At 44.0% G+C, this 144,179-nt stretch overlaps 1 protein-coding gene across 1 annotated transcript; it reads left to right on the top strand.

Moving 5' to 3' along the window:
• Positions 1-58,357: 58,357 nt before the first annotated feature.
• Positions 58,358-130,181, top strand: LOC134558168 (contactin-6-like). The gene is made up of 20 exons (XM_063411787.1): positions 58,358-58,514; positions 75,053-75,148; positions 81,731-81,934; positions 83,994-84,096; positions 92,309-92,493; positions 93,997-94,133; positions 98,127-98,256; positions 99,211-99,361; positions 112,760-112,887; positions 114,907-115,082; positions 115,478-115,595; positions 116,404-116,562; positions 116,654-116,803; positions 120,370-120,440; positions 122,574-122,808; positions 123,295-123,410; positions 124,134-124,320; positions 128,045-128,157; positions 128,887-129,055; positions 129,741-130,181. The coding sequence occupies exons 1-20, from the start codon at positions 58,373-58,375 to the stop codon at positions 129,872-129,874; spliced, it is 2,904 nt and encodes a 967-aa protein (XP_063267857.1). The 5' UTR covers positions 58,358-58,372; the 3' UTR covers positions 129,875-130,181.
• Positions 130,182-144,179: the final 13,998 nt, after the last annotated feature.

The raw sequence follows: 144,179 nt of genomic DNA, 5'->3' as shown, positions 1-144,179 counted from the left end.
TTTGTTTACTGGTAACCACCTTTACCTTTCACTCTGAGTTCTGGTCAATATTTTGGGGTATTTTGAACATCTCCTGGTCTTCAGAGGAGCAGATAATCTGTGAGTTCAGAAATCAGAGAATTGCACCCTGTGACTGCGGCTCTGCCAAACTACCATGGGAAAACGTTCCACATTGGTGCCTCATTGCCTGGTTACACTTTGCCCTGGGTATTTTTGGAAAAAAAAACCCAAAACAACAAATAATCAAACAAATAAAAACCAAAACAAAAACCTCCTAAAGATCCAGATCTCAAGTCTTTCCCCTGGAAGGGCCAGGATTTCCCTATAAAATTGGAAGATTCCTATTTCATGGGTGAATTCTGAAGATAAGTAACACTCACAAGGTCTTTTGATGTATTCATGAGTAAAGTCTGTGGATTGCTCTCAGTAATTTCATTGGGATTCAAATTGGAGCTTGATTTCCTTTCCTAAAATTTATATTTCTTGCAGTTCTTTTTAAGGCTTCCGGAGGGGAAAAAAAGAATTGAAGATTGTAAACCAAGAAGAAAGAGTCTTAAATCCTTTGGTTCTACTTTTGTTCTAATGGTGGGGACTATCACAGAAAGGAAGGTTTTATGGCTAAAATATCATTAGCTGCTATCACTGAGGTGCTCAGGACGTGCTATAAATTTCCCTTAACTGCTGCTGATCCTTAAATATAATCCACATCTAAACCTCACATCTAATCAGCCGACTAATCAGCTTTTTAATCAACATTTCACAAGTGGTCTTGACCTCCCTGAGACCACGGCTTTACCAGTGATCCCGAAGGCATTGCTCCGAGATGGGAAAATCCTGGGCAGCGTGTGAGGCTCGGAGTTGGGGTTTTTATTCAGTGTTTTGACCTTGAAACCTCAGAATTCATCAGATTTGTCAGTGACAAGAGTAAGATCAGGTCCAGGGCTCTGGGGGATCCTGTGGCAGTCTCGTTTTGGGGTCAGAAGGAGCCACCAAGGGGCAGAGCTGGCAGCTCCAGCAAAGGGAGGATCCCAAGGGATGATCCCTGAGGGCCCAGGGGTTTTCCAGGGTTGACAATGGCTCTGGGCAGGACAGAGCCAGCACTGCTGCCCGGGAATTTGGCTCCACATCTGGATTTCTGCACAGCTGCCCCTAAAGGGAGCTGCTCCAGAGGGGGGTGTCAAGATTTCGGGGCGTCTTCATTGGAGACTGTGGTGATTCTACTCTTACATGAATTAATTTCGCTCCAAGTCATCACAAAGTGCAGATAAAGTGTTTAAGTAGGGGGTTGTACCCAGGGATAGCCTGAGTGACCATTTCCCCTGAGTTAATCACAGTCCTCAGGGCTGTTCTCAGTGAGGGATTTTGACACAGGGGATGCAAGGTGACTCCTCTTGTTCCTCCTTCATTTGGTGCCCCCATCCCTGGGAGTGTTCCAGGCCAGGCTGGACAGGGCTTGGAGCACCCTGGGGCAGTGGAAGGTGTGGAACAAGATGGACTTTAGGGTCTTTTCCAACCCAAACCATTCCTGTGGTTTCAGCAAGGGTGATACTAATAAATTAATAATTAGATGAATACACAGATCTTAAGGATGGAGCACCAGCCATTACCAGAGATACACAGAGGATAAAATATTCTGTTTACCAGCTGAAATAACAATCAGGCTGATTTAGGTTATCAGCACTCTCATAGCACAAAAATTAAAACGAGCTGCTGTGAAGTTAATTTGGGATGTTTGTTTTTTTCACTACGCTTTATGCACCAAGAGGAGAAAAATGGGTGGAACAATTTTCATAAACAAGTTGAAATCGCTGCTGTTCAGGAAGTACCAGGGAGAGCTCTGGGTGGAAAAGGATCTGGGAAATCATTCCTGTCTTCTCTTGCAGAAGTAGGCTAAGGAGCTGGGAGATTTCATCCAGGATGAATGCACTGGTAGAAAGTTAAATCAATTTTTTTGGGGATTTAAGTGTGGCTGATAACTCCTTGTGCCATTTCACAGTGATGGAATGATTTGGGTTGGAAGGGACCTTAAAGATCCCCCAGTTGCAGCCCTCCACATGGGCAGGGACATCTCCCACCATCCCAGACTGCTCCAAACCCCACCAAGGGGCTCCTCAACATTTCAGGTTGAAGTTGCAAAATCTTTTTAATAGACCAGGTGCAGGGCTGACTTCCCCAAAATGTAAAATTTAATTAAATTTCAGCTTCTCAGAACAGCAGTGGCATGGGCTCAAGGCAGATTATTCGAGGACATGGATTCCTTTGGATCTCAGTGCTCAATGCTGGAATCAAAAGGAAAGGTCCAGACTTAGTATCGGGAATAAAAAAAATCTTATAAAATGTCCCTCATTTAATAGAACCATTAAGGTTTGAAAGGACCAAGATCATCATGTCCAACCTCTCCTCACACATTTTGCCCAACAGTTGAAACTGCAAATTGATGGAAGAAGCAGCACAATTTCCAAGGGAATGTTTCACATAATTGTTTTATCCAGTGCATCTCCATACAGGGAAATGCACATCAGCCAAGCTCTTCTTTTATGCAGGGAACACAACCAAGCTCTGACCTCACTGACATTTAGGGGGTTTGATCACTGGCACTAAATGCTTAACAAGCAGAGATTTGATTGTGTGGCACAAAGCCTGCATAATTTATTTTTAATAGTCTGATAAAATCCCTTGCATGGGTGAAAGGTGCACAAGGATTTGGATGGTGGAGAGGACTCTCCCTAGAATGATTTATGTGGTGACTGTGTTACGGGAAGAGAGATGGGGTGTTAAACTGCTGGGAACTGGTTGAGGAAGGGCTAAATAGAAAGGGGTAAATATTCTCATTTTAAGGATGTGAAAACCAGATTCTGAAATATTCACTCTAAAAGTGGGTTCTAAAGCTGTGTAAAAGTACATTCTAAAAATACTCCTGGTGATGTGGTTTAGTGGGGACGGTGGTGTTTGGGCAAAGGTTGGACTTGGACATCTCAGAGGTCTCTTCCAACCTTAATGGTCCTGTAATTGTGTGAAAAATATGAAAGTATCTGACTCCAGTAAAGCTGTTCTTTGTCAGGTTTGTTATCTATTGATATCAGCCCCATAAACATCTCCAAAGAGGACAAGGAGCATCCAAGAACAAATCTCCTGTAGGCTGGGAAGATTCTGAGCAAATAAAACCCTTCCTGAGCTGAGCTTTGGCTCTCACTGAGCTGCCTCCTTTGCAAGGTTTATCCTTGTAGGCTTTTATGCCCCCCTGAAATATATTGGATATTAAAACACAAAGCCAGGCTGAGCCTTGGGTACAGCCCCTCTTGTTACAGTTCCACAAGGCAACAGCAATACAAAACCATCCTCCTGTGATACAAAAACCAACCTGCATTAGTTAATTTTCATTAGTTTTCATTCAACTTCATTACAATCATAAGCAATGGTGTGTTTTAAGAGAGTGGAGTTTTAATTAAGCTGATCTTTGAGGAGGAAGTTGATGGGATTACATAAAGAGAGCTCTTTTTCAGCGTAATGAAAGTTGGTATAACTTTACCAAATTCAATTATTTCTTCCCAACGCAGCATGAAAAATATTTGGGAAACGACTGAAACAATTCTTAGAGCAAATTATAGCCCTGTCAGAGAACAAGAAATCAGTGTGTCAAAACACGAGGATATTTCTGTACAAAGCATCCAGCAAGTGACTTCGTACAGACGATCCCTGTCTGAATATTATATTCCTCATTAATTCTATCTACAGCTGGAAAGAAGAATATTTTCTGTTTGCCGTTGGAAATTTAAAAAAAATAATAATAACCTGAATGAAAAATGTCCTCAAACATAATCCAAAGGAGGATGCAGGAAAATGTTATGTTTTAATTCATCTAAGCTCACTCAGTGCTGTAAAAACCTAGGTGCAGCTTTACAGCTTTTGTGAGCCCCAAATAACTACATTTCCTGCAGTAAAACCAGATCTATAAAATTCCACTCACTCTTCTCACGTATACATTTTAAATAAGTGGATTTTATATACTGGTTCCCTAAAAGAAGGGCTGAGTACAGCCACGGCTGAACCACAGGCACTGCAGTGTTCATATTTTCATATTTTCATATTTTCATATTTTCATATTTTCAGTCAGACCAGGCTGTGATGAGGGCAGGGGTGCTCAGATCATCCTGGGGAGGCCGGCTGGAAACTGAGCTGGTGAAATTCCCTCTGCCATGGTGTGATCCCACTGCCATCAACAGCTGGAAATGAAGGAACCACAGGAACCAGGAGGGAGCAACAGCACCTGAAGGGTTTTTGTATCATTTTCTAAAATCATTATCACAAAATCCCAGACTAGTGTGGGTTGGAAGGGACCTTAAATCCCCCCCAGTGCCACCCCTGCCATGGCAGGGACACCTCCCACTGTCCCAGGCTGCTCCAGCCCCAGTGTCCAACCTGGCCTTGGGCACTGCCAGGGATCCAGGGACAGCCACAGCTGCTCTGGGAATTCTATGCCAGGGCCTCATCACCCTCACAGGGAACAATTTCTGCCCAATATCCCATCTAAACCCACCTTCTCTGAGTTTGAAGCCATTCTCCTTGTCCTGTCCCAACAGCTCCTGATGAAATATCCATATTTTTCACTTTCTTTCTTTCAGACCAAGACAGATTTTTTTAATGTTTAGCCCCAGCATTTTCTTGCAGGGCTGAAATGTACTGAGCAGTGAGACACAAGTCTTTAAAGGATGCAAAAATCATAGAGAAAATTGAACACATTTGCTGGTTTTAATCCACTTTTCATCCATTTCTGTGAGAACTGTGCCTCTGATGCAGCATTTATGGATTTTAATTCTTAATGCCTTACCATTAACTGTAATACTTAGACATTTACCTGGTTAAGTGTAGCTACAGAATCCCAGAATCTCTGAGCTTGGAAAAGCCCTTTGAGAGATCACTCAGTGCCACCTCCAGGTGACACCTCCAGGTGCCACCTCCAGGGATGGGCACTCCAATCCTCCCTGGGCAGTTCCAATCCCTGCCCACCCTTTCCATGGGGAAATTCTGCTGCTGTCCATGCTTGAAAGGGGTTTGTAGCTCCACCAGTTCGTGTAAAAGGAGTTTCTGTGCATTTTCCTGCTCCAGCCTGGCTTTCTGAGCCCTCCCTCTCACAGCCCGGTGGCTCCTGGCAGGTGACACCCATGAGGTGACATCTGGATTTGCTGCCTTTGTGGTCTCCTCCTCCGCAGGGCACAGATGGTGGCCATCGATCCAGTGGCCACTTAGCACGACTGGGAGGGGAGGTAAGGGAAGGACACTGCAATTCCCAGGCTCCCTGCTCCAAGATTTCTCTCCCTGGAGGGAAATCAATGCAAAATGTCAGCCACTTATCAGATTTTTCACATCCAGGAAGGTACAGGCACGAACACAGCCCTGGAAACCTGGGAACGCACAGCTGGTGTTCTCTCAGATGGCTTTTTTCCTTTAAAAAAATAAATTTTAAAAATAGCAAAAGAAACACAGGCGTAAAAAGAAAAGCAAAACCCCGCATCTCACACAAAACCCCTGAAGAAACAAAGAGATAAGCAAGCTCCCCACGTTTTATGAGCAGAAGATGATGGCGGGATTAGCCACAAAGCCATTAGAAAGTCTCACTAAGGTCACTGTGATTGTCTGGAGAGCAAAGGTTGTTCAACAGTGATTGCGCTTCAAAACACAAACCACATCCAATAACACCACCAGCTGCAGCAAAAATAACTCCAGTAAAAACCTTCATGCCTCTTTTTGCTTTTCCTCTTTAAATTTCCCTGTCCAGCCGTTTCCATGGGGGCTGTCCTGGTGTTGAGGAGGTTCCAGTTCCATTTCAGATCAACTCCAGCTCCTGATCAGAGCATTTCCCACCCCAGGGACCAGGACTCCAGTAAAAACCTTCATGCCTCTTTTTGCTTTTCCTCTTTAAATTTCCCTGTCCAAACATTTCCATGGGGGCTGTCCTGGTGTTGAAGAGGTTCCAGTTCCATTTCAGATCAACTCCAGCTCCCGATCAGAGCATTTCCCACCCCAGGAACCAGGACTCCAGTAAAAACCTTCATGCCTCTTTTTGCTTTTCCTCTTTAAATTTCCCTGTCCAGCCGTTTCCATGGGGGCTGTCCTGTGTTGAGGAGGTTCCAGTTCCATTTCAGATCAACTCCAGCTCCGGATCAGAGCATTTCCCACCCCAGGAACCAGGACTCCAGTAAAAACCTTCATGCCTCTTTTTGCTTTTCCTCTTTAAATTTCCCTGTCCAAACATTTCCATGGGTGTTGAGGAGGTTCCAGTTCCATTTCAGATCAACTCCAGCTCCGGATCAGAGCATTTCCCACGCCAGGAACCAGGACCTGTTTTTGGAGCAGAGGAGCTGCTCAGGCTGCTCTCAGCGCATCCTGCCTGGCTCCAGAGGTCACCTTTGCTGGGGGGATCATTAATAAGCTGCACAATTTGCAAGGATTAACACCCACTAAACCTCGGCGTTTATTGCAGAGACGGAGATCAATGGGGCACTTTAGCACAGGACTAACAACATCCCTGAGCCGCCTCTCTCCCTCTTTAATCATCTTTGGTGGGGGGGTACGGAGGCAGCAGTTCAGAGGGTTTTGTTTTCTGGTTTATTTGTGGAGCTGGGAACTAATTAATCCCCTTGTTATCAAAGCAGAGCCTCTGACTGGGGCTGTCCGTGACTCTGAAAGGAGCCCTGAACAAACCACACCGAGACAAAGCCTGAAGTTCAGGCAGAGGAAGGAGCTTTGTGGAATACAAACAAGGGATAAAGTTGCCTAATTCTGGTTCTTTGATGGATCTAGTGTGAAAAAGAAGACCAATAAGCTTTATACTTTGAATTGTGTCTTTTTTACAGTCAGCAGAAAATCTGTTTGAACACTTATCTATGTTAAAATTGCAGATCTCTTTTTTTTGGTGTCACATCTCCATCACGTGTGTGTGTCCCAAGTAAAATAAAATCTACAAAAACTACAGAAGAAACAGCTATTCTATAAGAAAGTGTATTTCCTCTCATTCACATTATTTTTTCTCTATTAATATTCTTGAGTATAACTCACAGTGCTAAAACACATGGAGAAGGGACTCAGTCCTCTCTCCAGATGCAGGGTAAGAGCGTAATAAGGATTTAAAAATAATATTTTTTTAAAAAATTGCACAAAAAGTTAAAAAATGTGAACATCACTTCTTGAGCAAATTCCTTTCATTTTTCTGGAAGGCTGCATTTTGGAAAAGGTCCCAAAGGGAAGGACCCTTTTTCTGGAGCTTCACTGCTGTGGTGGTTGTGCCCCCTCCCTTCCTCGTGGTGGTCACTCGCCCAGAAGTCACCAACAATTCAGGCTGGTTGGGTTTGGTTGGGTTTTCTTGGTTTCTCTGCCCCAGCAGCAAACTTTTTTGGGAATTCAGAGTGCAATAATCCATTTTTGTGGGATTTCAAGGCGTCTTTCATGTGAGAGCAGATCATTCCCCAATGCCTGCGCTGTTCAATTACCCAGCCTGTCCAGCAGCTCAGTTTAATTCTTGGTACATTTTAATTCTTACAATGCAAGTGAATTATGATGGATTTTTGCTCTCAGGTTTCCAATATCTGTCTCTGACAAGGCTTCAAGGAATATTCACGAGACAAAGGTGGTGTAACTCCACGAATCTGAAATTACACCACCTCTGTATTGAAAAACAATTGCAAGGTTGCATTCATGAAAAATTATGTTGAAATTTACTTTAAAACGTGTCTAACAGGATTGAGGGGAAACTAAGCCAATAATTTGGGAAGTGTGTACTGAATTAGCAATTTAAAAGTCATTAATTCAACCTTACTTGAGCCCTGGATTCATAAAGATGAGCAACCTGGGACAGGGGAAGCTGTTCCTGCCCATGGTAGGGGGTTGGAATGAAATGATCTTTTAGCAAAAAGCATTCTGCAATTCTGTGATTCAGAATTTTAGAGTAACCAAACCCCCCTGCATGGAGACAACACCAAATTGCAATTCAGGTGGGTGAATGGATGAATGTCAGAGCAGAATGACTGAGTACAGCACCTGATGGGATGGGATCACATTTCTTTGTTAAAAACTCTCATCTCTGACCTTAAATTTTGCCTTTGTGGTCGCAGGGATTTGTCCTTGAGCAAGCTGGTGCTTGTGCACGGTGGAGAGTTTAGATCATGTTAGTCCTTGATCTAATTCAGCTAAAAACTTGATAAAGACATCCCGGGTTTATCTCCTGTGTCTAAAGGAGAGATAGAAAAGCTGACAGAGGCAGAGGGGTCTGGGCAGTGACAAACCCCACCGGTATCACCCCAGGACATCTCCAATTTCACCAGGCAGAGGAGAAAACGCCTTCCAGCCCCAGATTCTGCAAGAGACACCTTGGCTCAACTTCTGCCTCCCTCCTGCCTCCCAGCCTTGCTCCTGGTGCTCTCCTGTCTGCCTCACACACCAGATCCCATCTCCCGGGTATTTTTAGCCTCCGGCAGTGTCCTGACAGCTGCACAAGGGCATCGTGCACTTCATCCTCAGACAGGGAAACTTTTGTCACTCCAGAGCCAACTTTGGAGGTGACTGGAGGCCCATCCCAGGCTGCTGGGATTGCCCCAGTTTGCAGGAGCTCTGTGCCCTGACACTGTCAAAACTCCAAGAGGAGAAGCCCTTCCTTAACAGGGGAAAACATTTTTAAGGGGTTTCTGACAGCTGGGAACACAACAGAGGTTGAATTTAATTTAATTTAATTTAATTTAATTTAATTTAATTTAATTTAATTTAATTTAATTTTATTTTATTTTATTTTATTTTATTTTAATCATCAATATTTTCTTTGGGTGTTTGGGTTTTTTGGTTGTTTTTGTTGTTGTTTTTTTTTTTTTTTAATGGAATACCTCAATTCTTCAAAAACAAAATATTTGACAAGGAAATGTTGATCTCAATGAATTTTTGTTTTGACAGGATACCAGGCAAAGCCCCAACATTTGGGTAAGATGCAAATTTTCTATCCTGACCTCTAGGGAAAGACTGGTTTAATATTCAAATTTATCATCACTTTCTGTGTCATTTCTCAAAAATTTGGGTGGAATCTTTAATAGGGTATAAGATAGTTCAGAAAAATCTAAACCAGAACTTTACAGGTTTTAATAAATAGAAAATTCAGATGTTCAGAAGTTCAGAATTCAGCCAGTGAAATGTTACAGACTTTGTTGACTGAAAAAAAAAATGAGATCCTTGAAAAGTTTGGGTTGGGAGGGGCCTTAAATCCACCCAGTGCCACCCCTGCCATGGCAGGGACACCTCCCACTGTCCCAGGCTGCTCCAGCCCCAGTGTCCAACCTGGCCTTGGGCACTGCCAGGGATCCAGGGACAGCCACAGCTGCTCTGGGAATTCCATCCCAGCCAGGAATTCCTTCCCAATCTCCCATCCAGCCCTGCCCTCTGGCAGTGGGAGCCATTCCCTGTGTCCTGTCCCTCTGTCCCTTGTCCCCAGTCCCTCTCCAGCTCTCCTGGAGCCCCTTCAGGCCCTGCCAGGGGCTCTGAGCTCTCCCTGGAGCCTTCTCCTCTCCAGGTGAGCACCACCATTCTTGAAATGAATAATTAACCCTTTGAAGAGACATTTTGAATTTTTTTTTTTAAGTTTTAACAGCACGAATTTCCTCAGCAAGTGAAAAATTCTGTTCCCAGTCTTGTTAGACAAGAAATGCATAAGGAAATTCTTGTATTTTGACAGGGAAAAGGCTAAATTTTTAATAAACTTTTAAAACTGGTGACAAGAAGCTTGGGTTAATCTGTTGCAAGCAACTTTTCATCTATTTACTCTCGATACCACTTAGAAAAAGCCCCATAATTATTAAAAAAAAAAATTAATGAGGAAATACCTAAAATTCCGTTTAAAATTTTATTCCTAATTAAAAATGGAGCCGCTAATTATAATGCCTATCTCCTTTAGAAGGTGCTGCAAGGCTTAATTAATTGTCGGCAGAGCTCATTTGAGAAGCTCAGAGGATGGAAGTGCAAAATTGTTTCTGTTAATCAGGAGGAGGCCTGGAGAGCTCTGAATGGGGCTGGCAGGGGCTGCTGGGCACCTTGGGCACATTCCAGGGGTTGTCACCTCCTGCTGTCCCCATTTCCCAGCCCAGGGCAGACCAGGAGAGCTGAGATGCTTCCATCATCATCATCATCATCGTCAGAGTCTCCAGGAGAGCTGGAGAGGGACTGGGGATGGAGGGACAGGACACAGGGATTGGCTTCCACTGCCCCAGGGCAGGGTTGGATGGGGGATTGGGAAGGAATTCCTGGCTGGGATGGAATTCCCAGAGCAGCTGTGGCTGCCCCTGGATCCCTGGCAGTGCCCCAGGCCAGGGACTTTGGGGTTTGGAGCAGCCTGGGACAGTGGGAGGTGTCACCATGGCAGAGGTGGCACTGGATGGTGTTTAAGGTCCTTCCAATCCTTCCAACCCAAACCACTCCGGGATTCAGTGATAAATTCAAGTAACTTTTCTCACTGAGAGAAGGACTCTGCCCTGCCTGACTCTGCCTTTTCTCTGCTGAAGCAGTCCCAGGAGGGAAAATGGAAATCCAAGGGGGTTTGAAGTTCAGTCAGGATTTATGTCTGTGCCACTGTAGACGAGCAAGTCTCCCCTGCATTTTCATTTTTAGATTTGTTGAATATGTAACACAGGAAGGGGCAGCTGAGTGTTTGCAGAGGTGCTGGGACACGATCCAGGTGACAGCTCCCACCCATGAGCTGAACCTCACAGAGCCAGGACCCCACTGTGGGGACTAAACAAAACTGTCCCCACTCCTGCTCTGAGCCTAAGCCCGTGTAGTGACCCAGATTTGGAGGAGAGGTTTGTGATTACCTGACAGGAGCTCATATTTGCACGAGAGGAGAGCAAGAGCACGTTTAATCTTTCATGCTCCGCTCTGACAGCTGCGCTTTCGCTCGCTCAGCTTTCTTGAAGGATGAGGCAGGCAGAGCTGATTTTCCCACATCCCGAATTTCCAGGCAGGGCTACGCAGGGGCTGTAGGAGCTGTTTTTGTGTGATCCAGGCGCGAATTGCGCGGCTCCTCGCCGGAGCAGCGCGGGGAAGGCAGCGCCTCTCACGCTCCGCGCCGGGGGAGAGACGCGCAATGCTCGGCGGATAAAAGGCTGGGAAAAGCTGGGAAAAGCAATTCCATCATCTCCCAGCTGCTCAGAGCTTCCACACGGCCCCGTTCCGCCCGGCTGGAGCTCCAGGGAGTCCTGCAGGAGGCTGTGGGGATCCTGAGGCGTCTCCCCGCTCGCAGCTGTAAGTACGGAGTGGATGCTGCTCTGGGGCTGGGTTTTTATCCTTCCTCGCTCGTTTGCATTTGCATAAGGGGGAGAGAAGGGGGGAAAAGAGATCTTCTTTGTGTGTCCTGCGTGTCTGGAAATGGCTGGTGCTCCAAAGGTGCGCGTTCCGGGCAGGAGAAGGACGTGTAGGATGGGTTTGTGTGCGGGCTGGGAGAGCAGAGCCGTGCTGGTACCACAGGCTGAGCTCTGGCAGCTCCGTGCTGCAGTGGAACGGGCACACAGAGCATGACAGTGCTGATTCCCGCACTTCCACACCACTTTCTGCAGCCTGCTAAAAGCTGGAGTGGGTGATGAGAGCCCAGCCTCATTCCTGCCGGCTGGAGGTGGGAAAGCAATAAACATAAACCCGCAGGAAAATGTGGGTGAGTCCTCAAAAGAAAGTTTTTTCCCTGTTGCTGGTTTGAATCACATAAAGCGAGTTCACAGCCTGCACTGAACTTTGGCTCTGCATCCAAAGATGTTTGGATAACGTTTGGATGTTGTTATTTATTTACACTGTGTGACACAGCTTTAGAGGACAGGATTCTCCACTGAAAGTTTGGCAAGTCTGTGCTTCCAGAAGCAAGTGCCTGACTAGAACTTTCTGGAAAATCAGATATTCCCGTGGTGCTTTTTGGGGTGAACCCCTGGATTCAGGCAGGTGCTGCCTGTGGAAAGGGGCTCCAAGCAGGATGCTCCAAGCTGACAATTCCCTGCAGCACCTCTGGAGCTGAATGATCAAGCAAGATGCAAGCACTCTGTAAATAACACTCACTTGTCCTTTTATTAGCACTGCAACGCTTTGCAGATAAATATTGTGAGTTAAAATCCAAATATTTACTCCTCTGAGGTAGCATTTCCACCTCCCCCTTTATTTTTCTCCCCCAGAGAGAGGAGGCCTGTGACTTCCACACAAAGTCCTGAAAGTTCAGCGAGTTTTTCTGTGTGTGCCACTAAACCCTGCAGTGTTTGTGATTCACATCCCCACAAATAACCCATCCCCATCAGCCAGCTCTGCCTGTGGTGCTCCAGAGGCACCGTGTCCGTGTTTCACATTCCAGAAGTCTCTGCTTCACAGGTTTTATGACACTAAAAAGTCCCAAATCAGTACCTCTATGAAGTTAGCAACAACCATAGATCACCTTTTATTGTGTAAAAAAAGAAAAATAAAACCCCCCAATGTTTGCAGCCGTGGGTTTCAGATGCTGGTGAGGCACTGCTGGCCATGGATTACAAGTTTTACCTTCCATGCTGAGGATAAAATTATAAATAATCCATAACAACTTAAGTGCTTTAAATCAAGCAGGAGCCATGTCTCTTCTCCTTTGCTTCCAGCTTTATGACCACCATTAAAAGGGTTTGTGGTGCATAATAAGCTACCCTCAAATTAATTTCTTGCCATTGAAGCAAGTATTTCCCTCACAGAACAAGGTGCCAGTGTGCCCGAGGGGCCTTAAAACACTAAGCTGCATGGCCCAAAGCATTATTTGTGTTTGAACCCAGGATTTCATTCGAAGGTATTTTGTGAGTATGTGGGAATAGATCAGCTCCATGAAAGAAAGAATACAAATTTATATCTCCCCCAAAAACTGTGTTGGCTTCATGTTACTACAATATTCCTTCTGTTAAAAATGGAGTTTATTGCAGAAGATTGCCACAGATTGGCCTCTGCTTACCCTGGTCAGGGACAAAGAGACACAAAAACCCCATATTAATGGTGCCCTGCTTGTTCCCATCTGTCTCATCCTATGAGACTCTTGCAGAGGAGGAAACCCAGCAAAGTCTGGCCCAAAAAGTCATTTATTCTTTCTTTCCAAAGGCTGCTCTCAGCGCTGGTCATAACTCCGTGCTTGGGCAAGTGTGTGCAGGAGGATCCCTCCGGGAGAAGCGGAGACACAAAGAAATTCAGGCACAGTTTTACAGCTACAACTCCCTGCGGGGTAAAAACCACCGGGAAACACAAAAAACCACCCAGATACAGAGGGATTTAGGTGATATGGGGACCTTATTTGCATCACAAATCTCTTATTTACACCAAGGCTTTCCACAGGTGTAAGGAAAGGTGACTATTTTCCACTAAGGAAAAATAGTCACCTTAAAAAGAGAACAAAGCACCTTCAAGTGCCCCAATCACAGCAGACAAGAACAACCCCAAATAAAATAGATCGGGGCACTGGATTTAACTTTTCTCCATCTCTTGGAGGAAAAAAACACACACAAGCGTGAGACAGAGCATCAGAGGTGTGGAAACTCTACCTGGAGCTAGGAAAGTGCTAAACACACCAGGTCAGCACGGAGTAAAGAGCCAGCAAGATATTTTTGCACAAAAATCCCTCTTGGGGACTGGAACTCATCAGTTGCAGAGGCTGGAGGAGAAGCAGTGAGGAAAGGCTGGGATTTTTTCCATACCTCTCTGCTCTCAGCTCTGTCTCCTCTCCTCCAAGAGGCTCCAGCCGTGGCTTTTCCTGGTGGATGAGGAGCAGCTGCTCAGCACTTCCTGCTACTTTTATTCCTGAGGGCACTGAGGCTTCTTGTCACATTTTGGGACTGAAAAAATGATTGATCTGTCTTATTGCAGCCTCCCAGTGCCTGCAGGGGCTCCAGGAGAGGGACAAGGGATGGAGGGACAGGACACAGGGAATGGCTTCCCACTGTCCCAGGGCAGGGATGGATGGATGGGATGTTGGGAAGGAATTCCTGCCTGGAAGGGGCTGGGATGGATTCCCAGAGCAGCTGTGGCTGTCCCTGGATCCCTGGCAGTGCCCAAGGCCAGGCTGGACACTGGGGCAGTGGAAGGTGTCCCTGCCCAGGGGATGAGATGAGCTTTAAGGAACCTTCCAACCCCAGAAATTTCACTGTTCTACAATCTCCTCTCGTTATTTATTTTTGGGGATCTTTGTGTTCTGGGCTTCCTGCAAGAGTGAAACCTCCCGAGGCTGCAGTGCTCAGGGAAGCACTGAGAGACAGGGATGGGGAGGAAGGAGCTGGGGAGGAGAGGAATTTCCTCACTTGGACCCTTGGATGTATTTTTAGCCTACAAGGACCAGAAGGAATGGACCAAGTGAGTCAGAAAGGCAGTTTGTTTTATTAGAATTCCTGACAGCCTCTGCTGCAGAGCCCTTGTTAAAAGAGATGGAAAACATCAGAAAAGATGAGAGAAGCCGTGTTCTGTCCTTGCTCTTTGCACGACATAATAATATGGAAAGGAGTGTAATTGGTTTCCCAATAACTGGTTTTATTGGCTTTATCCAAACACCAGTGACCCAGGAGCACAAAAACCCTCCCAGGATTCTGATCCCAGCTCCCACCAGAGGCAGCTCAAGCAAATAAAAACATTCTGCCTGCTTTTCCTACAATAAATCCTTACTTGTCTTCAGGACACCCTGATGTGGTCACCAACAAGATCCATTTTGTTTTTAATAAGAATCTTCAGGAAAAAAAAAAAAATTGCTGTATCTTTGGTAATGAATTCAGCTCTCCCATGGCTGCAACCAAAGTATCCCAAATCCCTCTTAGTGGTGATGCCTGTAAGGAATTTTTAAAGAATATTCTCTTGTTAAACTTATATCTTATTATTAAATGGGGGAAGACTGGCTGGAAAACAAGGATCCTCTGCTGTAAAAAGTGATGTAAACATCAAGTTTGTACCTGTGAGCAGCATCTGATTTTAATTCCCATCCCTGTGATTCACACTGGCAAGGTAGAACGTGGCTGGGATGAAGTTCTGCACCAGGTTTCTCACTGAAATGAAGGAATTTTCAGGCACTGGGTGATTATTTCTGCTTCAAACACACCTTTTCCTTGCGTGTGTGTTTGAGGCTTCACCACATCCCACTGCCTGCTCCATTGTGGGGTCAGGATCACAAAGTGCTTGGCACTTGAGCAATTTAAATCCATTTCTCCCAGGCATGCCCTCCCCGAGCCTGGTGTGTGCAGAGCACGAGTGGCACCTTTGGTGAGAGGAACGGGGATTAAAAGCACAGAACTTTCTGCAACTTCATCTCTTCCAGCAGTTTCTGATAATCCTACCATGAAATTACAAAACCAGCGGGACCAGAGCAAACCTCCCCGGAAATTGTGCTGCCTCCATTTGTAAAGGGAGCCAGATAAGGTGCAGATTTTTATCAGCTAAATGAGAGAGCTGTGTCACATGGACTGCCCAGTCCCACCCCTCAGCTGGAAGCCCTCAGTCAGGACAGAATCCCGTGGATCCCTGCCTTTCCCAGGGTGTTGCAGCTTCCCAGGAGTTTGTCTTTGAGCCCAGGAAAGAAAAACAACCCCCAAATCCTCCACAGAACCAGCACAGGGCCACACTGGGCACCCACACCATGCAGAGCTGCTGATTCTCCCTTGGCGCTGTGGGACACGAACAAAAGACAAAAGGCTCCAAATATTTCAGAAGGCAAAAGGCATAAAAACCTTGAATTGTCTGATTTTATCAGGTGTTCCCATACAGACTGAACATGATGGGTGAACAGGAGTGACACCTCCCCAGTCCCATGGGTCAAACTAGGGAAATGGCCAAAATGTTCTTTTTCTGAGAAGCAGAAAAGCAAACACCACCTGGAGAGAGATTGTTTTGGGTAAGGATAGTTGTTTTGTCAAGATTGTTTTGGGAAGAAACTTTCCTAAGAAACTTTTCCCTTGGGAAAGGAGTTAGGAGGTACCAGCAGGCTAAAATCTCTAAGGCCCAAAAATATCAGGCCCACACTCATGCCTCAGTTTCCCTTCTCTGATCTACCAGCCAGCAGCCACGTTGATATTTAAATATTGGAATATATCTAGTATATTCCAATATTTCAATATTCCTTGATATTGGAATATATCTAGTATATATTCCAGCTGTTCCTGATGCTTTGGAGTGGGACAGCCCTGCCTGGTGGCAGCTGGCAGCTGCTTTACCCACGGCACTGTCAATTGTCCCTGCTCCAGCAGCCTCCAGGCTCTCCTCACGCTGATGCCACCCTGCCAATTTCCTTCATTTACCCACTCAGCCCCAAATGGGTTTGTTTTCCTTCAGCTGATAATGGCAGGGAAGCTCTGCAGCCCCCAGAGAGGGAATTTCTCTCCCAGAAATTGTTTTGTCTGCTGGTTTGGCAGGAGCGCTGGGGCTGCTCGGCGGGTTGGAGGTTTTACCCCTGTTAAAGTCACTTAAACTGCCACCTTTCCCTCAGCACTGATATCATTAGTGGTGACACTCTGCTGCAGCCTCTCCACAGAGGTCACCCAGCCCTTTCTGGAGCTATCACACAAAGCTAAAAGCCATAAATATCATTTTTAACCTTCTCCTTTCCTGTGTTACTCCAAACCCACTGGAGGTGCAGGTCTAATTTCTTCCCTGAGCACACTCTGGCTCCTCTATTCCACCCAGTCCATGAGTTAGGTTTGTATTTTCAGTCCTGGCTCAATTTTCCCACTCCAAAATCCAAATAAATACCAATATTTGGTATAAAACTTCAATGCCTGGGCAGCTGCATTCCCATCTGTCTGTGAGGGCAGAGCCACAGGGGAAAGACTTGTCAGAGGGGTCTTCTGCTTACAAGGAAAATCTTTGTTTGCTACACCATTGAAATAGGAGCAGTTATTCATGGATTCCTCTGCAAAAGCCTGGGCTGGTGGAAGGTGTCCCTGCCCATGGCAGGGCATTGGGACAAGATTATTTTTATGGTCTTTTCCAATCCAAAGTGTTCTGTGATTCTCTGAAAAACTTCACATAGAAATAAACAAACTCCTTTTTTAAAAGGAGAGGATTCTTGTAGAGCTGAACCTACTCTAAATATTTGTGGCTGCTGTTTAGGTAGCAAAGAGATTTTGAGCAGGATAAAGGCAGGCTGGTACCTGTGCTAGAATTCCCAGGAAAAACATCTCTGCCAGGCTGGAGGGGCGAGGTGTGGTGAGGAGGGTGAGGAGCCCCCAGCCCTGGAGGTGCCCAAGAGGGGCTGGAGGTGGCACTGAGTGCTCAGGGCTGGGGACAGGGTGGGGACTGGATGACCTCAGAGGGCTTTTCCAAGCTCAGAGATCCCTGGATCTGTGAAGTGTCCCCTGCTCGGGTGGGGCTCACTGACACTGAGCCCAAGACTGTCCTCAGCATGCTCCTGCTCAGTCCCACTCAGCCCTTGCTGTTCCCTGTGTGCTGAGCACAGAGCTGGGGGTTTAATGCACATTTGGCCACTTTTCCATGTTTTTCCCTGCCTGGGAATAGGATTATCCTCCCCCTGTGCTGCTGCCATGCCCCAGAAGTGACTCAGTGCTGCAGGTCTGTCCTTGCCGTGGTGCCAGCGCTGCTCCATCCCCCTCTGCTGCCCCTCTCCAGGTCTGATCCCACCTGAGACATCACCTCGGCTTTTACTGAAGCAAAGGAGAGCCCTGCCTCGTGAACCTGCTCCCAGCTGCTGCAGCTCCAGCCAGGAACAAGCTGCTCTTAATCTAAATACTCCTCTGAGGACACTGAGCTTGGGGGAAGAGGAATATCTGCACCAAATCTGGTGCAAGCAGGGATGGGGAGCCTGGACACGCTGGATAACTTGGGAGAGCAGCTGGAAAAAGAGGGGAGGGGAAGGAGAACAGTGGTGAATTACTGAACAGCAATCACCACTTTAGACTGCAGCAAATGCAACGTTTCCAAATAAACCACAGGCTGTCGAAGCCACAGAGTGAAAAGGCTGCCAAAGTGAGAGATTTGTCCAAAGGCAGCCCAAAAAACACCTCAGGGAGAAGGGAAACTCCAGTTTGTCCAAACCCCCTCCACAGTGAGGGTGAGGTGAGGCTGTGCTTGGTGCAGGGCACCACAGGAGCAGCACCCAGGGAATGGCTGATATAGCCATTAAAGAGTGATAAAGACAATATTAAAGAGTGATAAAAACAATAGAGTAAAGTGGGCAAAGCTCAGTGGAAGGAGGGCTGGTGTGGAGTTAAACTTGCAGGAAAAAGATTTTTTCACTTCAGTGCAAAAATGCCCACTGAGGTGAGCTGGGATCTACCACTGGATCTTAGAGAAGTCTTGATTAACAAAAGGCTTCAGAGGTATTTTGGGGTGCTCTGAGGAGAGTTGTGGGGTGTGCTATTTGGAATTATTCTGTACTTGAGGTATTTCAGCATTAACTGCACAGCTCTACTCAGAGATTACTCATCTTCAAGTTAGTCTTACCCAAGGTGTTGAATAATGGATGATATTAAACTTTGGGTTAGGGATTCAGGGGATTGATTTGGAAGACACAGGTGAGACCTCCCCAAAATCAAACTTCAGTCAAAAATTAGCAGAATAAAAGTTACCTTTGAAGTGCAAGAAATGAGGGAAAAAAAAAAAAGCACCTTTCTCACCGATTCAGGCAAAATAAAAATGACTAAGCCTGTCACGATTTTACCTCTTTGTCTGGCTGACTTTCTCAGCAAGATTGATTCCAAATCCAGCTAAGCCCTGAAAGGAATTAGCAGGAAACTGCTTTGTTGGAGGATGCTGAGGGGGTGGCTTGAGCAGCCAGGGAAGCAGCAGCAATACCCAAAAATAAAGCCCCAGCTCTGACTAACCAGGGGGCCCTGTTGGGCTCACTGAAGGATGAGTAAGACATAAAACCTCTCACTCGAATCCACAGAGGCAGGAGCGACACTTTGAGAGAATGAAAAGCAGGTGAGGAAGTGTTTGTGAGATAATAAAATCTCACAAAGAGAGAGCACAGAGTGGGAGGGAGCTTAGGGAACACCCAGTGCCACCCCTGCCATGGCAGGGCCACCTCCCACCATCCCAGGCTGCTCCAGCCCCAGTGTCCAACCTGGCCCTGGGCACTGCCAGGATCCAGGGGCAGCCACAGCTGCTCTGGGCACCCTGTGCCAGGGCTGCCCACCCTCACAGGGAGGAATTTCTCACCCAATATCCCATCTAACCCTGCCCTCCTTCAGCTTCAGCCATTCCCCCTTGTCCTGTCTTTCCACACCCTTGCAAAAAGTCCCACTGACCCTTCTCGAAGCCAGCAGCAGGAAGGCTTCATCCAGAGAAGGGCCCTGGGCTGGATTCATAGGCAGATTCAGAGTTTTATATTTAGCTGAATTTATACAAATGTATGTATATATATATTGAAATAGATCTATTGTATCTATATAGTATATATATTTCACTATATATATGTATAAATAGTGAAATTTATAAAGTTCTTTATAATTTAATGTAAATATAACACTATAATTAATTTATAATATAATTATGCATATATAATATAATTTTAAGACGTTCTGCAGTCATGCTTATGCTCTACATAAACCCCTGACCCTTAAGGCGAGGAGGTGAGGCACAAACAATGTGCTATTAATGATGTTAATTAACATTATTCTATCCCAAGCCAGGCTGGACAGGCTTGGAGCACCCGGGACAGTGGGAGGGGTCCCTGCCCATGGCAGGGGTGGGATGGGAGGAACTTTGGGGTCCCTTCCCAGTGAAGCCACCCAGTGACTGCAGGGCAGTTTGGAGCAGCCTCTGGTCACACCTGCTGGCAGGTGAGGCTGAGGCACCCCCGTGTGCCCTGGTGATGGGTGGAGCACGGCACAGGGTGAGCTGTGAGCAGCAAACCCTCCCGGCAGTCCCACTCCTGGTGCCTGATCCCAGCTCAGGCCAGGCCTTGCCCTGCCTGACCACCAGGCCTGTGCAATTACCCACTCCAATAATCAGTGGCTGGCTCTGATGAATTACAGCCCAGCCTGGGGATGGCTCAGAATAAATGAGCTGGGATGAAGGGTGTGACAGGTAGCAAAGCTTTGTAAAGGGTTGTGCAGCTATTAAATGCAAAATAAAAAGGGGCATTAAAATATGTGTAAAAATAATCAGAAATAAAGCTAAAATCTGTTTAGGCTGTGGTTGTTGACCTGGCATGAGAGACTGAAAATCAACATCACTCTGCACAAATGCAGGAGGGTGCCAGTGGGGTTCTCCTGGTGCTCACTCTCCAGTTTTGGGCAATTTCAGGGGGTTGTTTCTCCTGTCATGGTGCAAATTTGGGTTACTCCCCACCTGCTGCACCTGAGCCTGGGCTGGCCATGGGCAGCCAGAGGAAGGTGCAGGAGATGCCTCAGGAAGGTCTCAGAAGGAGCTGAGGAGATGCTGAGAGCTCTGGGCTGTGAGAGGGAGCGAGCAAGGAGCAGCACACAGGGACACCAGCAGGAATTTTGGAGGAATTTGTGAGCAGAACCAGACACTGGGATGACGAGGAGCTGGAGCAGAGCTGCAGGATCCCAGGAAAGAGTTCCTGCACCCAGCAGCCCCCAGAGCTTTGGGTTAAGCTCTGGCTTTGCTCTGGAGCCCTGCCTAACTCCACATTCCCCAGGGCTCAGCACAGCCTGGGAGAGGGGAAGGAAGAGCTGATCTCTCCTGGGTCACCCACGGGGAAGGGACAGCGGGGTCTCCAGGCTGTCCCCAGGAATTTCCTCTCCTCAGGGGTGTTTCTGATGGTTACACTGTTGAAAAACCCCATAATGGATGTCTCTGTTTTGCTTTCATTTCAGTGTTTTGGAGGAGCAGTAATGCTTTGGGTAAAATTCAAATCAATGCAAACCTCATAAGCCAATAAAATTTTATAGATGGTTATCCAATATGTAATTTGTTACACAATTTCTCTGTGGCTTCTGTTTATTGAGACATAAAGACCTTGCTTTTTTTAAGGGAGGTTTTATATGAGGAGGGCATAAGAAGGAATAACCTTTCATACCTATTGTGCCATAAACTAAATTACTCTTAACCCAAACCATTTATCTTGTGGTGGCAGCCTAATGAGACCAAAGGAAAGAGAAACAAACTGCCTGGAATTTTCTTGAAGAGACAACTTTTATTTCCATCAAGCCTGTAGCTTCCCACATTGGCCACATGGATGTCACAGTTGATAATACCAGATAATAGAATAAAAAAATAACCCAAGAAGATGATGAAGATATAAAGCTTGGGACAGGGAATGAGTGTAGAAGGGATGTTCAGGTGTAGTTGCACGCTCTGTTTATTTCCTGGCAGGAATTTCCAGCTGGATGTGAGTAATGGAGGGAAGGAATTCTGAGCAGCAGCCTGGGGGCTGCTCAAACAGAGATCAGCAAGGCTTTGGTGATTTGGGTCTGGGGCTGGAAAAGCTCTCAGGAAGAAGGATCCCCACCCTAGTGAGGAAATTCACTGTAGTGCCTGGAGCTCATGACTAAGATGTTCTTTCTCTAATACAGCTTTTCTCTTTGCAATCTCCTTTGGCCTGTACACAACATCATTTTTCCTGGTGTAATTTCAAAGCAAAGGAGCAAAACTTCGGAGCAAGAGCGACCTTCCTTTTTATGTTTTATTTTTTTTAAGCCAGACACACAAACATAAAAGGAGCTTTTGCTCAGTAGGTCCTGCTTGAAGTATGAGTGCACTGACCTGGAGTTACACGCAGAGTAAAAGCCCATTTGAGGCTGTCTCATAAGTTAAGTGAAGCTCCGAGGCTGATCCAAACCTTGCTGAAATCAGTGGGATGTGTTTCCCTTTTCCAGGACTGGATCAGCCCTGGCCTGCTGCTCATCAGCACCGTGAATTCCTGGGTGATTTCCCTCCACACGATGCAGTTGTGGCTGTGGGAATTCCTGGGATATTTCCCTGCACACGATGCAGTTGTGGCCGTGGGATTTGCCCGGGCACAGGGATTGAGATGTGCAGTGATGAATTTACACTCTGATGAGGAGGGATTTGCCTGCTAAAGAAAGAAAAGCTGAAGGCAGTGGATCCCTTCAGACCCCAAACTTGCCATTTTCCTTAAAGAATGACAGATTTTTGTGAGAGGAGCAGACCAAGAGAGGAATAGAAATAAGCTGTGTGTTGCTCTTAGCATAGAGCTGGTGAAAAAAATGGATTTGTGTCACTGTGAGGTAACAGCATTGTTTTATGTGTCAAGGGAAAAAGAGGAATAGTCCATTATTTAGATCAGCAGCAGTAAATGGATGTTTTTAAGACTGAAAAGCGGGGCCATCTCCTTCTTATCATCTCCATTCAATCTCCTCAACTCTTGCTGAACCTGTATCAGAGCCTGGGCTGGGAGAGGGAGCAGCGAGGCTCAGAGTGACACAGGGACACCAGCAGGAGCTGCTGGAGGGATTTATGAGCACAGTCAGACACGGGGATGACAATGAGCTGGGCAGAGCTGCAGCATCCCAGGAAAAATCTGCATTATTAAGAGCAGAGCTCCAGGGAAGGTGTGATCAGCTCGGCAGAGTGCAGACCCTTCATTGGGGATCCTCCTCACAGCCTCCTCCTCAGAACCAGCAGAACTTTCAAGCCCATTAGAGACCAAACCCTGTTTCGAGGTTTTACCACTGCAGTTCCAAGGAAATGTGTAGAAGCTCGGTGATGGAGCAGCTTTGCAGAGATGTGGGGCTGAAAATGAGGCTCTTCCAATGTTTTATTCTGCATTTTTGGGATGGATTTGACAGTCCTGGGGAAGCACCAGGTTGGGGTTGGCTCCAAAGGTGGCTCTGAACTGGTTCCAGTGTTGGTGTGAAACTGGTCTGGACCTCCCTGAAACGGGGCAAAACCAGCGCAGCCTCCTGAATTTAAATTAAAAACCAGCTCCCTTCCATAGCACAATAACAATATTCAAACCCTCAGGACATTTCTCTGGTTAATTCTGATTTTTCCCTGCCCTTTTCCTGGGTGCTCAGGACCGTGAGGGTGACAGGAATAATTCCCCAGCACCCCGGGATAATTTGGACACTTAATCAGCAAAATCATTTGCATCAGGACTTTGCCAAGTCAGAACGGCCTTGGGTGAGGCAGCAGCGTTTAATTCACTTTTTCTTTTCTGTATTACCACGGATCTTTTGGCATTGTCTCCTCTCAATTATTCTCTGCCATTCCAACAACACATCTTGGTGCATAAAGAGAGTGGAAATGAAAGCACTGAATAAAAATGGGATAAAAGAGGCTCCTTGGAGAGTTGATGTTAAAAGGCAACAGGTGAAAATCCTGTTGGATTTCAGTGTCCATTTTTATGGATGAGGAAACAAAGCAGAAATGAAAAGGAAGTTCTGCCTCTGGAAAAAAAAATTATGCACTGCCAGGAAAATTTTCTTGCTAAATATATTTATATCCAGTCCTGGCTTTTCACGGCCCTTCACGTTTCTGAATTTTAGAACTGATTTATTTTAAATAACTGCATACATAAATAAGTGCATCCTAAATATATTTCTCTGTGTATTAGGAGACTCTAAGTAATTTTTTTATCATAAAATAGATAAATTTAAAGAGTTCTTCTGCCAAATATTTTTGGTCCTGCTTCCCAGCTGGTGCAAATTTGCATTTTTCCATGAAGGTCAAAGTTTTCCCACTCTCACCCTGGAGCAGCCAACCCTGTTTACCTGTTAAAAACCCAGAACACCTCCAGAATAGCAAGTTCGAGTTCTTTAGTGTACCCAGGAAGGGAAAACATTCCTAAATCCTGATTACTATTCCAGCTAACATCTTGCTTTTCTAACCTGCTCTGAGTTTGTAGGAATTGTCTGCTGCTTATCCAGCAGATGCAAATGCATCAATCCCTGCATGTGTGACTTGTTTGGAGTGCAGGGCAATTATCCAGGAATAAAATCAATTTCTAACAAATCATCTGCCATGTGCAAAGCAGAACTCTAATAGTAATTAAAGTCATAAAATGGATTAATGTTTCTCTCCATCTCTTTCTTTTACCCACTGGTAAAAGCAGCTCATACATGAGTTCTAGGAAAGAGCATGAACTGCAGAAGAAATTAATTAATGAACAACAAATAATCACAAATCAATTCAATTTAGGCTTAGGATTACATCATGATTTTCAAGATGCTTGATACAATTGATCTCTGTCATGTGAACTGACTTTGAGGTGACTTTGAGGGAGTTTAGCTGTTCATACAGAATTTGTAGCAAAAATAAAAACATATTTAATGTGTAAAAAGAGAAAAATAGATAAGTCTTGTTTTAAATGCACCAAAACATTCTCTGTAATAAAATGAATCTCCAAAATTATACTTCTATTTAGCTCACATTGACATATTCTTCTCCAATACACTCATAATCAAGTTTTCTTCTCAAATCACCAATTTAAATACAAAAAAATAAATCTCTAAGTTATTCCCTGACTTGAAACAAAGCCACCTTCTCCAAATCAAAACAGTGGTTAATGTTAAAATTGGTAAAGAAAGACCTGGCTATTTATATTTGTTGAACCCTAATAACTCAGTAATTTTAACTGGGAGCAGTGGACCTTCTGTCCACTCTGGGCAGGGAACCTTTCCCAATTTCCAGTCCTTGTCCTTCCCCTCCTGCCTTGGGGGCAGCACCCTCAGTGCATCCCCTGTGCCCTCCCTCCACCCAAACCCTTTGGGATTTTCCATGGGGGATCCTTTAGGAACTGCAGCCTCTCTCCTTGCCTGCTGTTGAAAGCAGTTCCTCCTCTTCCTCTCCTGCATTCCAGCAGCATCCAGCTCCAGCAGGTGAATCATTTGCATTCCTCTTCCCATCTCCAGATCGTCTTGAAACCTGTCTAGACATTAAAGTGATCTGTTTGCTGCACTGACTATTCCACTTGGCTCTACCCCCTGTCTTAAAATACACAGATTATGCTGAATTAAGTCCAATTTCATCCAGAAACCAACTGATTATTTTCTCCCTTTTCCTCATTATCTGAGAGATTCTAAATGATAGCAATAAACAGCAACAGCATCACCAAGGAGGAAGGGAACGATCCTCATTTCACACTGAATCATTCACTTGTTAAACAATAAGCCCTGAAATTAACTTTCCCTCCTGACACCCCTGCATGCACAAATGCAAATAAAATGATTACAGGCTTCATCTTGGCCGAAAAATAATGGTCATGGATGGTTCAACTAATCTTGAAGTCACCCTGGAACTGCAGCCTTGCTTGTTCCTATTTATACTGGTTAGAATTCCACCTAATCGTGGTTTAAACCCGTGGCCACCCAGGTCAGCCCAGAACTAGTCCTGGCTGCTCTATTTATTGCTGCACTGCAGTACAGGGCTATTAAAAAATCCAAATATTTCCTGACAGCTCTCGGGGGAAATCTGCAGTTCATAATTTCCTTTCATGGTACTATTAATACTTCCTGACAGGCTGAAAGCCAATTGTTAATAATCTGGCAGATTTCCAGGTCCTTGTCTAAAATTATCTTCAGTTTCCCTTCTTCTTCTTTTTTTTTTTTTTTTTTTTTGATTTTGCAAACCTTAACCCCTGATCCAGAAATTTCTGAGGCAGGAGTGGCAGGGGGATGCCCTGGTCCCCCTCTGCTGGTGTTTGTCCAAGCCTTGAACCTCCTGCTTCAAAAGAGCAACTCCAAAACTCCAGGGATGCTTTCCTCAACTCCTCATTCCCTTTGGGAAGAAAGTTTGGGGGATTGGCGAGTTTTCTCTGTCCTGTGGGCAAAGAAATTGCTTTTTTTTTCTTTTTGAAGTGTTGTGAAGGCCACCAGCTGGAAGGCCAGACGTGTAAGAAGTGCAGCAGCAAAAATAATAAATACTAAAGATAATGTTTTATTTGAAAGGAGAGCCCCATAAAGATATCACAATGCTTTTAATATGGATTTTAATAAAAAGATCTGGGATCTTGAATGTGGAGAAGCAGAAGATTAAACTGCAAACACCCAATAAGAGACTTCAGGGTGGCACAAATGAAAGCATTGCTGGGATATCAGGCTCATGGAGAAACAACTGCTGCATGAGATCTTGAAAGAGATGAAGTCTTCAAGATATCATTGTAAAAGTTTATCAACAATTCCTTTATTAACCTCCGTATCTTTGAAGAAACCTGCTCACTGTCTTTTGATGATATTCTAATTTTGATCCTCTTTTTACTGAAGAAATGGCAATTTTGCTGCTGACTTCAGTTGAAAGAGAATCGATTTTTTAATCATTATTACACTGATAATATTTGGAAGGAGGTTTTCTTAAGCTTTTACTCATAAATATGAAGTAGATATTAAACTTTTCACCTGGGAAGAACAATGTGTGCTCTTCATTCCCGGTGTTTGGCTGCCATCAAGATCTGCAGTTTGTGAACACGTTTAAAGAAATGTGATAATTGGTTTAAAAGTGATATTGTAGATTTGGTAACTTTAACACTTTCAGATCTCTTCAAAACTGTATTTCATAATGTATGGAATTGAAAATTGATCCACACTTCCATTTCAGCCAGGCCTTGGAAGCCTTTTTATCAGACTTTGTTCCATCTCAATGTTTGCTCAAAAATTGCTGCAGACTGCATTAAATCTTCTTGCTGGAAATTATCTTTATGATGAAAACTTCTAAATTCTAATTCACACCAAAAACATTCTCTTCTGTAGTTGCCACAAATCCCTGAGGGCTGATGTACTCATCCCACCAGCACTCCCAGGACAGATTTCACACAGGTGTTGGAGCTCCATTCCCAGATATTTCGGGATCAAAACGAGAGCAGCCAAAGAATGAGCAATCAGCCCTTTCAGGCTGATTACTGGCATTGCATAGTATATAAATTTAAAAAAAAAAGAGTGTCAAAATACAGTTCCAAATGTGGTTGTATGAAATAGCTGCACCTGGGTCCAGCATCAGGGCTGGGATTGGGTTACACTCCATTTATAATGGAGTATAATTTATTAATATCCATTGTCACTTAAACACTTTAAAGCTATTGAAAGACATTTTAATGCTGATTTGTCCACAGCACAACCCACTGGAGTTTTTACCTTTCAGTCTTTCTATTTGGGTAAAATACAGCGAATTCTCTCATTGCTCTTGCCTGTAGGGATGTTTACAGCTGGGAATGGCCACACCAGGTCTGGCTACTGCACTGAACCAGTTCAGATTTCATTGAAGGATGGGTGGAAGAGTGGCTCTCCCTGAGACCTTTCCAGAATCCCAGTGGGATCCTGGAGCACATGGACACGTTCTGCAGTGCTCTGAGGGCAGGGGAGGGTTTCTCTTTTTCAGCATCCTGCTTTAAGCTCTGTAACTGTTGCTGTGAAAATAAAAATGGGGGAGGGAAAATCAAAATTAATTTTAAAGGTATTTAAACCCTGCTGTGTCTTGTAGTTGGGTGTTAAAGAATGTGTGAATCCTTCCAAGGATGCTTAGAATGATGTGGGTTGGGAGGGACCTTAAAGCTCATCCATGGCAGGGACACCTCCCTCTGTCCCAGGCTGCTCCAAGCCCTGTCCAGCCTGGCCTTGGGCATTTCCAGGGATGGGCATCCACAAATTCCCTGTGCCAGGCCCATTCCAGTGCTGGTGAATCCATCTGGGATGGTGAGGCCTCTTCGGGAGCAAAGCCCATCCCATTTCTCCTCAAATGTCTCAATTTGGGCAGTTTAGGACAACAAAAGCCTCTGTAGGATCTCAATGTCACCTGAAACACAAGGAGCTGTTTGCTCGGGTTTGGGGAAATGTTTTGAAAACACAAGATTTAAACCCTCCCCGAAGGCTTTGTGGGCTGGATTTGAATTGCAAACGAGCCACAATATTTTCCTATTTCCCTAGGAAAAGTAAGCAATAGCAGTCAGGAGTGAAAACAGAATGAAAATCCAAGTCCTTTTGTGAAAGAGGAAAAAGAGGAGTGATCAGTATCGGAAACCTTTGTTAAATAGCACGGGGTGCTTTTCTCCCTCAAAATATGGTTCAATAATTCTAAATAAGCAGCAAGTACTCCAACAGCATACGTAAATCTTGCTGGAGCCTGGAACTCTGGTGGCTTCTGCTCCTGCTCTGGTGGTTGCAAGTGTTTGCTATTCACTCTGTTATGGATATCTGGAAAATAGTTTGAGTGCAGAAAGCGCCTCAGGGATAAAAAGTTTGAAAAGAAAAATGTAGCCGTATATCATTGGCATTCATGAGAAAATTCACATGAGATGCCTCGGAATCAGGTGCTCAGGAGACAATGGAGAGATCAGGAGCAGGAGTGTGCCAGGAATGCAAGGCTGGGACAGCCTGGGCTCATTTCCTGGCACACCAGGAATACACAAGTGTGGAAGGCCAGATTCAAAAGATAATAGAGATGTGTGGAAGCTGGCTGAGGCTGCAGAATAAAAGGGCTGTGTGTGCACTCCCAGAGCATTTCCCTCCACATTCCCATTCCTTTCTTCTCCCACCCTGCAGGAGATCTCATTCTGTAGGTGGTTACACCAATAAACCACTCCTGGAGTGGAGCTCCTCCACCAGCACCGCTGGGGAATTTGGCCCCAAATCCCTGTTGTGAAACATTTTTTTCCTCCACCAGGTCAAAAAGTTGCTCTTCCCGTGAGCACAGCTACATTTTGCCATGGGTAAAAATGTCAATTTGCTGGAATTTAGCTGAGAGCAAAATCCCATCATTCCCAGGGCCTGACAGGTTTTACCCCAGTTTGATGTCACATCATCACCTGAACCAACTTTTGCAGAAAACTTAACAGAAAATTGTGGCAGAAGTGGGAAATGGGGCCTATTTTCATGAAAATTCAGGTGACACCAGAAGAGTCTTTTGTCACAGATTTGGCCTTGGAAATGTTTCATTACTCAAAAAAGAACTGGTTGTAGAAATTAAGGGTCTTGAAAAGCAAAACCTCAGCACCAGGTTGGGCTCAGTAAAGAACAAGATATTGGCACTCACGTTAATGTGTTAAATATATGTCAGATTATTTTAATTAATAGATTAATCCATGGCGTATTTCCTCCTAAATTCCAAGGAAAACAGCAGTGCAACTGCAACCTTCAGCCACACAACAGAACAGCCTCTCCCTGCGTGTGCTAAGTGCCAAGTCAACACTCAAATCCCACTTTCAGACTGAATTTTTTAACCCCCCAGACGTCCAGGAGGGAATGTTTGATGGCAGCAATAATTTTGTGTATTTTCTTTCCAGTGATATTACTCCTGCAAGGAGAAGCACAACTCATGCACCCAGAGCCATTGCTGACCTGGGTGTTTTATCCACCTTTTTCCATTTATTCACCTCCTGTTTATCCCCGCGTGTCCCACACATTTGGATGTCTCAGGAGCAGATATCTCTCCTTCCCCCACAGATAAGAAGTGAAAATGACAGATATAAAGTGTCTGAGGACTGAGTTCTTTCCTGTGGACTTGTTTTCTCTAATGGGAAAACAACAAAAAATGATGTTGCCTACTTCTGTAACAAACATATTTGTATAAATTACATCCTGCTGACAAATGGACAAGCAATCAGGATTTTTAGGGGGAAATGTAATGTTTCCCCCATGATCATATTTAACATATTTTGTTTTCCATCCATCTCTCTGCTCAAACTGTGGCATAACAATTAGAATAAGTGATAGCAGCACATCCAGAAAACAAAGGGTATGATGGCAGAATTTATCTTGTTACATTCCTTGATTTAACGCCAGTCTGGGATTTCTGGTCTGAACCAGATTTTTCTTACGCTATAAATATTTCAGTTTTTTCATTTATTCTTGATTTAGTTCGACAGTAAATAATCCCATGGAAGCTGCTGTTGGAAGGATGTTGTAAAAATTATTAAGTGTCTGCTCGCCAGTTCGGTCCTTGTGTTTGTCAAAGGGAAGGGAGTAAAACAGTTGGGTAACTTAAAGGAAATATGTGTGTGTGTATTTACAGTAATATCCCATAATTTGCAGTCCTGGGAGCAGAAGAATTACAGCTCTGAGGACTGATCAATATTTTGTATGAATACAAAGAGTTTGGGTTGTATATTCTGGATATTGGCAGCTGCAGGTTCTCATTTCAGGGTTCCAAAAGGCTTGTCCAGAACTCAACAAGAGGAGAATAGAAAGCAGAGAAGGTTTCAAGAGGATATTTCCTTGAAAAAAAAAACGGATCTGTCCTCTTGGAAAAGGCAGGGTCTGGACAGTTATTTGGCTTTTATTGGTTATTTTTGGTTTGGAATATCAGGAAGGATGTAACTCTGGATGCTCTAAGTCCATTCCCAATTTCCTTTGGCAACCCTTGCACCTTTAGAAGGGATTTCTGCACTAAATAACTCACACACCCCATGTGCAAGGACCAGAAACTGGATTTATTGGAGAGATCTTGAGGAAAAGGAGCTGGGTGGGACCAGCACTGGGAAGTGCTCCCTGTCCAAGAAAACAACCCCAGAAAAATACCGAGCAGGGGAGGCGAATCCAAATAGAAATGCCAAGGGGAACACGTGGGAATGTGCAAAATCCGCGGGAAGAGCTTCAGCAAAAGGGGAGAAATTGCAGACAAACGCAGGTTGTTATCTGCTGACAGCCAACCCGATTCCACCAGGATGATTTGTCAGCAAATGGGCAATTTGAGCCTCCTCACCCCTGTGGTCCTGTGTGCTTGGGGAATATTTTCCCTCCTGCTAAGCTCTAACCAGGGAAAAAAAGCTCAAACTGGGACATAGGTAAAGTTATAAAATTAGTACAGGAGTACCATGATATCTAAGCAATTAATTAAAATCCTAACTTACATTTTTTGGGCTGAAGGGATACCTTCTGTTCAGGAAGGACAAGGGAAAACAAATTTAAAGCTTTTCTTTTTCTTTTTTTTTTTTTTTTTGTCTCAGATATCACAGACATGCACACGAGCTTGGAGGCAAATATTGACAAGCAGGAGAAAGGGTGCGAAATAAATACGATGTGATTCAGGGAGGAAAAGCACCAGGTTTTCCACTGAAGCAGAAATAATCAATGCCTGCCTTCAGTATCGACAGGTGGTTTAAAGGAGGGCTTGGAGTGGAACCTGAACTGGAGGCAAATGTTCTAAAAAAGCACCCAAAAGTATTAAAAAATAAAGGAACTATTGACTGAGGGTATTTAGGCACAGTTAGTGCTGCTTGGGGCAGGGTTGATATAAAAAGGAGCAGCCCAGCTCATCCTTCTCTGTTTCTACTTCAACAGAATTATGATTTAGTGCTTTTTAATCCTTTTCCTTTCAAACACTTATAAATTTTGCAAATGTTCTCCAGTAGATCACAGCTGTGTGAGAAGTAGGACATCGTGAAAGGCTAAAAGAAACTCTGGGGTTTTTCCATCCTTTTTTTCCCAAAAACTTAGAAGCTTGTCAAGTTTTGATCGTTCCTCAGGTTTTTAAGAGACCACCTGCAATTTTTAGGTGAAGTTTACAGAAAATATAAACAAAGTTAAGTCCCTTAGAGAAGCGGGATGGCTTCCAGAAGATCTGGATTTCTTAATTTTCTACAAAACATCTCTCACTCCTATCAGCAGTAAGTTCCAGGGCAGCCCTGGATGAGATCTTTTCACACTGCTGTGAAAAATGAGACAAGTGAGAAGAGAATAGGGATCCGTAAGTGTGGCTCATAATTGTAATTTCTCAGTGGAAAATTTTTCAGCACTTAAAAGGTTTGGAATGATTTTACAGTTTTGTAAACTCATTTTATTAAGCGATTTCTGGTTTCAGCTGCTTTATGAACTGATCCCCACCAGTAAATCTCTCGTTTGCCCTTTGGGAGTAGAGGCCAAACAGATACATTTTCCTGGCTTAATCCATCATCTGTTGACTGAAATGTCAAAGGAAATTAGAGGAAATTGTTATGTAAATCCTTAGGGCGGATGGTTCGTTTCTGAAGGATAAAACTTCACAGAGAAAAGTTGTTTCTTTTTCTTTTTACACGGGCTGTGTGTGACATTGTGCTCCCTTCTCCTCCCGTGGGAGATCAATCATTCTGCATCAGGATCTGCTCACGCTGAGTCCACCCAAGGATCCTGGCTGGGATCAGAACCAGACCCTGTGGAACTGGGAAATCCCAGACTGGTTTGGGTTGGGAGGGACCCTAAAGATCCATTCCCACCCTGCCACGGCAGGGACACCTCCCACTGTCCCAGGATAATTCCAGCCTGGCCTTGGGCACTGCCAGGGATCCAGGGGCAGCCACAGCTGCTCTGGGAATTCCATCCCAAACCCTCCCCACCCTCAGAGGGAATAATCCCTTCCCAATCTCCCACCCAGCCCTGCCCTGGGCACTGGGAGCCATTCCCTGTGTCCTGTCCCTTCATTCCTTGTCCCCAGTCCCTCTCCAGCTCTCCTGGAGCCCCTTCAGGCCCTGCCAGGGGCTCTGAGCTCTCCCTGGAGCCTTCTCCTCTCCAGATGAACACCCCCAGCTCTCCCAGGGCTCCATGGAGAGGGGGCTCCCTGTGGTGGAACAAGAAATATCTTAGTTGGATGCAGATTTAGGAGCTGGGAAAAGCCCATTTTTCGAAACACCTTTCCTTCCATCCCAGCACTGTGTGGCAGAGGGAGCTCAGGCAGAATTTTCTTTCCATCTGTGCCACATGGATGGGAGGAACCCCAACACTCCCTGTGATTTCCATTCCAACTCTGTGTCCTTTTGGAATTATTTTAATGCCAGGATGATCCTATCCTGTGGCATTTGTTGTGTCTGAGCCTCCAGAATGTACAGTAGAATGTGATTTTACCTGGGGAAATTTGGGGTATTTATTTGGAGTCTGTGCTTTAATTGCCCAATATCTCTTCCTGTTTTTGCAGAATATCCAGGTAGTCACAGGAAGACACACTTTACTTTCTTCCACTGATTGGATGGGAGGAATTTTTGACCTTGGAAAGTGGAGATGGTGTTGCTATGGAAACTAATAAGTCTGCTGCCATTCATGAGCTGCAGCACAGGTAAAATGTTCCACTATTAGTGTTTGTGATTGATAAATCTCTATCAGTGTCGTAATTCTTGGAGAAAGCAGAAGCAATTACCAAAATTAACAGCCCTTTTTTGTATGAACAAGTGACTAAGGAGCTTTTCATTAGGGCAGGCTTTAATTTTAAATAACTCCAGGTGCTGCCTTTGAACCAGGAAAACACTTTTCAGGATCATAAGGAAGCTGGAATCCGGGTATTAGCTTTAAAAAAAATAGTCTAAGCTGGAACAGGGAGAAAAAAATAATTGTTATTTGGGTGACAACATCATGAAAACATTTCTTGGCCACAATAGCAGCAAATGAAGCTGGATTGAAAACCAGACCAGTTTGAATTAATGGTTTTGCTTCCACATTTCATATCACACCCTGCAAATGCTTCCATGTGAGTGAAGTGTCTTTAAATCACAGTTAACTGAAAGGCAAATTAAAGTATTTGTTTATGAAATCCAAAAATGGGTGAGAATCACGAGGACTATCAACAGAAATACACAAAAAGGAAAGAGAATCTTGCTTAAAGCCCAAAGCAAATGCACACATTCCTTGTTTGCCTCCTGCTGGAGTGAGGATGGAGCCTCCTCATCCTCCCACCTGACACTCCTCAGGCAAAGGACAGGAATGCATCCCCCCCGTTCTCCTTCTTGAATATCCCTTGTGCTTAATTAAAATATCAACAGTTTGTACCATATTGTGAGGTAAAATGTCCTTTTCTGCCTGGCTGGGCATTGCTCACAGTGAGGGTTTGGTATTCTGAGTTCATTCCTTCTCTGAACCTTTCTTCTAATTAAAAGCATATAACTTGACAATCCTGCTTCATAAAGCCATAAAAATGGGATTAACTCGTGTGGCTCATTACAGCCTCATCTCCAAACAGGCTCTGAATGGGAGCTGAACTCTTTGAGGTTATAATGAATTTGGGGATGGAGTGACCCTTCCCAATTGGCTGTGATAGAAACCATGACAACTGACTTTTGTCTCCAATTAATGTATTGAACTCTAAATAGCCAGGATATTACTCATGTACTTACAAGGAAATTGTATTAAAGTAACCTCAAATGATACTTAAATTAATTATGTAGTGCATGAGTCAGCAGCTGTTTGAAGTGAAGAAACAGAGCAGAGGGCAGACTTCAGTAGCATTTTAAAATACAATTTAAATGAAACTCGATGCTGTTTTATCTAAACGTGAAATGTAAACCTCAGGATAAAAAAAATGTAAATCTCAGGATCAGACTTTCTGTTAAATCAATACAAAGTTGCTACTTCAGTAACAAACAAGCAGCGTGGTAAGGACTAAAAGTCTTGGAATATATAAAATATTGTGATATATAAAATAGCTCAAGTTGCTCATTTAAGCCCAGCTCTGCTGAATTAATCTCAACAACCACGTTTAGGACCCAAACCTTGCCTTTAACTCCTCACTGCCCCTCTCAGCCCTCTTGGGTACCTCTCACAGATCATTCCCTCTTTACTACTCTGAGTAAAGCACTTGTAGCAATCTTTCAGAGCACAGGATTCCCTGTAATTCCTTGATTTCTTGGGAAATAGTCCTGGAATCTGAATTGCTGGAGGAGCAGGACAGCTGCATGAGGGACAAGATATTCTTACACCCATGATTTGTAGCTCCAAAAAGAACCTTTTCTTTCCCTTTTTTCTTTATTTTTTTCTTTTTTTTAAATCCCAGGCTTTCATTTTTGAAACTTTTTGTCATCTTCATCATTCTTGCCAGAGGATCATCTTTAACAAGCCCAGTGCCAGGCTTTAAACCTGAGTTAAAAGGTACTGGGAGCTCACTTCCAGATGAACATGTTCAGCTTTGAAAGCCTTAAAAATAGCCAAAAATGTAAATGCTCTGTATTCCCAGGCACCAGGAGTAGCTCACAACGGCACTTTTGTCCTGTTCCTTAATTAAAGGAACAGCAAAAGCTCCCACTGACTTCCCTGGGATGAGTTAATTTATGCCTGGGTATAAATTAACTGCATTGATTTCAGCAGAGCTGTGCTGGTTTTCACTCCATGGCATTGTGAAATGTGCCTGATGGTAACAAAGTGCACTCATGGCAAAACTTCTGATTTATCACATGGAAGGGTCACAGCAAGTTAGGAATAACAGAAAGGAGTGGGAGGATGAGGAGCCTGTCCTGATGCTGAGCAAAGCAGCTTTGTGGGGATGGAAAGTTAATTCAGGGTGTTGGATGGCACTGGTCACTCATTTCCTCCTTGTTTCTACCTCTCCTCTGCCTGACATGTGGGGTGAAAATGATTTTGACCCATAAATTAATTTTAAATCTAGGATTAAACGTGCTGTGCTGAAGAGCTGGACATTATTACCCCCCCACAAATGGCAATTCAATTACTCAAAAATCAAACTGCCCTCTATATTCTCTTTATAGGCAAAAATCGTGGAAAGAATAATGTTCCTTCCAACACTTATTTTCCAGCAGAGCTTTTTTATGTGTCTCAACGAAGGTCTTTAGGGTTTTCTTGCAGTGCCTTAGGGGACAAAATAAAATAAAGTAATGCATGCACAGTGACACAGTGAGATTAGATTTTTTTTTTTCTTCATAACCCATTGCTATTTAAATGAGATAATCTGATCTAAGCAGAGCACCAGAGGCAAGAAGGGTGATGAAGATAAACTCAGAGATCATTACTTTAAATTCTGTGTACTTGCTATAGGGATGTACAACAACCATCTCCTGACATCGTTGGAATTTAAACATTATTTGATATGAATATGTTAAGAAAGAGCCTTCACTTTCTGGGTTAAAGATGTAGACATGATTTTGGGAAGTTGAAATGAACAGACCTGTCCAAAGTGCTCAATAAAATAAAATAATTGTCTCTTCACACAAAAACTCTCCCAGGTTTTCTCCTCCTGGCTGCCCCTGGATTGTGCTGCCTCCTCTGGAGTTGTTGTGCAAGCCAGGTTGCCACGAATATCTTAATGAGGGAAAATTTTATTTTCATTTTTAATACAGTATTTCTGTCCCAAGTGTCCATCAGCTGCTGTTCTTTGGGTGTGGATGCCAGGTCAGGTTCTCCATCAGGAAATTTCCTCATCCCTCTCTCTGGTCCCTCCACTCTCTCCTCTGTCAAGAAGGAATCACCTTTGATTATTTCACGTGTCTGCCTCCCTCCTGGAGAGCTGATCCAAATTTCCTGTCCCTGCTGTTCCCAGAGGGAAATGACACCTCTGTGAGCCCATTCCTGGTGCTCCTTCCCTTCTGATAAATCCATGCCTGGAGAGGTGCCCTTTGTGCTGCCCTTTGTCCTGCTGACAGCCATGGCCCTCCCTGGGAGCAAATGGATTTTCCAGGATTAAAGACAAGGAAAAAGCAGTGAATTCCATCAGCCTGTGGACAGCAGAACTGCTCCAAGCCAGCCTGACCTGCGTTTTGGAAATGAGGCATCAACTGGGTTTTTACAGAGCCCTTTGGCTTCCTGCCTCCAAATCAACCAAAGACGCAGCCACAGCCCCCCGGGCTGGATTTTTGGCCCATCATTTTGGAACTGTTAAATTAGAGAGAGACATTTCCTGATGTAAAGTGTCCTGATCCTCCTCTGGGTCACAGCAGGATGAATATTGAATACATCACATCCCACACTCTGCCTGCGGTGTCTCGCAGATTTATTGTTGGCATAACAGCACCTTTAGGGATGGAACAGCAGACCATATATTTTAAGACAAGTGACATCTTTGCTATTTCTAACAGCAAAATGTGGAGATGAACTCGTCCAGCCTGGAAATGTTAAGGCTTCCCCCAACAACCAGAGGCATTTGGAGATCTGCTGATGAGTCAGACACTGGTGATAATGAAGGTGTCCGTGGAGGTTTTCATGGTTTGGGAAATAAAAAGCTGATTTCTGTAAATGACTGGCAAGGCTGTGGCAGGAGAGGCCTTCCCAGGAGAGGGGGCAGAGAGGTTGGAAGGACTTTTGTTTCCATGCTGTGGGGTTCAGCTCATTCCCCAACATCCGTGAGCAATAATCATCCCCTGGTGCAACAAAGCCAGGAGAAAAGGGACCCTCATGCCCTGAAGATGCATTATTACATTTATTGCATTATATTGCATTATTTTATTATATTTAGAGACTGTAAAGGGGTTTGAAGCTTTCCGCCAGACAGACAAACCCAGAGCCTGCCCTGAGTGGACACCAGTGCCACCCTTGTACTTCCCAAGGACCCCACACCACCCCAAACCTGAGACAGGGAATTCTGTTTAATGCTCCCTACCACAGCCTGGACTCACTCCACAGCAGAATCTCCCTATTTGTGCCTCATCTCCCAGAAAAACCCCTTTTTTGGAACTCCCCTGAGTGCACGGACGTGTGGTGGAGGAGAGGGGAGAGCTCAGGTGCTGCTTTGAGGGTGCACCCTGAGGTTGGAGCCTGCATCGATTTTGCTGTCAGGGAAATGTTATTTACAGTGCCTGGACTGAGGGGCAGACACTGGAATTCATGGATGTGAATTCACCAGAGTTTGATGTTCTCTATATGGCTTGAGTGTCTAAATTCTCTAAACTGAAAGGCCTTGTCTATTTTTATGCTGGTTTAAATAATTATGGCTTCCCAATCTTTTCAATTAGTTGCTTTACATTATTTTTTCCCCCTTTTATTTAAATTTTTACATGATTTCTTCCTGTTTCGTATCAAACCATTTCATCTCCCAGCACAAAAGGCTCATTAACTTTGTAAAATAACATCCTGGTACTTTAGAAGTCATTAATTTTTTTTTCCACTTTTTTGTTGAACCAGCTTCAAAGACAATTCAATTTTACTTTATTATCACTGCCAAGAAGTTGAAATTAGCAGGTGATTAAGCACTTCAAATATTTTGAGCATTTTCTATTGTCAACAATGGCAAATCTAAGTATAAAGAAATTAAACTTAAGAAGGCACAATAATATATTACTGAAACAGTTTAATGAAGCACAGAATTTTCAAGGAAAATTGCTGGTTTTAACTAATTGTTTGAACAAAGAGCAGGTTTAGATCAGATTTTAGAGATAAATTGTTCCCTGAAAAGGGTTGGTTGAGGTCCTGGCCCAGGTTGCCCAGAGAAGTTGAATTTTGAGGTGGGGATTTCAGAGTTACCATCTCGGATTTTTTGAAGTTTAAGAGCCAAATCCATTCCCTTCTTATCTCCATAACCAATGCCTCAATTAAAGATTTGACATTTGAAAACTTAGATTTTATTATGGAGAGAATTATGGCCATAAAATCACGGAATCACCAAAGGGTTTGGGTTGGAAGGGACCTCACGGATCATCTACGTTCTACATGAAATAGGGAGGAAACCCAGCTGAAGTCGAATTTTCCTGTAGCAGGAATGAGAATATTTTTTTGCAGAAATAATGACCTTGGAAATAAAATAAATTAAAAAGAACCCAAAAAAAACCCCCAAAAAACCCCACCAAAACCACCACAAACAAACAAACAAAAACAACAATAAAAACCAAAACAAAAAACCCCACAAAAACAAAACAAATCAAAACCAAACTAAAAAAAAAACCAAAAAAACACACAAAAAACCCACCAAAAAAACCCAAAACAAACAAAAAAATCACAAACAAACAAACAAACAACCCACAAAAACAAAAACAAAAAACATGAAAAAACAAAATAAACAAACAAAAACCCTCAAAAAAATTAACTCTCCTTTATTTTGACATTAAAAACAAAACCAAATTTCCCTGTTGTTTAATATTCCCGCCCAGCAGCTCTGCACACCCTGCCATGGGTGAAGGCCTTGCCCACAAATTTTTAAGTGCTGGAACAAAATCTGTGACATAATCCCAGGCTGCCCATCCCTCCCATTGTTTGCAGAAGCTGGAAAATAAAACGTCTGGGGTTATTGATTTGCTACTTCTTTTTCATTTAGCGCCCATTGATTGCTGTTTATGTGCGTGGGTTTTGTTGAGCAGGAATTAACATTGAAAACTTCTTGGAATTCGCTGCGTTCACACCTGCTTGACATTCCTGGGGAAATCTTGCTGCCACAATCCCACTCCAACTGGGGAGGGTTCAAAAATCAGAGTTTTCTCTTCTGGCCTCTTGTCAGCAAAACAAAAACAAACAAAAAAACCAAAAATAAAACAAACAAAACCCCCCCCCCCAAAAAAAAAACCAAAAAAAACAAACCAAAAAAAAAACCAAAAAAACCAACCAAAAAAAACCAAAAAACAAAAAAAACCCCCACAAACCAACCAAACAAAAAAACCAAAAAAAAACCAAACAAAAAACCAGAAATTTCTTTTTTTTTTTTTTTTTAATGTATTATTATTATTATGGTTGGCATTTCTCTGGGACAGAAAATGTGGTTGTCACAGGGTTGGAGCTCCCAGAGTCATTTCCAGCCCCTCAGGATGATTTAGGCCATGGTTATCGTGCCTATATTACAAATTTAAACCTCTTGGGCTTGGGAGATATTTTTTCATCCCCATCTGCAAGAGGAAATCTTGTGATTGCCACAAAAATTGCTGGTGGAGCGTGGATGGGAAGCAGCTCTGAGGGGAATAGGGATGGATTGGTCCTGTGGGCCTGGCTGGGTGGAAATGCCTGGGACAGCTCTGAGCTGTTCTCAGCCTGGAGCTGCCACAGCAGGGCCCTGTGCCAAGCCCTCCTCATTGCCCTGTGAAATTCAGATCCCACAGTTTGCCCAGTTTTAGCTCCCAAAACAATCACAACCACAGGGCAACCACATATTTCCCAGGAGACTGAGTCCTGAACCAGCCAATAATAATGTGAATGGATTATTTTTATTTACCTTACGTTTGTTTTTCACCCTCCAGGACACCCCTTTTCTCTATTACTTCATTCATATTTAGGATTCAACTCTTAAAAAATTATTAAAAATTAAAAGCAGTGTTTAATTGTCGTGCAATTACACAGTTTCAGGAACGGGAGGAACATCCCCACATGCACCACGTGAGGATTTATGTCAGTAATTGCTGTGGTTGCTGGCACAGTTATCACAATTAACATCCAAAGGCTCTCTAAGGCTTCTCTTGAAGGGGGTGAGAGGGGAACAAGAGGGCAAATTTTGAGTGTGGAGTTCGAGTTCAGGCACAGAGGGGACGTGCAGCCCCCATTTCCCTGCCTCTCCCTGCTTCCCCTCGGGTGCCAACCCCACCCAGAGGTGCCAATTCCTGTCCTAAGGGTCAGACACTGCCCAAATTCCCACCTGGTTTGCAGCAGGAGGTAAATTTAAAACTTTATTTTGATATATTTGATTTTTAGACCCTTGTAGAATTTTTCTACAGCACTTTTCCCCCTTCTCCATAGTGTAGCCAGTATTTTGTCCTGTGTTCAATATTAATATCTGCTTTATTGTTCTATTCTAATTACAATCTCATTATTAAAGGGGCCCTATGTTTTCCTGTGACAGATATTGCATCTCATCGTTAGTGGATCGTGGTTATTCCATGCTTATTGTTATTAATAATTTGTAGCAATTGGATTGGAATTACAATATTACTTTGCTAAATCACTTTTGCTGCTAATTAAGGCACTGTGTGTGACATTGTTTAGCTCCAAACATCATCGTCCTGCTTTTCAGCCTGCACTAATTACCTGTAACTCATTCATTTCGACTTGGAAATCAGATCTTTTAATCAAACTCCTCCCAGCTTTGCCGTGGTGGGAGCTGCTCTTGGTGGGAATGAAAAGTTCTCATGGACAAAGATATTTGTAATGACAAATGCACCTTTCACCGCAGCCCTGGAGCTCCTTAGAAACAGAATAATTGTCCTCAGTGCTCCCAAACACGATGGGAGGAGGAGGGTTCTGAGGGAAAAGTGAAAGATGGCTGAAAAATCCCAACTCTTCGAGGTATCAGCGGGGAAATCGCCGTGGCTTTAAATTGTCTCCTCTGCACAAAACGTCTGCGAGCTCAGATCTGTCACACTCTTTGCTGGGGCAATATTTCCTCTGAAGGAGCAACTTCACTTTGTTATTTGCTGGGAACTTCACTCACCCCGGCTGCCAGACAAACAGGAGACACTCGGAGGTCGTGCTTGAGCCACGAGTGGGAACCCCCCCGATGGCCAGGGGGATTCCTGGGGTGTGTCAGGCATTAGCAGGGCTCTCCTAGAGCCACAGCCTCTGACAGGTCCTGGATATTGCAGCAGCCTGAGGAAAAGCAGGAAAAAACGGGGTTATTTCTGTGCAGTTCTTTCTGCAAATGTCTTAGGGGAGTGCACAAAAGGTGTAAAAAAAGTGCAGATATTTGTGCTGGAGCTGTTCTGCCATCAAACCTGGGCACACGTGCAGCAGCTTCACCTTTCTTTTTTGTGGAATCACAGAGTGATGGGATGGTTTGGGTTGGGAGGGACCTAAGAGCTCATCCAGAGCCATTCCACTCATCCAGACACCTCCCACTGTCCCAGGCTGCTCCAGCCCCAGTGTCCAGCCTGGCCTTGGGCACTGCCAGGGATCCAGGGGCAGCCACAGCTGCTCTGGGCACCCTGTGCCAGGACCTCAGAACCCTCCCAGGGAGGAATTTCTTCCCAATATCCCATCTAACCCTACTCTCTGTCAGTGTGAAGCCATTCCCTGTGTGCTGTCCCTCCATCCCCGGTCATTGTCTCTCCCCATGTTTCCTGTATCCCCTTCAGTCTCTGCAAGGCCACCCTGAGGTGACCCCAAAGCTTCTCCTGTCCAGGTGAGCAATGCCAGCTGTGCCAGCCTTTCCTCCCCAAAGCTTCTCCTGTGCAGGTGAGCAATGCCAGCTGTGCCAGCCTTTCCTCCCCAAAGCTTCTCCTGTGCAGGTGAGCAATGCCAGCTGTGCCAGCCCTTCCTCCCCAAAGCTTCTCCTGTCCAGGTGAGCAATGCCAGCTGTGCCAGCCTTTCCTCCCCAAAGCTTCTCCTGTGCAGGTGAGCAATGCCAGCTGTGCCAGCCCTTCCTCCCCAAAGCTTCTCCTGTCCAGGTGAGCAATGCCAGCTGTGCCAGCCTTTCCTCCCAGCAGAGCTGCTCCATGCAGGGCACCCCCAGCTCCACCCCTGCACCCCAGGGAGGAAAGCTCCGAGGCAGGCAGGGATCCAGGCACGGCTCCAGCCTCATTCCAGAGCCAGTGGAAGGCTGTTTCCATGGGAGGTTGTTTCTGGGCAAGGATCTCCAGTCTGGGGGGTTGTTTGCCACTGGATTTCCATAAAAGCAGATGCAAAGTTCGTTATCATTTGGGAGAACTGTGTGGGAAAACAGCACACAGTTAGAAAATCAGAGCATGTTGCCCCTTGAGTTTGGCTTCTCCTTTGTGGAGGTGCTGGGTGCCCAGACCAGGGTTTGTTTTGTTTCAGTGCCCAGCAGGTGCCCAGGCTGCCACTCCTCCCTCCCAGCCCTTGGGATTGTCCCCATCTCAGTGCCATGAGCTCACTCTGAAAATTTAGAATAATTTAGAGTAAAATCTACCCAAACTTGGGCTCACATGCTCAGAAGGCCTTTTCCCCCAGCCCCAATGTGATTTATGGAATGCAATTTCTTCATCCCCTAACTTTGTCTCACTTCATACACTTATGCCAAATAGTTTTTGATGATTTATTACATTTCCCACAGCTTATAAAAAAATGGGTATCAATACAATGTCAACTGCAGGGGTTAATCTCTAGTAACTTACTGAGCATTAATCAGATTCATATTTCAGTCATATTAATCTAAAGCTACTAAAATCACTGATGGTATAATGCAACTTAAATCAGAATATAGTGTGATACCACCGTCTTTCTATTTAGATTTATTCTGATTTACACTACATATGGTAGAAATAAAAGACTTTTCTCTGTGTCTTCCTTGTAGGTTTGTGAGTTTGCAAAACACAAATAGTTTGCTCTAGGCCAGAGAAAATGTAACCATTTATGCAACAGATATTGAATTCATATTTGCCTGACAAGTGACCTTATCAGCTATAACTTGTCATCTCCTAATTAGTCTACATTTATTTTATTCACTCAATTAACCCCCAGCCTCTCCAGGAGATAAGCTGGCGATACACGAAATTATGTGTGGTGCTGCAATTAAAATGGTGCTGCACATGTACTCCACAAATTTGCCTTAAAGAAAGGTAAACCTCATTAATATCCACCAGCCTGACTGCAAATTAAAAGGGTTTTATTGCCAGTGATGCCACTGACTTTCAGTGCTCACTGGCAGGGAACAACAATGTCTTTTCTTCAGAGAATCTAAGAATAATCCCATGAAGCTAAGAGTGCACAGTGAGATTTAGAGAGCAGCAATATCTACCTATTGTTAAACCTCTCCTTCCCAGAGAAATGTTATTATTTTTAATTAAGAACTCTTAATTTATTTCGACCTACAATCTCATCCGTATATTCTTTTCACTTTTTGGATTTCATCTTTGCATTTCATTTGGTCTTTGCGTTTATTACATTGCACTGCTGACATTTCCCCCCCAATTTAAACCCTCCGTCCCAGCTCAAGTGACAAGAAGCAGCCCCTACATCGAGTGCCCTCCTTTCTTTGGCACCAAAACACTTTCCTTTTTTTTTCCCCTCAATCTGCTGCAGTTGGAACTCCACCACTGGCAGAGATGAGATGACTAATCCAATTTCCCTCCATGCAGAGAGTCCTCTTGCATTTCTCTCTGCACTTCTACTTTTTCCCTGAATAGCCGTCATTTAATGCCCCGTTATCTTGGATGGCACTCATTTAGTGCTTTATTAAGCAGTAATTCAGCAGCCTGTTATCAGTTCCTACTAGAGCTGGGGAAAATATGCCAGCCAAGTATGCGAGGTTTCCGAAGAACTACGGCGGTTTTGTGATTTTTGGATTAGAGAAAAATTACCCCAAAGTAATAGATATGAAATGTTTTCCCTGCATTTCATTATTGGCCCGGTGCTAAAGCTCCCATCAGGCCATTCTGACTGTAGATTGTCTGGTTTTTATTTCTGTTTCCAACCCAAGCAGCAAAATTCTACAAAAATCACAGAGAACTCAATGGACTGAGAAGTCCTAAACCTGGACTCACTTTTTCTTCTGCACTCGTGTCCTTTCTGGATGTTTTCATGTGGGGAAAAAGACATAAAATAATCTTTTAGAGCTTCTTAAAAACCAGGGAATTGAAGTGAAATAATGGGCAAGGGTAGAAACCGAAGCGTGGAGGGATCAATGTAAATCCCAGCTGGAAAAAAAATGGGTTTGCCAAATAATTTTGATGATTGAATAGGCAAAGGCTTGAATGGAAATTGCAACTTGTAAAAGTTGATGAAAATAGTATTATTTAATAATGAATGATTCCTGCTTCCTGAAATGGCTGGATTTTAACAAATAATGAAAGTAGAGATAAAAGGGAGGAGGTAAGAGGGTGATGGAGCAGCTGAACTGGCATTGGCCATGGAACAGCTGCCAGAGCTGTGGAATTTTTCATTTAGCTGCCCATGAAAAGCATTTCAGGTTCTGGTTTTCCTCTGGATACAGGGGACACAGGAGGACAAATGGTGCAAACTCTTCCCATGGCCTGGAGTTCCAGGCTCTTCTCTGGGGTGAGAACCTCGGGAAGGGTTAACAGGGACACCTCAGCCCCCGGGTTTGGGCTGCTGCTGTTGCTGTGCACCTTTAAAATGGTGCCAAACATTCAGGAGAGGAAAGGCAGTGACTAAATGGGACAGTTTCCAGTTTTCCCTGGATTTTCAGCCTGCTGACATGGCCAGCAGCATTTCCACCTCTCGTGTCCCTGGCTCTCAGCCCTTCCTGTTGATCCATTCCCTTTCCATCTCTGCTCCAAGGCAGAATTTCCCCTACCAGCCTGCTTTTCCCCCGATCCTTCCAGCTGGGTTTTGTTTTGTTGTTGATGCTGTCAATGCTTTTTTACTTTTTTTGGAGAACACGTCAGATAAAGGTCATTTTTCCTTGAATGGAAAAGCACAGTAATTTTGACAGTGAGACATTCCCAGCTTGCTCTGCATCAGAAATGTTGATATTAGCTCCTTTAAAATAGAGAGTGGAGGCAAAAATTGCTTGAGCAACTCAATGGCTGGCAGTCATTTCCCAAAAAAACAGCATTTGCAAAGTTATGCTTGTGTCTTCTGCTAAATTCCAGGGTGCCATTACTGGAAGGATTTTAAGTTCATTTGCTTTTGCTCAGGGAAAAAAAAAAATCATCATGAAGGTTATAAACAGCCACAAAAGATGATGGCTTCAAAATGTGTCTTCTGGCTGATCCATAATCATTTGCCTTGGCAATTTTATTGGGGACCATTAAGGCTGATCACTAACTCTGTGTTCCTAATTATTTCTGAAGTATTGTGCTGTTTTCTGTGCTGAAATGCGGAACGAGCAGAGCAGTGGGCTGCTCGGGATGGCAATGTTCTAACTGGGTTTTAATCAATGAGTGATAATGAGAGCTTGTGTTTTGACTTTCCCTTCTTAATTGCCAGTAATAAAGCAGATCCTCGTTGATGATATTTAGCAGAGTTCAGTTTCATTCATCTCTGTTTATTCTATTTATTTTGAAAGTGCCTGGGAGCTTTCAGCGTGCTAGACACAATAACAGAATATACAATGCTAATTATATTTTCCTTGCCTGATATTTTCCAAACAGAGGATGATGCTGCCTTTTCCTGGGGAGTGATTGCACCTCCCTGTTTTCAGCAGCTTTCTGGAAGGCAGGAGGAGTCAAAGGATAAAACCATGTCCTGTGAAATCTGTGAGATCCCAACCACATTTTGCTGTTTAAATCTCTATTTCCCTTCTGCTGCTCATGATAGTTTTTGTTTGTTTGTTTGTTTGGGGATTTTTTTTTGTGTCTTTTTTTCCAGGATGCCAAAATAAGAATTAAATACAAATATTCTCAAGATGAGGCACATCTACAGGTGCTGATGGCCAGGAAAATTCATCTTACCCAAACAGCCCCAACAAAGCCACATGAGGGTTGATCTATCTCAGACAGACCTTCAATTGTCAATTTTGCAACCTGATTTTTGGTTAAGAAAGACCATTTTCTTTCTAAAATTTAAATTCCAGATTTAGTTTTGGTCCTTCAAATGGATGTCAGTACTGTGATGACAATTGCATGCAAATCAGTCAGTCCACACAATAAATATTTTGATAATATCCTGCCTGAATAATCTAATTTAAATCAGGACTTGCCTTAGGTTTAAAATGTTTTAAATATCCTTTCCACTCCTCTTCAATTATATGTAAGAAAATAAAGAGTTTTTTAATCTTGCCTGGATCATTGCTTGGGATGATTTATATCCCAAGATTTTCTTCCTGAGTTATCAATCATCTGAAAGCAAAAAGTAGGTGGCAGCCTGAAATTTCTATATCAGATCTTTCTGTGTCCTGAGGATTTTTTTTTTCCGTGGCAGTAATTTGGGCTACAAAAATAAATGGTCTCCACATGTTTTTCTATTATCTTCACGATCTCAATTATTTCTAAGTGTTATCCCAGGCTATAAACCTTGTTATCTACATATAAAATCACTGCTGATGTCAGGGTCTTGCAGCTAATTCCTGACTGGTTTAATTCATGCCTCTTACTTAAGCCCTAGTGAGAAAAACAAGCGTCTGGGAAGGAGCCATTTTGTTCCAGTTATTCAAAATAAACAAATCAAATTTAAACAGCTTGTACAAGAAGCCTGAACACCCACCTGCATTATAGTGCTGTAGAATGGAGATTGTATCTGGATTTCTACAAGGTCTGGGGCTCTCAGTGCTGCAGAACCAAAATGCAACTTCACATTACAACGATTTTCCTGTTGAGCATAAGTGGGAATTACCAAGTGTGGCCTCTGGAAACAAAGATGAGTCACTGCTTGCTTTAGTAAATTCAGACTATTTGCAAGCCAGCCTTTCCCATGAATTCTCTCCCTTCCTCCCTGGATCTTTGAGTGCAGCAATTCTCCTTTTCTCCCTTCTGTTTCCAGAGTCACAAAGGGTTGTAAAGACTCAAATGGGTCTGAAATTTCCCCAAATTCCTTTATTTTTTCCTCGTTTTCCATATAAACAGAACTGCAGTTTCTCATGTTGTTATGTGCTTATTCAAGGCAATGTTTCACTCTCTCAGGTTAATAAGGCATTGACAGGGGATCTATCAATAAAATTTGGGAGTCATCACACCAAATTCCAATGATAAAACTCATCTGAGCTTAATTACTCCCCATCCTCCAAAAGAGCAAAGCACAGTTACATATTAAACAGAGAAAAGTTAAGAAAAAAGCCAAAGTGCTGGCTTTATTTAAGTGGCAGGATATTAAATGATATAGCTGTTATCTTTTCCTGTAGTATAAATTATTGAATTAAGCCTTCAGTCAGTTTGGCAGCAGTGCCAAATGAATTTTACAGGAGTACAATGCAGCAAACAGAATCTGTCATTGAATCTGGGGCTCCCTTGGAACTGAAATTACAGTGAACAAAATGCTCGTGCACCAGATTGGAAAAGGTTCATTATTATTTATTCAGCTTGCCTAGTAACACAGAAAACTGATGGAATTTCTTTGAGAAAGGCCCACGTCAGGATTAGTATCCATCAGAAAGGCACATCCCTCCAACTTCATCAGGATATTTGTCTCCATAATTAGATGTCTGTTCTCCATCTGAAGGATATGCCCAGGTTTGTGGCAGCAAACAAATCACCCTCACTAATGAAAAGGTGATTTTCATCTCTTATTTCACTTCTCTACAAGTCAACAGCAAAAAGTCTTTGGGAAATCTTTTCATAAAACCAAAATAAGTCAGGCCCATGTAGGAATTTCAGCACTGCTGCTCACTTGTTTGTTTCTTCTTCAGTAAAATATTCCATTATTAATACAGGTGACACATTGTGTATTTATAGCCCCTCTCCTGGAGCATCCTTCCACACATCCCTGCCATGAATTGTTCATAAATCTGTGCTCATCTCCAGTCAAAAGCTTAAATCAGTGCAGCTCCACTGAATGCTCCCCACAACCCATCCATTAGGAGCAATTTTCCTTCTCTGCAACTTGAACTCCTGGTCTGGAATCTTTAGGGAATATTTGGGGGTTTGGATGGAACACGGTATCTGTAAATCTGAGGTTTGATTGCTGCACTCAGGGTGATACCAGGAGAAAATGTCATATTTGGCATTTAGGGATCCATCCTAAATTATTTTAGGATTAGAATGTGTCTGTTAGATGGGTAATAAATTTGCTACTACCCAAATATATTCCTAGGAAGTGCTGAAGCAATACTGGTTATTATAGAACTCCTAAAAAGATGTTGGGAGCATCACATTTTGACAAAATCTTTTGTCACTATATATGTTTAATTGAAAAAGGCTCATCATTCTCATGGCTATGACAGTTTTTGCATAATACTTCCTTAATTATCACCTGTGATATATTACACCCTGATTCTCCATGCTGGGTTCTGACAATAACAGTTATATCAGGAATTAAATCCTTATTTTATAGCTTGGTTGTTTGTTTTCACACCCAAGGAAAATGTGCAGTCAGTCCATAACCTGAACATGTTGTTTGCCTCAGCTTGCCCTACCTGCCCCACCAGAGAGATCCTGTTCAAATAACAGCAAAAATATTGGAATATTTGACTCCTTTCTCCAGGAATACAATTGACAGGGCGCAGAATCAACTTACTGAAAACATTTCAAATTTCTGTGCCTTTTAGGGCTGCAGGAGCCCTGATTAAATAAAAGTTGTGTCTCCAAACTCAGATCAGGAGTGGGGTTCTCTGAGTGAGGCACAGGCAGCTTCCATCCATCACTCGTGGGAAGAGGGGACAGAGGAAGGGACCTTGGAGTGGCAGCTCCTGGGAAATGCCAGATTCCAGCTGTGCCTCCTTTCATCCCCTTGCCCTCATTGTTTTTCAAATCTCAAGGAAGTGGCACAATTTCCCCGCTGTCCCCCAGGTGGAATGGTCTAAAGTTGAGAGAGGCGAGGTTTAGATTGGATATTAGAGAATATTTCTTTATGGAAAGGGCTCTAAAGGATTGGAACAGGCTGCTCAGGGCAGTACTGACATCACCAGCACTGGAAGTGTTCAAAGAACAGTGTGGCAGTGGCACTTGAGGACACGGTTGTGTGGTGAGCGTGGATGGATGGGTTTGTTGCTTTGGAAGCCTTTTCCAGCTGCTGTGAATCCATGATTCTGTCAAAGGGATGCCTTTGGCTGTCATTTTACACACAGTTTCCTTTATAAACCCTGGGCTTGAGTGCCAAATTCCCCATCATTACTGAGAGTTTCTGTGACTTCAGCAGTGCCCGGGCTTCCCCGCGTGTGCCTCATCCCTGCCTCCCCTCTCCCAACATCACAGGGAGCTAAAAGTCTCCCTGGCTTGGTGTCTGCTGGCAGAGACGCTGTGGGACCCCACCAGTGCTCCCAGCTTGACTCTTTCAATAGAGGCTGAGACTTGAAAGGAGAGCCCTGTGTCTCTGGAGCTCTGCACATCGACATCTGAAGGGAGAGAACACATCAAAGCTGTGGGGCCCTTTGGGAAAACCCTGCAGCTCTTAGGTCCTGCTCAAACCTACAGGATCTGATCTGATCACACATCCTGTGTGTGGTGCTTCACTCCACGGGAGCTGGGTGGCACTGGGGGGACAGAGGGAGTCCTGCCTGTGCTCCTGACAAGGAGTTTCTCTTCCCACACAACATTTTCTGCATTTTTCTGCTTCATCTTTCCCCATCTTCTCTCCCAGTGTAAAAATCCGGCTCCTTGAAGGGATGGGTGTCACTTCAGGTGGCACCAAGCAGTGTCTCATCCATTGCCTCTCGTTTTGTATCTGCCAGGCTCCTTTTAAAGCCCTTGAACTGCCTGGTCCAGGCCTTGGAGGAGGGAAATAATAATTTCATTCTGTTTCTGATAAGATTCAGTCAAAAACCCCAGTGCTCTTTGCAGGGAAACCCTCCATGGCATTGAAAAATCCGTGGATTCCATAAACTCCCTGTCTTCCAGTTAAAGATTACCCGTATCTTCAGCTGAAAAATTAAGCAGATTTTGAATAAGTTGGATTTTTCATAATTTTAGAAGGGGGAAGGCTCTAATTCACCTGTCCCATTCCTTTTGCTGGAGCTGACAGGTGTTTTACTATCACACTGATTTAAAAGACGCCCCTTAATCAGGTGTCAGCCTTGGCCCATAAAGTCATATTAATGTTTTGGATCAGATATGAAGCTCTATCTAAGGCACATTAAGAAAGATTCATTAGGAACTCGCTACCCCTGGAATTTACAGCCTTCCTGGAACTTAATAGCCTGGATAAATTCCTCCTTATCTGGTTTGCTTATGTGAATTATGGCAGGTTTGCATTTGGAAGCTTCTCCTTATGATCTTTTGTAAGGATCTATCACAGGTTGCTCCAAATCCTATCCAGCCTGGCCTTGGGCACTTCCAGGGATGGGGCAGCCTCAGTTTCTCTGTGCTCCCAGCCCACCAGAATTCCCCATTCCAGTGAATCCTCTGGAATTTGGCTCCTTGGAGCTGATTCTCCTGGGCAAACCTAAACTCTTTCCCTGCAAATAGTTCATGATGTTTCTGGGACATTTTCAGTTTCACCAAAAAAAAGCAGATTTTATCTGCTCTCACTGAGCAGCTCGGAGTAATGGTAATTCCAACTCCACTCTGCAAAAAATCCCAGTGGGAAGGAAGAGCTGAGTAGGAAAGGGATAAAAGTCAGATAATTTACAGTATTGGCCTGCTGAATTATCCACACTCACTCCACAGACTGGGCCTGGGCCAGCCTGAACTGCTCTTGTGTTCTCCTTTGCATTTCCAGCGGGGCAGAGACCTCACAAGGAGCTGAACATGAACCCAGCCAGAGTCAGAAACAGGAAAGGACAGGGAGCAGGATTTGCCAGGAAATTAAATTGATTAAATGCAAACTGCAGATTTGTTTTTCTTTCTCCCTGTCTGGATGAGGCGGAGCATAAATATTGAAACATTTATTGTGGCTGGGTGAAACCTCTTTAACTCCATTGGACAGGAATATCAGGAATATCAGGAATATCAGGAATATCATCCACCCACTGCCCATAAAGCAGTGACTGGGAAGCACTGGGACACCCCTGTTCTTCCATAATTATGGAAAAATCAGGGTTTCTCCTCTTCCATGAGCTAATCCTGCACTGGCTGAAGACAACATCATGTAATGAATGGAGGGATGATGATTCATTTTCCTGCTTTAGCTTTGAATTCAGGCTGGCGTAATTACGGTCTTTATGGAGATCAAACTGATTTGGCATCATAAAGAAATACATTTTAACTTCTTATCAGACATTCCATAACAAGAGTTTATATTTACTTTCAAGCACCACGCTGAGGATTTTCACACAATTTTTATTTTTATAGAAAAAATACATTTAATCAAATATTCATATTACAATTGATTTTTTTTTAAAAAAAAAATCTGAACTGTTTAAATCTTAAAAAAAGCAAACAGGCCCACGAAAATGCATTTGTCATGTGTATCTCCAGAGAAATAATGGGGATTGTATTGAACCTGGAGGATGGAGAAGAAATATATGGCCATTCTCTATAGGAAACACAAAAGGATGCATCAGGAAATTAGAAATGACCAGCCTGACCTTTTCTATAAATAAGAGATGGACTCCTAGGACACCATTGGCTCTGAGAGTGCACATCATTTCTCACAAATTTGATGTTATTCTCTGCTGCAGATCAGCCAGCGAGGAAAGGATATTAAAGAGAAAACAAAACAACAGCAAGAAGCTGCCTTTACTAAAATTCATGGGCAGTGTTTTTGTGACAGGGATTGGGACATGTCCCCTGGAAAGGAGCTGTAAAATATTGTGTAAAATATTCTACACATTAAGGGCCTGCTGCATTAAGGACATGGGAAGGGGATATAAAATTAAGATATTCAATACTCTGCAAATGACAAATGAGTCTAAATTCCTTTTAGAAAAAAACATGAGAAACTAATCCCAAGTTTACCAAAATATTTGCATTTTTATGAGGTGAAGTAGGGGTTTTTATGTCCATCAGGCAGTTCACCACTGGCCCAGGCAGGCACAGGGATTTCAAATGCAGCACGATGATCCCTGGGTCATTTTGTGGCTTCAGAACAGCTCCTCCCTGGCAGCTCTGGGAAGGTAACGAGGAGTGAGGAAATGAACCCAGAAGGGGAGAAAATTCCTCCCAAAGAAAGGACAAGTCAACGGGTCAATTGTACAGACAGTGAGAAAAGAAGTCCTCAGATCTGTCAAGGGACTAAACCCAGAGGAGTGGCAGGACAAGAAACAAAGATTATTTCAGCAGAGCCAGCCCCCATCCCAGGGAGCTGCTCTGCCTTGCCCTCATGGTTTGCGGAACAAATTGACTTCTTCCTTCTCCCCAGAGCAAGGAAGATCATCATGAAATATAGAAATAGTTCTTGTTTTCCTTGCAATCAATCATTTCATTTTGGATCTGAATAAAGGTTGATTATTTAATGTTACTACTCCTTTAAAAGGATTGAAAAAGGGGAGGGAAAAAACACCAAAATACCAATAAATAAGAAAAAAAAAATTAAAAAAAAAAATCAACAACCCTAAACCCAGACCAGTATAGAAAAGTATATATAATGTCTACAAAAAATAATATCTCATATAATGTGTACAAAAAATAATATCTCTGGGGATGGGAAGGGTTAGAGGAGAGGGAGGTGAGTGGTTCCCTTAGGCTGTGCTGTGAGCAGGGAACACAATTCCACAATTCCACCCTTCCCTGCTGATTCCATCTTTTCCAGTCCTGACCCACAGCAGGAGGAGCTGGGTGGGCACATTTCAGGGTGGGCCTGAGAACTTCCATGGGAAATATGCAAAGAAGCTTCACTGTCACCTGCAAAATAAATCAGCAGCACCCGAGCTCTGCGATTTTATTATCAATCAGCCTTGAAATATTTCCTCCTTAATAGTGCAATGTCTGCAGGTGGATTCTCTGCTGAATGCAAGAGCAGACCTGAACTTGCAGCTGAAAGCAAAGGACTCCAAAGGACAATTTTATGTGGAAGGACACGCTAAAGACATCTAATCTTAAATTATTGTTTTTCTTTCACAGGGGAAGAAACCCTGCATGGGCCTATTTTTATCCAAGAGCCATATGATATCACTTATTCCATGGGCTCAGCAAATGCAGAGATCCTCCTGAACTGCACAGCTAAAGGATATCCACTGCCATACTACAGGTGAAGTCAACCTTGGGGAAATTCTGTCTAACTGGGACTCTTTAAATTGGGTTTTAGTCACTGCACCACCAGAAATAAACACCCCAAAATCTGGTGAGTGCTCACGGCAGGAGTGTATGAAGTTTAGAGCAAATTGGAGGAATGAAGGAAAAATATTTTTGCTGCTTTGCTGTAAAGAAAATTAACACAGGAAAAGAGAATAGTTGAAAATCATCCCCAAAGTATTTAAAAATGTACAGAATTGATTCTGAATACACAGAACAGCTGTGAAAAATGGGAAAATGGACGCACTGAGCATCTGTACTTAATAAAACTTTCCAAACATTAATAAATGCTTGGAAAGCAGAAGAGAAACATCCTTCCCCTTTTCTAATTCCAGCATTTCATGTGCATATTTTATGGTGTTTGTTTAGAGAAACAGCTCCAAAACCTTACAAGAGTCACTTAATAAAACCTTGGTACAGAGGATTTTTTGTTTATTCAGTAACTGTGGACTCATCATTTACAGTACAACTTCTTGCCCTAAGGATCTGGAAATCCAAATTGGATAAGAGGAAAAGCTGGGAATCTTGGGGAAAAAACCAAACAACAACAAAACAAAAACAAACAAACAAACAAAAAACCACAAAAACACAACAAAAACCAACAACATCATGCTTTCTTCAGAAAATAATGGGGAGAGTAATGGTTGAGGTGAAGGAAAATTATATATAAAAAATAAACCATTCATGCAAGATATGAAAGAAAATCATGTCCTATCAAATTCTTAGAGAATATTTACTGAAGAGGTTTTAATTGCTCCCACCACAGCCTTGCCAGGAAAGTGCCACCATTGGTTACCAGCTTGGCTTTTGGATTTCATGGCCTGATTTGTCCCCAGACATTGTGTTATGAAAGGAACCCTTAATTTCCTTAATTTCCTTTGTTAAAGGAACCCTTAATTTCCTTTTCACAGTGCAACTCCTCCTCCTACGAGTAGAAATCCTCTTGTATTTCCCAACCCATCTGTTCTCCCTGTTCTCCCAGCATCAGCTGGTTCAGGCCATGAATTCCAAGCCTGTCCAGATCATCCCCATTTCTGTTTCACATTTAAGCCTATTCCTAGAATATTCCTGGACTCTTTTCTCCCTCCATGGATTCCTCACCCCCACAGAGAGCAGAGGGAGCAGCTGCTACCAGGCAGGAGTGTTGGGAAGTCTTCCCCATCCCATATTTGATATCCATATTTTACCTTTCATTTTTTCTACCCCCCAATTCATTAAATTCTCTGGGGTTTTTTTTCACCATTCCCATTTTTTTTGCAAAGCCTCAGTGGCTCCAGGGACGTGAGCTCAACATCTGGGGATGGGTCCTGGAGCCCCGAGGTCAATTAGAAGTTATCAGACAATCACTGCTGCAATTACACCACGACGTGGAGGGAACAGGGAGCTTTCCTCTTCTCTTTGATTTCCCCACAGCTGATGCTGGCTTTGTCAGATAAGCATTGAGCCCACATATTTAAAGTTCCAACAATTTTAGATAAATCAAGCCCAGTATGAAATTTTAATCATCTCCTTTGCCGAGTGATGGCAAAGAACAGCAAAGGCTGCTGGAGGTTTCTCTTTGATTCAGAAATACAGAACCACTCCAAGAGGAGGAAAGTTAGATACAAGTTAATTTGCTATTTAGCATTTTTTTACATCAAGAAATATGCTGATAAATGCCTTTTCTTGAAATAAAATTTTAAAAAATGCTTAGCATTTCCTAAAAGTTTTATTTTACTAGGTACACTTTTATTCTTATAGACTTGTCAAATGTAGTGATAATTTTTTGCAACTCCTCCTCAAAATATTGTGTGTCTGGGAAGCACAGTGTAAGAATTGTGTAGAAATGTAGGTGGAAGGGCTGAATAATAAAAATGAGACACAGTTTTCCCTTTGGAAGTAACAGAGAACACAGATTACACTGGAAACAAAAATATGGATGGAAGCATCTCCATTAAGAGATCCATATAAATGGTCTGATAAATATAATTTTATCTCTTATGTCTTTTTTATAAAGTCAAAATTGTCCATAATATCAGGTACATTATTCCAGGTGTTTCCTGGTGTGATGTTGGTGGTAAATAAACACTACTTTTTAAATTAGATTTATCATTTTGGGCACTTAAGCTTTTATGGTTATAGTCACCAGAGGGTTTATCACCAACTAACTCAATGAATTTTACCTATTTTTTTTTTTTTACTTCCAGCCTATCCATGAACACCCTGCAGTGTTTCCAGCAGTATTTTGACATTTTTTGTTTGATTTCAGGTGCTTTCTTTCCCTGCACTTCCATTCAATATCCAGAGCAATTCCACAATCCTGAATTTTCATGCAAGCTGGAAATCGAGGGTGTTTTCCCCTCAGTAATCTCCTCAGAGAGGAGCCAATGGAACCAATAAATAAATAAATCCAAGCGCAGCACAAGCAACATTCATTAGAACAACATTTTAATATTTCAGCCCAACACAGAGTGCGGCACTAAAAGGAGATAAAGAGATTCAAATCCAATCCAAATCCAAGCAGCACGAGGATAACTGGAACACAGAAATGAAAGGGAGGGCACGAAGTCTACGAGGATTGCAAGTGGCATCAAATATGCTCATAATCATTGCATCAAGCTGGAGAACGATCCCCAGTAATCCCAAAAATCCACCCTTGGCAAAGAAATTGCAGCCCTGCTCTCATGTCCTCGTTCCCTGGAATGCTGTTCCATGGCTTAGAGCAGATTTTGCCTCAAAAGTGGGGTAGAATTAAAAACTCCTTCACCCTCTGCTGTCTTGTTCACAGGGAAGAGTTTTTCAGCTCCCCATTTTCCTCCTCACTGGAGATGCTGTACATGAAGGGGGTTTTGCAAATCCTTTTCCCAATTACAAGAAAGCCTCAGGTGGCTAGGTAGGATATTTCCATTTGAATGCAAATAATCTAAGAAATACAGGACACAATGGAGTCATGAAAATATTGATATTTTTGTTATAGCAGCAGGCTGAAAAGACAATTTATTAAATCATGTGAGCATATACCCACTCACAGCCCTTGGGCTCCTGGGGAACTGATCAATTCAGCATCAGAATACAGGATATTTTTTAAAGTTTAGGTTCTGAAGCAACTGGTGAAAAAAAACCCAATCCAGGATGTATTTCCTGTAATTGAGGACAAATATTTTCCAATGGCTGCATGCAAAAAAATCACAAAAATACATAGATGATCTCTGTCTTAACGTGCTTGTGTTAAAATTCCCTAAAATAATTACCCAGATTTCTGTGTATTAATACTCTGCAGAACACACAAAGTGATTAAATCATTGTCTACCACATGAATTCATTAATTCGCTTCCTTCAGTGATGTAAACATATTAATTAGGGAAAAAGCCCACACCAGGAGCTGAACCCCTGATCTATATGCAAAGTTTAATAATCATTGTACCATGGTGATTAGAATGATTATGGGGATACTGTGAAGAATTCATTTGCAGCAACTAAGCCAACGTCTTCACATTTGTTTGGAAAAACAATTATAGGCCTTAATTGGGAGCCATGCAATGATGACAGCAGTTATTTCAGTGATTGATTCTGAAATTAAAGAGAACTGGCAAATTAAATACCAGAATATCTTAGATTAGAAAATGGAAAGCTTTAGACAACTCGGAGCGTATGTAAATCCTGAAATATGGCAAAATGCAAACGCTAGTACCCTAAAATAACAGCAAAACCTGGACCAAGTAAAGCAAACATCACAAAGGAATCGACGAGAGATGCAGAAACACCAAAAATCAGCTGGAATTTGTGGGAGGAATTCCTGAGAGTTGAGTGTTGCACCCAAATATTTTAGTGTGGATGCATCCATGAAAGGATGATTATATTGATATTTTTGTTATAGCAGCATGCTGAAAAGATAATTTCTTAAATCATGTGAGCAAAGAAGTGATTCCATGTTATTAGAATCTGCTCACAGAATTCCACTGATTCCGTATTTGACCAGTCATTATCTCTCAAAACAACCAGTGCTCACCTGAGGGTCAGGACACTCCCTGTACTTGTGGAGATTTCCCTTGGAGCACAGAATTGCATTTCAGAGCCCAGTGTGGAAATCTCCCTGCACAAAAACCTCTCCTGAGCAGTGTGAGGGTGTGGAGAGAGGTCTGGAGGGGGCTGGCAAAGCCCTGGGCTGCGTGTCCAGGTCAGATTTCCAGGGGTGAAGTGTGAATTTGTTTCACTCTGCTACCAGGGGAAGCTGCCCTGGCTGTCAGGAGCTCTGCAAATAAGCAGAAAAGGATCATTTTTAGGGTAATTAACAAGGAGATGATTGCCCTTGGTTTGGGCACTGTCAGGAACCCAAAGTGAGCCATTGGCAATTTTTGTATGAACCTTCCGTCAACGGAGGGCTCAGAATCACCCAGAGATCAAATGATAAAATTTGATAAAATCAAATGAACAAACAAATTTATCAGAAATTAAAAAGGCTGACGAGGTGGCTCTGATATAAAATCAGGAGAAGAAAATTCCTGGTTGTGTAATTGTAGGATTGCTGACTATCTAAAAATTGGCATTAACAAACCCAAGACTTGCAGGCCTCAGAGCCTGAGTCCTCCCTTTGGCCCTCATGTGAGCAAGGAAAATTCAACCCTAACATGACTAATGGCAAAGCCACCAAAATTCCCTTCCTGAAACACTTAATAGTTATTTTCTTTGAAAGAGAAATTGTATTCTGACACCTGTAAGCAGCCGGGTAATGTTGCAGGCACAATCCATTTTCTGCTTAGTGGACTAACAGGGACAAATCATGATTTAAAACAGCAGCCTTCTCATCATTAAATGATCAGTCTCAGACTTGCTGTATAAAAACTTCCCTCTCAGCTTTTGTTCTGCCCTCTGAAGTGCAATCCTTCCTGATCTACATCTCCAAAGCTTTTTCGTTGCCAAATTCATGATTAATCATTTGCAAGGACTGTAAAGCATATTCAGGTACCACTCATGTGATAAAAAATAATGTAGTTGTAGACAAGGTCTAAACCCCCCTCCTGACTGCATGGATACTTTGTGTGAATAAGTTATAATTACTTTTTGTGGACATTTGGGTGAACACTGGTGACTAAAGTAAAGATTTTCCAAAGAATACCATTATTGCTATCATTAAGATTGATGTAAGGAGCAGTGGTGTGTGAAAAATGATCTAATTTTGTGATATTTAACTACATTTTTATCATTACAGGTATGCTACAGCACACTATTTAAGATAAATATGAATAGGCTCTGTAAATTATAAGCATAATTTGATTTTTTTCCCCTCAAAGGTGGAAGCAAAATGGCACAGATATTGATCTTACCATGAGTTATCACTACAGGTTGGTTGGAGGCAGCTTGGCAATCAATAACCCACATAAAAATCAGGATATTGGAACATACCAGTGTTTGGCCACTAATTCATTTGGAACAATTCTGAGCAGGAAGGCAAAGCTTCAATTTGCATGTAAGTTGGGAAGATCATATTTATTAGAGCATTATTTTGCTAATAATTCCGCACATGGACTGTAATTTATTGGGTAATTAAAGGATCATTGGGGATTCTATCCAAAAGGTTTGACTTCCTTCAGCACTCTTTATTCCTAAAAAAACCCAAGATGTTCCTGGTAAATATTAATAACAAAACCAGACATCTGATGGCTGCTGCCCTCGGGAGCCAGAATAAAAATCAGGAAATTGCAAGGTCAAGGAAGATGAGCACAATTATCTTCACTTAATAAAGGTGTTTTCACTTTTTAGGACAGTGGTTTTGTTGTTATCCCACAGGTAGCTACAGCTGGGGGTGGAATTGTTGTAAAAAGCTTTGAGTTTTCTGTAGTTAATGAGGTCTAACTGAGCCACACATTGTTCCCCTAATTGGCACAATGATTTTTTTTTTTACATTACCAAAGAAACACTCTTTTTCCTTACTCAATGTGTAAAAGTGTGAGCTACTCCCTGCAATATTTCATATTTCAGCTCCCTCGGGTGCAGCACGATGTCTGTCTTGAGATGATTCAAAATTTATTTCATCTTTGCTCCCTGTTTCACTTCTTCACAACTTCACAACCTTTTTCACGAGGTTTGGACGCAGTGACCGAGTTCTGTGAATGCCCTGGAGAGGTGGGGGGGAACAACAGTGACAACCAAAAAAACTCCAGTGACAACCAAAAAACTCCAGATATTCCCTCTAGCCCATTTTTTTTTTGCAGTCTAAAGCTCAGAGCAGTCTGTTGCTGGGAGAAAGCAATTGTTTTCAAAGCCCATTAATAAAACATGTGACTAAAGCCAACCTTGTGTCACTATTTCAGACACCAGCAAACAGATTAATTATTAATCTTGTTCCATTTCTCATAGCAAACCTGGTGTCACAGGGGTTACACAAAGGAGACATCAGAGGTCAGGCTGGTGCACAGAGTCTCTTTCAGCAGAGCTGATCAAAAGGGGTATCACTGGTACCTCACTTAATAATGTTTTACCCTGAATTCCTCAAACACCTTTGATTTCCAAGAGCTGGTCAAATGTAAAAAAAAAAAAAAAAATTGATTCATTATTTTTCCACTTTTTCAAGGCAGACTTACTGCATGGGAAAATTTTTTTTTTGAGATTTGGAGGTGAAAGTTTTTTAGTGACAGAACAAATTCCATTTTAGAAAGGAGGGAGAATAACCTCAAAATTGTCCATGGAGTCTGTAATCCCCAAGGAGCCAAGGCAGGCCAGCAAGGGAGCTGGGAAAAGACCTAAGGAAAGGGAATATCCTTAAATGAAGGCACAAACGAGGTGTAAAAAAAATAAAATTAAAAAAGAAAATAAAAAGCAGGGGGAGAAAGGAGAAACAGGAATATCTGTGACAGAAAGAAGGCTCTGGTGATTATTCAGCATTTAAGATCAAGCAGTTCCTTTACTTAAGCTTTATACCCCCACCCAAACACCTCACAAAGTTCCTGCAGGGAGCAGATCCCAGAGCTGGGTGTGCTTGGCCCCCAGCTCAGCCTGCTGCAGTCCTCCAGCTCTAACAGCACCACAGAATGCTAAATTTATCCCACAATCAAGCACTACACCACTTTTCCAGTAGTGGTGACAGATATTTACATCCTTCCCCATGGAGAAGAGAGAGGACAGACAAATCAAAGGCTGTTATTTACACTGACAAGCACAAATTTACAGGAAAATGCTTCAATTTAGCAGCATCACTGCAGAACTGGGAGTTTTAAGTTGTCTTACAATAGGGAAAAAAACCTCACAGTACATGGAAAACGTCATAATGACCTGATGAGAATAGCAGAACAAATTACCTTGAAACACTTATTTCACAGTCAACATTTCCTTGTTTCTTATTTTCATGTTGCCAGCCAATTTAATTCTTTGTTTCAACCAATACTTCAGGCTCTATCTTAAAATCCAGGCAGGCAGGCACGTTGCTGTTATGACACTTTCATTCAACACCTCACGAAATGGGATTCTTCCCTGGACTGGAATGCCTGGCATATTATTGCAATCTCCCTGATAAAGAATTGAATCAAACCTATTATCCAAGCACCAGGGTTTATGTGTATTTGTCTCTTTAGTACGAGGTAACTAGCTCTGAGTTGGAGTTTGAATTAATGATACCTCCAGAAACCTATTCAACACGTCAACCTAATATGTGAAAAATACTTTTTTCCTCTGTTCAAGATAGGAAGTTCTCCGAGAAGCAAAATAAATGCGGGACGAGATTAGAAATATGCCTTCAGATTCAGCTGGAGTTTGGTGCTTATCCTCTATTAAAACCAGAGCTGTCAAAGGAAAGCTGCAGGAGGAATATTGTACAGAAGGCAGTGGCATAGATTATTAAAGTTACAAGCTGAAAATGAGAGACAGCGTCAGGGAGAGGGAGCAGGGAAATGCATCAGCGGGACGCGAGGATGGCAGGCCCTCGGCATCCCCGCTTCCTGCACAGGGGTTGTTTTGTCATAAATAAACCTGAAAGCTCCCCATCAACCCTGCACGTCTCCTGCTCCCCTCCAGCAGCACATTTGGAGCAAAACGTGTGTTTTGCAGGAGCTGGAGCTGTCGAGGTGGAAGTTGTTGTAAAGCTTTGGTGTCAGGCCGCGGTTTGTGCGGCCAGAGCCAAACACAGGAGCAGGGTCCTTGTCCGGCAGCCTGGAGTCACGGCCTGGCACCCACAGGGCTTTTCCCCTTCCAGGACAGTGCTGACACCCAACACAAGGTCACCTGGAACACTTTAGGCCAGCCTAAAGGGAAGTCAAAGCCTTGGGAAGTTCATCTTGGAAGCAGGCCTGAGTCAGCTTGAGGGGAGGGATGAGGACAGGAGAGCTTTTCCTTCAGCTTTACACAACTGAGAGTCACAGAATCAGCAGAGGACACGGCTTTAAGCTATGCCAGGGGAAGTTTAGGCTGGGGAAAAAGGGGAAAAAGTTCTTCACAGAAGGAGTGGTTGGGCACTGGAATGGCTGTCCAGGGAGGTGGTGGAGTCACCGTCCTGGAGGTGTTTAAAAAGAATTCTGAATGAGGCACACACCATCATAAGGTGGGGTTAGGTCATAGGTGGGAGGTCTTTTCCATCTTGAATCACGGAATCACAGAATTAACAGGGTTGGAAAAGACCTTTGAGATCATCACGTCCAGCCTTTGCCCCATCTCCCCCTGCTCATAAACCACATCACAAAACACAGCACCTACTCATTTTTTGAACATTTCCAAGGATGGGGACTCCATCACTTCCATGAGCAGCCAGTTCCAAAGCTTGGCCACTCTTTCAGTGATGAAATTTTTCTGAAGGCATTTTTGTTTAAGACATTTCATGCCTTGAAAGAAACACAAACAAAAAACCTGTTAGGGAAAACTGCTTCAGTATGGCTTCAACCAGAACTTTCTCCCAAGGCACACAGGGGATTTGCTTTAATTATTTCCTCAGTTTTAAGCAAAAATAACTGTGTGCAAACAACTGGTCTTGAGGGAAATCCCCGTAACAGGCTGCAGGAAACAGCCTGTCCAGGCCTGTTACTTGGTCTTATAGCTCTCAAAAACAACTATAGCAGAGGCATTAAAGGATATGCAGGAGAAACAAGAAGTGCAATTAAACAAACTAGAATAAAAAAGGACTCCACAATGAAAAAGAATCAAATGCAAACCTAGTTCATAATTATTCAGGGCGTAAACCCGGGAAATCCAGTATTAATTGAAAGCATCTTGTTGCTTAGGGACCTTAAATTAGATTCTCAGTCAAATTATTGTACCCTTGATATAAGTCACGATGATTGCAGCTTTCTCAGACCTGAAATTCTGAGAAACAATGACAACAATCTCATTTCATGCCTAGAACTGGTCACTTTGCTCATAACCAGCATAACCATAGGAGGGCACACATTGGAGCCATTAGATCCCCTATTTTAAAGTTCCCCACAAGGCTCCAGACCCAGGAAGAATTTCTCCTTGGAGTTTTTGGCCTCTAATCACACCCTCCTGGTTATCAAAGTAGTGCCCAAGGGTTTTGCTTGGTGCTTATTCTCAGCAGCATTTTCCTGGCACTGCCACCCTCCCACATTGGCCAGTGCTGATGTGCTCACAGCAGTGTGGCTGAGAGTGACAGTGCTGGAGCACTTGGAATGAAACCTGCAGCTCCCAAGAGCTTCCATGTGCTTTTTGTCAGAGACAGAAGACACAGTTTTGCTGAAATAACAAATTAGAGGCAATAATTCCTCCTGGACTGAGCTTCTGCCATTCTGAAACACAAAAATAACAGTCCATCATTAGCATTTAACCATTTCAGGGAGGAATACATTAAACCAAATCAAACCCATTTAGTGTTTGCTGGATGGTGTCAGGCTGAGCTTTAGCAGAGCCCTGTTGGAGGGGCTGGCTGGGAGATGCTCAGCCAGCATGAAAGCCCACTTTTCATCTGATTACTTCATCGTGTTATTTACCTTCGAGTGCACACAAATTACAGAAACATCACAAAGCAATCCAGCAGCCTCAGGATGTCATAACCCTTTTCACTGGCAGTGTATGCTTTGAAACAGAAAATGGAAAAATCAATAGGCTTGGATCAGATAGGCTGAATTTGCAAAGTCTGGACATGCATGAATTTAAGGCTAAATGGCACCTACACTCCTGGCTGGGTTGTGTTGTGGTGCTGTGTGTGTCCAGAAATCCCTCTGTAACAATTGTATTTGATTAAAAGGTGTGCTAGCTGTTGTAACTACCACCTGGAGTAAAGCTCTCTGGGTCTTTAAGCTGATTGTTAATTCATCACAGCACATGAGGGCTGGAATACTGATCAGGCTTGCAGGAATGAACTCTGGCAGTGCCTGTCCTTCTCAAAAGGAGGCAGGAACTGCTCAGCTCAGTGCCCAGCAGGCGCTCAGGGGTGACCAGCTCATAACTGAGGAGCAGCAAGGAGGGAGAGCTCAGCTTGCCAGTGCCAGGAAAAGGACATCGTCAAAAGTACAAAATACACCCCCAAAAGTTTGACTTGGTTTTCTGAATTCCTTTTTCCCTTGAGGGATATATCAGGTAAAGCCATAGACTTGTCTCTATCCACAGAGAATCATGGAATGGCCTGGTTGGAAGGGACATTTAAGATCATCCAGTTCGACTCTCTGCCACCTTTTACTGTTCCAGGCTGCTCCAGCCCCAGTGTCCAACCTGGCCTTGGGCACTGCCAGGGATCCAGGGGCAGCCACAGCTGCTCTGAGCACCCTGTGCCAGGGCCTCCCCACCCACACAGGGAGGATTTTCTTCCCAATATCCCATCTAACCCTGCCCTCTGTGAGTTTGAAGCCATTCCCCCTTGTCTTGTCTCTTCAGGACCTTTTCCAAAGTCTCTCTCCATCTTTCTTGTAGCTCCCTTCAGGCTCTGGAAGGCCACAGTGAGGTCACCCCAAATCTTCTCCTCTCCAGGCTCAATCCCAATTCTCTCAGTCTCTATCCTCGTTCCAGCACCACTCTCTGCCCTCCACATGCTGAGTAATGCTCTGACCCTATGTGTCTCTTTTTTAAAAGGGTGGCCTTCTATAGAATCCGAGACTGGTTTGGGAGGGACCTTAAAGCTCATCTCATTCCAACCCCACTTCCACAGGCAGGGACACCTTCCTCTGATGCAGAAACACATCTCAACTCAGATATGTGGAGAATCAGCCACAAAAATTTCCTTTGCACAGCCCTCCTGGTGATCCTATAACACCTCCCAGTCTGCATCTTCCCTTCAGTGGGTGAGGAAAAAATGCAACGTGCAGTGGGAGCACTTGCAGTGGATCGATCCTGCCTGGAGGATGGAAGTGCTGCTGTCATCTCTTCCATATGTCACAGGCTCACAGCTCAAAATTGCCTTCTGGACTTCTAAGCACAGGTAGAATCCAATGTCACTGCAGCAGCAGCAGCAGCCACCCTCCCTGCTGTGGGGAGCTGAGGGCCAGGTTCTGGGAGAATGAAATAAACCCTTTATTTTGTCAAAATTCTGCTTGGAGTGAAAAGAAAGAGAACTTTCATTTATCACTTCTGATTGTTATGGACACTCTGTGCCAATGGCCCAGCTCTCTCTGCAGCAGTTCCTGTGGCAGGAGACCACACCAAGGTCTTTGCTTAATGGACGCTCTCCATGGAGCAGACACAGCAGCCTCAGGCATGTTTTCCTTTTTCTGCCCCTTTACTTCACAAGAGTTTCCTCAGAAAATCAGGAAAAACCTGGTGAGAGCCATTGTTGTGAGGAATGTCAGCCCAAACTCTCCCAGCTGTCTTCACAGGAGGAGTGCTCCAGCCCTCTGATCAACCTGGTGGCCTCCTCTGGGCCGGTTCCAGCAGGGAGGGGTCTCTAAGGGGTCACTACCCTGCTCTACCCACCCCAAATCAGGGCACTGGGCCTCCTTCAAGGCCCCTTTGAGCAGAACACACGCAGAGGACCCTCTAAAGTGAAGCAATTTAATCACTGCAAGACCAAAACTGCTGCAAGACCTCACCACGCTCAGCTCATCTTCCCAGCTGAGCTTCCCAGCGTTTATTTCTTTGCAGGATTCTGTGCACACAGAGCCTCTCAAGGGCTCCGGGAAAAGCAGGAACCACGACTCAGCAGTGATGGAGCAGGGAGCCTGGGAGGGTTTCACCTGCCTGCTGACAGGACAAGGCAGGGTGATAACAGAGCTTCTATTTTAAAGCTCTGATATCACAAGAATAGGATTATGCAAATCTCCTGACGTTCCTGAAGACACAAAGAACAGCTTGGAATCTTAAAAGCAGAAGATATGGGTGTATCTCCACAAGGAAGGGGGTTTGCTTTCTGAATTTTCCCTCTTTTAGTCTGCTCTGCATTCTCAGAGCCTGTGTGATGTCCACTGACTCCAAGTGCTGTCACAGCCTCCTCTCTCCTGTTAAACACGTCCTGAAGCTGATGGGAGCAACATTCCCTGTTTATTTTTTGTTGTAACCGACCAGGCACATCAGAAATTCCACTTTTCTCCCCCTCCAATGGTTTAAGCATCTCTCTCAGAGTACTTAACCACTGTGTTCAAGGCTCTGCTCTATCAGCACTTGGTTAAAGCTGCTTTATTCCAGGTTAGTTCCTTAGACTTTCATTATAAAAGGAGGTTTTTTATCTGTGAAACAGAGATCTACATTGCAGAGAGGTTGTAAGGAGCATTACAGGCAGTGAACCAGGCAGATAAAAGCAGTAATAGGGAACACAGAAGTATTTGAAGATTATCTTGGTTCTATATTACTCTTCTTTAGGTCCTTTAAAAGTGTTTATCCTAAATCAACCCATTGCCAGTTGTATTGGAAAAGCAATATATGTGATTGAGATATGGTGGGGAACAAAGCATCCACAGGTCCTGAAGCTGATAGATTCTGATTGATAAAATTTAATACTTGGGAAGGATAAAACCAGTCTATGTTTGCAGTCTGGGTGATTTGCTATTTTATCTGCTCTCCTTTCATTACAGACAAGATGATGTAGATTCCAATAAATTATTGAGTGAAATATCCATGATGTTCACATGAGATCCTTCATTTTTTTGGTGTGACAAAAGAAGTCATGGTGGAGGTCTGCAAGGGAAAAAAACCACTAAATTATTTGGAATAAATGATTGGCTTTTTTCCTAATAAAACAATGAAATGAATTGATCAGTTATTTTTGCAGTGAGGGCTGATCCTGTGTGATGTTTTAAGGTAGGAGATAAAGTTGTCTATTCTGTAGCTGATGTTGGAGAAGGAGGAACAGCCTGTAACATTTGGACTCCTCATGGAGTGAAGGAATGAGGCCACAGACGTTGCTTTTCTCAACAGCAGAACCACATCTGGCACAGAGAATGCACTGAGCTGTAAATATCCATTTCTAAATGCTACAGCAAGAGCAAACAGTGTAACCTACACCTGAAATCCCACTGACAAGATTCACATCCAAAAATCCCCTGCATCAGTCGCTCGGGTAAATCTGGAAATTCCCATTGGAAGGAATTCTTTGAGGGCTTTTTTGCAGATGGAATGAAGGAGGTAAAGAAGGGGCTGGGGGTAATTCAGGGTAATTCTACAAGAAGTAATTCTGAGCAGGAATTTGGGGAGGGCTGAAACAAGCACAGACATTGTCAGCAGTGTGTGAGAGCTCTCCCTTCCTTGCCACTTTTCCTCTCTTCCTTGCCATTTTTATTGGATGTATTATGAGCCTTGATTATAATTTTGTTGGTAGAAACATTATAAAAGAGAATTAATGGCCTGAAGTGGGACTGTATCCATCAGAACCTAGGGCAGGGATGCAAGAGGTCCCTCCTGCAGGACGAGGGTGACCCCAGGCACAAGGTCTGAGGGAAGGGAGATGTTCCTGAACCATCTCCACGTAGTTAAAGACAGGTTTTTCTGGGAGCAGTGGGGAATATGAAGAAGAAGAGGGTCTGGGTAAGAATTAACCCCCTTGCCAAAAGGACATTTGCCACAGCAGCCAGGGCAGTCTCCCATGGAAGTCAGGAATCAGTGAAGTCGTGGCAGGGATAAATCCAACCCTTGAGGTTCAGCCCAGGAAGAGAAATCTGTCTTTAAGAGCCCTCCAATCTGCAGAAAACTCCTGCAGACAGCGAAGTGACTCTGGCGATGACAGGTGACAAATGAACTGCGCCGTGACAAGTGAGAAAACTGTTCAGGAATATAAAATATTGAACAAATACTCCCTGTGTGCCCCTCCCTGGGAGAGGGGCAGCTCCTCAGCTGTGCCTCCGGCCTGCAGATGGGCTCTGGAGCAGGAGCCCCAAGGCTGTGTCAACACTCACTGCTCAGAGCAAGCCCTGTGCTCAGCTCAGAAGAGAAAGTGAATATTTTATGCTGCTAACTCTGTAAAAGCAGGCGAAAAAATAACAAAGGCCAGATGTAGATCAGCTCTACGGCTTCCCAGCATATGTTTCTGTGCTCTGGGTTTCTTGGTGCACGAACAAAAATCAAGCCAGGTTTTCCCCCACCCTCACCTCACACTCCCTCTTTAATTTAATTGTGACCTTCCACTTTTCTCCTCTAGAGAAGCTTGATATTACTTTGTAAAGGGCATTTTCACTCCTTAATTGAATAAGACAATCAGACTGTGGCAGGAATTATTGTTCCCCACCTTGAAAATTAGTGCCTGGATTGGCCATTGAGATCATTTAAGCTGAATTGAGGACCCGGGGCCTGCGTTCATCCTGAAGTGTAAATTACAGGTCCTTTCCCTTGGAAGCTCCAAAGTAATTTAACTAAATAAAGAAGCGCTGATGGAGGTCCTTGGATGATTACACAGCTCTGGAGAAGGACAGGACACAGTGATTGTGGTTTTCCTTCTCTTTTTGATAAGCAGCTGCATCAGGGAGTTTTGGGGGACAGGGCAGATTTCCCTTTACCCACACTGGGATGTGGTGTTCCTCTAAGGTGGAAATGAGAACAAAACTGGGAATTCCAGTGGATTTTTAACCTGGTGAAAGGAGACACTCAGGCATTGCCCAGGCTGGTCCTCAGCTCCAAATCTTCCAGACCTGGGATGTTAAAGGCTCACGAGTGCTTCAAATGGAGAAGGAGAATTCAGCAGGTGTTGAGGAGAAAATCCAAGTATTTAAAAGGCAGGAAATGGGAAATACTAAGCGGCTTTCAGACACCTTAATTAGAGATAACACCGCTCTTAATCTCTGCATTGAATTCATAGAAAATCAATTAGAACATTTAAAAAATTGAGATTAGATGCTAACGGGAAAAGATTAATGTATTGACAGTATTATCAAGACAAAGGAACTGTCAGAGGGTTTGTTCAGCAAGTTTAGTGCAGTTTGGAAAGCTGAAAAAGAGAGTTTACTTTGCAGTGGAAGTTGTAGGGAAGGAGATTAGCCATCCCTTTGGGAGACACTTGGAGAAAGGAGGATATTTCCATAACACACCCTGTAGTATCCAGGCTGCAAGAGGCTGGTGCTCATCTCCTACAAGGGAATTCAGTACAAAATTACTGAGGAGAAGCAAAAAACAGGGATTGATGTCCGGGAGGGGTCTGGGGTAGTCTGGATAGGCACAAACTGTAGCTAAAAGGGCTTTAACCCCAAATTTTTGGGGGCTTCCTTGATGTGAGAGAAGACAAACCCAAAATCTGGAAGTATGCAGCCTTCCAGAATTTGAGATAATTTAAAAGATTCACTAGGTTTCATCTTTATTATCTGTAGTTAGAACATACCTCAATTCTCTGACTCAGGCACCAAATTCAGACCCAAATGGGGCCCTTAATTCATTACAGCCAGAGCAAAAGAAGGTGCTGGAAATATTCCCAGCAAATCATAACCAGGAGCTTCCTTGGGAAAATGCTGAGCTTGTCCTTTGTAGCCCCTTTCCCTGTTTTGAAATTCCTGTTGTGCTGCATCACTGCAGGAACACCTCTCCTGTTGCAATATATCACAGGCAATAAGAGACACAGAGAAAAAAAGGGAGGGAGCAGAAGTGATCTATCACAATTTGACACAGGCACGTGGAAATGTGAGGAATTGTATTGATTTGTCCTCAGGAGCGTGGCTAATTTGTAAGGAGCTCTTACTCCTCGTGCCTTAACATTCATTGCACATTTCAATACCAAGTAATTACAACCATTATATTTGGGATTATGTAATGACAAAACATTTATGGGGGGGGGGGGAAATCAAAAGTTCAAGAAAGCATGAAATCACATTAATTCAGATGAACTGTGGTAATTATGCAAGGTGATAAATTGGAGTTTCTCTAATTGCCTGTAACAATTTCATATATTAAAACACCCAAGTTTCCCTGGTTTCCTTGGAGAAGTTCTATGCTCCTTCTTAAGATGGGCTGGTTTGGAATGAATGGGTTTGGATGTCCCTGAGCAGGTTCAGGAGTTTCAAACACATGATTGGGAGGTTGAAATGAATGAGTTGCTGCTGGTGACTCGGTTTTTGTTCTTACCCTGCATATTTAAGAAGCAGTTCCCTAATCCCAGGAAAACTGACCTGTCACTCTGTTGTGTGGTTAAAAAAGCTGCTGTGATACCTGTAAGACAGTTTTATATTAAAATAAAACAAACAAAAGCCCCAGATGTGTGGGTAACAGCGGTGGTGGGGAAATTAGAATAAATGTATTAATGAGAAGCCAGAAACTGGATGGTTCTTGGAGCTACCTGGTCAGGGGAAGGTGTCTCTGCCCACGGCAGGGGGAGGAACAGGACAGGTTCAAACCCAAAGCACTCTGGGATTTATGATTCTCTCTATTATTATGAGCTTTAAAACATTAAGGCAAAAATAACAGGCTGAACCTGTTAATTAACCAATTAATTAACAGAAGTGCTTCAGCAGGAAACATTTCTGTCCATCACTTCCATTTTGTTTCTGTCTCCAGAGGCCATTTTCTGAGGCAAACACCTCACCCAGCCTGGGTTTGCTTCTCTCACTGGCAGGTTTGTGCTCAGCAAAGTGACACCGATGGTCACCTTCATCCAACACTGATGTTCTTTTCAGCCTCTGGTTTTATTCTGTTTAAAATCTACCTGGAAGAGTTTCAGGCCATAAATCAGGATAAAGGCAAGCTAGATGGGGCTTGGAGCACCCTGGGATAGTGGGATGTGTCCCTGCCCATGGCAGGGGTGGTACTGATGGGCTTTAAGGTGTCACAATTAGACAGAAAATAAAGATGCTTGACTCCAGCAGTAGAAGGACATCTTTAGAAGGCTTTATTACAATTCCTTTCAGCCTTTTTATAACACGATGCACTCAAAAGACACCACTGGTCCACAACACGGACACCCCTCTCCACTGGTTAAGGAACACAAACAACACCTGGGAGAGAGGCTGTTATGGGAAAGGGATATTGTTTGCCCAGGAAATGTTATGGGAAGAAAAGTTATTTACGCAAAGCTGCCTGAGAAAGGAGAAAGTGCTGAAAACTTTCTCTTGGGAAAAGCCAGCAATTCTCAGGCTTCAGAAAATCGGGCCCACATTAAGGTCCTTCCAACCCAAACCTCCTGTAATTCCGTGACAGAATTACAGGTTATTTACATGCTCAACCACCTGCACCCCATCCCTCTGTCAAAATTTGTTAAGATAGGGGTGGAAGGAAATGCAAGAAAACCATGTTTAATCTACTTATCCCAAGATTAACTCCAAAGGGCCTCTCAGTCTCTGTGTTTAGTTGACAGACTGTAGATGCTTACCTAATCCATGCAAACTACCCCAATGCATCACTGAGCCCTCTGAGGAACTTTAGTCGCCCAGTGGAAAAAGCTGGGTTAGACCAGGAGAAAAACGCTCTGACCCCTTCCTCCTCCCCATTCCTCCCTTCATTCCCAGCCAGGAGCTGACAGCCTGCAGCACCTCAAGAATTCCTGCTCCCTGTTGGAGCAATCCGTGCCATTCCCTGACCCCACCCCACCCCGGGCCGTATGTTTGGGGTCTGAGAGCACAGCCCCTCCTCGGAGACAGCTGAGTCCTCACATTCCCACTCCTCCCTGGGAAGCATCACTTGTGCATCTGAGCATTTTGCCTCCACGACCTCATTATCACATCCAACTGATTATTCCTGCTCCACCAAGAGCACTCTGCCAACGTGCACAGATCTGGGGGAAAAAAAAGGGGTTTTTTTTGTTAAAACTCGCAGCTGAGAGAGCAATGGAGTGTGAGGGAACTCGTTGTTCTTCAAGTGAGATAAATACAGACAAAGAATGAAAGGAATTATGTAGGAACTAGGTGATAATTTATTTATAGATCTCTGCAGAAACACTGAAGTTAGCAAATATACCATCTGTTAAATAGTCATCTTATTCCTAAGTGCATATTAGCAATCTAAATGTGTGCCAAACACCTGATCTTAGCCTTCTTAGTTGATACTCTTTTTGACAAGCAACATTCTGCTTTATTAGGTTATGTCATGTTACGTTACAGAGCTGTGCTAGGGAACAGGAGCTGCAAGAACACAGTGGTTGTGCTCTCTTGGTGTCAATGAACACCCAGGGCAAGGAGAAGGGGTTTTGACAGCAGCCAGAATTTCAGAATAACAAGAACAAAGTAGAATATCTGTACTTGTATAATCAGGTATTTTTTTTCTCTACATACATACACTTAACACATCTTGAATTGCAGTAAATCATTGAAAATACAACCCCAGAGGTTGGAAAATGGAGATATCTTTGCAGCAAAGACAAAAATTATTTCTGAGGGTCCACCTCTTCCCTCTCTCATCCACCTGGACTGCAAAGCAAAAGGAGATTATTTTATAGCTCATTATTGAACACATTTGAATGAGATGTCACAATATTCCATGGGAGATGCTGCCTGCCCGGAGGAAGAGTCCAATAAAAATGAAAACAGAAGCAACACCAACTCTAATAATGAATTCTCTTAATCTCTTTTGCCTTGGTTTGCTCTTTGAGAGATTCGGGGTTCTTTTGTTCTTCAATGATTCCTTATTACAGAGAGAGGCACTGAATAAATTCACTTTGTACAATTATCTATCAAAATCAATCAAAGCAAAAGATCATTTCTGGTTTGGCTTGTGAAATTTTGGGGAGGTGAGGGTTTCCAAAGGATGCAGAGTGATGAAGATCTCAGAGTTAAGCAGTGGAATGTATTCTTTAAAGAAAATGTCTTTTCCTAAAGGTCTTTAAAAATTGGGTTAAATAAGGATATTGCATATTTATCCCTGTCATGGGTGAGATGAAGAGATTAAATGATGATTTATGTGCCTCCACAACTGCTTTTTTTATACCTATGATTAATAAGCACAAAGGGATGGAAATCTCCTCTCCTGCACTGGAAAATCTGAGTTGCTTTGTGTAACACAACTACAAACAAGCCATGAAAGAGCCCAAACCCCTGCCAACGGATTTGGATCCTCAAGGTTGAAAAGTGGAGATTAAAAAGGCACAGCCAACTTCTTCCCTACATGGATTCAACTGAAAGGGAGTGGGTTTAGGTGGGATATTGGGAAAAAACTGTTCCCTGTGAGGGTGGGGAGGCTTTGGTAGAGGGTGCCCTGAGAAATTGTGGTTGCCCCATCCCTGGAAGTGTCCAAGGCCAGGTTGGACAGGGCTTGGAGCAGCCTGGGACAGTGGAGATGTCTCAGGGGTAGGGCTGGATGAGCTTCAAGGTCCCTTCCAACCCAAACAATCCCATTATTCCATGGTCCTGCTCCCTATAAAACAGCTCCCTAAGAGCTCTCATCCTCCTGCTTTTAATTATTCAAGTCAGGGACACTTGTCATGGTTTTAATGGAGAGGCACGGACAGGTGACACAGCACCTAAAATGAGAGTAAAACTGATAACATGACATATTGTGTCATTAAACTAAAAATTGCTACTAGCAGCTCATTACTTTCCAAAATCTATTCCCATTTCAGAGCGAGGTATTACACAGTTAATTCTCAATTGTCAGGAAAACCTTTTCCTCCTGCTGCACTGCGCTTCCTTTATTTTTTTCTCCCTCCTTTCTCGGATGTCTCATAACTGAAATTTTGTTCTCAGAAAAAAAAAAAAAAAGGCTTATTTCCTGCAGTGAAAATATTGGGAAGAATTACTTAGACTGCACAGATTTTCAATGCTGCTCCAGAGTTTTTTGGGGAGTTTAACTCTATTTTTAAGTAGAAATTGCAATTTGTTTCCTATTAGCAGCTGAGGGAAAGAGATAGGAAAGGGAACTGTGACCATTCTTGAATCCTAAAAAAATCTGGATTTTTGCACCTTTCTAATTTCATTTTTTTTAATTAATATAATAAATATGAGAATTTGAGAGTCTTTTTTCCCTTGTCCCAGGGGACAAAGCCTCAGAGCAGGCACCCCAAGCAAATCTTGACAGGAATTCCAGGGACCAGCTCTCCACACAAATATTTGGTGATGGCCGTTCTTTCCTCAGAAAACAATTGCCAGGAAAGAAAGAAAATGTGGAAAATTTTCTCAGACGGAATTTTCAAAATGAGTAAATAAATCCACAGATTCAGTGACTGGACTAAGTATGAAGCCAAACTCTAATTAATCATGTTACGCCCATATACTACTTTGTCTTTTATTTAGAATTACAGGACGGAATACAACTAAACAAATGAATTTTTTTTCTATTTTTTCTTGTCCTTTCTTGTGTTTTGTTGTTTTTTTTTTCCCTCTTGGACTACCCATAATCCAAGGCAGAGCTGTAGCCAGCAGGCAATTAAAAGAACATCAGAGTTTAAAACCCTTTCCCCCTGTATTGACAGGCCCCATCTATTGTGCCATGACAGCACGAGGAGGTGCTACAGGTGCTTAATTCAATCCAAGCCCCCTCTGAGCAGACAATGTCTTCATAGGAGACCAATTTCCAGGAGATGAAGAGGAGGAAAAGAAAAATTAACTGTGTAAAGTTCAGCTAAGGGGGAGAAAATTGATATATTGACATAAATAGCTGAGGCTGTACAGGTAGTAATCGTTATTGCTCTGACCAACGAGGGCTGTTTCTCTCTATTGAACTCTGGCTCAGGTTGGTGTTCAGCTGATGAAAAATGGAACAATTGTTTGAAACAAGAATCTGCAGCAAGGTAAATAAAATGAGCTTAGGGCAGGCAGTTTACAGCTCTGTGGTATAAAGAGGTTTAAGGGGAAGCTGATATTTATTGTATTAAAGCATATTTTGAATGTGTTTTGAGAAGTCGTTTCCCAAATGGCTCTGAGAAAATGGGAAGGCTTCTCATTAGGATGAGAACTGGATCAAAAACTAAATAACCTTTTTTTAAAAACACATCTATTGTCATGTTTTGTAATTGAATTACTGGGAATCAGGCTGATAATTCTTCAATATCTCAGTGGAAACGTGAGGAAGCAGCAGATTGAGTGTGGTGTTAGACGTGGTGGAAAATAGACATTAAGGGCCATAAAAATCACCTGTGGGAGATGGGCATGGACAGGAGATTTCCCACTGAAAGTCCCCTCTTCCTCCCCTTTAAAACCAGTGCTAAAGCTCACAGCAGTCAAAACACATCCAAGCACTGCAGCCAGTGTAGGCCAGACCAGAATCTTAAAGAAAACAACATATTTTTATCATCATTTAAACCTACACTCTGTGGGAGTCCTGCTGATCTTTAATTATCACTTGTATATATAGAACACAGCTGTTCTCTATTTCTACAGAAAAGGAAACACTAAAAAATGCCTTTTTTTTTTTTTTTTTTTTTCCAACTCATGTAGATTAAGTCTTGCAAGTTCCAAAAAAATGATGCTGGAAAAAGTTGTGGAATAATAGACTGGCTTTGCAAATAGAAATTGTAAATACAGAGTTGCAGTAGAACTGCTGTAGGAATAAATATTTTATGCATGCCAAAGGACTCAGTAATGGTTGGACTGGATGATCTGGGAGGTTTTTCCCACCTTAATGATCCTGTAATTCCATGGTGTTGAGTTGGACGAGCTCTTTTTGTGTACAATGTCTCAATGAAATGAAATTCCGCTGTCCAGTACCGTGACGGTTCTTGAGTTAATCAATGGGATGGGCTGGGATGCAGCTAGGAATGGATCTGATGGACAATAACCAGGCCTTGTTTTCTCCTTCTCCCCCAAGACCTGGAGGATTTCGAGACGAGGCCGAGGAGCCCGGTGTCGGTGAGGGAGGGCCAAGGAGTGGTCCTGCTCTGCGGGACTCCGGCGCACCGCGGAGGTACGGCCAGGACAGCCCTGCTCTGCCTCAGGACAGGCACAATTCCCCCTGGAATTAGCACTGGAATTTGCTTGTGCATCAATCACCTGGGTTATGGAAAATTTGGATGTTGTTCCTTCGAAAGGTTCACTTTTTTTTTGTTGGGGAGTAGAACCTGTCATTCCTTGGGACGCGGCAAGGACAGCATGAAGGTCTCCAAGACTCTCTGCTGACATTCCTGCTTATCCCAGGGCTTTGGTCCCCATGGAATGGCAGGAAAGCAGCCCTCAGCAATCCTTCCTACACCAAAACTGCTCCAGGTCTGCGTGGAATGGCTCCTTCCCCCTTTAGTGCCCTCATTTAATCCTGCATCAGACACATTGGATTTGTCAGGAAGGTTTGGTTTCTGCTCTTGGATCCCTGATTTTATTCCTTCCTGATAATCAGAGAATAATTTAGATTGGAAGGGGCTTCTGGAGAGGTGAATTGCCTGATTAAAGCAGGGCCCAGATCAGGTTTCATAATAATTGTCAGTGCTTCACATGGGGAGTGAAAAGGAGTTTTCTGATGAATTATTTGGGGATGCTCACCATAAGACCCTGGAGATTTTCCTTTCTGGATGGGGTAAATCCAGGTGAACATTTTACCCAAGTAATGCAAATATTTATTAATAGAGGGGAAATATCAATGACATAGTTACCAAATTGGCTTGTTCTGGACTTAAAGGGTGAGCAGTTCTTGGATGACTGACTCCCTGCTTTTGGCAGCAGTGACCACACATCCACAGGAGCTGCAGTTTTCCAAGACCTGCTCCCAGCAGTCTTCAATCCTTCTTAAAGAAACAGAGTTATAAGCCAAACCCCCAGGAGAAGGTAAATAGTGATGTAAAAGAGGATGCAGTATTTCAGAGAGGGAGAAAACTCCATCAATCAATAGAAACCCCTCCAGTCCTACAGACAGAGGAAGTGTCAGTTCACTGGGTGTTTACAGCCATATGAAAGGAGGATATAATCAAGGAGACAAGTGAAACCTGGTCCTTAAGGGCACAAAAAGCTTCGAAGAGTTCCTCAAATGTATCAGTGGGACAGGCAGAAAGACAACACATCCATCCTGGAGCCAGTGAACTATCTATTTCCCTCCTGCTGCAGGGTAAAAATGATGATTTGACAAATAGGAAGGAGGGGAAGAAAACATTCAGAGCAAATAAACAGTTACCAGGTGAGCTCCCCCCAGATTAATTGAAGTGACAAAAGGGTACCCAGGAGCAAAGCCTGTCCCAGAGTGTTCCTGCAGCTGGGGCTGGGAGCTGCTGACCAGCAGGCCTGGAAAATCCATCCCTGCAATAACAAATCCCCAGAGAGCAGAGCCTGAGTCCCTTTGTCATCCCTGAATGTTCTGTTTAGGAGCCAAAATTCCGTGCCATGGGGATGAAGTACATGATGTGAACCGTGATACGTCAGAGGCTATTTCAAGGTGCTTGGGAAGTTGTTTCTGTTGAAAAGGATTGTATATTTAAGTCTTTTCTAATTGAAACCCTTGCCTCCACCTCACAATACCTACAGGAGGAAGGATTACAAACTGTGCTTCACATTACAAGAGTTCTGTGCAGCGCTTCAAATGTGTCAGGAATTAGAGAGATGTCAAGGAATTTGGAAGATAAGCCCTACCAGCAGGGAAAGATCCTTTCCTGTGATGTAATGACTTGAAGGAAGACAGGAATTCTCTGTACAGCAGTTGTTTGAAGCAGCTGCTATTAATATAGGAAATTTGAAATAGGAAGCACTGGGTAAAACCTCCTGCCAACCTCTAAAAGCCAGGATAACAATAGAAGAAGAGGAATAGAAATAATAGAACGGAAAACAAGGAGGGTTCATTAATTCAATTCCTCCCATATAACACCAAGAAGAGGGAACGAGAGCTGCAGAAGTGTTGCTACCACCTATGGTCTCTGGGGAAGTGTCTCACTTCTCTTTCTCACGTTGCCAACTTTGTCTGGTCCTGCACCACAGCACTGGAGTTAAACCTCCTGCTCACAGGAAAACTCTGCAGAGCTCATCAGGACACTCTGCTGCTCACCAGACACCAAAAGGGTTGGTCCATGGTCAACAATATTTAAATTATTTAAAGCTCAGCTGGAATTAAACTTGATTTTCCAATATAGTTGACAAGGAAAGATGTGCTGCTTCTTTTTTTTTCCTGTGTGCTGGTTTCTTAACTGAGAGTACTGCTAACCTATTTCTGTACGAGAGAAATGAGTGATTCATTTAAATTGAGGACAAAAATATATTAGTCAGCTATAAACCACAAAAACAAATAAACAAACCTCACCCAGCAAACAAACAAATGTACAAAAAGGCTGCTCCAGCAGCTTTCACATCAGCTTTAAACCATCTCAGAGAACAAAAAGAGAATTTCACATTGCTGTGAACTAATATTAGGACTTTCAGGATTGATCAAACAGAAGCATGAAAGAAAAAAATACCCACCCAAGTTTATATCTTGGATCAATTAGGACATTAAAAATTACAGCTAACAAACAAAAAAACCACAGCCTGTAATTAGTTTTTAAAGCAAGAGCAGGGCTGGCCCAGGTTACCTGACCCACCCCAAGCCTTTATTCCCTGGGCCTGCCCTGCTCACTGAGTTGTGCAGTGTCTGTGGTTATTTATGAGGCTCATTACCACACCTCACAGAGTTCAGCTCTCCATCCCTCTGCTTGTTAGAGAGCCTCAGCAGGGCAGGGGGTCCGGCTGGATTTGTTCCTGAACCTCATCCCACCTCTGCTTTAAGTCCTTTAGGTCACCCTTTTCCCCGGTGTAATCAGCACACTGTAATATTTTACTAGTGGAAAAAAAAAAAAAAAGTGGGGTTTAGAGAGCTCTGAGGTAGGGAAAGGCACGGAGGGAGGAAGCTGGAAGAAGCTTTAATTTCTGCAGCTACACACGAGCTTGACCTGCCTGTGCTTAAGAAGCTGCTGCCTAAATGGTAATACTTGACACAAGACTGTGGGGTGGACTGTTGTTCATTTATTTCCTTAGAAGTGAAGCTTGATCTAAAGGCTGTTTCCTCCGAGCTGGCTCCCTGCAGAGCTTTAAGGAAGTTGCTAATCTTGTTAGGAGCAGCAGGATCATTCTGCATTTGCATTTATTTGTGTGCAAGAGCTGCCAGGGCTGGGAGCAGGACGGAGGCTCTGAGCTTTCCTCTCTGCTGACATTGCTGTAGGGAGGCTGAACAAACCCCAAAACACTCCTAAGGATGTGGGAGCCCTGTGGACCTGCTGGGGGATAAAAATTCCGAATTCTCAGCCTGCAGAGGGCTGGGGAAGGAGTGAAACGTGAGACTGGGTGTGTGCAGAGGATGGGATGGGCAGCGCTGGGAAAGAGCCTTTGATTTCTGGGTTTTTCATTAAATGCTGCACTTGACAAAGTGCATCATCTGAAAGGGAGGGTTTGAGGTGTCTGTCCCTTCATAGAACCCAGAGAAAGGGGCTGAGAGCCCCTTTAATCCAGCTTTCCCCCAGCTCCAGAGGGAGGGAGAGTCCCCTCCCAGCGCCCAGCCTGGAGCTGCTCTGCTGCAGATTTGAATTTGGATTTGCTCGGGCTGGGGCAGCACTGAAAGGTTCAGATCCCCAGAGCAGTGTCTCAGGAATGATGATCAGCTGCTCCTCTGTCCCAGCCCAGCTCTGAAGGAAAACTCAGCACTGACAGAGCTGGGGGATACTCTCCAGCCTGGCCAAGCTCAGGAACTGCCCACCTGGAAGGTGAGGTGGATTAAGCAGCTTTTGGGATGAGAAGGGACACTGACACCACACTCACTTCCCTTGGATTAAAAAAAACCCCACACAAACACTCCCTAATGTTGTAGCCCTATAAAATAACTCCTGCTCTGCCATGAAGTGAGAGCAAAGGGCTTTTTCTCCTTTTTTTTTTTGGCTCATTCAGTGGATCTGCTCATCTGATTTATTCCAAGTGACCCCAAATGGAAGATTTTATAACACAGTTCTGCATTTTCTACTCTATTACCTGTTGCTGTAGTAACTTCCCAAGAAAAGATGCTGAATAAGGCAGTAGGTTATTGGTATTATGCCTTAAAAGCATGAAAAAAAGTTCACTCTCCAAAGTTTGGCTCCTTCCTCTTGAGATTTCATCCAACTCCCACTGAAGTCAATTAAAATTAGGGTTTCTCCAGAGTTTAGTGGAGCTGAATTAGGCTCTAGGCAAGGATGGCCTGCGGATGGATGATGATGAACCTGCAGTTAGGAGAGGGGGAGTGTTTATATCCCTCATACTGGGGGGAAAAGGGATTTAAATATGACTAAGAGGGGCCTGTGCTTGTTCCCAGTAAATGGGAAAATTCATCAATGGTCCCTGAAGCAATTGTGGGGAGCAGACAGGGAGAAACTTCAGAAAATGAAGTCAGCTGGAGCCCCCTGAGAACAGAAATGAGGACAGAAAAGGTCTGGTTCTCTTTTAGTGATTAATTAATTCACAGATTGACCTCCTGAAGAATGTCTGTGTAGCACAGAGTTTAATAATTTTTATTTTATTCTATCTTGCACAGAGGATTCAGCTGCCTCACCTGCTTCCACAGCTGGAGTCTGGGTTTTGGTTCCATGCCATAAAATGTTTTAAAGCTCCTTCCTGGGAGCCCTTTTGGAGCCTTGGTACAGGGATGCCCTTAGAGGGGGTCAGGGCTTTCTCCAGCTCTGTAATGGCCACCACCAGAGAAATTCCAAACTGCTTTCTCTCTATTACTCATTCTTAAAATTGTTTCCAGATTCCCTTGGGTACACCATCCTGGCATGGAAATCTGGGCATGCAAATGTCAGGTTCAAGCACTCGGAGTGGTTTCATTGCCCAGAGGTGCCTTGGTGCAGGTCTGAGGAAGGAGGAAGGCAAAAATTGCAGCTGGCAGGAAAAGCACATTGGGGTATCAGCCCTCGGTGTTTGGGGAAACCTGGGGAGAGGGGACATACAAGGTATTTCTTCCACAAGTGTGGACAGCATTTAACTGAACATAGATTATTTACCTTGCAAATCTTCAGCGTTTTCTGTAGAGTCCCCATCTTGCAGCTTAGAGGCTTTCAAAAACTGAGCTGAAAACAGATTTTTGCACACTTTGGTCTGCTTGCTCAGACAGTCTGCAGTCAGCAAAACCTGTGCCTGAGACAGGGAAACAGTCTGTGCATCTCTTCAAGGCAGAGCAGGCCATGGCTGCAGCCCTTATTTCTCATCCTTCCTGCAGGAAAACCCCTCCTTGTCCATATTTTCCTCTCTAAATAAATGCTTTAAGGCACCTCAAAGTCCAGGGGCAGGTAAATGTGCCAACGTGGGGGTTTAATCTCGTGGGTGAGCACAGGGACCTGCACACTCCTTGTGCAACCCTGAGCATGAATTGCTGCATCTCCCGGGTTTGCTGCAGAGCACGGGCAAGTTTCGCATTATCTGCAGTAAAACGGAGCCTGTTGCAGGATTTAGCCAAGTATAGAAAGTGTCATTGATTGCTCCCTGGAGATGCATCATTTCTAATGAGAGTCCTAAAATGCTGGAAGCTGATAACATAAAACTCCACAAAACTACTGGAGTTTGCAGACTTATTACCATACTGCTCCCAAGCCGGAGCACGGGGGGGGAAGAACGTAAATAATCTTTTTGGAATGGGGTTGTTGATGGGGGAAATGTGTAAAAATGAAGCTGTTGGCAGAACACTGTTAGCTTATGAATTATGCATTTAATTAAGAGGAGCTAAACTGGTAGATTTGGAAAGTTGTGATTTACTGTGGCTTGTAAAAGACAGGGTTTGAGTCCTGCTCCTGCTGTTGGGTGCAGAGCAGCTGCAGAGAGGGGCTGGCAGGACACCCTGGGTGACCCCACACTGGAGGATCGGCTCTGACCCTGCTCCTCAGTGCCCGAGACTTGGCACAAAAGCCTTTCCCCAAAAAAGGGAATGATAAACTCAGGAGGATTTGCTTTTCCAGGGTGAGTTGGTCAAATAAATCAGTTTTAAGTTGCCTGGTGTTATAGATCTACATGATGGAGATTTGCATTGTGGAGCACCATGTGGGAAAAGGGGGCAGAAAAGGGGCAGGAAGTGAGAACAGGGCAAGAAGTATGGAAGGTTAGGGGATGTTCATTATCAAATATGCAACAGGATCAGATTTTAAGTCTTCTCCAAAATACTTTTGTGCAGCTCAGCTCATCCCTCCATGAAAATCCAGTGATCAAGCCCCATATTACCAGTTTAATTCTCCATATTGAGAGTGAAGAAAGAAAGGACTGCAGCACTTTTGAGAGAGCAGCAATTTGCCCTCTGGATTTTCAGAAGGAAAGTGCCATAAACAGAAATTATTTACTAAAGCAGCTTCCCCGCACCATTGCAGGGCTGCCATTCCTGCCTAGGAGCTGGCTGAGCAGGAAAATGAAAAGTAGCAGGTCACAGAAGCTGCTGTGACCTCCTGAAGGATCTTGAAATGAGTTGAAAACTTGAGCAATGTTTCCGTGGCCTTTGCTAATTTGTGCCTCCCCTGTGGTTTTCCCCTGTTCTTCCACGGGGCCAGCGGGTCCCGCTGCGAGGGATGCGTGACGTGTGCCCGGTGTTTTCCAGGCTTGTCCTACACGTGGATCTTCAACAACGACACCTTGGACCTTCAGGAGGACAGCAGGCGCTTCGTCTCGCAGGCCACGGGGAGCCTGTACCTGGCCAAGGTGGAGCCGTGGGACGTTGGGAATTACACGTGTGCCGTGAGCAGCGCCGGGGCGCGGCGCCGCGTGCGGGGGCCGCCCACCGCCCTCACCCTGCGAGGGGATGGTGAGTCCAGGCCGGGCTGGGCAGCTCCAAACACCCCCTGATCCTGCCCCAGGGGTTGGGGATTCATCCCCGGGGAGGGAAAACTCCCCCAGTGAGGGTTGTGCAGCAGGACACGGCCCCAGAATGATGATGCGTTTTGAGCTACCTAAAAACAGAGGGCAGACAGAATTGAGGGAATAAAAAGCTGTTCTAGTTATTGAAGGGACTTCAGGGACATTTAGGGCAGACAAAGCCCCCCAGGGCTGCACCCAAAAATGGACCCCAGGTCCCAGGTTTGCACACTTTGATCAGTTTGGTCCATTTGCATTTTGGGGCTTCATCTCCCAATTCCAGCTCCAGGGAATGAAGTCATTCACCCCAAGTTTGCTGCCCCAGCTCCCTTTTGTTCCCATCTCTCAGGCCTGAGGCAGTGAGGTGTCCTTGACTGCCAGGCCTGGAGAGGAATTGCTGTGTGTGCCCAAACTGGGGAAGCAGCAGCTCACCCTGTGTGTGGAGTTTGGAGTTCTGCACTAAAGAACTGCAGGGTTACAAATATAAAATATTTGTGAAAAAAAATAAAAGTTAAGATCTTGAGGCATCAGTGATGTTTGAGCTGTCAGGGACAGGAGTGAGGAGACGAACAGAAAGTTCTCAATGTCACTGAACAAGAGAATGTCACGTGGCACTTTAATATTTCCCACCTCTTGCCTGTGTTGGGGTTTAAATCCAACAAATCTTTCTAAATTTGTCATCTAAGCATAGCTCAAATATGAAATCCAGAGAGCTGCTTCAAATTGAGTCACTGAGGTGAGGAAGTCCCCTGCACAGGTACAAATGCCTTCCTTGGCAACATTTGTAATTAAATTCACGGGGAGAAATACAGGCCTGGAAATCTGTACACAAAGTTTGTTTTGTGAGTTTGCCCACCTAAATTTCAATATGCTCGTGCTGTTTGCAAAGCAGTGGTGACAGTCAGTGACAGAAGTCTGCGCAGAGTTGGATTTGGAGGATAAACAAAACTCAGCTGTGTGTTACGGAATAATGCTTTCAGTGAGAGACTGCGGTGTGCAATAACATCAGCAGTGCACACAAAGCAAAGCTGCATTCCTCAGCTCCAAAGTTAATAATCTGGCACAAACTCTGATTGAAAATGCTTTTCTTTTCCTTTTGAAATCTTTTCTGATTCCTTTTTTTTCTTTTCATCACACTATTCCTTTTCTCAGACTCTTTCTATCAGTCTCTTTAGCTTCTCCCATTCACTCTGGTGGCCTCTGGGCTGGCTCCAGCGCTGGCAGCCTCTGAGGCAACAGTGGAAATTGCATGTGCAATATTATCCAGATGTCTGTTAAATATAAAATAAGAATTGTTTCATTTTCTGTGTGGCATCTGGGCACAGACACTGCAGGAAAATACAAGATTTATCTTCATCCCTATGGTTGGAATGAGTTTCACTGTGAGACACATGAAAGATATTTAAGAAGTTCAGCTAAAAGTTTAGTTTCCTCAATCCATCCAAACCTGCTGCAAAATTAAATGCCCTAAATTAATACTGGATTATCTGTGATTTATCAGATGCTCAGCCAGATTTTCAAATATGATAATTCCATCTAATTACATCGGCCTTCCTCAGGCCTGCAACTCACATTTGGATGTTTTCAAGAAATTTTAAGACTTTTGCAAGTAGTTTAGGAACGTGATTTTCTGATTTTCTTGCACATAGGATTAACACAGTGTCCTGAGAGTGACTAATGGCAGAAGTGTTGCTTGATAAGAGGTGTGAACCCAAAATGATCTCAAAAACCTTGATGCACGACAGGCTTGTCATGTAAAAAATAAAAATGTGACTTGTATAAAGTCACGCTCCCCAGCTCCTAAATGCAGGGAATGGAGAGGTTTCACAGAATTTTCAGCACAGGGCTGAACTCCACCCAGGAGGTTCAACCCGCTCCGTCGTGTGCCACTCGCCACGGGTGGATCACGAGGCTCTGAGTGATTGATGCCACCTTCCCCTCACCCTGGAGCTCTGTGGCACCCCGAGGTGTGGGGCTCAGCTGGAGGGAGCTGCTCTGGTGTCCCACAGGTGTGATGGGCGAGTACGAGCCGAAGATTGAGGTGCGTTTTCCAGAAACGACCTACGCAGCCGAGGGCTCCTCTGTCAGACTGGAGTGCTTTGCCCTGGGAAAGTAAGAGCTCTGTTTTTATTAAATGTGGGGTCTAACACTGCTCCTTTCACGTTGGAATTATTCTGGTCAGAACGGGATTTGTGAATCTTATGGGTTTTTAACCTTGTTTTGATTGTTTCTGTGCCGTGTGTTACCAATGAGGGAGAACACTGAGCTAGAACTGAAGCTCACCTGGGTGCAGCTGGAAGCAGGGGGAGGGAATGTGGGAAGAGGAGGGAAAACTGGAACAAAGATTTTGGTTTTTTGGTGTAGTTTTGACTGTGAGGTGAGGCCTGACTGCAGGTGACAGCGCTCAGTGTAACTGCACACTCACACAGAGATATCACAATAGGAATGGGGATTTTTGCTTGTGTGACATCACAGAATCACAGAATGGTTTGGGTTAGAAGGGACCTTAAAGCTCATCCAGGTTTCAACTCCCTGCCCTCAGCAAGAACCTTTTCCACTGTCCCAGGCTGCTCCAAGCCCTGTCCAACCTGGCCCTGGGCACTGCCAAGGATCCAGGGGCAGCCCCAGCTGCTCTGGGCACCCTGTGCCAGGGCTGCCCACCCTCACAGGGAAGGATTCCTTCCTAATATCCAATCTAAACCCACTCCCTGTCAGTTTGAAGCTGTTCCCTCTTGTCCTGTCACTCCATCCCTTGTCAATTGTCTCTCTCCATCCTTCTTGTAGCTCCTTCAAGCCCTGGAAGGGGTTTAGTTCACAATTTGTTCAGCCCAGAGCTTCTCTCCAGGTGAACAATCCCAGATCAGCCCTTCCTCCCAGCAGAGCTGCTCCATCCCTCTGCTCATCCTGATGCCTCCTCTGGGCTCTCTCATTGCTAAAATTCAAATGTGAGCAATCAGTTTATGTTTGAGGAGTATGTGGGATGGATCTCCTGACCCTCCTGTCTCCAAAGAAATGCTGAGGAGCCCTGGGGAGACACAGCAGCAGCCCTTCCTTCCACAAATCCATTTTTGTCCATTTTTCTGTGTTTTCTTGCACTGCTTTGCCTGTTCCCAGCTGCAGTGGTGGCTCAGGCAGCTGCTCTGCATTCAGGGAGCAGCTGGGGGACTGAATCACTGTAACCAGCCCAAAAACCCCACTCTTTCCAATGAGCATCATTTTCCCTGGAAAAGCCCAAATAACCCTTAGATTGTTGACCTCTATTTAGTTTAAGTTCACTTTGACAATCCATTTTAAGGCTGTAAGCTTTTAAAGTGTTTAGAGCTTTCCCAGAGGTTAAAAGCCTGACTTGCAGACAGCACAAATTAATCAAATGTTCCTCTGGAACCTATGCTGGCAAGTAGAAAAAATAAAGCAAATAAAAAGTTAATAAGATTGAAATGGCCTTGCCTTTCAGATGAGATTTCTATACAAACTAATACTAGACTTAATTTTTATTAAAGGTATATGCACTTTTTTGGCCCAAAAGCAGCACCAGACTTTAGCTCTCTGGGTAAAGCTGATTTTCTTTCCCAAATACTGTCTAGCTACTTCTCTTTAAATACCTCCTTAATTGTGTGTTAGTCCATGCGGGCTTTACATTTCAAGTTGTCATTTCTTATTTCCATCTGTTGCATGGAAAACACTGAACAATGATAGAGAAAAAGCCAGGAAATGAGATGTACAAAGCACTGACATCTTAGTGAAGGGGTAAAGATGGGTCATGTTAATGTGATGAACAGATTTTGCCAGTTTAAGAACATCTTAAGGAGAAAAAAGGGGGCTGAAAGGACATACGGATAATGAGATCCCTCAGGGAGACCCTTCCATGCAGTGCTTAGGAATGCCTGAGAGGTTTCATGCAGCTTTAATGTAGATTTTCCTCTTCATGTGCAGGACTGCAGCTGAAAGCACTGCTGCCAGACTTCCCTGGAGTTATCCTGCCTAAATACCAGGGATCCACGGGCCAAAATCCATTTTCCACAGGCTCTCTGGTATCACACTGCTGATGTGCACCCCGTGTTGGAGGCGCTGCTTGGGAGCAGAGTCTCTTGGGTGGTGATACTGGAGAATTTCTCAGTGTTTCTCCTCTTAAATTTTATTTTTAGAAGTTTAATGTCTTGTACAGATTGCACAGGTTTGTTTTTTTTTTCCCTCCCTAAAGAGAGGGAGAAAAAACCCACCTTAAACCACCTTTTCACCAACACGTCCATCAGTGGAAAACCTCAGAGCTGGCATTTAGACGTGAATAAAGCAAGCGGAACAGATTGCAGGTGAAACACTCTTAACTTATTAGCTAAGGCCAGATTTCTAGAGGTATGCAGGTGATTACTGGCATTGTGAAAAGCTGGAAGTTTCCTGCCTCCAACTGTTTACAATTGCAGCAGAACCATCTAAATGCAGCAGCGCAGGCCGCCCGCACCTCCAGCTTCCCAAATTCCACTAAAACCGTGGCCCCCGCTATTGTCTGTTTATGTTAAAATCAGTTCAGCCCAGCGTTTGTTGAGCTGTACCTCTGATCTGCCACGAGCACCGGTGGTTATTCTCTCGCTCGGGTTTCAGAACTGCTTTCCCATTATCCATAATTTTCTATACCTGCGCCGTCGGGCCGCCGGCTCCGACAATGCCGCGCCTGCCGCTGCCGGGGCGCTGTGAATAGCAGAAATCTGTCACGCTGGAGGCAGATCATAGGCAACCCGCTGGGGTTTTGGTCTGCAAAAGTCTTAAATGAGAGTCGTTTTGTGGTATTTAGAGAAATGGCATCTCTTTTTCTGCGTGGAACAGCAAATCACACCAATTGGGCCTGGCTCAAAAGGCGCTTCCGCGGTTCAAACGCCGCTACGAGAGGCTGGGATCATGGCTGAGTTTAAAACTCGGTTTAAAACATCTCAAAGATGCCTTTTTTTTTACGTGAGGGAGCTCAAAGTCACCCAAAATGTGCTCCTGTGGGGCACCCTAGGGTAGGTACAAAACTTGGTTTAAAACATCTCAAAGATTCCTTTTTTTTTTACATAGAGAAGCTCAAAGTCACCCAAAATGTGCTCCGGTGGGGCACCCTGGGTTAGGTACAAAACTCACCTAGTTTGAGTTTAAAACATCTCAAAGATGCCTTTTTTTACCTAGAGGAGTTCAAAATCACCCAAAATTGCTCCTGTGGGGCACCCCTGGGTAGGTACATTCCACGTGGATCTGTTGCAAAGCTCTTTTTGCACTTCACGTTAAAATATCACTAATGATTTTCTACAAATCATCCACCAGTCCCAGAAATTCTTCTTGTCTTGAGAAAAAGAAGGGGTTAAATAAGAATTTCTCCCTGCAAATAGGGTTTGGAGGGATGGACCCCAAATGGACAAAGGATCTCGGGCCAGTCCTTGACTTTGGACCTTGTTTTATAGGGCAGACACCACAAATGGAAGATTTTGAAATGCAAATTAGTGCTCGCTGTGATGGAAATATAACATAAAGTGCAGCTCTCTGATGAATCTAAACAGGCAGAAAACTACACCTTATACTTAATCCTTTGAAAGGGGGAAAACTGAAATATGAAATAGTGGCTCCACTATTTCAAATCCTGCAGCCTGTGGCAGTTTAATAGAAGAGATGAGACTTTGTGTTCTGCACCAATATTCATTACGATGACAGTGTTTAATATTATGCCAGGATTAAAAGTCCTGGTTTGGATCAAGCTCTATTAATCATGCCATATATCCAAATTATTGTTCCCTGTCTTTCAGGGGATTGAGCACCATGGAAAGAATTATGTTCACTTGAGTTACACTGTGCTGCCTTCTGTAGATTTCTCTTAAAATAACTTTATTTTTTTTTTTCTCCTGTTGCACAAATAAGAATAGTCCCTGGAATGAAAAGAAGCAAACTAGTTTCCATGTCTGGTGCATGTATTTATTAAACGCTGTCTGTGGTTTATATTTTTCTTCATTCCCTTCTCAAAGAAAAGGAAATAATCAGTTCACAATCCCTGCAGATGGTCTGTTGCCAGCTGAGGTTGTAAAGAGCATATGTGAATAATATAAACCAAGATTTCTTTCACCCCAGAATATTCATTTTTCAAAGATCCCACCTATTCCTCTAAATGTATTCATGGAAGGGTTTTTTCTCTAGCAGCTCTTGGAATAAGTAGATAATCACACAGCTCCAAGGGGGTTCCAAAAAACCATTTTTACTAAATTTACATAAAAATCCCAGGCTTCACCTCTGGTGCATTCTCAACCTGTTTGTGTAGGAGGCTTTAAAAGGGTCAATTACAGGATTCTGGATTTCCAGTTAAGGGGATGATGTTTTGGCACCACAAGAGAAGTTTCCAGCCCCGTCCCTGATCAAAGCCAGGCCTGGGGATTTGTCCTTGGAGGGATGAGCAGATCCCCTCTCACACAGATCAGGAGAGTGGGACTCAACCCCCTGCAGAACACTGCTGTTTCCAGGTGATCCATCAGGAGGGTCCAAAATTAAACACTCTCATTATGGTGCTCCTCCAATCCCAATTCCTCCTGGTGTCAGCAGCGATGAGGCTTTCAGACCTCGGCTCGGGCTCATTTGTCTAACGAACCACGGCCTTCATTATCCCAAATGCAGATTGAATTTCCCTTTGAAGGGCCCCCAGATGCACAGGACAAAAGATGAGGCACGGCCCCAATGCATCATCTTTGCTGAAAAAGGTGAAGCCTCCCTCACGTTGTGGGTTCTAATTCTGCAGACAAATTAATTCCGCGTTCGCCGTGACAAGAACTTGTCACCAACCACAAAATATCTTCCATCTCCTTTTCTTCCCCAGTTAGTAACTTATGGTTTTGTGATTCTGCTGCCTGTATGGTGGAATATAAATTAAATTAGCGCTCCTGGATGCTCTGAAGGTTTCAAATAAACTGCTGATTTATGTACTAAGACACTCTCATATTTATGCACTGTTTTCTTATTTACTCGGGAGAAAGCCAGACTTTGTCTATGAAGTGTCATAAATTTGGGAAGTGCACTCATTGTTTCTTTATGTATTCCACAACTTTTTTGGCCCAAGCAGTTATTGGTTTTAATCTGGTTTTTGGAAGGGACTGAATGACAGAAAGACCCACGAGGGGCAGGCACTGCCTGTGCAGTGCCCTGGTTTGTGCAACAGAGTCAGCTCCTGACCTTCCAAGGAATATGAACATGCAAAACAATCCCACAAAAATTCCCAAGGCTGTATTTATTGGACTGGGTTTTATACACAATTATCTACATCTAAAGGAAAGTCTCATTCCTTAAAGCATCAATTTCTAAATAGATGATTTGTTCCAAAACACAATTTAATCAAACTGATTTTATTTTTTTTAACCTTGAAAGGTTTCACGTGGCCTGAGTAAGAGTTACTGCTGAGAAATTTGGTTATAAAGATGGAAATAGCAGCAGAAAGAGGTGAAACCAGCCGAAAAAACTTTCCTGCAAAATACAGTGACTGAAGATGCTGGGAATTCTGTAGCCATGAGGTGTCAATGAAGAAATGCAGATATTCGCTAGGAAGGCCCATCCCATGGAATTGGCTGAGTTATGCATCCTCCCACATTCTGCTCCTTTACCTGTAGCACAGGAATTCCTGTGTCCTGACACAGAAATTCCTTCTCCTGATAAAATCCAGGCTCCCTGGCAGGAGAACAAAGTGCTGTGAACTATTTATTATTTAAACAGAGCAGAGCTGATGAACTCCGAGGCTGCTCTGTCCTCCTGCTCAGCTGACATCAGGACTGAGCCCCAAACATCCTCATGTTTGGCCAAAAATGAGCCGAGCTTGCCTTGGAGCATCCCAAGGATGTGATTGTCACTCTGTGGTGTGGAGAAGGAGAGCAGGGCAGTGCCCTCTGCTCAAACCTTGGCCAAGTTGACAGAAGGGGCCTTTTCCCACCCAGCACTGCCTCTGGCCTTGGTGTCAGCACAGAATCCCCTCATTCATGAACAGCCAGTGCTGAGAGAAAACAAACGCCTGAGAGATTAGGAAATATGGAGATGAAGCTCTTCCAGGTGGCAGAATGCATCCAATTATTGTTTCCTTCTCCCACATGGCTGTTGGCTCCCTTTAATCTCTTAGTTATTAAAAAAATATATATAAATAAATCCAAGAGAGATGCCTTTAAAGCAGGCAGTTAACGCTGCTGGCATCCTGCAGGCTGCTGTGGCAGGGTTGCTGCTCAGGCAGAGTGGGATGTGCAGGAGGATTTAGGAGCCAGCCGTGCTCTCCTCCCTGTGGATCAGGCTGGGAGCTCCCCTGGCTCCTCTCCTGCCTGGAGCACGGCAGTTGTAAGCCAGACTGGGTCTGCTCCAGAGCTGTGCTGCTTCTACACAGCTGGAAGGACCTTGCTTTGTAGTAACTGGATAAAGAACTGAATAAACAGCTGAAACTAAGTGCTGTAGAGAAATCCTGTGGGAATGCTGGCTGCAGGGTCAGCCTGGCTCCAGGGAAGCCTCGTTGCTCTCTCCAAACCCCTGAAGGGAGCTCGAGCCAGGTGGGGATGGGCTCTTCTGACATGAGAACGGCCTCAAGCTGCACCAGGAGTGGCTTGGGTTGGATTTTAACAAAAATTGGTTCATTGAAAAAGCAAAGAAATATTGGGAAGGGCTGTCCAGGGAAGGGGTGGAGTCACCAGCCCTGGAAGGCTCCAAACCAAGAGTAGATTTGGCACCTCCTGGCGTGGTTTGGTGAGCGGGTGGGAGGTTGGACTGGATGCTCTTGGAGGTCTTTTCCAGCCTGAATGATCCTGTGATTCTGTGCCAAGGTTCCTGGGGGAGACAGCACCTTCTAACAGTTCACTCAGGAAAAACAAACCCCAGCCAATTCCCTAGGAAGGAATGGTGTTAAACAACCTCTGAAAGAACTTTTGGGCTTGTTGGAAAGGACAGTTAATAAAGGTGGTGGTGACAGTGGCTGTTGTCCAGAAAGATCTGGAATTTTTTACAACCTGAATCAAAATGGGGAAAAGTAGAATAAAATCTCAGTTTTGCTTCGCAGCCCTTTCACTGATTAAGAATATTTGACATGTCCCAGGCTCTCCTGTTTGTGGGAAATTGTTCAGAGAACTCACATTTCTCCCAAATCCTGCTTCTTCTCGCTTAGAGGGAAGTTGTGAACATCACAGATACACAGACTCAAAATGCAGAAATCAGGCCCAAACTGCCTGAATTATTAAGCAATTAATCCATTCTCTATTTGTGACTTGATTTCTCTGTTCAATAAACAAAGACTTGAACTTAAATAATTTAAGGTGTGAGCAGTTACAGGCTCTGCCAAAAAGGAATAAATCCTTTGGAAGTCAGCACTGCAGGCAGAGACCTTGGAGACTGGAAACAAGGACTTGTCATTTCCATGAAAGTTGTGGATGTTACTTCCAGTGGAGAAGAAGTCAGCATTTAGCCAAAGCCTCTGTAAAAAGCTCAAAACTGAAGCAAAGTTAGAAAAAGCAACTTATTTCAGTTTGCAGAAACAGCAAACAACTGTGAAATCCATGACTATTAACATTTCAAAGTGTTTTGGTGACTAAATAGATCATGAAAGTGAGGCTCCTATGGTTTGTGATATTACCAGAAATCCAAGATGTATTTATAGCTGCCCTCACACTTCGCTGTTTTGTTGTATGGGATACATTGATCCCAATATAAATGACAATGATAGAAAGCTTCAAAAACATGAAAAAAAAGAAGAAATATTCTTTTTTTGTCTCTATCTCCTTCCAGCCTCAATGTTTTGTTTTTTCCTCTCCTCACACAATTCTCTGTCTGCTCTCTTCTACCTTGGCTCCCGTTTTTTCTATTTAGATTTACTGGTATTTTTAGATCTTTTGAAACCTTGGCCAATATTTCCTATTTTGGGGTATGAAAATACCTTTAGTGCTACAGGGAATTTGTGTGCTGGGAGAAGCAGTCAATAATTCAGTACTTCTGTGGTGTTTATTTGGACTTGCAGAGTCATTGCTTCAGTGTCACAGGGTTTAAAAACAAGTTTGAGCCCCAAGTAAGAGTTACTAAGGGGAAAACACAAATTGACCTAAGGAAAAATCATAGAATTGACTGAGGATTTCATCCCTCTTTGGACCTGTGCTCCTAAATAAATTGGACATATATATATATATAAAATACATATATGTCCAAATATATATAAAATCTCAGTCTTATATGAACCTCTGTATGTCATAGTTAGAAATTATTCCTTTTTAAAAAATATTGCTACTCTCAAGAAAGGATTTTACATTCTTTTTCCTCTGCTGTAACCAATGCTGTCTCTTTTTCTCCAAAAATTACAATTCCTTAGTCCTGTCCCCAGTATTAGCTGGAAGAGGTCTGATGGAAACTCCTTGGCAAAGAAAATCCAACACAAGGGGAGCAGAGCAGTTCTTGAGATCCCCAACGTTGAGCAGGAAGATGAAGGCTCCTATGAGTGCATGGCAGGAAACACTCGAGGGATAAACGTTGCAAGAGGTCAATTATTTGTCTATGGTAAGCAGATTAATTAAATTTGGGTTTTTACTGGAGAGCAGGAGGGTGTTCAGTTGAAATCTCTCAGCCATTCCTGGAGGTGGAAGGTGCAGGTTGGGTTAAAAACTGACTGGGGGCTCTCAGTGACCTTCCCAAATGAAGGTATTTTACATCAGAGCTGGGACTGGAAATGTGGGAAGTGGGAAATGTTAATGAAGGCAGAGAGGAGCCCCTGTACATTTATGTGAAAGGTGAAGGGCAGGGAGGGATCCGTGTCCAGCACCAGGGAAGGATTCGGGAGCCCTTGGTCACTTTTGGATTTCACCTCCTCTGTTGTCCATAAACAGATGAGGACAAAGCAGGGGGAACTCATCCCATTCCTCCCTCTCCTTCCAGTTTGGCTAAAAGGTGGGAATAATTTGGGAATCTTCTCCCTTTGCTGGTCCCTCCCCTGCAGTCCCAGCCCCTCATAGCCAGGGTGAATTATGCCTCTTTAGTGGAACTGTTAACACGCAGGGAAAGCAGCGTGTTTTGGCAGGAATAAGAGGAGAGATTTTTTCTTTACCTCATAAATCTTTCAAAGGAGAAAGAAAGAAAAAAAAAAAAAGAAACAACAGCGAGGAGAAAAAAAAAATCACAGCAAGTGAGACTGAGCCTCCAGTTAACATCTGTTGAGAAGGCTCTGGCAAGTATTTTCCTTTTTTTTAAAGTAAATCTCTTCTAATGAAGAGATGCAGACTTTGCTGATAAGCTTCCAGGCTGCTGCAGCCACAGCTAATATCAAGATATATGCCAGGAATAGAACAGTCTGCTGCTGGTTTAAATATTTCATTATTTCCTTGCTTTCAGGGGGCAGTTTTGCCTCTCATTGCTCACTAATTTTTTCACCCCGTCAATCAAGCAGTTCCATTAAAATTAAGTTCAGTAGATTACCTGGTTGTGATTGATAACAGCACAGGCAATTATAAAATTATGATCAGTTAATTCAATCTGAAACAATGTGCTTATTAACTGTGCTTTGTACATTAATTAATAGCTGTTCAGAGTGCAATGTATAAACAGCACTCAGGAAGCCTTGGCAGGAGGGGCTTTTTGTCATATTAGGAGTGTGCTGGTGAATTATCTCTCTAATTGATTTCCTCTTGCTCCTTTTCTGTTCTCTGGGGGTTCTCCAAAAAATAGGGATTCTTTAGAGCTTCCTTGGAGGAAGATGTTGCAGAAATTTGGTGTCTTGGTGCTTTCAGCACACATATCCTGAATTTCAGGCATCTAAAAGTCACCATTTTTGCTTTTCAAAAATGGATAAAATCTCAACCAAACCCCCTACCCATGAACCACTTGACTTCAAACATTTTCCCAAGCTTGTCCCAAAGTTTCATGCCAAGGATTTGTACAGAATTGCAGCATAGTAAAAATGTGTTGAACAGATATTAATTATCCCTGCTCAGTTCATTAATTAATGGCAGCATACCTCAAGCAAAATCACTTTTCTCCTGCTTAAAATGCTTTGCATATTCTTTTCAGCACCTCCTGAATGGGATAAAAAAATCCAAAATGCCTTTCTGTCTCTCTATGACAGTTTATTTTGGGAATGTAAGGCAAGAGGAAAACCAAGCCCTTCCTACAGCTGGTTAAAAAATGGCCAGCCCCTCATGTCAGAGGTAAGAGTCCTGTCTCCTTTGATTTCTTCCTAATTTTTTTTCATTATTTAGTCATTATGTTAATTTTACAATATATTAATTAAGTTTCAGAAATAGCTAAATATTAAGATATCAAAATGAATATAATAGCACAAACTCTTTGCAACACAGAGCCTCAGTTCTTGGGCTTCATCTTTATTGGAAATGTATAAAATTGGAGTTTAGAGAGGGAGAAAAACACCAATTTCTTCAATGTGAATTATCTAACTGCTACAAGATATGGCTGTAGGTATAAAAGGGCTTAAAATATGAATTATAATTGGTGAAAGAAACACTAAATAAATTTGTAGACATAATCTGTAGTTTGGGGAACTGGTAGGATGCCAAAGGACTGGCAGAGGATTCCAGAGCTGGAATTGCAAAGTGCTCAGAGCTGAATTGCACTTTTCTTCTCTTGGGTGGACCCTTGGTCTGGTGCAGAGTGGCTGCTCTCCTGCTGAGCTAATCCTTTACCTTAATTAATCAGTCAGCTCCCAAAATCAGCTAATTTCGAGGGTAACATTTTCTGTGCTTCCTAGAAGGATAATCCAAAGAAAGCCACGTAAAGGTAAAAGGAAGAGCTGGGTAAGTGCAAAATGTCCCTTAAAAGGACCAAGTGGCAATGGAAGTGCAGGGGGAGAGGGGGAGTTTGGAGCTCAAACTTGAACACCCACCCTGCAGCCTTCAGCTCCTGGAGAAGGACTTCTGTGACAAGAACCTCTTTGCATCCTGCTGAGGCCCAGTTTCCCTTTTATTTTATTTATTTTTTTTTTTTATGGAGCATCCATCCAGCCTCTCTGGGGCACATGGCGCCTCATCCGCCAGGCATTTTCACTTGGATGGAAAAAAAGATAATGCTGTGATTAATTCCTGCCTAGCACGAGCACATACAGGAGAATTTCCAAAACATATGGGCTAAATCAGCACCTGCTGGGCTGCAGAACCAGCATTTATTTGATTTAGTTGCACTTATTTAAAGTAGTTGGAGTGGGGTCCAATCTTCCATGTAATTTTCTGCTGGATCAGTCCTAAACAGACCCAACGTGCATCTGGGGAAAATAGCCAGAATTTACCTGGGCTGCAATTTCTCTGAACCTGCTCATTGTAGTCGTTGTCACCCTCTTCTGAGCAAGATTATCTTGTTTCTCCCTCTTTGAAGGCAGCAATGTTTAGAGCCTGTCACTCTTCAATTGCTCCGTTTCAATAAAGAGGAACAGCCGCATTTTCAACCAGCATTTTCACAGTACTTACAGGGTGCTGTAAATGCAATTCTTCAGGCGACAAAGTGCTGCATGTTATTGCTCAATGGACAGAACGGACACTTTGGAGGGGAAAGTACAAGGGAGACGTAATAAAATATTCAGTTTGTCGCAGCACCCCGCGTGTCGGAATTCTCCCAGGGAGAATAAAATCCAGATGCTTTTCACCCTGGGGCTGATTCTCGTTGTCTCCTCTTTGTCAGAGCTCTCTGCCTGACCCCCTGGCTGGTCATGCCAGCTTTCTCCCTGCTCTGTACAAGGTGTGCTTTATTCTCCTCTTTGTCTGCACGGCTCAAAAGGCAGAGAACGCTGGGGAATTTGGGATAAGGATGGAACACGAGCCTGGCTTCAGACAGGGGTTTTGTATTCAAAGGGTGTTTGTAAAAATAGAATGCATTGAGAGGATAGCAAACAGCCTGGAGGTAAAACTAAGTATGCAAAAGATATCTGTAGCGAGAGCCTCGGAAAAAAATTATCAGTGGCTGAGTAATGTAATGTTGTTAATTAGTTTGCCACACACCAGTCTTGCAGCCCCAGGCTGTGCTCTCATCACATTTCCAAGCTAAACAAGCTTTGGCTGGGTCAGTTTGTGGTTGGGAGACCTCCAAGGAAAAGCTGGGGTGGTGGAAAACATTCCCTGGATGTGTGTGATGACCCCAGAGCCCCCCAGCCCTGACCCCAGCAGGAGAGGGGGGATTCTGCCCCTCTCAGGTGAGACCCACCTGCAGAGCTGCCCCAGCCCTGCCCAGCACAGGGAGGAGCTGGAGCTGCTGCAGAGCCCAGAGGAGGCACAGGGGGATCAGAGGGATGGAGCAGAGCTGGGAGGAAAGGCTGGCACAGCTGGCATTGCTCACCTGCACAGGAGAAGCTTTGGGGAGGAAAGGCTGGCACAGCTGGCATTGCTCACCTGCACAGGAGAAGCTTTGGGGAGGAAAGGCTGGCACAGCTGGCATTGCTCACCTGGACAGGAGAAGCTTTGGGGAGGAAAGGCTGGCACAGCTGGCATTGCTCACCTGCACAGGAGAAGCTTTGGGGAGGAAAGGCTGGCACAGCTGGCATTGCTCACCTGCACAGGAGAAGCTTTGGGGAGGAAAGGCTGGCACAGCTGGCATTGCTCACCTGGACAGGAGAAGCTTTGGGGAGGAAAGGCTGGCACAGCTGGCATTGCTCACCTGCACAGGAGAAGCTTTGGGGAGGAAAGGCTGGCACAGCTGGCATTGCTCACCTGCACAGGAGAAGCTTTGGGGTCACCTCAGGGTGGCCTTGCAGGATCTCTAAGAAAGATGGAGAGAGAGCCTTTACAAGGGCTGGAGTGACAGGACACAGGAAGCAGCTTCAGACTGCCAGAGGGCAGGGTTAGGTGGGATATAAAGAAGGAATTGTTCCCTGGGAGGGTGGGCAGGCCTGGCACAGGGTGCCCAGAGCAGCTGTGGCTGCCCCTGCATCCCTGGCAGTGCCCAAGGCCAGGCTGGACACTGGGGCTGGAGCAGCCTGGGACAGTGGGAGGTGTCCCTGCCATGGCTGGGGTGGAAGAGGATGAACTTTAAGATCCCTCCAACCCAACCCATTCTAGGATTCTATGACAGATGTTTAGGACTTCCCAAATACATTTGAGACAAGTGTTCATCAAGCACTGGAGTGCATCCCCTCACCACGTACTCCAGACTCTTCCATTCCTGCTCCAGAGGCAGGAGAGCCAGGCTAAATGAGTAGCAGCATCCTCCCAGTGATATCTGTTGTTCAAGCTTGCACTTGGTGACAGGATTTATATTCCCCATGGGTATCTTCCAAACTCATCTGTTTGGGGGAATGTTTTTTTTCTCCTCCTCAGTGCTCCACTTTGCAGTGCAGCTATTATTGTCTCCAGAGGGTAGTAATTGTAAAATCACAAGATATTTAGCTTTAAGTTATGATTGCAGCATGAAACAGGCTTTTTTTTTTTTCTGTTTTCCAAAGCAGAGGAAGTAAAAGTTCTTTTAATACACCAAATTCCAAGCTCTGCTCCAGATTTACCCACTGTGCAGCTTCTCTATTTCAGCAGAATTGCTGAAGAAAGTTGGTGTGTGTGAAAGAAATCCAGGCCTGGAGGAGAACGCTTTCCCTGTGCTCTGAGCAGCTGCCTGGGGCTTTCCAAGTGGAATTTCAGTGTTGGCTTTCAGTGGAGCTTTCCCTCATTTTCCTGTGACTCGGGGTGTGGTGATGTTCAAAATGTTCCTGTTACGGAGCATCTCTGTCTCCTGTGGAGCTTTTCTGATCCCCTGGGATTACCAGCATCAGATTTATCTGATGGGATGCTGGAATGTTCCAGCAGCCAGGGAGGAGGTGCTGCCTCCCGGGATCCAGGGGGAAGATGCTCCAGGCTCCCTCCCTGCCCTGAGGCAGATTCCATCTTCATGGAGAAGGATAATCACAGATTCCCAGCTCAGCAGTGCAGGGAAACTCATGGAAAACCTGGACAAGCCTGCCCAAAGCCACCACTGCAACATGTGCCTGGATTCCTGGAAAAGCTGGAAGAGCTCAGAGGGCTGGAAATACAACCAGCACCACACAGAGAGCTGCACACCCCGTTCCTGATGCATCCGTCCTCATTACTGCCAAGAAAACAACATTTCTGCTTCTCAATCCTGATCAGGTGCATCAGTGTGATACTAAAAAACCTTTTATTTGTTCACTCATCAGCTCTGTCGATGTTTTTTCCTTGTTTTTCTCTTATCAGGAAAGAATTCAAATCGAAAATGGGACTCTCCTCATCCCCATGCTGAATCTGTCAGACTCAGGCCTCTATCAGTGTGTGGCAGAAAATAAATATGACACCATTTATGCCAATGCTGAGCTGAGGGTGATTGGTGAGTAAATGTCACTAAAATACACAGTACAAAGGACACTTGTTGAAAAAAATATTGAATTTAATGAAACCTGTCAGTTCAAACCTGGCATTTCTTTGCTTTTCGCTCACATGGAAATGTGTGGGTTTTTGGGTTTTTTTTAGTTTAATTTCATGGCTTGTTTGGGGGAAGAATCTAATCCATGTGTGGTCTTTTTTTATTATCACATATACACCAGTTTAATGAATGCTCTTTCTCCCTTAGTTTGAGTTATTAATAGTTATTCTGCAGGTTTTTAATGTATTTCAGAAATCAGGGGAAAGAGTTTGAGCTATAAACAAAGAGCATATGGCAAATATGGACATAAACAAATAACACAGAAAAAGGAATCTCATGAATGATAACCACAGATGAATATGAATGGAATTTGCTCAATTATTGTAGAAGTATTCTGTTCTAGACTTCAAAATGTAAAGTTTGGTCAACAGCCAATATCAGTGAAACCAGTAAAACACAGACCTCAGGAGCACCCAATGTCTTGTGTTTTCTCCTTCTCCAAGAGTGAATTTTCACATCAGCTGCTGGAAAAATAAACATATTTTCAGAAAGCAGAGTAGGTCTGTGAAAAGAAAGCCAGAGCAGCTTGTGCCTATGACAGAATACTCCCTGCAGATGAATGTGGCTGGATCAGGACTTTATCCTGCTTGGGAATCTTGTCCTGCCTCACGGATAGACCAGTTCTCCCAGTCTTCACATTTCCTCAGAAAATTTGTCAGAGCTCACAGGTCTAGGTAGACAGCTTTAGAAACAGAATTAGAATTCCTTGGTACTTAGATACATTTTTAATGTTAGATTTAGATTTCCTTTTGAAGAAATCTAAAAGCCAAAACAATTCTTGAATTCTCTGGCTGAACTCAAAGGGAAGAATTTGGCAAGTTCATTTTACGACATCTCCTCTTCCTTCTCCCTTTTTAGCTGCAGCCCCTGATTTTTCCAGGAATCCCGTGAAGAAGCTGTCTGTTGTTCAGGTTGGAGGGGAAGTTACAATCAGTTGTAAACCCAGTGCTTCTCCCAGAGCTGTTGTTTCCTGGAGAAAGGGCTCGGAGGTTCTGCGCCAGAACAAGAGGTACGGGCAGCACCCAGCCACGGGAATTTTCTCTGTTTTAACATCCTGCAAAGCTCATTGAGGCTGGCTCAGGATTGCTCCTGGCAGCTCCTGGATGGAAGCACCAGAGGCCTCTCTGGTGAGGTCTTTGGGGTTCCGTGGGTTCGAAGCGGGGTGAGCGCAGAGCCGGAGCAGATCCACGCGGGTGATTGTGCCATCCCTGAGTTTGTGTGCCCATCACCACTGCAGTGAGAGCTGGAGGGACTCAGCCCCACGAGGAGACAGCACTGGAGGCCCAGGGTGTGCCCCAGGCTGAGGAGGAATTGCTGTGCAGGCTGTACAATCCTCGTGTCACTCCCGTTTAGGCAGGGCTGAGCCCTCACCAGCCGCTTTGGGCCAGGTGGGGTTTGCTGAGGACCAATTCCTCATTTCTGAGCTGCCAGGAAACATCTCCATTATTATATTTCAATGCCCTCATGCAGGAATTCAGGACCTCTGCACGACCAGCCAATATGATTGAGCAGAAGCTGTTTATGGTTTACATTAAGCTATTTTTATACTTTCTAAGTCAACTGTTCACACATCATGCATTACTTGGTTGGTTCCCTATCCACGTGCTCAGTATGCACTTTTTGGGAAATGTGATTGGTTACAGTCCCGTGCTTTCATGGGCCTCTTTTATCCAATTCTTGCAGTCTTGGCATTCTTTTTCTCAGGCTCTTCTTGCTTATTTTTAGAGCAGTTTACATCTTGGTAACCTTGACGACTTCTAAAGGTGCTCACAAGAATAACTACAGATGGTTTGGCTGGGGCAGCCTGGCCTGAGCTCTCCAGAGGCACTGCTACACCCCCAGGCACAGGGTGGGAGTTGTGGGGTGGACAATCCCCACGGAGTTCATCCCTCTGGATCCCTTCCAGCTCAGGCTTTTCCATAATTCTGTAATTCCCCACTCATGGCAATTAAACGGTGGAATATTAAAATCAAAGGGTCTTACTGACAGAAGTGAGGAATGCTGTATGCAACACACAGCCCTGAGGATATTTCCATACACAAATGGAGACAGATGGATGAAATGGGCAGCAGTGTCTTCAGAAGCGCTGAGAATGTCTGAGAGTCCTTCCCAGCATCTCCTCCAGTTCACAAATGTAACAGCAACCCTCTTTTGTCACATTCTGTTGTCAGCCTTTGAGATCTACAATCACTAATTCATAAAGCTCTGGCAGCTGAACACCAGATTTTCACACAGGACCGCTTGCTCAAGGAGGTTACTTTGGGTCACAGCAGACTCAAAATGATGATAATTCTCCAGAACATTATCCCAGACTGGGACACAAGGAGCTGTTTCCCTATGCCCCGCTGCAGGGATGCACGGTAGAGATAAATCACAGCAGTATTTATGAAAGAAGGTGCAAATCTGAGAATTTTACACAGGTGCTGGCAATGGAACAGAGAAATTTGGGTGAGCAATCCATCCCATGGCTATAGAGAACTTTCCAAAGGCTTTCCCCCCCTTAGCTGTGGCAATTTTATTTTCATTTTAACTGCTCACGACAGAAAACACTTTTCTAACCAGTGTTTAATCAAATCTTTGTTTGTCTTCTGATTGTATTTTGATTGTATTGCCTATTCCAGAGGCTGAACTAAGCCCGGATCTTGAGGTTCCACTACTCTGATATTCCCCACCTGATTTCCTGATAAAAGAAATATTTACACACTCCGTACAGTATTTACTTGTGCTCCTGTATTAATTTACTAACAATAATTCCGGGCACACTGTAATTTCTGAGTATCCCAGAAGGCTCCTGCTGCTGGGCAGGAGCAAAAACAGGAGCAGGATTTACAGAGGAGACAGAGTTTCAACTCTCTGTGTGCACATCATTGCCAGTGTGGCCACTGGTGCAAAGTGGAATTTATGAGGCTGTTTGATTATTAAATGACAAACTGGCTAATGCCGTGGTTTAACAGGATGGGAAATAAATCACCAGCACAGTGTTAGTCCAGAGATCACCCTGACAGAAAACAAAATGAAAGAAGGGCTTGTGTGGCTGTTGAGTACGTGGCTGATTAAAGTGCTGGAATTACACATAAAAAGAGAGGGAACATGGTCTGCCTTTCTCCACAGATATGATTAAACCCTGACAAAGCCTTATTTCTGCTCTCATTTTATCGTGCTGCAATTATAACCTTTATGGGCTTTTTTATTGGCCTTTTTAAAAATATTTAGTAAGGTTATAGTTGCTAAAAAAGGGAAATACCAATCCCATCCAGTTCTAGCAGCTGAACTGTGGTGGGCTCTTTCCTAAATAAGTCAGATCACTCAGCTTCTTTTCAATTATTTAGATAAATTTAATCTTTTGTGAAAGAAATAGTGAAACCAGACCTGATCTGCCCAAAGGAGGAAGAATAATCCTCCTCTTTCACCTTTTTCCTTTCATTCCTGACAGCCCTGAATATGTGGTAACCACTCTCCCTGACCAGCAGAACTCTTGATACCACCAGAGAACTTTCCTTTATATCAAATTCAGTTTGTAAATGTGTGAAGAGAAGTGTGCTAAATAGGAACACTAATTATCAGATTTTCCATATTAATAGATGCACAATTAAATATTTTAATTAGATTCCCTCTGAGTTCCTGAGGTCAAGTTTACAAAGCTGCAGTGTTTGGGCCCCTGCTATCTGAAAAATACCTTACAATTTTTTTTGAAAGGTAATTTTCTGCATTTCTTGCAGGGGTTCAGCAGTGAAGGTGCTCAGTCCCCTTTTCAGGGCAGAGTTTTCTCCAGCCCCATTTGTCTTTCCCATCCTCTCTGTGGCTCAAACCCAGCCTTGCTCAGCTCTTCAGCAGCTTGTCTGCTCTCATTTCTGTAAAACACTTTATTGCAGCTGAAGCACACAAGTAAATCCTGCACAAAATGCCAAAATAATATATTTATTACATTAGATGGTGAAATAAAGCCTGAACATACCAATACCAGATCTGTTTATTGTTCCAGCCCTCTCCATTGAGAGATTCCATATTTTCAGAAATCTCTCCATTCCTCAGGCCCTGAGGATTGGGATTTATCCATGGCCATGCTGTGGCCCCTGAGAGAGGGAATTTGAGGTTCTCAGCTGCAGGAACCCAAAGGAAATCCCACAGCTGGCTCATCCTGCCTGGTTTTCCCTGCTCTCGGGCAATTATCCTTCTTCTTTGGGTCAAAATCTGTAGAAATGGGGTTTGGGGAGCAATGCCACTTCTCCAGGGAACAGCTGTTTGGCCTTTGTGGAATAAAGAACTTTTCCTGGCGTGTGCTGTGGGTTTGAGCTCAGTGAAACACAACAAAAACCCCAAGGTGTCTGCTCCAAACTCCCTCCCCGTGGAGTCTGACACAGATCTCAGCTGTTTTCATGAGTGTCACATCCTCAGTGCATGCAACAGGAGCTTTCTTCATCTCACTCCTCGCTTCTCTCCTCCCGTATCCAACTGAGGAAATGAAAGAGAAGAAAGGAACAATTCATACATTAAATAAAGCAAATTGTCAGGTCTAGACGCCGAGCTCATCACAAACCTTCAGTGAATTCAGATTGGGGACCCTCGTGGAAAGCTTATTTTACAGAAAAATTCCTTTTGATGCAGGGGTTTAAGGAAAGGGATTGGGGCTGGTTTTGCTTTGCCAGGGAGAGGTGCTGTTCCCCCAGCCTGGCTGAGCATCCCCGAGCACTGCAGTGGAACATATGGGACTCACTTCACTCGGAATTTCAATGAGCAGAGCTGAGGGAAAACTGAGAAATGAGGGAGGCTGGAAGAATGCATTAGTCATATACAGCACTTTCCATGCATTAATAATCAGTAATAAGCAAATATTCATAATTTAAATTGTTTTGGGGGGCCCGGGCAAGAAGTACATTTAGAGATCATAAAATATGCTCAATACTTGTTGGCTCCAAGTCTTGCTTGTAGGAAAGAGTTCAGTCCCAGTCCTGTGAAGGGTGGGAATGGATCCTCTGCCACAAATCCAGCTGGTGAGTTCTGAGCCCTGTGGCACCCTGGGGTTTGGTGTTTTGCTCTCAGGTTATTGCCATTACTGAGAGGAAAAATGGGAAAACAATAATGTGGGAAGATGTATTTCATCAATGCTGTGGAAAGAGAAGGGAGCAGATGTTGTGGATGGAGGGGGGAATTATCTGGGAATTGCTGAGACCCTGGAGCTCCACTTGGAGCCCAGAGTGGAGGGGTTCTCCTGCTGCCAGGGGAGCACCAGCACCCAGCAGGTTTCCTTGGGATCTGCTCTCCCACAACCTCTGAGCACTCAGGGCCAGCCCCTGCTTCTGTTTCCTTCTGCTCCTCCACTGTTCACAGCCAGATTCCAAATCCTTGAGCACTTTTGAACTTTTTTGTTATTTAGGAAAAGGATTGTTCTGTGTCCGTGGGTGGAATTAGACAAAGAGGGAGTTAAAATGTCTGCAGCTCCTGCTGAGGAGCAGCTCCAGTCTCTGTTCCCTGGGACAGGGAATGGCTGGAGCTGTGTCAGGGCAGGTTTGGGTTGGATTTTAGGGAAAAGTTCTTCTCCCAAAAAGGTTCTTCATTCCCAGAGGGAATGGGCACAGCCCCATTCTGCTGCCAGGGCTCCAGGAGGGTTTGGACACCACTCCAGGCACACCCAGGGTGGGATTGATGGGGTTGGGCTCTGATCCCTGTGGGTCCCTCCCAGCTCAGCCTCTCCTGGTAAAGAGGATTTGGTAAAGAGGAGAAGTCCTCACCCCATGCCCTGATCAAACACACAAAATGCATTGTCTGTGAAACAGCCCCTCAGCTCCAGCCAATTTGAGCAGAAATGTGTCAGGACAGTGCAGCAAACTTCAGGGAAACATTTCAATTACCAGAATGTCAAACGCTGTTGGTTTAGCTTCAGAATATCCGTTATCCTTAAAAATAAATAGAAAAAAAAATCTGCTTGGGGAGGAATCAAGACCAAATGGATAGAAAATTCCAAAATTTGCACCAGTCTGCTAACAAAGGAGCAGATTGATGGCACTTGACTGTTCTTCAGCTGAAGTCAATATGCAGCCTAAGGGAGTTATTTACTTGTTCTTGGCAGGTGCCTCCCTCTCAAATGAGACACCAAACTTAGACAAACAAAGCTGAGGGAATGAAACCCATCCCCAGTGTCTGAAAAAACCCTCAACTGCCTTGGAGTCAAAGCAGATAAGTAAAGAGGAGTTCTGCTTGTCAGGCTGCTTAGTGCCACAAACCCCCTGCTTTCCTCACCCACTGCTTGCACATAAAATACCCAGATATTTGCTTGCAGGTACCAAGTTCCATATAAAATCTATTTTTCTTATGATATTCCAGAACTTGCTATTCTATTCCAGGCTTTCTACAGCAATGCAGGTGGGTGAGCAGCACTGGGATATTAATTTTACTGTTATTTTATTTTTTAAGTCTGGTTTTTTGAAGCCTGGATTAAGTGGGTCTCTGTTTTTATCCTCCTTGCTTCTCTACCACGAGGAGCTTTGCATAGCTTTGATGAGATGCCTTAACCCTTCTATCTTATCAGTGTCTGTGTGCTTGTAAAGAAGTTCATTTCCTATTTTAGTATTTAAATAGAGCACTTGAAGTGTGGGCATCAGCAATCAGAGCAATTCCAGCTATCTCAGACACCACTGCTGAAAGTCAACACGAATACAAATTAAGCTTATCTGTTGATGAAATCCCACTTTTGCCTGGAGAACCAATGGGATTGATTCCCCCTCTGCTAAATTTGATTAATCACTTCAGCTGCATTCCCTGCTTACAAACAGATTGACAGGAATCCAAAGCACAGATTTACCTGCCTGCTTGCAGTGTTTGGGCTGGAGTTACTCTTTAAGACATGAAAACTCCTACAAAGCCTGGGGTTGCTGTTTAGAAGTGTTTTTAATCTCTGAAGCCCCAGAGTCACAGCACATTTGGTGCTAACCAGACAAACCCCACCATCACACCATTCCTCAGGGAATGCTGAGAGCTGCAGGAAGAATTTTCTAGCTAAAAATATCCAGTGCTGGCACCACAGTGGTCCTGGTTTGAGACAGAAAAGAGAAGGGAATTGCAGAGAAGTGGGAGAGGCAGCTCCACTGTATTTACTGAGGATTTATTTGCTCTCAGCAGAGAGGTTTGTCTGGTTTGGGGGTTTGTCTGGTTTTGGGGTTGGTTGCAGGCACTTCCCAGTGCTGCCCCCTGAGCAATGCCCTGGATGTGGGAGGAACATCACCCACAGGAATCACCAAAGGGAAATCTGGAAAAGGGAAAGGAAAGCTGAAGGGGCACACACAGTGGCAGAGTGTGACCAACACATCAAAAAGACAGAAACTTTCTATGCTCTCATTGGAGCAGGGATGTGGGTCTGGGGCGTCAGTGAACCACAGCCAGTCCCCATCACTGTCACCCAAACTGGGCTGAACTCGGCCAGCCCAGGGAGGATTGGATTGTCCCAGGTTTCCTGCAGGTCCACAGGGAGCCCAGCCAACAGGCACAAGGAATTGCAGATGATGTCTGGATGGGGTTTGGAGCAAGCTGGGAGAGTGGAAGGTGTCTCTGCCCATGGCAGGGTGTGGAATTGGATGGGCTTTAATGTCTCTTCCACCCCAAACCATCCTGGCATTCTTTGATTCTATTTTGGGGCTTTTTGGTCTCTGATTCTATTTCAACATTTCTGAAATCTAACCAGGGCCCTGCTGGTGTCAGCTGCTTGTTGTCTGGACAGAATTCTTTGAGGTTACCAGCAGGTTTTATTGTTCTTGTGTTTCTGAAATGTGTTCTGACAAGCAGAGAGGGAAGCAGCTCCCTGCAAGTGAATGAAACTCCCACGCAGAGGGCAATTCAGGGCCTTCTGTACTGTTTAAATTCTACCTAAATCCCATATTAAGGGCTTAGTTTTACATCTGGAGTGAATTTAGTTGTGTGAAGGGCTGAGTCAGAGCTCCTGATCATAAACATGATGATCAGTGGTGGGATTAGGATAGTGGCAGTGTGGACATCCCATCCAGCGCTGGAAGAGCTTTTGCCTGATGTAGCAGAGTTACAAAGATTTCATAAAACCAGCAGAACTTGGAAGATAAAGGAATTGGCAGCTGCTTTATTTGGCAGTTCCATTCCTTCTCTGCTTTTCTTTCCCACACACACAGAGGTGCTGTTGCCCAGTATTCCCTGGCTGCAGTTCTGGGATGGATCACTACAAGACATTTGGGCACAGGGTGGTTTTGTCCCTTTTTTCTTTGGCCATCACAGAGGAACATCTGCCTCACATTTAATCCTTGAGCGCGTTACAGACAGGGCAAAACAATTTCTGCTATTTTTTGTTAAAGGCGGTAGCAGCTCCTGAAAATCCTGTGTTTTCTCTGGAATCTGTATGATGGAGTGTAGCTCGGTTCAGATGGCTGTATATATTTACATAAATAAATATTTGTGGTCCCAATTGCAGGGATTTGATGCAAAAATAATTCTATTTTTAGGAAGAGGGGAGAATTTTAAGATATAGGATGGAAGAGTTCTAGCGTCACATTTCATAATTTCTAATAATATTATTTTCTGCAATATTTTAATAAGACTATTCAGCGGGATTGTGTAATTTTGTTTTGATCCAAATAGTTAAAAGATTATAAAGGCATTTATTTGATTTCCAGTTAATTGTCAGTCAACCCTGAAGCTCATTTATATCAGCATGCAGATAAGGAAAAATCTTTTTAAGCGCAGTTTATTAAATGGCAACACCATTAGCATACAAATTATGCTCAGAATAGAATAAACAGGTACAAAGATCATTAACATATGATACAGACAGTCAGATCTCAGATGGGATTCAGTGGGACCTTTTCAAAAATACCAGGGCTGTCAGCAGCAGGGACAAGTCATTCACTCAGCCAAACTTTACCCACATTTCCATCTGCATAAATCCCTGCTAATTCCGAGTCACCTGGGAGGTGTGCTCATCTTTCTGCCCCTCACTCCCTTCCCTCTGCAGTTTTTGAATGCAGCCTCTCCTGCTCCTCAATCTTGGTAAAATTAGAGGAGTCAGATATTGTCTCAGTGTCTGGCAGCGTGTCTGGAGAAATTTATAAACAATATATCTTGGCACAGCCTGGAAATAAAGAGAGGGTTTGCTCCTGAGCAGCGAAGGGAGGCTGAGCAGACATGGTTTCAAATCGGATTTCTCAGATAATAAAAATTACTTTGCCTCTGATTTCATCAGATCCAGATTCCTCCTTTTTTATCAGCACAGCGCCGTGATGAGGCTTCAATAACGCTGGGAGGTGTCAGATGTTAGAGGCAGACAGGAGACAAGAAGAGGGAATCTTTACCAAGATCAGGGTTACTTTATTTGGAAAAGAACTGCACCCTTGAAGGGAGAGCTGCCCTCCTGGCAGTGCTGAAACCTGCAGAACTCACCCAGTTTTACCCATCCAGCTGAGGATTTGGATGGGGATTTCAAAGCCCTTTGCTGTTTGAATCCATCCATGAGTTAACCTCCCCCCTCTCCCCAAAACAGATTGGCTGAACAATGCAGCAGTGCACAAAGCTACCCCTGCTGCACTTTTAAATCTAATGACTTGACACCTCTTTCTCTTCCCAGATTTTATTTCTTCTATCAGCCTTTCTAAATACATATTATTCTTTCATGCTCTTGAGATCAAAGCAAATAGCCATCAACAATCTTTTGTTCACACGAGACAACACACTCGGAGCTGGTTTGTTTGGCCTGGTTAATTAAAAGCTGTACCTATCATCCCTGCTTGATTTCTCAAGTTCTTTACTTAAAAAGTATGTGTGACAATTTTAATGAGCTCTCACTTCTTCCCCACAGCCTGGTGGCTTCTGCACAAACTTTGCAAACTCTTCTTTTTGAAGATCACACGGAGCTCTGGCTGCAGCAGGTCCCAGGGAAGCTGTTTGTTTTCCCTGCCTGCACATGGTGCTCAGCTCATCTCCTGATGGAGGCACTCAGAGGGGAATTTCAATATTTCTGTCTGATGGCTTTAAAGTAGAAGAGGGCCAGGTTAGATTAAAAATGAGGGAGAAATATTTTGCATTGCTGGTGACAAATGTAATAATAGCCACAAAGCTGTGGCTGCCCCTGGATCCCTGGCAGTGCCCAAGGCCAGGCTGGACACTGGGGCTGGAGCACCCTGGGATGGTGGAAGCTGTCCCTGCCCATGGATGATCTTTAGGGTCCTCTCCAACCCAAACCATTCCATGATTCTGTATAGAATTATATTTTTTATGTATTCCAAACTCACCCTGGTGTGCAGGAACTTTGCATGAGTTATCAGAGCTGGATTTTCATCTCTTCTTTTGCTCACAGCAGCTTGGTTCAACTGAGCTGTTCACCCAGAGGTGCCACCAGGCAGGAGGCAGCAGGGCTCTGGTCAGGATTTAAGCATTGTGTAAGTCCAAGATGCCAGCCTAGAGTTAGTCCTGTGCTTAAGCCATCCCTTGCTGCCTCGGGGCTCTACAAAGAGCTGGGTCCTGAGTTCCTCCTTCTCCTGCCTCTTTCACAGCTCTGCATTTATCAAATCTGCTTCAGGTCTTGTGCTTTTGGTCCTTTGACAGGCACTTATTTACTTATTGAGAGAAGTCCAGCTTTCCTGGCAGACAAAATATTCTCCTTGTGTTGGACAAGTTAAACTTTTCTGTCTCGTCACAGCACTTGGAATTACCTTGTCTGGTGATGCAGCTGCTAAGAATTATTATCTATAGCCTCCACAGAGCCTCAGATGTGCAAAGGAATGGTTTCTAGAAGCCTTTCAGCAGGTGAGACGTGCCTTTCACAGCTTCTTTTTAAACCATTTGTCAGGCCTTGATCCAAAGCCCATTAAGGGCAGTATTCCCGTTGCCTTCTGCATCCCAGCTCCCTGATTTGAGAGGGAAATGGGACAGGACAAAGTGCAGCCCCTCTGAACCCAGCCACGGCACAAAATCGTGGCTCTGAGGGGGTTTGGGGCATCTCTGCTGTTCCTGGCACCCGGAGCAGCATTTCACAGGGCATTGTTGGTTTTCTTCTTGCATTTGAAATGCATCCTCTTGATTTTCTGCTGTGCTCTGTCTTCCCATCCCCCTCCTGACACAGACCTCAGGACAGCTGGAAATTTCTCACTTTTTTTAATGTTTTTTTTAAATTCCTTTCCCCACTAAACTAATTACTCTGGAGTCCTTTGTGCTCTTACACAAATTCAGCCTGAGTGTCTTATTTACTGCTCGCTCTAATTGTCGTTAGGTACTGTGACCTGTTTCTAACAGCTCAGGAGCTTTTATTCAGCAGATTTTCTCTCTGCTAAGCTCCATTTTGATCCACTGAAAGAGCCATTCCATCCTCAGCCTGCCCAGCCATTGAAATATTGTTTCAGAAGAGCATTTCTTCAGATCAAACGTGACACTGCCAGCTCTTGTGTGGGTACAAACCCCTCTCAGTGGCTAAATGAGAGAGATGGGAATTATCAAGGTCTCAATTCATCATGAAGGATGAAAAATCTGAGGCATGACCAAACTTCAGTGAAAAAGCTGCAACCAGAATCCACAGGGGCTGAGACAGAGCTTTCAAAGCTTCTCCCCTTTGCTATTCTGTATTTTACAGACTGTTTTTTCCTGTGTATTTACCTACATTGAAGCTTTTTGGCAATGGAGATTGTATTTTTTACTTTTTATTTTTTTTGTTTTATGCCACTTCTGGATTTTAATTTGCACCTAAGAGCTTTTAGGTGCAACTGCAGTAAAAGTAACAGGTCATCAATATTTGATGGAGAGAAAGACACTGAGGTGAATGTTATGAATCATTATTCAGGTACCCAATTTGTGCACATTTGCTGATTCACACTGGAATCTCTTTGGATGCTGTTTGATGAACACCATATGTTACCCAGGCACTCGGCTGCATCCCCTGTTTTATCACCAGCAGCTTTTCTGGTGGTTGGTGCAAGCTGATGGGCAGAAACGCGTCATTAATGCAAAAAAATATTGCAGAGGCAGGAGGGGAATACTTGGAATTGTTTCTTCATATTCAAAGCTGCCTTTGGATCAGTCATGGGTGTGTCCCCACACAGAGGGAGAGGACCCAGGGCTCCCGTGCTGATGCACAGGGGTGACACCAGCTCAGTTCATGGGGCACAGAGTCCTGGAATATCCTCAGCTGGAAGGGGCCCACAGGGATCAGAAATGCTGCCCCAGATCCAGCCCCCCAAAATCCCACCCTGGGCATCCCTGGCAGTGCTGTCCAAAGGCTCCCCTGGAGCTCTGCAGCCTCAGGGCTGTGCCCATTCCCTGGGGAGCCTGGGCAGTGCCAGCACCTCTGGGGGAAGAACTTTTCCCTAAAATCCATCCTAAACCTGCCCTGGCCCACCTTCATTCATCCTTCCTTATCCCAAACCTCTCATTCAGCTGATACACCCCTGTTTGAGGAGGGCACTTTGCCTCTTCCTGCTCTGCTCTGCTCCAGTTCCATGTGAGGGGTTATTAAACCTGAACTTATCTCCTCGCTGTGCCACAAGTGGCAAACCCAGAGCTGCTGGTGATTATTGCCAAGGAAACAAAGATTTTTCATTGAAGCCCAGATCCCTTCCCCTCCCAGCTGCACACCCCGTGACAGCGTGCCCAGCACCAGGGGACATCTCTGCTTGTCCTGAGTCCACCCTGCCCTGCTCAGGAGCAGATTTCTGTGCAGAGAAAGCTCAGATGAGTGTGGGAGACATCAAATCAGGGGGATATGAGGGAGAAGATCACCACAAATCCAAGCTTGGTGCTTTTCCTTCCCAGCTGAGATGTTGGGAGGGTGTGACAGGAGCAGGGCAAGGTCTGACGTGTGTTCCACTTGCAGTTACAAATGTATAAATGTCACAACGGGAAACACAAACACACTGATGGGGTTTTGTTGTGTGTTTAATGGTTCTGATGCTACTGCCAGCTCCAACTTCTGCTCTTGTGATTGTTCATTTCCGTTAATAATTCAGCACATCACCCAATCTTATGTTGTTAGTAATAAATATTAAATACCCAAGCTGTGATGCATGAATTAGATATTTTCTATTTTTATGAAAGGAGCCTTGTATTAGAGTTAAATGTCGATGAAATGAGGGATATAAAAAATGATGCAGTGCTGCTGGGAGTGAATGGAGCCTGGTTTCCTGTGGAGTTGTGGCTTACACTGAATTTTTTTGAGTGCAAGGAAACGTGGCATTTGGGTGCAGATTCTGATGCCTGTTGAGGACTGAGCTTAGTGGCAGGAGGAGATGCACACAGAGACCCTGACCCCATTTTTATGAAAATTCCAGGACCTTCATATCCTAAATTTCTTCTAAACTCAGAAAAAAAATTGTTCAAGTTCCACATTTACCAGGTGCAGCAGGTGGAGATCAAAGAACTGGAGGGAAAAACAAACAAACAAACAAAAAATTACAGAATAATATTTTCTGTGCTAAAGTTCATTGCTAATTCAGCTTTGATTTGAAAATCCTCTACTTTTAGAGGCGTGTTCTGTGTGATTCTGTAGAAAATCCCCAAAATCCTGAAGTCCTGCCCTTGTGTGTGACAGCACAAGAGTGCCAGGCACAGAGTGGAGCTTATCCAAGGAAATCATGTCCAGTCCTTGTCCTGACTTACATCCCATCTCGTTAACATGAAAAATAAAATGAACAAGCTTAAAAATTCATTTTGTCCATAAAACCCAGGAGTAGTCCTGAAATTACCATTAAATGGAATTTCCCCAATACTCTGCAAACTGATGCAGAGAACTCAGTGACTCCAAGGTGGTTTTAGGGCCCTGTGAAACAGTGATGGATTTGATTTGGTTCCTTGGCTTGTGAGGTGGCATTTGAGAATCTCAGCCAGTCTGATAATATCTTTTAATAATCCTGACAGAACTCCACGGGCAGCTGGGCTCACACACAACCTTAGCTCGGCTTATGAGCACTGGAATGTGTAAAAAAAACCCAAAAAACACGGTAAAATAGAACACAAGTACAAAGAAAATTGAGTCTTTCAACTTTGTCTTGAGAGCCTAGCTTTTGCTGGAAGAAAGTCACCTGGAAAAATGAATGATCACCCCCAGTTTGCCAATAAAACATTTCTAATACAAAAATTAATAAGCAGCAGAGGTGAAAATTGGTTAACAGATATTCTGCTTACTGTAGGAGAGAAAAATCATAATGGAAACATTTAAATAATTAAAGTAGCACTGCATTTCTGTTAGTATTGCTGAGCCAGAAGCCTTTTTTATTTCCATTCTTCTGTTGTTGCCCAGGAATGTTGTGGGTGGATTCCCCATCCCTGGAAGTGTCCAAGGCTGGGGTTTGGGGCAGCCTGGGATGGTGAAAGGTGTCCCTGTCCCTGGCAGGGGCAGGGATGAGCTTTAAGATCCCATCCAACCCAAGCCCCTCTGGGACTGTGGGATCCCATTTAATTTGTTTTTCCCCAGGGTGGCGTTCCTGGAGGATGGCAGCCTCAGGATCTCCAACATCTCCAGGGCGGATGCCGGGGTTTACACTTGTGTAGCCACGAACCAGTTTGGAACTGCCAGAAACTCAGGGAACCTGATTGTGAAAGGTATTTCACTATTTCCTCCTTTTGTGCACCGAGATGAGCTTTAAGGACCCTTCCAACCCAGGACTCTCCCATTTTGTAACTCCTATTTAAATATCCTCGTTTTCAGTGGTATCAGAATATTTGCTGTAGCCTGCAGTGCAGCCTTTTCCTTAACTTGGCATCTGGCAAAAATCTGTTTAATATTCACCTTCTGACAGAGCAATTAGCACTGATACAGCCCAAAGTGTGACCTGAGAGGGTTCTGCAGCCCAGCCAGCAGTGAGAACACCAAGAACTTCAGGGTTTCAGCAGCTCTGACTTCATGAAGGCTCTGCCCCTTTTCACATGTCCCATGCATTGTGGCAATATGGGAACATCCCATTAAAACATGAAAAAACCCATTATTTTGTTTGGCATTTAGGAAGTTTATTAAAACCCCGAGTAACAACATGGTATAAAAATGATCTTGTTTGCAGGGAACATTTGTTTTTGTTTCCCCTCTGGAGAAGTTTGGGCTGTTCAATTATAGGCCTCATTGCTCCAGCATTATTTTCAACTGAAATGTCAGAACTTGGGAAAGCACAGCTAATGTGCAAATTAAGTTTATTGCTGCTCATTGAGTTGTTTATTCTTTGTGGGAGAAGTCTTTATTACACCTCCAGCACTCACATCTCCCCTCTTTTCTCCTCTGGAATGGGATTTGCCACATAATGCATGTTTGCTGTTGCTAAGCAAGATAGATGGATAAGGCAGAACCAAGAGCTTTTAAGAAGCTTTTAAAAGTATTTGAGGTGGAAGTTTTGAAGACAAGCCCATAAAAGAAGTAAAAAATATCACCCAAGTGAACTTTCTGCATTAGTGGGGATGAGGAGGATACAACATGAGGTGCAAGAGGATGGGAATATCATAATAAATTAATTTATTTTTTGTTATCACTAGTAAAAACACAGTTCATGCCCAAATCCAGCGTAATTCCCACAAGGACAGTTTTCAATATTTATTTGGTGGAGGTTCAGGCCAATAATAAAGGAGTTTTCTTATGATAAGAGCAGTGCTCTAGGCCAGGTTGGACAGGGCTTGGAGCAGCCTGGGACAGTGCAAGGTGACCCCACCATGGCAGGGGTGGCACTGGATGGGATTTAAGGTCCTTTCCAACCCAAACCTTTCCAGAATTCTTTAAGAATCACCTAAATTCTTGAGTTAAGCTGTGATAAGCACTGAACTAACCCAGCTCGTGCACATTTCCTTCTCCTCCTCTCACATTATTTTCAGATCACATTAATATTGTTGAAGTGATTCTGCTCTCATTTTCTACATGTGTCTAAATTCTCACCACTTTATAACACTTCCATGCACAAAAGCTTTATTCAAGGGAATTGCTTACAACAAAGTGGTTGTTATCTCTAATCTGTCTGCCAGTCATATCAACAAAAGTGAAGCCATATAAACCCATTTCTTTCCCCTTCAGCGAGCTGATACTTCCCTCCATAAGAGCTGCAAGTTTGGGTCTCGATGTAATGGGTTAAAAATGATCAAATAAATTATTTTCCTGCCTGGGAACGTCTTTGAAGTTGTAACTTGAGTAGTGCTGTGGAGTAAAGACATTAATATAGATTAAGGATGTTGATGTTTAAAGTAAGTGGAGATGAGCAGCAATTTTGCTTTTGCTGCAGTTTTTGGCCAGGAGAATCCTTCAAGTTTGAAGAAGCACTGGCACATTTTTAAGAGAAGTCTGTATCTTTTGACTGAAATCAAAACTATTGATCATGGGCTTTATGAAGTAATATAATTTGGGGTGTTCCTACTACAAATATAAACTAATTTAGGGTGTTCCTCTCACATCTGTTCACACTCAGGCACACAACATGGTCGTGGGGCTGGTGCTGCCATAGGAGTGGTCTAAAATCATCATTATAGAGAGAGAACTCCCTTTATTACAGAGCATTTGGGCCAATTTGAAATCATTTCCCAAACCTCCTTCAACAACTGCTATTTTAATGAACACTTTAATTAAAAATATCTCAATTTTTGTCTCCCCAGAAAGGACTGTGATCACCATTCCCCCCTGTGACACAGATGCCACAGTTGGGGAGAGCATTGTCCTGCCGTGCCAGGCGTCCCACGACCCCTCCCTGGCCGTGCTGTTCTCGTGGTCATTCAATGGCCAGAGAATTGACTTGAGCAGGGGCATCCATCACTTTGAAAGGATTGGAAGGGTGAGTTTCCCAAACTCCTCCATGAAACCCTTTGCCACAGCCTTTACATGACACAAATGTTTATCATAATTCCTCGCTCGCTGTTTGCATGCCTGGCAAATCACTGTTTCTTTACAAGGGCTGCAACCATTTATTTTTCTTCCCTAAATTTCATAAAGGCGCTTGAGTTATTTGTGAAGCCATAATAAAAATGTCCCCATGAAAGAAACTGATGATAGCTATGAATATTTTAATTTAAAAGCTGAATTTTTTATTAAGATTGAGCAATTTATTAAAATGCCCACTACAGAAAGCATGTTGTGAGTGATTAGTTTACTTTCTTTTCTCTTCTTTTTTTTTTTTTTTTTTTTTTTTTTTTTTTCCTTTTTTTCCTTTTTTTTTTTTAATCTCTCCAGGAATCTGCTGGGGATTTGATGATAAGGAATATCCAGCTGCATCATTCTGGGAAATATGTGTGCATGGTGCAAACTTCTTTAGACAGTCAATCTGCAACGGCAGATATAATTGTGAGAGGTATGTCTGTAGGGGAGACACACATACCTTCCAGAGGAATTGAGAATTTTTAACATCAGCCGTTGTTTAAATGATTCCTAGGATGTCAACTCCACATCTCAATAGTGAAATGTTTTCTTTCTTTTACTCTTGGCCTCAAAATTGTGGCCAGCAGGATCCCGGTGTTCAGCCAACCCAGGGGCGCCTCTGCAGTTCTGCCCTGCCCTCTTTGGCAAAAATTTTGGGCCACACAGATCCAAGGGAAATCCTGTAATCTCAGCACTGTTGTTATTTGCTTCAGGCATCTCTGGGTCACTGTGGAGGCTGGCAAAAACAAAAGACCTCATTCCTTTCCCCTATTTGGAGATAATATAAAATGATATTTTCTAACTCAGCTTTTTACCGCCAGCAGTGAGGAAATGCTGTGATGGGAGCAGATCTGTAAAACCCTAAGAGAAATCAGAAATATGTGTAGTGCACCACCTGCACTCTTTCTGAACCTCGGTTTTGACTGAATTCAGTAGGAATTCTCAAAATGTTCGATGGTTCAACAAAAGACAACACTGGGTGCCTTTCTTTGTCAGACACAAAAAAAGAAATCATTCCTTTGTTTGTAGTTTTCATGTTAGCAACATCAAGACATTAATTTTCCTGACTCATAAAGATGTAATCCAGGCATGGAGCCATCATTTAGGGATTGTGCAGCTTTTATGACACTGCAGCTTCATGAATAATTCCTCTGACTTGAGAAAGCAAGAGTCTCCCCACCCGTTCCAGCGGTGAATCTTCTCTTCCCAATGCCTTCCTCTTAAAATGCTGGTCGTGTCAGGCCCCCCAGGTCCACCAGAAGATGTTAAAGTTGAACATGTTTCTAGCACGACTGCTGGGTTATCCTGGAAGCCTGGAGTAGATAACAACAGCCCAGTGCAGATCTACAGCGTCCAGACCAGGACTCCCTTCTCGGTGGGATGGCAGGCGGTTGCCACAGGTGAGTTCTGGAGAGTTCTCTTGGGCTTTTTGTTTTGTATGCACCATTAATTACCTCAAAAGCCCATTGCTGGTGTCATGTTTGCCTTCAGCCCCCGAGGTCATCAACGGCAGGACCCACCAGGCCACCGTGGTGGATTTAAGCCCCTGGGTTGAGTACGAGTTCCGCGTGGTCGCCAGCAACAACGTTGGGATTGGGGAGCCCAGCAGGCCCTCGGCCCTCCTGAGGACCAAAGCAGCAGGTAAGGCCCGGCTTTCTGCCGGGTTTTTCCACCTCTCAGCCGTGGCAATTTCACTGCGGCAGAGCCACTCAGTGCTGCAGGGTTATTTACCCAATTCCACGGGCAGGGAACCGACGTGTTCCACAGGAACGCGGTACTGGACGGGGCTTGGAGCAGCCTGGCAGGGTGGGAGGTGTGAGCCCATGGCAGGGCTTTGAGCTCCCTTCCAACCCAAACCATTCTGGAATTCCATGAGAAAAGCTGGAGTCAGCCCATGCTCCTCCCTCTGGTGTGTCCCAACCAACCTTTCACACACGCAATTAATTGGTTCTCCCAATTAAATCTAAGTTTTTACTCTGCTCGGGGACTTGCACGTGAAATGATAACTCCACTCTCTCAATGCCCCTTGGCTGCAGAGGTCATGGGGTTTGCATTAACCCATGGTTTGATATCTGAGCACCAGGAGGAGCAGGATAACTTTAACTTTGGATATTGGAGAAAATAAATGACAGCATCCAAAGCCAGTGAAACCAACAGCTCCAGTTGACTCCAGAGCAGAATCCTTCCTGTCTGTCTGTCTGTCTGTCTGACCTTTACTCATTTATCTTCTGGGACTTGGAGCCTCACGGGAAGCTGCCTCGTTCTTGGGTGACCAACACTGTCAGTCCTTTGACCTGCTCAGTTTGGTACAATTTATATGCAGCCCAAACATTTGGTTTATGTTCCTCCCAGCCCCCTGCTTATCAACTCTCTCCCACCTATAAAATCAGAGTTTATAGGATGGAAAGCAGTAAAATGGAAGCAGCTTTTACAATCCACTTTCTCTTCTCTGTTTATCTCATTTGCCAAGCTCTGAAGTTTGGCAGGCTGCATTTCAGGACAGAACTCAAAATACAGAATTGCACATTATACAGAAGAAAATACATTTTTTTAGAATGTGGAATCCATTTGTTTCTGGGAATAGAATCCTGGAATGGTTTGGATTGGTAGGGACCTTAAAGACCATCTAGTTCCAACCCCCAGCACCTTCTAGAGGAGGTCAGATTTTCTAAAATTTCCCAGCAGTGTATCTCAAATAAATATTCTCCATTACACGATTGATCACGATGACCAAATTAATCTTGAGAAAGTTTTTGTTGCTGCTGCCACCGTGGGACTTTGTAAAGTGGGATATTCAAAACCAGACAGTCAGTGCAAGCTTTCATCTTTTAAAGCTTTTATTTATTTATTTATTAGAGGGATTCACAAGACTCAGGCGACGGGGAGAAAGAAACAATAAAATTGTTGTTATTTATCATGGCAATAACACAGGGAAGATTATTTCCTTACAGCATAGCTGTGTCTGAAGTTTAACAAAAGGGACAGAAAGACTCACTTCAGGTTTTAGCTGCTTAACTCCTTAACTGCTGTAAATTCTTCTGTCTCAAAACATTGCAGTACAGTGGGACAATATCAGCTTTTATTATTTTTTTAATCAGAACAGGAAACTGGAATCAGCAGGTCAGCGTGGTCAGCAAATACCTGGCCAGGAAAGGGTGAATTTGAGCTCTGCTGTTGTAATAACTACTTTGCCAGCTGAAATCTGAGCATTAGTAGATTTGTGGATGCAAATGAGCCACTGTTCATTTCATTAAAATGGAGTTGAGAATTAATTGAGCCTCTGTTGGTGCACTCAGCTGTAAATTTTCATCTGTTTCTCAACTCTGACCCAGTTGAGGCTCTGCTGAGCCGAGGCACAAAAAAATTTTCCCCATGCAAATGTAGTAAGTACCAAACACATTTAACACATGAGCTAATTGAGCATCACTTGGTTCATGGAGCAGTGAAACACCAGGCTTGAAGGTTTGTTTTGCCGTTTCCAGGCAGTTCTTGTCAGTCTATTTGTCTCTGATGTGCCCACAGACATTGATTGTGGGTGACAACAATGAACAGCTCCGTGAAACCCTCCAGAAGAGCCCAGGCTGTTTGCTTTGGACTCACTCTTATGGCTGCAAGCAAAATTATCCTGAAATTCCTCCCATTTCTAGAGGATGAAATCAGATAAATATTTACACGTGGGCCAGAATCTGGAAATGATAATGGGTTTATATCAGTTTTGGTGAATTTTAAGCATTGTTGCTTTTATTGCCGCCCCTGGAGCTGGGTTAATGCATTTGTCAATGGGAAGGACAAGCAGATACAGCAAAAATTGCCCAAAATCTCTGATAAAAAGCTTCTGAGATGTAAACATCCCACCAATTTCTCACCCTACACATCAGCTTTTCAGACAGTGAGAGCTGAATGAAGGCAATGACAAAACAATGTAGAAATTTCTGAGGAGAGGGTTTGGAGATGGCATCACCAAATGCCTGCAGAGGGTTCCTGTCTCTCCCATTCCGGGGATGTCCTCTTCTACTTCTCCAGCAGCTGAGAAAGAACAGGATATCATAGAACCATAGAGTGGTTTGGTTGGAAGGGACCTTAATGAAGAAACATGAAGGAAGAGGGAGGAAATGTTGATATTTTCCTTGCCTCTCCACCATGAGCCCCTTCTGCCTCAACAAAGTTCCCTGATCTCAATCCTCCACCTCTGGTGCTGTGGAATTCCACACCTATGGAATGCTGGAGAAATCCAACTCTAATCAACCAACTTTTGGACTCTTACAGTCTTGGGAGAGGGAGAAAAGCAAATTGTGAGTTTTGAATTTGCTAAGAAAAGCATACAACCAATTAAAAAAATTAATATATTGCTCCAACAACATGTTTACTGAACAAATGCATAATTAGTAAATCAGTAGTGTTGCAGCTACAGTCTGAATGGAACATCATTTTGCCAATTAGTTGATGAGGCATAATAATGTCAGAATCTTGATGCTCCCAGCTCTTTAATTAATTTTTTGAACCAGGGTACTCATGTATCAAATGCATCTATGGCTCCAGCCTTAGAAAATGTGTAAACATCATTTCAGTTCATTTCCAACGGGCTGCTGTGCAATGCTGTTCCACCTGTTGAGAGGGGGAACGGCTGCAGGTGAGGTAGGAAATGCTCTGACCACCCTTGGAAAGGCCTCCAGGACCAGAGTCCAACCTTTGGCCCACCACAGCTTTGTCCAGAACCGGACACAGCTCTCGAGGTGTGGCCCCAGCAGTGGCCAGTGCAGAGGGACAATCACTGCCCAGGTCCTGTGGCCTCACAATTGCTGACCCAGGCCAGGTGACCTTGGCCTTCTTGCCCACCTGGGCACACCTTGCCTCGTCTTCATCTGCTGCCACCAGCACCCCCAGGTCCCTTTTTTTACTGGGCCACTTTCCAACCACTCTGTCCCCATCCTGGAGTGTCCCATGGGGTTGTTGTGACCCAAGAACAGGACCCTGCACCTTGCTGAGCCCCACACCACCGACCCCAGCCCGTGCACCCAGCCTGCCCAGACCCCTCCTTGCAGCACACCCACACTCCCACCCAAATCAGGGCCACCTCTGAACCCCCTGAGGGTGCCCCTGGTCCAGATCAGCCGTGAGGACACTGAGCAGGCTGTCCCCAGGGCTGAAGGGGAACCTTCAGGAATTTGGGGAACCAGCTGCAAACACCAGCATCTTTCCTTCTCCAGTTCCCGTGGTGCCACCAACCAACATCGGCGGGGGAGGAGGCAGCCGCTCCGAGCTGGTCATCACCTGGGAGGTAACTCTGAGCCTAATTAACCTCACTGGCTAATGAGGGAGGGTCCCTGGGTGAGACCACAGCCCCGCTGAAGTCCAAAGGCTTTTGGTCTCCGGCTTTGGTCGAGCCTGGATTTCACCCTGGGTGTGGAGAGCGAACGGCCTGTGAGATACACAGCAAGTTTTCTGTGTTGCAGGGAACAATTTATAAAAATAAACAGTTTAAGAGGCGTGTTGTAAAGATGTTTAGAAGTCTGCACAACCCTCTTATCTCCATTGTACAGGAGGTGCTTAACACATTAATCTGCTTGGCCATTTTCTGCATTTACATTTTTCCTACTTTTGTTTACATGTTTTCCATTCTGGAACACGGTGCTGACAAGACATATCCTATTATGCGTTAAAGGAGATGAGCCCTTTAATTCTCCAGCACTCCAGCAAGAGCAAAGAATACACATTTTCAGAGCAGTTAATGCCAGGCAAGTTGCAAAGGGTGAGTGCAGGTCATTTCAGAGAGCAGAAAGTGAGTGCTGTGGGAAGGAGCCTCCTTTTCCAGCCTCCCAGCAGCTTCCCACAGGCACTGGGATGAAGGCAGGCAGCCTCTGGCAAAGCCTGGGAAGTGATGGGGCAGCTGCTTGGTCAAAAAGTGAAAAATCAGATCAAAAGAAAATTTTAAAAATCCCCACTAGATAAATAACACCGCTGGTGTTTTCCCCTCCCCGTGCTGCAAACAGAGTGAAATTCCACTTTCCCTGAACTAAGTTTTCCTCTGTCTGCACCTTTCACTCTTTTGTTTCATTTTCTCCTCTTTGGGAGCAGCAGAACATGAAAATCGAAAACAACCTGAGAGATCTCGATCAAATTATCCTGTTGGACTCCATAGTGTGTCCCGAAAAACAATCAGAAGAAATCCTAATTATGGCCCGCTAACAACGCTGAACACGGCTCTGCGGCTTTCTGTGATGAACTCACTAAATGTCTTGATTAAATCTGAGGTCACAGAAGCCTCAAAAACAAATTAAATGCTCTAGAAAGTAGCTTGAACTCCTATAAATCCCCAGTGAGCCATCATCGCTCACATTTAACTCTCTCAGGACTGGAAAAGAGATGGAAAAGGGAATATTGGGTGTTTGTAAAACACTGAGTAAATGTTATAAATGCCAGGGCAGGCTTATTATCATTATTTTACTTATTAGACTGAGAAGGAATTTATGATAAAAATAACAGAAGTGCCCTGAAATCTTCTGAAGTGCTTCCAGATTTTCCCCAATCATCTCACACTGTTTGTGCTCCCAAGAGTTTGCAGGAGAAGAGATTGGAGCCAGGGTCAGGTGATCCTGACCTTTTTTTCTGTCTTTTTGCACCATTTTGCATGCCTGCTTTTCCATGCCCTTCCTTTGATGCAAGCCTCTGAAATAAATGCAGTTCTACTGAGAAACACTTCCTTTCCCCATTTAATCCTGATTTTGTTTCATAAATGTCCTCTTGCTTTGAGAATGTGGAACTATTTTTATCCCATGAAAAACCAAACTTCATGCTGGACACGGTGTTGCTGTAATTGCCTTTTCAGTCTGAGCCTTTCATACGTATCCTGACATGAGATTTTATTAATAGAAACATTAATTTTGCCATGTTGACTTGCAGGAACATTTCTGTTCTGAGAACTTAAATAAGAATATGTTCATGCACTTGAGGCTTTCTCCTTGCTGAAAAAAAATACATCAGTACTGTACTCAGAGGCAGGCAATTATACAACTGACACACATTTCTTTGTATACATTTGTTCCTTCCCAACTGTTTTTTCCCTTGAAAATCATTTATTTAAAATTAGCATTCCTATGCCCCTTTGGGGGGAAGAAAAATCTACAAGCTACAACTTGTACTGAGTGAAACGCTTTTAATTTTGCAAACTTCATGCCTGAAAGAGACAACTTTAATGGAGCTGATCAGATCTTTTGTTTCTAAATTGATTGCCCCGATAGATTTATTATTTTGATTTTTATTTCAATATTACATCGACGGACGGGGCAAACATTATTATCTTCTCCAAGGCACAGCCAGCTAAATCAATACCACTAAAATACAGTCAGGGAATGAAGATTCAATTAAAACTGTGGATACATGCAGACCTTTATTGACTGCCTTGTCACCACAGCCGGTGTCAGAAGAGCTCCAGAACGGGGAAGGTTTTGGCTACATTGTCATGCTGCGTCCCCTTGGCTCAACAACCTGGACCAAAGCTGCCGTGGCCTCGGTGGAGTCCAGCAAATACATTTACAGAAATGAGAGCATCACACCCCTCTCTCCTTTCGAGGTGAAAGTTGGGGTCTACAACAACGAAGGAGAAGGGACCCTGAGCTCCATTTCCATCATCTACTCGGGAGAGGATGGTAACACGAGTTACTCTTAGTAGTAATGGGTGTGTAGCAGCAACAGGTCACTGATATGATCAGGCAGGCCTCACAGGGTTTTTAAGGACCCTGCTTGTTGGATATTTGTAACAGACATGAGGTGGGAGGTGGGAATCTGAAGTGAAAATAGCACAGGGCGAATTTTCAGAATGATTTTCAGTAGAGGGCCTGTTTCAACTTTGTCCCCAAGGTGCTCCTGCTGAGTGTGTTGGGAAAGCTGGGAGATGCTCAGAGGTGTTGCTCTCAGAGTGTTTGGTCCCTCAGACCACTCAGGGGGGCCGATCTCTGAAAATCTGCTCCAGCAGATGGGAATGACCAATTTTGAAAACAGCTTTTGCTGGCATTCCTCCAAAAGCGGAGAGTAAAGCTCATGGTTACTGCAGGGGCTCTCCCTGCAGCATCCCCTGCCCTGGCACTGTCCCTGAGGCCACAGCCATGTCCCAGCTGTGTTTTCCCCTGTCCCAGAGCCGCAGATGGCCCCGGCGGGAGCCTCGGCGCTGAGCGTGTCGGCGGCGGCGGTGGAGGTGTCCTGGCTGCCCATCCCCTGGAACCGGCACACGGGCAGGGTGCTGGGCTACGAGGTGAGGGCTGGGCTGCTGTCCTGGTCAGGGCAGATTCGGGAGAAAACCAACCCATGGGGTCCCTCTGGAGAAGCAAACCCAAACAGCCTCACTCCCGACTGGTCTGGGAAAAAATCTCCTTGGGGAGAAGTGGAAAAAACTATTTATTTAATGAACAAAGTTCCCACAAGCATAAAGAATGAATAATATGAAACAATAAAGACTGTCATTGCTCTGAGTTGGGGTGTCCTATCATTGCAATGTGGAAATGAAGGTAATAAGAGTCATGTACAGTATGCAAACCTTCCTAAATTAATTACTCACTGAAAAAAAATAGCAGGTCTAAATAGGTGTTACTGAATCAAAACTAGAGCCAGGATAAAAAATAATTTAAAACCTTTTAGATGATTGAGATAAATGTTCTTTTGTATCTCTTAAGGTTTTCTTTCATTGTGCTCAACCATAAAACCAACAAAGCTTTTATCATTCCTTACCTTATCAAAGGTTTCCTTCTGGACATCTGTAAATTTAAGGATTTCATTTAGTTCCTTAATTGGGATTCAGTCTCTGAAATGTTATTGCTTCTCTATAAATATTCATGCCTGGGTTTACATCCTGCTAGCTTGGAGTACAAAAAAAATCCTGTATTCCTCGAAATCTTCCTTGTCAGCACGTCTGCTTCCCAGCCAAGCCTCTAATTGCTGGAACACAGCGAATTGCCTGTTCTTTGTTCTCGCTTTTTAGGTTTTATATTGGATAGATGATCCCAAGGAGAGCACAGCTGGGAAGGTCAGAGTCAGCGGGAATGTGACAGCCAAAAACATCACGGGCCTGAGAGCTAACACGGTGTATTTTGCAGCAGTCCGGGCCTACAACACCGCGGGGACAGGGCCCTCCAGCACCCCCGTGAATGTCACCACCAAAAAATCCCGTGAGTATTGGGTTGGGTACAACAAGGGTCCCAAATTCCCAGCTGGGAATGTCACCATTCCAAATGAATGTCACCACCAAAAAATCCCGTGAGTACTGGATTGGGTACAACAAGGGTCCCAAATTCCCAGCTGGGAATGTCACCATACCAAATGAATGTCACCACCAAAAAATCCCGTGAGTACTGGATTGGGTACAACAAGGGTCCCAAATTCCCAGCTGGGACAGGCACGCCCCAGCTCACCGCAACCCAGCAAGGAAAATTAATCCTGAATTTCTCCCTAAATCAGACAACAGAATCTATGGCTGGGAAACTTCCTCTCATCCTAAATCAGTGCCCACGAGGAAGGGTTTCTGTTTTCCTGGGAACAGCAGCAACCCTGCTTTCAGAGGATTTAGAGAGACAGAGTAAATAAAAGAACGATGAGCCACAGGTGGAACAGGAGATTCTGGGGTGAGGCTGTGGTGGTTTGGGGGTTTTAAAGGAAATTTCGAGTGCACCAAATACAGAGGGGTTTTGAGACCTCTGAACTCTGCATTGCAGAGGGCAGCATAAGGGACACATTGATATAAATGCAATTTAGTAATTTTTTTAGAATTATTTGATAATAAAAGTAAAGCCCTGTGCTGTTTTGTTTTCCTTGGACTCTGTTTTCCCAGTAAATTATTGATCAGCCCTTTAGCATAAAAGGGAAATATTCCTCCTGAGTTTCACCAATTTTCCTCTTTTCCATATGCTGTTCCATGCCACGACTCCGATTGCAAGATAGGAACAACTTGGGGAATGAGTTAATTGATTTTCAATTGCCACAAAAACAATATTAATTGTAGATAAACCAATCAAAAATAAAACCAGAGAAGATATTTCTGAAGGGCTCGAACAGGAGCCATCCCTGGAAGTGTCCAAGACCAGAGAAACCTGGGATAGTGGAAGGTGTCTGTGACCATGGCAGGGGGTTGAATGAAATGGAATTTAAGTGCCATTCCAACCCAAATCAGTCTGTGATTCCATGACTTTTCTCACAGTCCATTTTTCAGTGGAAAATAGATTCATCCCTGGAAATTCTTCCCTCTATTCCTAAGTGCATCTGTATGAAAGACAAGTTAAAGACATGGCAGTCAAATGACAAAACACAGAAGGAATAAATTTGCTTTTGTTTTACATCTACTTTATCTCCTGTCAAATTCAGGACTGTGCTAATGGCTCATTTAAAAATTAAAGTCAAAATAACCTTTTTAATATTTAAATATATAGATTAAAATTTCAAGCTCTGTCTGTGGAAGATGCAAGCGCTTGCAATAAGAGAAGAGCTAATATGTCAAGAGAATATAAACAACGTGCATCTGGAGCAGGAGATGGAGCTCCAAAGTAATAGCTCTGTCTTCCTGCTCAGCATCCAGGATTCCTGCAGCCTTCTGCTCATCCCGTTATTGCAGGGACTCAGCAGAGCTGAAATGAGCTTTCTGCCCAAGAGGTGCAATTCTGATTGAGATGTGCTTCTCTGAGATCGATGTAAGGTCTGAGGTGACATCCTGCTTTAAGTTAAGAGTACGTAGGGAGGTGGAATTGATGTCCTCAAACCATGGACGTGGCTCCATAAGGAGCTGCTCTCTTCTGGTTCCTAATTATAGGGCATGGATTTCAGAAATTCCTCTTCCTCTTTCCTCTTTCCTCTTTCCTCTTTCCTCTTTCCTCTTTCCTCTTTCCTCTTTCCTCTTTCCTCTTTCCTCTTTCCTCTTTCCTCTTTCCTCTTTCCTCTTTCCTCTTTCCTCTTTCCTCTTTCCTCTTTCCTCTTTCCTCTTTCCTCTTTCCTCTTTCCTCTTTCCTCTTTCCTCTTTCCTCTTTCCTCTTTCCTCTTTTCTCTTTCCTCTTTCCTCTTTCCTCTTTCCTTTTCCTTTTCCTTTTCCTTTTCCTTTTCCTCTTCCTCTCCCTCTCCCTCCCCCTCTCCCTCTCCCTCTCCCTCTCCCTGTCCCTGTCCCTGTCCCTGTCCCTGTCCCTGTCCCTCTCCCTCTCCCTCTACCTCTCCCTCTCCCTCTCCCTCTCCCTCTCCCTCTCCTTTTTTCATCTTCCTCTTCTTTTCCCCTTACATATGAAATATATCAATATTACATACAGATATTAGAAATACTTGCATGGATAAACCTCAGCTCGTACAGCAGCAAAGCCAAGTGTTACCTAAACCATGGCGATAACATCAGCACCTCAATAAACTTCAGCAGATATTTGGGATTTCTCTTTTTCCTGGCAGCATTGATTGCAAGAAATTAATTGAGGAAATAATCTGCCAGTCTTAGACATGGAACTGCTTGGTTTTGTTTGCAGATATTCCTTGGATTTGGGAAGTGCTCTTACCACTTACTCCAGTTTCTGGCCGAAGAAAACCCCAGATAATTTTGGTTTACAAATCCCCCTGTGGGGTTTTCTCAGCCCCAAGATCATGAATTAGGATGGCTTTAAGTTTCTATGTCAAAAAGCTTTGGACAAGGCCATAATTCACCCATTCTTGAGTGATTTCAAACCTCTTCAGAGTGCACAGCCAATGAAGTATTTGACATCCTTTGCCTCTTGTGACTATTTTGTTATCCAATTCCTTATATAAAATGTTTCCTGAAAGCAGCAAAGAGCTTTCAAAGCCACATTTAAATAAATTTGCAGTTTGATGTATGAGAGAGCAGATAAATTTCTTCATAATGGAATGAATCTTTCCCAACACTGACAGTGTGGCTGATGGAAGGACATCCCTGAATATTCACCTGGGAGCTCCACCTCATTCCCTACCAGAGGGATGGATTAAACTTCTCCAAAGTCATGATGCAGATGGATATGAAGCAGCAGGGCCCATCAGTTTGTTTTATCTCTGTGGGAAATGAAAGAAATTGTCACCAAATCAACTCTTCCTTCCAAGTGACATCCATCAATCACCAACATATGGCGGGGAAGAGAAGGATCCCAGAGTTAAACAATTTAAAAGCAGGGCTGGAATGTGTTTCTCCAAATCTCTCCTCATTTTTACCTCTCTTTCAATCCCTCTTTCCTGTGCCATGGCCCAGCAGGGCCCAGGAGGACGTGCCATGGAACAGGAGAGGATTTGTTGGCCTAAATCCGAGCTCCAGTTCAAAGGCACAGTTCCACCCTCACATGTTCACACGGGATTGGATTCCAGGCACTTGTAGGCAAATTTTCAAAGTCCTCACACTTAGCCATAAAAAGCCTTTGAAAAAAAGCTGCTCTCAGCCTATTGTGCTGAGAATTTCTAAAATCCTGCAATGTTTCATGGTGGATCACATGGAGACTTTCATGTGCAGCTCTCTGTAACCTGTCCTGGCTGATGGAAATCGTGGCTTCTGTAGTTTGCTCTCAGTTTTAGCTTTTGCTGAGATCCAGACAGCAAAACATCCTTTAGGACATGGAAACACAGAGAGGAACAGCATTTTCCTTCCACAAAATCCCTCAAATATAACTTGAACTGTCAGACACTGTCAGGCTGTGCCTAATTTTGCAAATGAAGTCTCACAGTAAGAGGTTCTGTGCTATGAATAGATCTTTGTTCTGACTAATACCAGAGCAATGATGGACTGGAAAATGGTTTTTTACTCTTTTAGGTTTGAATCACCCAAGCATTTGCTACTCCCATATCTGCAGCTCATTCAGCTACGCCATGAAAATTAATATTCAGTTTATCTTGTTATTATCATTATCTTTTTCTTTTTTTTTTTTTTTTAAGCACCAAGTCAACCTCCAGCAAACATTGCCTGGAAGCTGACAAATTCCAAAATCTGCCTGAACTGGGAGCATGTGAAAACAATGGAGAATGAGTCTGAGGTGTTGGGCTACAAAGTAAGTGGTTTCTTTATCTCAGTAATCAGGTATTTTGATTAAAATACAGGCACAGAGATTTGGTGGAAGGTGAGTGTTCATTACCTGGAACATTGATTTTTCTGGATTTATTGGGATGGTTGGCTGATGTTTGTACAAATATTCATTCAGAGTATTCAGAATATTTATTCCTTATCCCAACAGAGGGATTTTCTGTCCCCAATCCTGCCTTTCTTTTGCCCCCTTATAATCTTACTTACAGAAAGTTTCTTGCTTTCACATCTCCAGGGAAGGAGTTTCACAAATATATAAGAAATAGAGAACAGTCTTTTAAGCATTAAAGGCGGCCATAAACCACATTTAAACATTCTCACTCTGTGGCAGTTCATAAATGTACCTTTAAAAAAGACACTGGGAGATACTCACACAAAGCTCTATGTGAATGAAACAAAAAGCACTCCCATAAATTTACTTTTAAAGGAAATACAAATTTATTTTAAGACTTGGTTGCAGTGCAGAGTTCTTTGATTATCGAGTTCCAGGAAGCCACCTGCTGTGGTACCCACCCCAAAATCCTGCAGAATTTATTCCCCTGTTTTAAATTGCTTTTAACACCCTGGGGGATGCTGAGGTGCTCTGCAAACTTTGGGACACAACAGAAGAATCTCTCACTCACTCCCTCCAAAAAAATCTCATTCAAACTTAAAACTAAATGGAACAACTCTTGTTTTCCAATGCCTTTCTGCTCAGATTCTGTACAGACAGAACAGGCACAGCAAAGCCCATATCCTGGAGACAAACAACACTTCAGCTGAACTTCTGGTCCCGTTCGAAGAAGATTATCTCATCGAGATAAGAACCGTCAGCGACGGCGGCGATGGCAGCAGCAGCGAGGAAATTAGGATTCCAAAAATATCCAGTAAGTGAGAGAATTTTTTCCCCCTCTGAATGCTGTTGCATAAGGAGAAATCTGTGCCTCTAAGCACAACAGATTCCCAGCTTTTCCCTTGCCATAGGTGTCCTCCCTCCTGGCGTTTTTTGGTGCTGTCTCCTGTAAATTTGTCTCTGATACCCTCACATTCATTAGAGGAGAAACTTTATTTTTCCACACCTTATTTTTCGTGCAGGTCTCCACTGCCCTGGCAGGCAGGGCTCAGGGAAGGACACAGGGGTAAGATTTCTTGGGAAAGTCAAAGTTCTCACACATAATGTGACCCTAAATCTGCTCTGGAGCTGCTGCTGGGACAGGGATCTCAGCCCTGTCCCATGGCTGGGGTGGGGTCGCCCAGGGTGCAGCCTCTGCTCTCATAAATAACTTATTAATCATGGAAAAGGGAGCATTTTTATATTTATATATCATAGTTTGCTTTGCAGCAAAATAGTCAAAACCCTCTTAAAGAAGATGCTCACAGGAAAGGTGGGATGTTGATCCAAACCCCTACTCCACGAGATGGCCACTACAACTTAATAAACAAATAAATAGAAATAACATTTGTGGATAATGTTTCACCTTGAAAAGAGAACAGAGATTGCTGTTAAGTTAAAATGCAAAGAAGAACTAATTTTTGACCCAGATTTTCCTCTGTGTGTTTATACTTTTACAGGTTTAAGCTCTGGAGCAATGAAATTATCCCAAAGGATAAACCACACATTGACATCTGGGATCCTGCTCTTGAGTTCTGTTCTTCTAAACCCTTTTCCTTGCTGGTTCAAGCAACACTCAGCCGTGGACTTTTAATAATGAAAAATGTAGATTTTGTCTTAATTTTCACCATAACCAACATTCCTGAGCAAAAGCAACACTGGGGAGGGGGAGGGAGGTGGAAGTGGTCTGTCATTAAGAAAATATTAGATATTGATATTCCATTAATTTTTAAAAATGGGCTTGGAAATACATGGATAAATCAACATGCATTAATTAAATGGAGTGGTGCCAAACCTAATTTGGGATTGACACGTGGGTGGTCTCAATTTTTTTCCAAGAAGTTGTTATTTTAATGGAACAGCATTTCAATGGAATGTCAACCTGTGCAAGCTGACGCCACTGAGGGGAGAAGAGGTTTAAACTCTTGTGATGTGGATATTATTTATCTCATGCTCTTTAATGTATCCTGTTAAAAATACCCACTTTCAATTAAATAAAAGCTATTTGTTTACTTTTTGCACTGGTCTGTATCAGAGGAGGTGTCATAAAGCACATTATTTGAAGTGCCCTGTGCTGTTTTCTGCAGAAAAGGGAAAATTAAATGAAAAGGTGTCTTTTATGGACCAACACAAAGCCCAGTGAATTCCACAGAAAAAATTTCAGTGGGATCATCAGGCCTTGAACCAGAGGTGAAATAGCAGCACCTTTTATACCCTCAGACACTTTACACATCCTCAAATCCATTTTAAAGGACTTCTCCATGCAAAGACTGTTGTGATCAACAAAACTTCCAGCTTGAATATTTTTGGAGGGAAGATTAAAATCTCTGCCGTTCAGCAGCATCAGTTGGGCTCTCCTGATTTTGTTGTTCTTTGCTGTGGCTTGAAAGTGTAGATTCATCTTTGGGTTAGGCGTGAAGGTAAATGAGAAGAACATTGATTTTCATGGTCTTGAAATATAAATAAAAGCAGCTAATTAAGCCCTTCAATCTCCTGAGTCCCCAGAATGACAAATTAAACACCAGAGCTTGGCTTTCAAGTCAGGAGATGCAGCTCCACACTTGAAGCCACTCCTGCCAACTCAAACTACATCTGATGAAAGGAGTTCTTTGCCTGATGTCATCACTGGGAAATCTTTTCTTCCTTCTCACTTTGCTCTGAAGTTTATTTTCTTTTCTCCACTGTCAGATCTGTGTTGTTTCACTTTTGTAAACACTTATAACTACAAGATAACCAAACACCCCAAATATTTTTAGAAAGGGGACTGTTGGAGTGGGGGGGAGGCTGTGCTAACACATGAAGGAGCAAAAGAAGTTCAGCTTCTTTTGAAGAACACTTTAAACCATGTTTGTTATCCATGGGGATGTGAATCCATAGAAGAAGCTCCAAAACTTTGGGACCTCCTCAAGGTCCCTGGCAATTCTCTGATTCCTCACAGGCTGTCCTGGCAGGAAATAAACTCAAAATATTATAAAATCATTGCAAAACCACACAGTAGAGATTGGTGTCCAAGCAAATAACTCTTCACAGAATCATGGCATGGTTTGGGTTGAAAGGGACACCAAGGATCTCTTACAGCTGGTGATTTTTAATAATCCCCACACAAATTCAATAAAATATTTCATGGAGGTCACTTCTGTTTGGTTTTGAGAGAGTTTTTCACATCATCCCTTCCCAGCACGTGTCCAGCAGGACCTCTGCTCACTGCCAGACCTTCTGTGCCCATTAAACAACGGGGACCTTTCATTTCCCTTCATTAAACTGAATCTGAAATTTTTACACTTCCTGGCATAAATGTAGTTCTTTGCTAACTTTACCCAAAACATCTTTTTATTCAAGTGAAAAGAGATTTTCTGCAGAGCAGTTACAGCTCAATAGAAGGTCTGAGGGATGCTTAATTACAGGGAGGCTCTGGAAATAAAATGTCACTTTTAGAAGTCTGTCCTCTGGGATTTCTACAAAGTTCCTAATCACAGGAGTGATTAGGAAGAGGTTTAAAACATCTTTTAAAAGAGGAGAACGGTTTAGAAAGAAGTGAATATGCTATTAAAAATCCTGATAACACCTTAATGAAGTAAAACCATTTTTCTTTGCTTTGGAAGTAAATAATGAATCACTTCTTCAGGTTTCTTCTCATTTCTGTGCAGCACTGATGCTCTTTTCTCGCTGTGGAAGATTCAAATCAGGCTCTTTAACCTCAACACTTCTCCATTTTGTCACTCCCATGGGAGCAGCACTTTTTAAAAAAAGGGACAACTGAGGAATCCCAGGAATATGAGTGAATTTTCTCTTCTTGAATTCCCTTAGAGTTGGAGCTTCCAGGGTGAATATTCTGCCTCAGGAACACAACTAAGCAGAAAAACTTTAAACCCAGCTCCTCCCATCCTCCCTAAATCACTCCAGAACTTGTGCAGGTTCATTTTCTCCTCTTCAGCTCCCCAGTCCTTTTTTTTTTTGGTGTTTCACCAGGACAAATTGAGCCTGAGCAGCCCAAAGCACTGCAAGTCCAGCTCTTTTTATGTGAAAATGTTATTAAAGCAGCTGATGCTGAAATGGAAAGAGTTCACATGGCTGGCAGCTTTCATTAAAAAGAAAAGAAAAAGGGTCAAAAAAGAGTTTTGTCACTTAGAGTTGCAGGAAAAAAACTTTGGAAATAGGAACAGCACAAATCCCCTAAAACCAGAAGTTGAAATGAAAACAACAGAAAAACTCTGCAGTGCTCCTGATTTTTAACAGGCAAGAACCTGAATTAAAAACCTGATTTAAAGGTGCCCAGAAAAGGGAATTTTGGGCCCAGACTTAGCAGATTTTAGAGAAAATCACAGCCTAGCCAAAGTTTTCAGACAGCTGGAAAAATAATACCTATTTTCTTTTGATAACCTAAGCAAAGCACCAAAACATGAAAGAGACTCACAGTCAGGGATTTTCATTTTGAATTTAACACATCAACGAAATATTTCTCCATGAAAAAAGCAATTTTGAGCCTCTCCAAATGCTTCTGTTCACTCCAAGCACAATGTTTCTTGGTGATTTATGAGCATTTAAACTTTATTTAACATCTTCTCCCTTCTTTATAGGGCCATTTTTGAATAGGAATGCCAAGAAACAAAATAAAATAGCCCATGTGTGTTATTTTACCAGCCCTTAAATCAACATTATCCCGGAGTGCAGAAGCTCCCTGTTTTCTGTGGGTCCTTGGAATGCAGCCCAGGTGACGCCTTGACACCGAGCTCTAAATCACAAAACAGAAGTGAACAAAAGTGTTGTAAATGTGCAAGGAAGGTTTTATTAATCTCTGCCTGTGCATCAGTGGAGGAGAATCCCCCCAGTGGTTTGCAGGGCCCCTGTGGAGGGGGATAAATCTGCTCCTGGGGTTTGGGGGCTCACTGGGGTGCTGTGGGTGCTGCCAGGGGATCCCGGCTCCCTCCCTGCCCCTCTCTGTGGATTTTTCTCTGCTCAGGGAGCACAAGAGATGTGGGAACTTGAATAAACCAATGGTTTTGCTTTCCCTGCTCAAAAGAAGTCAGAGCTTGAATAAAGCAATGTGTTTATTCCCCTCCAACAGTGACATTGCCAAGACATCGTCCCCTAAAATTGCCCTGGATGTGCCCAAGGGTTGCTGCCTCCCAGTGCTCCCAAAAATGAGGTTCCAAGTGCCTCTGTAGGTGATGCCTGAAGTTTTCTCTTCCCTGTATTCCAGGTTCTGTGCTGCCCAGGGTGCAGCTCTGAGCTCACATTCAGCTCTGCACACAGCAGGGACACAAAACAAATCCTTCTCCTGCTGCACACCCAGGACAACTTTCAGCCCCAAAGCACAAACAAGGGTGGCTGAGGGAGGAACAAGAAGGATGGGACCTCACAGCCTGGAGCTGGAATTGGACAATTCAACCCCAATGTGCAAATGGAGCAAAACTCATCAAAGTGTGAGACCTGGTGAGCGTTTGTGCATTTTGGGACCATTTTGGGTCCACCTTGGGTGCAGCCCTGGCCAGGCTCTTGTCCTGCCCAAGGTGTGCCCTAAAGGCCTTTCAATAAATCTCTGCTTTATTCTCCAGCTCTGTCCAGTCTCTGTTCCAGCTCAGCCTTCCCAAGGCATCATAGGTGTAGCCACAACATCATGGAAGCACAGAATCCCAGAGTGGTTTGGATTGGGAGGGACCTTAAATCCCACCCAGTGCCACCTCTGCCATGGCAGGGACACCTCCCACTGTCCCAGGCTGCTCCAAGCCCTGTCCAGCCTGGCCTTGGGCACTCCAGGGCCGTGGGAATGAGTGGGAATGAGTGGATTGAGGTCTGGGCAGTCACAGAGTTATTCCCACAGGGATGAGGAGCTCTCCCAGTACAGCAGGAATCCCCCACTGCCTGTGCATTGCTCCTGCCCAGCCTCCCTCCACTGAGCTGAGCTGGTTTCCATTTGCTCCTCCTGCTCCTGACTGAATTTATAGGACAGAACCCTTCCAACACTTCCAGGATTGCTCTGAACTGAAAATATAAAATAATGGTAAATGATGCATTCAGAGACATCCACCTACAAATTTAAATAAGGTGCCACAGACTTCCCACAGAATGCCCCTGGCCAAATCCAGAGTCTAGGTAAGGATTTGACATTTGTCTCACTCTGACCATTATCTAATCTAAAAACTGGAGGAGAGGGTGGGGAATCAGCACTATTAAAATAACCTGTATAAAATCTTCCTTGGAAAAATTTACCATGAGGAAAAGGTCAGCTGGACATTTTGACAGCACAGTACAATGAGGGCCTCTAAATTGCTTCAATCATTCAGGCTTTTTTATTAGGAACTTCTTTTGTCAGTTCCTAGCACTAAATACTTGAAAATAGGTCTGATGTAGCAATTAAAATGTCATATTAATCATACTGGCGTGCAGTGTTTCTTTACTTAACCTATTTTATAGGCATCAATATATTTCAGTACTGAAAAGCAGCTACAATTGTTTGTCATCTTTATGGAATGAACTGGAATAATTCTGAAATGCTGAGGGATACCAGAAGAGCAGGAGTTTTTTTGTAAGGTGTGTTCAATAAGATAAATGGAATTGTTGCACTTGAGTCATCATCCCCTAAAAACTGTTTGTTCCAGATTGCCTTCAGTGAAATGTCCAGCACAGACTTTCCTCATTTGTGTCCCTGTTTGTCTCCTGGTGCTGTTTTCCACCCTCATTCCCAGCCACATCCCTCTGCTGCACCCACTCTGCTCCCATGGCTCCCATCTCCCCGTTGGTAAAATCCAATTTTTCCCTTCTAAACAACCCACAGGCTCTTCCAGCAGCCTTGCACTGGGTTACTGTAATGGTAAAAAGCAAAATAAAAACTGAGGTGCTCGAATGCAGGGTTTTATTAAAAAATTGAGGTGTTTGGAGAGGCCAAACCTCCTACAGCTCCTGGGGCTGTCAAATAAGGGGGTGGTGGAGCAGCCTTCCCTCCTCTGCTGTTCTTAAAATCATAGAAATCACGGAAATCATGGAAATCATGGAAAACATGGAATGGTTTGGGTTAGGAGGAACCTCAAATCCCCCCCAGTGCCACCCCTGCCATGGCAGGGACACCTCCCACTGTCCCAGGCTGCTCCAGCCCCAGTGTCCAACCTGGCCCTGGGCACTGCCAGGGATCCAGGGGCAGCCACAGCTGCTCTGGGCACCCTGTGCCAGGGCTGCCACCCTATTCACCCCAAAATCCCCTTTTCCTGGCAAATTTAAGCCAAGGGAGCTTTTCTGGAGCTCTCACTGCAGTGGTCTGTGGGAGCACTGCTACCATGATTTAATTACATTACTCTGCAGCCCTGCTGTCCCAGAGATTTTAAAGAGGAACAGCACAAATCTTCCCCGGGTCCCAGGGCCCTCAGCAGATTTAAAGCCTGTGCAGTTTGAGTGGGTTTAGAATTTATTTGAAAGCCTTCTTACACCAGTACAATTTATCCACAGAGATCAGCAGTTTACATCGTATTGATTAATGCACTTATTGATTTATTCTGCAATTGTACTGGCCAGGTTTATACAGCACTGGAAAGTGCTATTTTCCAGGAGTGATTGACTTCTTTCTTTATTGACTAAAATGAGCTGATAAAAATCATCCACTGGCTGAGCTAGAAGTACTTTTTTTGTATTCCTGCTTCCAGCAGAGAAAAGTAGGAGACAAACGATGCTGCAGAGCGGAGGAAAGAAATTCCAAGGCTTAACCCCTCTGGAATTGCCCTGCCTGGCTGAGTCCAGCCCCCAGCCTCAGCCAGGTGAGCAGCTGGAAGGCTGGGCTGGTAAAAAGGCAGGCAGGTGTTTGGATTTGGAGGAGGAGGATTCACCTGCTCTTCATCCCACTTCAATCCTGAACGTGTTTTTGGAGCTTTCTGCTGCAGGAAACAGAGAGCTGTGTAAGGAAAATAGCACCATATTCCTGGTTTTCCATGAGAAAGGGAATCACAGGAGGGATCCTGCACTGGCAGAGCAGGCATTGCTGTCCAGGGCCCAGAATAATTCATCTGATTCAGCTCTGGCACCACATTCCCAGGCAGGAGCTCCCAATCATTCCTCTGCATTAGGAGATGTGAAGATGTGAGATTTCCTCCCTCCACCTCTGCAAGATTTCCTCCACAAACACCTCCTGCCATAAATACAGCCCTGGCTCTCTCACTTATTGCTTGTTGGAGGAAATAAAATAACAACACGCCTCGCACTTTAAAACCTTGTTTGTAAAACATCTTCATAAACCCACTCAAAGAAACACCTGAAATAAAATCGTGGTGCTCCCCATCATTCCAGCCCTACAAATTGATTATTTTCTTTAAATTAAAGCCATCAACTACAACAGGGCTGCTTTGTGGCACTTCACAACTTTAAGTAAAATAAGCCTGCCAGCCTTTATTGATTCATGGCCGCTCTGGGCTGTGCTGGCACCTACCTGGGCATTTCAGAAAATACAAGAGCCCAGCCCAAATGATGCCCTGGGGTTTTAATCCTGTGACACGCAGTGGCTGACAAGGCTTTCAGATGGGCAGGATGCTGACTCTGTATCCATTGGTATTCTTTGGTTGGGTACTAAAACATGAGGGGTTTTCCTCCAGCAAAACCACATTTTCTTGTGGGTTTTTTTTCCTTGTACTACATCTATTTTTGCAGGGAACAGGGGCTGCCAAATCCTTCTAACCAGATTTTCCCAGATCTGTGATTTCTAGAGCTGTTGAAGCCCAAAGAGGCACCAAAATGCTCCTGGTGTGATGCTGTGGTTGTGTTTTGTCCCTCAGGATTTTTGAGCTCTGGGCTTGTCCCCTTGGGATTTTTGGGCTCAGGGACACCTCAGGATGAGAAGGATCCAGGAATAACTTCTCCAAAACACCCCCTGTTCTGGGAGCCAACATTTGGCTGATTGCCCTGAGCTGTTGTTCCTTCCTCTACACAACAACTGTTGAGTGGAAAAAATTTGGAATTAGAGAATGAAATTAGTTCTCGAAATACCCACAAATATCTGCTACATAATTTTTTAATTCTTTAAAGATTAATGGATGAGAAGAAGTGATTAATTCAAGCTTTGCTTTGCAGATGATCTCTCAGGCCTCACAGCGTACTCGCACAGTCAATATTTTGCAAATGTTTTGATTAATAAATCTTTATATAGCCCAGTGCAACTTTGTAGATTTAAATTGACGCTTGCACTCTGCATACTGATTTTCCCTGCATGGTTTCCTGACTCAGGCTCGTTAGTCCAAAGGAAAGAAAACAAAATAAACACTGCTGAGCACAAAATATTTCACTTTTACTTCAGAAGGTGTAAAACCCTTTGGAAGGCACTAGGCAGAAGGTGCCACACTGCATCAGGCAGCTGTCCCCACCTCCAGCCCAGTGTCCCCAGCATAATTTCTGGATTTTTTCTGGGCTATCAGTTGCTCCCACAGCAAGATAAAATGAAAGAAGATGGGATCAGTCTCTTCTCTCAGGGAACAAGAGACAGGGCAAGAGGAGATGGCCCCAAGCTGGGCCAGGTTGGACATCAGGATGAATTTCCCCATGGGAAGGGTGGCCAGGCACTGGCAGGGCTGCCCAGGGAGGTTTGGAGTGCCCAAGGAAGGGCTGGAGGAGGCTCTCGGTGCTCCAGGATTTGGCACAGGGTGGGTTTGATGGTCCTGGGGGTTTTTCCAGCCCCGCTGACCCTGGGATTCTCTGCACTCTCCCAGGTTACAGCAGCTCCCCTTTGGTGCTGGAGCAGGAGCTTGTTCTTGCTTTGCTATTTGCTCTGAGTTTTGTTTAATGCCACAAGCACTGAGTTATTCACAGCCTGCCTGCAAGGGCTGCCAGACAACCCTGGAGGAGGCACCGTGGGCTGAGCCCACCCCGGGGGGATCTGGGCTCCTGATCCCACCCCCTCCACCAGGCCCAACACCTCCCAACCCCACCTGGACAGAGCTGCAGTGAGATAAACCCTGTAAAATCTGCAGTAAAACTCATTAACAAACATGATCTGGGGCAGTGCAAGCCTCCTGCTCCTGCTGGGGACAGAAACCAGGCACTGGATCTCTTTGGCAGTGCCCCATCACTCACAGGAGACATAAAAGACAACGTGAATAAAATAAAACAGGAAATAAATAGGGTTTTATTTGGTTTCTGGTGCACAGCAGTATCACGGGAAGCCACTTTTTCTTCACGTGTGCTTCCCACAGCCTCAGATTTTCTTCACTTCCTTTCCTCATCATATTTCCAGTCCCTTGTGCTCTCCTCTGCTTCTCATCTCTTCTCCTGGCCCTTCTGCAGATGCACAGAAAGCCTCAGGCTGCAATCCAAGGAATTTGTGGGACAGGGAACGTGGGTGCTGCCATTGAGCTGCACGGGGGCTTGGCTGTGGATCCCTGCTCTTCCCAATTTTTCTGAGTGAAAGAAGAGTTCAGCACCTCCTTTTCTTTCTCCAGACTGAACTTGGGAGTCACATCCAGGCACTTCTCCCAAGTTCTGTCTTGTCCTGACATTGGATTATGGAAATGCAACAGGCACTTTAATTCTACAATTAAAACAGCCCCCAAAGGCTGGGTCTGCACTCATCCTGCAAAAGGAACCATTTTTTATAAAGAAACCCCCATAAAAGCACTCAAGTGCCAGAGAGGATGCTCAGTATCATTTTTTTAATAGTAATGGAGAAGATTAATGAGAAAAAATCTGGACCTCAGCATTATAACTCTTGCAGCAGATATTATCATTACATTCATTTCACATTATCACTAATTTTGTATTCAGCATGCCAGGACCATTAATTCAGATCCAGTCTGGTGCTGAATGAGGCAGATTGCTTAAGAAAATAAACGTCTCTATTACTTTTTATAGTGTTGAAATTAATTTACAGTTCCACTTTGTGAGAACTAAAATTGAGAATTAAAACTATATTTGGTACCTGAGATTTCTCAGAGATTAGCATTCACGAGGCAGTAAAAATATTAACTACTTTAAATAATGCTTGCAATATTTCCAGGGTTGTGAAGCATCTTCTCTTAGCTCATTTTAATTTATTTAGCATCCATCTCTCTAAGCATATTCACACCACTGGAAGATTAGAAGGAGATCATTGCATTAAGAGAAATACTATTTACAATGATGTGTAGTATTTATTTCCAGGGGCTTTGGAAGGCATGAAAATAAAGATTTTGATGATGTCTTTAGGGGCTCTCCTGCTGCCTTTGTGCTGCAAGAAAAGTCAGAGTTGAGGAGAATTTCTGAGGCAAAGTGGCATCAAGTCAGGAGTGGAGTAAATAAAACCTTTATGGGGAAAGGGGAACTCGATAAACACACAAAGAGACGTGAGTTCTGCATTTGTCTCTGATAATCCAAAGTGTAGAGGAGAGAAATGGGGGGACTGGAGCCTTCAAGCTAAGCCACAGACTCTGAAAAATTATGGGATTGTGGCTTTCACACCCAAGCCCAAGGCCATTCCCAGGCACTCTGGAGCCACTTTCAGCATGGAGAAATGGAATTTCCAAAAGATTTGGTTTTGAAGGGACCTAAATCCCACCCAGTGCCACCCCTGCCATGGCAGGGACACCTCCCACTGTCCCAGGCTGCTCCAGCCCCAGTGTCCAGCCTGGCCTTGGGCACTGCCAGGGATCCAGGGGCAGCCACAGCTGCTCTGGGCACCCTGTGCCAGGGCTGCCCACCCTCACAGAGGATGATTCCTTCCCAAAATCCCATCTAAACCCACTTTCTGTCAGTGTGAAGCCATTCCCTGTGTGCTGTCCCTCCATCCCTGGTCATTGTCTCTTCCCATGTTTCCTGTATCCCCTTCAGGTCCTGGAAGGTCACACTGAGGTATCCCCAAAGCTTCTCCTGTCCAGGTGAACAATTCCAGCTCTCCCAGCCTTTCCTCATTGGAGAGCTGCTCCATCATGATTTTCTGGTTGTTGTTTCAGTCTCCTCCAAGAATTAACCCATCTTTGGCTGTGCTGCTCCTCCTCAGCCCCACCCAGCAAGCACTGCATGGTCACTGAGCACACCCCTTTATTTCTGTGTGTAATCATTAAAAAATCACAATTACTACCCAAAACAGGCAATAATTTTGATGTTTGGACATGTGGGGATCTTTAAACCTTCAGTGTGAACCCCAGCCCTCAATCCTGCCTGTCACAAATCCCCTGGAAGTGAATGAAAGGCTGAGCTCCTTAAACAAGTGCCTGATACAAGCAGCTGAAGCTTAAAGAAAACCATCAAATTTCATAAGAAAATTGGATGAGTTGGCCACAGTGTCATTGTGGGATTAGGATCTCAGTCAATAACATCTGTTCTAATATACCCCTTGCAGAAGGAAGGAAATAGGATTTAAATTTAAATCCATAGATTGAACAAGAGGCAGAGTGGCAGATTCAGAGCTAACAAGGTGCGACGCTTCCTGTGAGGCTTTGGCAAATTCTGGTTGGATTTGGATATTTAACAACAAAATGAAATCTCAGCTTGATTGTATCTGTCTGCAGAAAGCTCTGAGCAGCTGATCCAACCTTCTCCTGGATCCTTAAATGCTGAGTTTGATCTGAGAGGTGCATTTGGAATAACTGGAAGGATATTTTGGGCAGGGAGCTGCTACAAAAATCTCCAAGCACTTTTAGGGCCACGTGTGATGGGGAATTGCTTTGCAGATCTCCTGCAGTAACAGTTTAAAAAAGGAAACTCATTGCTTGACCATTCTTCCATATAAACATCGTTTCCTTTGGGCACCATTGCAGAAGAGATGATGCTCCCCAAGACTTTCCCGTTGCTTACATTGATGGTAATTTTTATTATTTCAAAATGGAGCGGTTTCTGTTAGGGGTTTTAGGATGAAAGCACCTCAAGCTGAGATTTTAACAGCTGAGCTCAGGCTCTGAAGCACAGAAATGGCACTGCCTCAAGTTTTCATTAAAAAAAAAGAAATAAAAGAGAAAAGAAAATATACCGTTCTTAATTCTGAAGGCTAAACCCCAAATGCCTGAGTGTCATTTTATGAAAATTTCCTTTACATCAGGAGTGAGTCTCCAGCGTTCCACGGCAGTGCCTTTGCAATAATGGTTTCAAATGGAAACATTTATTTTTCCCTGGTTTTTAGTAGCTACGGGAGAAGCAGGGGGCTAATTATCAATGCTGAGCTGCAAGGGTCAGATGGAGAGGAAAAAATAAAACTAAATGTTTCTGAAAATAGGTGAAGGATCCTGCTGTGGCAAATTTGGATGATGTAGCCTGGTGCTGTGGGTTTTTTACCCTGTGGTCTATAAGTTATAGCAGAGTTGGTGTTTTTATGAGTTGGAAGTGGCAACTGCTTGAAAAGAGACACAACCAGACCTGGGAAAAACAAGTTATTAAAACACTGAAGGGGGATTTTCCCATTTAGAACAATGAATATTTAAGTATAAATATCCATAACCCCAGCAGCTGAGGATGCAGAGGTCTCTTCACCACAGAAATCAGCAATTCAGCAGCAGTGAGACACCTTCAATGCTCCTCTTGCAGGAGAGTTTGCTGCTGCAGAGGAATATCCAAAATAGGTCATGGAAAGAAGAAAAGACCGAGTTTAAAATTATTTTCTTACTCAATTCTGCCTCCATGTCATCCTGAGATCCTGGCAGGGGGAGCTATGTGGGACCTTTTGAAGGTGGCCTTGTTGTCACATCATTGTCACGCAAAAAGAGCAAAATAAAAAGAAAAAAGCCCAAATTTCTGGGTGAGTCAGAGTGAGCCGTTGGCCCTGAAAACAGAGGTAGGAGACTGTTGGGAATGTTGGGGTGTGGGGAGCTGGAGAGGATTTCTGAGCCCGAGGCTGGCCCGGTCTGACCCCTGAGCCCACCGGCACCGCTGCCAGGGGAGATGTGACACAAACCCCAAAACTGCCTGGCTGAGGGTCCTGACAGCACCCAGGGCAGCAGCAGGAGGCCCACAAGGTCCTGGCAGGACACCCAAAGCCTGTTAACCCTTCCCTGGGCAAGAGCAGCTGGCCTTGGGCTCCAGCTCGCCCTGGGAGCCCTTCCCGTGCCAGGGTGAGCTGCCAAAGCACAGAAACCTCTGGGTATCCATTTTATCAACCTGCAGAAAGCTTCAGGAGCCTGCCAGACTCCAAAATGAAAGAGTTAAACCCCTGCAGGAGCACCCTCTGTCCTCCCGGGCAGGGATCTGCTCTTCTCCATGGGTGTCACAGCAAGATCCATTTCATCAGGCACCGGAGAGCCACGGGCAATTACTGAGCAGAGCACTGGCGGCATAAATGAGATTAAACACCCACTCACACGTACCAAGCCAAAGCAAATGGAAAAGTGGAGGAAATCAGCCCTCGGGACACTCTGGAATACAGATTATTTTTTGTTCTTCCCTTCTGGAAAGCACTGGGTAAAAGGTTTCCTTCGTCCTGATCGGCTCAGATGGAGCACCTCGCTGCAGCCAGAGAAAGGCAGGCACTAAGAAGTTCTCAGAAGAAATAAAGAAGTCGAGAAAATCATTTTATTGCCTGACAGAAGGGGAGGCTGCCTTAATTTTGTTGTCACTGGGAGTCTAAATGTATAAGGACAGCTGCTGTGCTCAAGCAACAATGCAATCAGTTAATGCTTTCAGCAGGGAGACATTAGCTGCTTCTGCCTCCTGCCAGGCAGGGAGAAACAAAGTTTACCAAAAAAAGGGAAAAATGGAAACTTTCATACCTTTTTTCCTTTTTTTCCCCCTGCTTTTTGGGCAGAGGGAGAGTGAGGGTCACAGCAGAAGAGGGAGTGCTTTCCAGGAGGTTCCCCTTGCCCATTTTGGTGTTCTGAATGTGCCTTGCCCTTCGCATTTCCTGCAGCAAAGCCACACAATTACAAATATTAAACATCACATGATAAGGACAGAGAGAGGGTCACCAAAGCTACTCCAGGTATTGACCAGGAAAAGATCCAACAGCACAACATTGAGATTTCAAATGAAGCCACAAAACCTGAGAGAATTTGCCCCACACAGAGCCAGAATTGGCATCAACAAAATGAAGACATTTGCTGTTTTTACATCCCCAATTTGAGGCGAAGGTAAAGGAGAACAAAAGAGGAACTAAAACCCTGTGTAAACTCAACGATGTGTTTGTGCCTCGGAGCTGGAATGAGGAAAGCTCCTGCTGAAGGAGCAATCCACACGTCCCACCTGAAAAAAGTTCTGGGGTGATAAAAAAGGAGATTAAAGGAGTTTTGTCTTGGAATAATGATGTGGGAAGGGAAGGGAAGGGAAGGGAAGGGAAGGGAAGGGAAGGGAAGGGAAGGGAAGGGAAGGGAAGGGAAGGGAAGGGAAGGGAAGGGAAGGGAAGGGAAGGGAAGGGAAGGGAAGGGAAGGGAAGGGAAGGGAAGGGAAGGGAAGGGAAGGGAAGGGAAGGGAAGGGAAGGGAAGGGAAGGGAAGGGAAGGGAAGGGAAGGGAAGGGAAGGGAAGGGAAGGGAAGGGAAGGGAAGGGAAGGGAAGGGAAGGGAAGGGAAGGGAAGGGAAGGGAAGGGAAGGGAAGGGAAGGGAAGGGAAGGGAAGGGAAGGGAAGGGAAGGGAAGGGAAGGGAAGGGAAGGGAAGGGAAGGGAAGGGAAGGGAAGGGAAGGGAAGGGATGCACAAGGATTTTGACTTCAGTCCCCTTTTCTGCAACAGAATTTTCTGTGCCCTTTCACAATCCAGTTAGAACTTGACTCAGAAACCCGAAGACTCCTAAAAAAATTAAATAATCAGGTTTTACAGGCAAATCAAGCAGGTGGAATTTGGCTCTTTCAGTCAGCAAATCTGAAACATAATGAGAACATTGAAATAAGAGAGGCAGAGAAAAGATTGCCTTAAAGGAAGGAGGAGAATGTGGATTTTTTAACTTGAATGCTCTCAGGCCATCACTAGCTGAAATGAAAGAATTTACCTGAGGTAGCTCCAAGATCCAATCTTAATCTTATTAGTAATTATTACATGTT

The sequence above is a fragment of the Prinia subflava genome, chromosome 14 (genome assembly GCF_021018805.1).
Source record: "Prinia subflava isolate CZ2003 ecotype Zambia chromosome 14, Cam_Psub_1.2, whole genome shotgun sequence".
NCBI lineage: Eukaryota > Metazoa > Chordata > Aves > Passeriformes > Cisticolidae > Prinia > Prinia subflava.
This window is presented reverse-complemented; position numbering and strand designations above follow the sequence as displayed.

Coding starts and splice junctions, on each gene's coding strand:
- LOC134558168 (XM_063411787.1), top strand. CDS start 58,373: ATGAGTTATCACTACAGGTTGGTTGGAGGCAGCTTGGCAATCAATAAC. Junction 98,257..99,210: donor TGCTGAGCTGAGGGTGATTG/GTGAGTAAATGT, acceptor CTCCCTTTTTAG/CTGCAGCCCCTGATTTTTCC. Junction 120,441..122,573: donor AGCTGGTCATCACCTGGGAG/GTAACTCTGAGC, acceptor TTGTCACCACAG/CCGGTGTCAGAAGAGCTCCA.